This window comes from Pantherophis guttatus, chromosome 3 (genome assembly GCF_059756535.1).
Source record: "Pantherophis guttatus breed Tessera chromosome 3, ASM5975653v1, whole genome shotgun sequence".
In the NCBI taxonomy this organism is placed as follows: domain Eukaryota; kingdom Metazoa; phylum Chordata; class Lepidosauria; order Squamata; family Colubridae; genus Pantherophis; species Pantherophis guttatus.
The window spans coordinates 196,686,483-196,830,661 of NC_142065.1; the positions used below are offsets into that span (position 1 = coordinate 196,686,483).

General features: G+C 39.8%; 1 long non-coding RNA gene across 1 annotated transcript; it reads left to right on the forward strand.

Annotated features, from left to right (window-relative positions):
- The first annotated feature begins 53,299 nt into the window (after positions 1–53,299).
- On the forward strand, positions 53,300–111,798 carry LOC148114952 (uncharacterized). The gene is made up of 3 exons (XR_015733436.1): positions 53,300–53,849; positions 68,954–69,030; positions 111,036–111,798. It is a non-coding gene; the product is annotated as an uncharacterized LOC148114952 (long non-coding RNA).
- Positions 111,799–144,179: the final 32,381 nt, after the last annotated feature.

Below are 144,179 nucleotides of genomic sequence, written 5' to 3' on the forward strand. Positions count from 1 at the left end.
TGTGTTCAGATTGCAATTCCCAATTTTTGGTATGAGAGAGAAAGGAATAGTTTTTGAACACTCCAAGGGAGGAAGAATTTAAATTTAAAAGATATAGGCACTTTCAGCAACACTTCAAAAACATTAAGATGAGTTCCCTACAATTCTAATCTGAGACTTCTGTTGCTGACACTTTGCAAAATTCATCTCTTTCCCTCTTTTTGCTTCTGATCTGGTCTTTTCTTTTATTTCCCCTCTTATTCAGGTAACAGAAGTAACAAAAACAATCCCAAATGGCTTGATTACACATTCTGCCTTTATTTATTTATTTATTTATTTGGTTCGATATGCCGCCCTTCTCAGGGCGGCTTACAATGTGTTAAGCAATAGCCTTCATACTTTTGTATATATCTGCTTAGTAGGGCTTTTGCCCCCCCCCCCAAGCGGTGTTCTTTTTTATACAAAGTCATCTTATTGCCCCCACAATCTGGGTCCTCATTTTACCTACCTCGGAAGGATGGAAGGCTGAGTCAACCTTGAGCCTGGTGAGATTTGAACTTGCAATAATTGCAGGCAGCTGGCAGCTAAGTGCTACTTTGACAGCACTTTAGTCCACTGCTCCACCGAGGCTCCTCCTAAGGCCTTTGAAGTGGTGGTGGGTATAAACCCACTTTTTTTGTAGAGTATCGATCTCATCTGTATCCTACCCTCTCAACCATAGCAATCACTGACTTGCAAAGGAACTTGGAATACTACAGTACATTAGAAGGAGGAATGAGACCAAGAAAATGTCACAATAATATTCTATTGTATTTTTGAGGGAGGGAAAGAAAAAAGGAAGGAAGGAAGGAAGGAAGGAAGGAAGGAAGGAAGGAGGGAAGGAGCTGGAGATGATGGCTGAACAGCAGCAGGGTTTTCTACGTGGAAACAATTGCCTTCAATTTTCCCAATTTCTGAGAAAATTACAGATGGTTGGAATAGTTCAGAGCAAAATTGCTTGGAAATTTTAAATGGAAAATGGAAAGCTTTGCAGATGGAAAGTACAACGGAACATCCTATATTCCAAAACAGTTTTAAACATCACAATTATATCTTATTTTGTTACTGGCACAAAAAATGCTTGGTACCATCTGATGGCTGATAAATAATATTTGACAGGCAGCTTATGACAATTTGTTTTCTGAAGTTTGCCAAAATCAAAAATTCAAGTTCTCAGAGAGGTGATAACAAGTTGAAAGCATTTGACTTCTTGAGTTAAAATTTCACATTCAGAACATGAAGCTGACATTTCACATTGATATTTGTAATGCTGGAATTTTGGGGAACAGTGTACAATTAATTTCAGCTGCAGCTCTTGAAAAACATAAACAAAGCTGTGCAATCAAAACTGTTGTGAAAATCATGACCTCTCACAATCTCCGCTATCCTATTAGCTATATACAGGTGGTCCTCGATTTACGACCACAATTGAGCCCAAAATTTCTAATGGTAAGTGAGACATTTGTAAAGTAAATTTTACCTCATTTTACGACTTTTCTTGCCATAGTTGTTAAGTGAATCTTTGCAGTTGCTAAGTTGGTTGTTAAGTGAATCTAGCTTTCCCGTTGACTTGGTTTGTCAGAAAGTGATAAAAGGTGATCATATTAACCCAGTGGTGAAATGTAAAATTTGTTACTACCGGTTCTGTTGGCGTGGCTGGGGGTAATATGACTGAGGGGCGTGTCCAACTTTTTTTTTTTTACTTTTAAAACCATTTTTTCTACAACCTCTTCAGCTGAAGAGGTTGTAGAAAAAATGCTCTTAAAAGCCTCTGATGATCCCAGCTGAGCCGCGCGATCATCAGAAGCTTTTTTTTTTTAACTTTTAAAAGCATTTTTTCGGCCAAAGAGGTTGTAGAAAAAAATGCTTTTAAAAATTAAAAAAACAGCCTCTGATGATTGCGTGGCTCAGCTGGGCAATGGTGGGGGACAGAGATTTTTGCTACCGGTTCTCCGAACCACTTGCCTCCATCGCTACCGGATCGGGTGATCTGGTCTGAACCCGGAGCATTTCACCCCTGCATTAACCCAGGATACTGCAACGGTCATAAACATGAGACAAGATGCCAAGCATCTGAACTTTGATCACGTGACCATTGGGATGCCGTAACGGTCATAAGTATGAAAAATGGTCATAAGTCACATGTTTCAGTGCTCTTGTAACTTCGAATGGTCACTAGATGAACTGTTGCAAATTGAGGATTATCTATAAATTTAAAGAGGTATTATCTGAAAATATACTGAACTTGGCAGAAATAGTGATTAATTGATTGAGTTTCTATGACTGCCCATCTCAAATGCATGACTCTGAAGAACAATAATAAAAAACAAAATAAAACAATACAACAAAATCATAAATAACATAAATAGCAGACAGGAAAACAGCTAACAACACAGTGAGAAACCACTCACAAACACCTTGTGAGCGATTTCTCATTGTGTTGTTGGTTGTTTTCCTGTGTTGTTGGTTGTTTACAATCAACCAGTGGATTTCCCCATACCAGCCTGGTCAATGACAAAACCAGATCAAAACAGATCTCTCTTGTTGAATTTCACACCATTGTCTCCAGTGGTAGGTTTCAAAAAATTTTACTACCGGTTCTGTGGGTGTGGCTTGGTGGGTGTGGCATGACTTGGTGGGTGTAGCAGGGGAAGGATACTGTAAAATCTTCATTTCGTCCCCACTCCAGGGGAAGGTTTTTGCAAAATCCCCATTTCCTCCCGATCAGCTGGGACTTGGGAGGCAGAGAATAGATGGGGACAGGGCCAGTCAGAATTTTTACTATCAGTTCTCTGAACGACTCAAAATTTCCGCTACTGGTTTTCCAGAACTGGTCAGAACCTGCTGAAACCCATCTCTGATTGTCTCCATCCAAAGGAAAAACTAAATCTCCATATTCCTTTCCATGTTCCTAAGCTGAATATTGTGTCTCCTATGAACAAAAACCCAGGTCTTTCTCAGAGGTCTGATATGAGTTACTTTATCTGTTTTGTGTGAAAAAGAATTGGATAAAGTACAGGTGTTTAATAAAGGAAATAAGAAAGTCTGTCACCAGAGGCCAGTGACCTTATTACTGTTATGACCACAATAGTGTTTTCCTGCTGAATTATGCATGGCAGTATTTATGCTTCAATTTCAATATTATTTAATATTTAACCTGTTATGAAACATTCATATCAATACAGTCCCTTGATTTTTTTACCAGCAGTAAACCTTCTAAGGCACAGCTTAGATTTCTACATCCCGTATACATTTCACTGTAAATCTAGGGAGCACTTCAAATTGCTGCTACTGCAAGACTGGAACGGATCTGAAACTGGTAGTAGAATTACATTTTATTCTGAAGTTGATCCATGAGTTGAGTTTAGAAGGGGGAAAAATGATTTGGTGGTGCGTACTGAATAAATAATTCTATACTAGAATCCCTTAGATTCATTCAGTCATTCAACTGAGCTACAGGCAGTGGTGGGATTCAAATAATTTAACAACTGGTTCTCTGCCCTAATGACTGGCTGGGTGGGCATGGCCATGGTGGGTGTGGCCAGGGGGTGTGACAGGCAGCACTCGGCCTCCTGCACTCCCCTGAGAGCAAAAACGGGCTGCAGGGAGAATGCGCCGCGCCTCCTGCATCCCGTTTTGTAGACCTCTCTGCAGTCTCCTAAGAATGAAAACAGGTCATGGGGAGGCCACATTGCACCCACCAATGCCCCATTTTGGGCCTAGTAGGCCTCTCTGCAACCTCCTGGGAGTGAAAACGGGGCATGGGTGGCACGCCGCACCTCACCCCCCCACACGTGCACTGTTTTGGGCCTAGTAGGCCTCCCTGCACTTATGTAGGAGCCAAAATGGGGCATGCAGGGCAGGGATTGGTGGGACCAGCCAGCAATTTAACTACTAGTTTGCTCAAAGTGACCCAAACTAGCTGAATCCCACCACTGGTTACAGATCTGGCCACTTCACTTCTAAAAATTAAATAAATAGGAAAGATAGACAACATGAAATAGACAACCAAAATGACCAGGGGACTACAGCAACTACCCAATGTGAAGAGACTACGCATTTGCTGAGATTTTTGCTTAAAGGAATCTGGGAACAGGGTAGACATATTTGAAATCATACATGGTACACAAACATATATTTCTTCTCTAGTAATATTAAACTTGGAGTCATCTGCCAAAAAAAGAAATACAAGGAGATTAAGACTTGTTTCAAAAGTCATGTTTATTTATAAAAGAAAGAAGTTAACGGTCTTTATAGAACTGATCAAGATTCAGATCCACCAAAGGTATCTTGGATCCTATGAAAGACAAGCATTTTTTAAGAGAAATAATATAAAGTTATAATGCACTGGAGCTCCTGAGTGAACTAATTGAATCTGAAGCCCTGCACATATTTATTCTTTTATTTATTTTTAAACGAAAGTTTGATAAATTCATGGAAAATATGGGCAGTCAACCAATTTTCCCTCAAAAGGAAGATTTATGGCTGATCACAATAATACGATAGATTAGAATGTTCCAATGAAGATGCATAAAGAAGTGGCCTCGATGTCACATCTGTCAGGGTGGTTATTGTAGGATAACATGGTTTTTGGATGAAACAATGGCCTCTCCTGTAGACAACCACGTTGTCAGGTTTCGGTGCTATCTTGAATAAACTTCATTCTCAAGCGCAAACTCTCTAATGAATCATTTTTATTTTAAGAATAGCAGAATCCGACATTTCTGATTCAAATTGCAGCCAAACTGGCCCCTCCTTCCAACCCCCTCCTCTTCCGCTCTCCAACCCCAATGTCCCATTGGCCATCATGCAGATCCATCTCTACATCCCGGCACGTTCTTTTCACAGGAATGTAGCCCCCATCCTCATCTCCCAGGAAACACTATCTGTAACATACAAAAACTAGGTAAAAGTTCATCTCAGCAATAAATCAAGCTTCTGCTTCATCTTGTTATGTCAGCGCTGGAAGAGAGCCTAATTTGGAACGCTGACACATGTACCACCAAAGGTCTAGAGATGAAAGCTTGCACAGTGTCAGCATCTTCAAGGGGAAACTATGCCATCATCATGTCCGATTTTAGACCCTCTGTGCGTGCACAAAGCCTTCTAACAATGTCCAGATGGGTGGGTGGAGCCTCGTGCTGCCGCCGCTACCAGTTTGCCAAACCACACACCGCCGCTGCTACAGATTTGCCCAAACTGGAGTGAACCAGTAGCATTTCACTCCTGGTCCAAACCATGCATACAAAATACTTTGGCCACCTAATGAGAAGGAAGGACTCACTGGAGAAGAGCCTAATGCTGGATAGATTGAGGGCAAAAGAAGAAGAGGACAACAGAGAATGAGGTGGCTGGATGGAGTCATTGAAGAGTGAGCTTAAATGGACAGGTAGAGGACAAGAAGGCCTGGAAGAACGTTGTCCATGGGGTCATGATGGGTTGGACACAACTTCACAACTAACAACAAAAAACCATGGATTTCTTCTAGGCCCATTGTTGCTTTCTTTTTATGCGCACATTCTTTATGTTACACATTCCTAGCTATGTAAAAATCCACACTTAGGGGATGACTTCTTATTTAGTTTGTGCAGATGTAAACATTGTTATATGTGAACACAGAACTTCAGGGGATTTAATGTATATTATAATTTGGAAATCCTTAGAACACCTTTCCCCAGCCTTGGTATTCTCTTGGGGTGTGGACTTCAACACCTCAAATTCTTAGCAATCCTCATCTTGGGTGGGGAAGCTTGGAAGATGAAGCAGAGTCTTCTGAAGAGAATCCTGGTTGTGTCCTCCTGCCTTCCTTTTAATTCATTTTCTATTATTAATTGGGATGCTCAAATATTCATCTCGCTATCTTCAAAGGGTTTACACCTTTGTGAATTTCTGTTTGAATGCCAAAATGCCTTTCTGAAGCAAAATTAGCATAACACTTAAAAGCAGGCAGCATTGTGAAAAACTGTCCTTAAAAAACACCTACCCAAAACAATATCTTTAGAAGATGGAGCATAGAAAATCCTGTCTTGGGCATTACATGTCTTGTAACATTGCACAAAATGCACAAAATATACATTTGTCTTGCGAGAACAATACTGATTAAGTCTCATCAACTGTGCAATGAATTTAGAACATAAAATAACAGAGTTGGAAGGGAACTTGGAGGTCTTCTAGTCAAAACCCTATATCATTTCAGACAAATGGTTGTCCAGTCCCGTTTTAAAAGCCTCCGGTGATAGAGCACCCACAACATCAGAAGGCAAGCTATTTCATTGGTTGATTGCTCTAACCATTAAGAATTTTCTCCTTAGTTCCAGGTCGTTTCTCTCTTTGGTTAGATTCCAAACCTTGTTTCTTGTCTTGCCTTTCAACAACGGCATTTCACTATTATCATGAATTCTACAGGGATAATAATATAGCCTGAATGTAAACTTTCACATTTAAAAATCTCAGCTCCTTGAATTTTGCAGCACTAATAATGTTTTAAAAAATGATCTGCAATACACACACAAACCTATTTTTTTATGTTTGGAGGTACCACCCCCACAAAGTTTAAGAGAACTGACCTTTGCCAATCCAGTAAAACAAGAAATGGAAAGAAATTGAAATGGAGAAGTTGGTTTATTACGAATGCATAGTCTAGAACAGTAGGCTTGGGTTTCTTTTAAATTAATATGCTGGCTGGGGAATTCTGGAAGCTGAAGTCTGCACATTTCAAAGTTGCTCTTGTAAGTTTGAAAAACACTGTTCTGGAGTGTTTGAGGAGTCTATGACAATAGGAGTTACACTAATATCAAAGAAATGGTGGAATAGAATCATTAAAAAAAGGATGCAAAAGAAAATGTGAACGGCAAAAATTAAAATCATTTTTATTTATTTTAAATAATTAAATAGAATTGTTAAATGGTCCCTTGTTGTCTTGCAGTGAGTTGGCCGTGGTGAGTTTGCCCGCTTCAATTTGGCTGTGGCGAGTTGGCCGTGACGAATTGGCCGTGGCAAGTTGGCCACAGTGAGTTGGCTGCAACAAGTTGGCTATGACAAGATGTTCCATTCCTGTTCTGGAGCACATGGCTTCTGCTGAATGCAGAAAAAATGGCTACCAGAATTGAGAGGACTCTAGGCAGATGCTGCTGTGGTCTGCCAGCAGCCTGAGGAGTTGGCAGCAGAGTTGGACAGTGAGGAGGCTGGGGAGGAACATGGATCAGTCCTGGAGTCTGGGGAAGGCTCGGACGAGGGCTCTGTGGCAGAGAAAGGGCCATCTGGGAGGTACATGCTGCCTCCGGAGCCTCCAGAGTTGGACCTCAGCGAGGCAGAGGAACAGGGGGAGCCTGTTCCCAGTGCGCACATGCACAGAGCTGCCAGAAAGCAAGAACAATTAAAACAAAAGGGACGACTCGGGAGTAGGGCTTGGAGATGATTGACCCCTCCCATAAGACTTAAAAGACGAGCAAAGGCACGTGGGCCTTTGCAGGAAGCAACATTGTTAATTCTGTGCAGTTTAAAGTTTGAAGCTCTGTTTGATTCTGGACTCCATGTGGCTTTGCCAATTAGGTCTTTGGCATCTGTCAAGGGAGATAAAGGTGGGTGATTATCAGCCTTATCCCGAAGGACTCTTGACAACTGTTTGGGACTCATTTGTGAATGAACAGAATTCACAGCTATTAAAATAAAACACGTTTTGGGACTACTCGTGTGTTTCACTGACTCAGGAAGCCTAGGTCAGAACAGATGCTGTCTAAGGAGCCCACATATATAATGAGCTCTCTATTACCTTACAATGACTATCTTCTTAAATGCTGTTTATCTTTTTCTTCTCCTGCATCCAGCCTTCTCGGCCTTTATTTCTTTTCTTCACATGTCTTACGTACCAAGCAATGGCCAAATCAATCACCATTGCTCTCTCTCTCTCTCTCTCTCTCTCTCTCTTTCTTCTTTTAAGGGATAGGGCAGTGATGGCTAATCTTTTTGCCGTCGTGTGCCAAAAGCGGGGGAAGCCCAGGGGGATCATGCGCATGTGTGCCCACACCCATAATTCAATGCACCTTGCCCCCACACATGCACACGTGACCCCCCTGTGCGCCCCCCCACTTTTGGCACGTGATGGCACGGTAGGCCCATTTTTCGCCCTCCCCAGGTTCTAGAGGCTTTCTTGGAGCCTAGGGAGGGTGAAAACAGCCTTCCCCATGGCCCGTTTCCTGACTTCCAGTGGGCCCAGAAGGCCCAAAAATCAGGTGGCTGGTGTGCGCATGCGTGCTGCAGCTGAGCTAGGGCAACGCTCGCGTGCCCACAGATATGGCTTTGTGTGCCACTTGTGGCACGCATGCCATAGGTTCGCCATCATGTATCATGTGATGATACATGTCCTGGTTTTTGTTTTCCCTGAGGGAAAAAAAGGCATGAATGGACTTGTACAATCATTCGTTCAAAGTTACACCCCCACTGAAAAAAGTTATTTATGACCATTTTTCACACTTATGATCATTGCAGCATCTGCATGGTCACAAGATCAAAATTTGGATACTTGGCAATTGTCATGTATTTATGACAGTTGCGGTGTCCTGGGTTATGGGATCACCTGTTGCAACCTTCTGACAAGCGAAGCCAATGGGGAAGCCACATTCACTTAGCCACCATGTTACTAACTTAACAATTGCAGTGATACGCTTAGCAATTGTGGCAAGAAAGCTTGTAAAATGGGGCAAAACCTATCTCACAACTGTCTTGCTTAGCATCAGAAATTTGGAGCTCAGTTGTAGTTGTAAGTCAAGGACTACCTCTGCAGACTACCTCTGCTCAACTTGGAGCCTCTTTCTTGAAGAACTGTGAGAACTGTTTTGAACAATCAGTTCTAATAGTATCACTGAGAAGAAATAACAGTGTTAAATAAAAAAAATAATAATTGGAAGGAAAAAGAGTTGAAGCAGCTCTCTCATTCCTGGGCTAGAAAACTCCGCAGGGTACTTTTGAGGGTGGAGAAAAATTAGTAGAAAAATAGAAAGATTACATTTCATGTCAAGTTTGGGCTCGATTAGGTATTCTACACAGGCTTTGCATCAGGAGTTATCTGGTTGTGTGCCTGCAATATTTTGGGCCATCCTGACCTTCTGCCTTCTAACCGGAAATCTCTGGACCTTGACATGGAATTCTTTCAGCCTGGAGACCGAATTGCTATGCTACTAATCATTACTCCAAACAATTAGGAACCCATTTGACTCAACCTTCAATTCTTTAACCAAATTATGTTCTCATCATTGTAAAATCCAGCAATTCTGCTGATGTTCTAATTGCAATCACCCCAACCTAGACTATTTTCCCTTTTATTTTCAAAACCAATTAGCCCAACAAGACCTTGCAAACATACTACGTAAAGCACGCAGAGTGCTTGTCTGCATTTTGTCAGAACTAGAAAAACAATTATATTTGGTAGCTTTTAATTAAATATTAAAGAAAAGCCTACCCTTTATCTTTTTTATATATATATTTTAATTAGCTATTATGCAAATGCCAGAAGGTACATTCTGTCATTTTGGAAAACAATCTGCAGATAGTGGTTCTGGTTGTTCTAATGAGTTTGCAGGCCAACATTTAAGGGTGATGGAACGATCTCAGCTTGTGCCTTTAACCCTGATGAGCTGTTTGGATTAGTTTCATTCTTAGGCTTACTCTTATTTTTGCTAACACAAGAAGACTTTTGTTGGTGCCAAGTTACCAAAGGTCTTTTAAACCCACCAAAGTCTTTCCCAAAATGACCAATCATATGCTAGCCAACAATTCAAGACTGGATCTTGACAATGGCTTACAGTCATTGCTAAAAACAACAGATGGCATTTTGTGGCATCTTGCCTCTGAATATGAATCTGGAATACATGGAACAGGATTATGCAAAATCCCTTTGATGGAGAACTTTATAGATGGACATGATGCAATTTTCTTCAAGTTGATATGGTGACACAATTTGCCTTGATGTTCTTCACATCACTTCCGCTGACTTGTCACTTTAAAAAAAAAGAAACTGAAGAAACTTCTGCTCATGAGTTTGTGTGTACATAAGTCCCTTCTGACTTTTGCAAATGCCGATAAAGGCAGGCAAACTGATGAAGCAGTACAGCTGTTTCCTTTCAGTTTTAGAAGCGAGGAAGATACTCGAAGTAACTTCAAGAGGGTGCTTTAGGTTAGGCATTTACTGAAGCAAAAGACCCTTTCAAAGATTGCAAACAAATCTTTGATTGATTGAACAAAGACAGTGTCCCAACTTTCCCAAACTGAGCTCTCCAGATGTGCTAGATTGCAATTCCTATAATTCTTCCAGCCAACAAGGAAATTAGCTCATAAAACAGAATCATAGAGCTGGAAGAGGCCTTAGAGGTCTTCTAGTCTAAACCCCTGCTCAAGGCAGGAGACCTTATATCATTCAAGTCAAATGGTTGTCTGCTTTTCTGAAAACCTCCAAGAGATGTGGAAGGTATCAATGTTGGAAAAGCTACCCCACAAATTTGTCTGATTCTGTCTAAATTTGCTCGAATAGAATGTTACAGAATTCTGAACCTTCCCATTCTTCAACATAATTTGATTTATTTATCACATTTATACAGCTGCCCATTTCACAGAACTTGACTCTGGGGTGATATACAGTAAAACCATGAATTAACAACATTAAAACAGAACATCATTAAAACATTGATGTTATTATTTTTAAAAAGGCTAAAGGAGATTTTATGAACAGTGGTACCACAAGAGATCACAATTCCCTTGAGACACCCCCAGTCCTGTTAACACATTGAAAAGGCTAATGTTTTCTATTCGATATTAGTCACTAAATATCCAATGAAAACTTCTTTAGCAAGGAGAAAGAATTCATACAATATTGGACATTGGCATTTCACATTATCTGAAAAGCTCCATGGTCATTTCTTCCTTCCTTCCTGATTTGTTTGAAAACAATCTGCAACACAATTGGCTTCCATTGGGCCCCATGCTTTCTGACTTTAGCAAGTTGTGGTGATTGATATCTGAAATGGTTGCCTACCCAATAAGAAAAAGAGACAACATGCTGTGCAAATGTGCATTCTGCTCTTTGAATAGAGGAGCCACAACAGACAAGTTTTTGAGATGACAGTCAATAAGAAACACTTGTATTTGCCATTCCCCAGCTTTTGAGGTTTTGACAATACTTCAGGAAGAAATAAAATGCTTCCATTGAAAAAACTTGCTCTACAATTACCAAAAGGGTTGGATTATTCCAAGTGGAATGAAAGAGTGAGCCCGCAATGCAGCTTTGCTCAAACAGATGATTGATCAATGAGATGGTTGTAACTGATTTTTCAAGAACTTTATTGAATTGGGAAGGAGGTTATTTGGTTTACCAAATATAAAACAGAGAGCTTTCTCAGCACTTATTTTGTGGCCTCCAAAGGGCCCTCAGACTCAGAATCCAAAATCTGGTAGTAAAATCACAGTACTGTCTTGTGTCTAAAGATATTTACCCACGGAGTAAGGCTGTATTACTATTATCCTTCTCATCTCTTTTACCACCTTCACCTATTGGTATCTTATGATTATATTCCTTTGTTCTTTGTATGTACACTGAGAGATTATATGCCAGAGACAAGTTCCTTCTCCATCCAATCACACTTGGCCAATAAAGTATTCTATTCTAAAGTAACTGACTTTACCATTTCCCCCCTTAAATAATACAAAACATAGATTTCTTAAATATCTATAAGGATCCCTTAGCATCCCTTAGACCTGTCTTTCAATCTCCCCACCAAAAAGGAAAGAAACAGAATCAGGATACATTTCTGTAATTTATTCCTAACCTTTTTGGAGCCCATGCAATTAAGACTATATTTTGCTCCAAGAATAGATACACCTAGATCAGTGATGGCTAACCTTTTCCGGACCAAGTGCCCCCACACACAAACCCCCAAAATGCAATGTGTGCACCAGTGGTGGGTTTCAAAAATTTTTACTGCCGGTTCTGTGGGTATGGTTTAGTGGGCGTGGCATGGCTTGGTGGGCATGGCTTGGTGGGTGTGGCAGGGGAAGGATACTGTAAAATCTCTATTTTGTCCCCACTCCAGGGGAAGGTTACTGCAAAATCCCCATTCCCTCCTGATCAGCTGGGACTTGGGAGGCAGAGAATAAATGGGGGCAGGACCAGTCAGAATTTTTACTACCGGTTCTCTGAACTACTCAAAATTTCCGCTACCGGTTCTCCATAACTGGTCAGAAGCTGCTGAAACCCACCTCTGGTATACACGGGCCCAGCGCATGCGCCCTGCCCCCCATGAATGTGCATGTGCCCCCGCATCTGTCCCGCTCCTTGCACAGGCACGTGTAGCCCCCCACATGTGCCCCACCCCCTGTGCATGCACAGCAGAGACCTGAAGACCAGTTGGCTGGCGGGAGGCATGTGCGCATGCACGGCGGTCCTGAGCTGGGGCGATGACCTGTGTGTCTACAGAGAGGGCACTGCGTGCCACCTCTGGCACACATTCCATAGCTTCAGCATCACGGACCTAGATAAATAAATTAAACTATAGGAACACCATATATGAATTTTCTTATTGGCCAATGTGGGCTTGTTGTATGTTGCCCAACAAAGTTGAAATGAAATAACGGGGAAAGGTGGGGGGAATAATTATGCTTATTCTGCCACTTCATCAGTCATTCCTTCTCTAGCCTTTGAGGCCAAAACAAAAATTGTCTCTGGTTCCTCTCAATTAAAAAACTTCATCTTGCAGGATCTGGAAAACTTGCCTACGGTGTTGTAATTCCTGCCTTCTGGAATAATCTTCCCTCTGAGATTCAGGTGGCTTCTTACCCTTACATCATTCAAGAAATTATTGAAGATCTGGGTGTTCTCACAGGACTTGGGCTCAGCTCCTTCTTGTTTTCCCTTGACTTTGTTTTATTTTAAATCAATTTCATTTGGTTTTTTTTAATTCTTTTGTTTTAAATTTTGCATTTTGCTCTTCTGGTAGGCTGTATTTCTTTTAATAGATTGGAGTGTTTTTTAGTTGCAAGCCACCCAGATTCATTTATGAGTTGACAACCTATCAAATAAATAAAGAACCCCAGCTGCAAAACATTTGTTTATCCCTAATGTAAAGAACTGAAGGTTTTCTTCCAAACCAAACTGTTTGGATTTTCAGGTTTTTGTGAGTTAGACTGAGGCAAAAGTTGCATTTGCCACAATCGTGACATCTTTGTTATGAATTTGGTTCTTAGTGATTCACCAAATAACAGCAATAGCCTCTATGACAAACTCCTTGACCACTGGAGTCTCCTTATAAATGCATCTTAATAATTCAGCAGGCCTAACTCCCTTTCAGGGATGCAGTGGCTCAATGGCTAAGAAGCTGAGCTGTTGATCAAAAGGTCGGCAGTTCAGCGGTTCGAATCCCTAGTGCCGCATAACAGGGTGAGCTCCCATTACTTGTCCCAGCTTCTGACAACCTAGCAGTTCGAAAGCACATAAAAAATGCAAGTAGAAAAATAGGGACCACTTTGGTGGGAAGGTGGCAGCGTTCCGTGCGCCTTTGGCATTTAGTCATGCCGGCCACATGACCATGGAGACGTCTTCAGACAGCACTGGCTCTATTCATTTTTTTTAGCCTGCTCTTTTCCAGGCAGTTAAGGCTAAAACACAGGGCATCAAAATCATGATGGTAATATTTCTAAGTCAATGTCTTGGTTCATAAATTAAAAAATCCTTTACACTGCAGAATGTCATTATAACAACTGGCAACTGGTTGGTTCTTGGATGCTTCCATGCTCAGCCCTTTGCCTACTTAAATCCACTTTCTAATTGAGGGTCCTAACTATAGATCAGAGTGCTCTGAATTTGGATCAGTCTGAATTGTTATCTACTGGATTGGATTAAAATTAATTAATTCCAATGAACCTTTAAACAGTTATGGCTATTTTGACAATCAAAAACAGGGAGTTTGTAGACTTTTCTGCACATTCTGAAGCACCCCTTTTGAAGGGTTTTCAAAGTCCTACTAGATACTGCAGTGCTGGGATATCAATTTTAAGTTAATTTAATGTATATTGATCGTTTCAGCATTTGCATTTTTATATACAAATTGACACAGCTGTGTCTATGCAAATCTATATTTTGGGGTGGGTTCTAAAATTTTTTAATACTGTTCTGTAGGCGTGGCTTATTTTGTGGGTGTGGTTTGATGGTCATGTGACAATTCTTTAGGATTTAGCAGAGGTACTGGTCTACCAGGCTTTTAACTGCTTGCAGAGTTGTACCAGTCTACCCATTTGTTCTTGGAGCGTTCCGGTCTACCCATTTGTTTTTGGAGGCACCGGTCTACCCATTTGTTTTCCGAGCGCACTGGTCTACCACCACACTGCCTTTTAACACTGATCAGCTGTAGGGCAGCCCTTTGAAGCGCCGCGGCTAGAGTTTAAACAGTTTTTTTCCTTCTAGCCGATCAGCTGGGACTCGGGAGGCAGCGAATAGATTGGGGGCGGGGCCAAATAAAAAGTTAAGAATAACGCGGGAGGGCAAGAGGACCCAGCTCCTGAACAAAGAGAACCGGTTCGGTGACGTCATATCATCACCGCTACCGGCTCGGCCGAACTGGGCCCAACCGGGAGGAACACACCACTGCTATATTTGTATAATGGGCATAAGTGGCCATTCTAATTCAGAAGGACCTACTACACTACATGGTTCGAGTTTTGTACACCATTTTTGGATCACATGGTTCTGAAGACCTTTGCCAACCTTAGGCACTTTCTGTTTTATAAATGTACCCAGTTTTTATTTCCCATCTTTAATTATTTTCATTCTATATTACATTTCTCATCCATATGACTCACTTGTCCAAGCCATGGTAAACACTTTTTTGCATCATGCCCTACTTCCAAGATCTATGTGTTCTGCCAAACACATCAAGAATCTTATCTACATCATCTTGAGACTTTATTGTTTAAACCTCATTTGTGTAGCTCAATTGCCTACAGTTTTTTCCCCAATCCAGTCATGTCCGATTCTCAGAAACTGCCTGAACAAGTCCATGCAGTTTTCTTTGCAAGGTTTTTCAGAAGGTTTGCCATTGCCTCCTTCCTAAGACTCAGGGAAAAGTGACTGGCCCAAGGTCAGTCCCACTGGCCCAATGGCTTTATGCCTAAAATGGGACTAGAACTTTTGGTCTTCCAGTTTATAGCCTGATGCCTTAACCACTACACCAAACTGGCTCTCAGCTAGAGTTTAACCTCTTCAAATAAATACTTCAAATCAGGGGTACTATTCAGCAGGTTCTGACAGGTTCTGGAGAACCAGTAGTGGAAATTTTGAGTAGTTCGGAGAACCAGCAAATACCACCTCTGGGTGGCCCCAAAGTGGGGAGGGACTGGAGATTTTGCAATATCCTTCCCCCAGGAGTGGGGAGTTAATGGGGATTTTGCAGTATCCTACCCCTGGAGTGGGGTGGGAATGAAGATTTTGCAGTATCCTTCCCCTGGAGTGGGGTGGGAATGGAGATTTTGCAGTATCCTTCTCCTGCCATGCCCACCAAGCCACGCCCACCAAGCCACACCACACCCACCAAGCCACGCCCACAGAACCAGTAGTAAAAAAAATTGAATTCTACCACTGCTTCAAATGCTTCTGCCAAAATCATCCATCTTAAAAAAATAGTTTTTGCTCGCATATCCTTTAAGTCAGCTACATCCTCACAACCAACCATTTCTATTTGACACAACAGAATTACTATTTTTATATCAATTATTTACCAATTCATTATTGAGTAATTATCAAAACACAATACACACACACAGACACACAACATAGGGGACAGTGAGAGAGAGAAAGAGAGATGACAATTTGTAACATCAACTCTAATTTGAGTAGCTTCTTTTCCTCTGCTTTATTTCTCAACAGTTGTTAGGTGGAGTCCCATCTTATAACTAAATTCAAACTGAACTTGACCAGTTTGATTGTTCAATTCCACACTGAAGTCTTTGGAATTTCAATTTTAACTTTTCATTCCAGGTCAGAACCGAGTCCAACAGAACTGGTTTTTATAAAGGCAAAATTTCTTGTGCCATTGCCTCTTCATAAAAGCAATAGACACAATTTACATAGACTTCTGTAAAGCCTTTGATTCAGTGGTACATGACAAACTACTTCTAAAACTAAATTCTTATGGCATCTCTGGACCCCTACATAATTGGATAGCTGTGTTCTTGTCAAACAGACAATAAGTGGTCAAAATAGGGAGTGCCCTATCAAATAGCACCTGTCAATAGCGGTGTCTGCCAAGGCAGCGTTCTAGGACCAACACTCTTCATACTATACATAAATTACCTTTGCGATCATATTATAAGCAAATGCGTTCCCTTCGCCGATGATATAAAAGTATTTAACACCACTGACAATGCTACTACCCTTCAAAAAGACCTTGACTTTGTGTCAAAATGGTCAAACAATTGGCAACTCCAAATCTCAATCAACAAATGTTCTGTCTTACACATTGGCAAAAAGAATCAGAACACAAAATACAAGCTGCGTGGACACAACCTTGTAGATGACCCTCACTCTGTCAAGGAACTTGGAGTATTCATATCTAATGATGTAAGTGCTGAAGCCCACTGTAACAACATCGCCAAAAAGGCATTAAGAGTTGTAAACCTAATCTTGCATAGCTTCTTTTCCGGTAATATCACATACTAACCAGAGCATACAAAACATTTGGTAGACCAATTCTCAAATACAGCTCATCTGTCTGGAACCCAGACTGCATATTGGACATTAATACAATTGAAGGTGATCCAGAAATATTTTACAAGAAGAGTCCTCCACTCCTCTGCTCGCAACAAACTATCTTATGCCACCAGACTTGAAATTCTGGGCTTAGAAAACTTGGAACTACGCCATCTTCAGTATGACCTAAGTGTAGCTCATAAAATTATCTGTTACAATGTCCTACCTCTCAATGACTACTTCAGCTTTAACCACAACAATACATGAGCACACAATAGATACAAACTTAAAGTGAATCGCTCCAAACTCAATTGCAGAAAATATGACTTCAGCAACAGAGTGGTCAGTGCCTGGAATGCACTACCTGACTCTGTGGTTCCATCCCAAAACCCCCAAAATTTTAACCTAAGACTGTCTAGTGTTGACCTCACCCCATTCTAAGAGGTCTGTAAGGGGCGTGCATAAGAGCACCAGCGTGCCTACCATCCCTGTCCTAATGTTTTCTCTATTTGTATCTATTTTATATATTCAATTCATGCTTGTACTTATATATATTACCTAATATGTTCTTGAGAAATAAATAAAATAAATAAATAAATGAACATAGTTGCCCTGATGCAAGTTTAGTCAGAATCATATGCCACTGAATTCAATCGTGCAACAGATTTACGTTTCTAAATAAAGAACTGCCAGCCTGCAAGCGGGAAAGGGGAGAGTGTATATGTACATAAGGCCACCCTCAACATCTTGCATGCTTGACACAATTCAGACACTGAACCTAAAATGAGCTGGGCAGCAGTTTGTAAGTATAGTCAGCTTGATGTAATTTCAAACCTTCAAGGAATTTGGGTTCTCGATCTTAACCGACTTGAGTATTCAATTATTCCTGCTTGTAACTTCAATATGCATCTTAGAAAGGACAAGCATAAAGAGCCTTCTTCAGTCTATGTAGAATAAAATCTGCAGAAACTTTTAAAAGATAAGACTCCTTGAGTCAAACTGGTGACACCATGGGCACTTCCATGCAATTTTCTTGGCAATCATACAACGGTGTTTTGCCTTTGCCTTTTTCTGAGATGTTTTTCAGTTTCCCAGTCTAGCCTAAAGGACAGGTATTCTCTACAGGCCTCCCATTAAAATAGTCACCTTGCTTACCTTCCAAATCGAAACAAATCCAAGCAGCTGCTGCCACCTGCTTGCCACTCAAGTATTAGTTTTTTTGTTGTTTTATTAATTACCCCACATTTTTTCTGTCCATTTTTTAAAAAAATTGTTCCACTAAACTTCAAATAAATTGTGGTAAAGAAGGAGAGATGATTATTTAGCTGAAGAGATGGTGGGAAAAAATCTCAACAATTAAGATCTTTCTTGAAAAATTCCCTTATGCTTAAACTGAGAAAGCAGTAATCATTCATTTATTACTTACACAGCCTCTTGTCAAACAACCTCTGTTACGTACTCTCTCACGAGGCACAGATGGATCCAGGGAAGTTAAATTAGAACAATAGAGGAAAATATTTGTAGCTCAGGGCAATGGTGAAATCCAAATATTTTTACTACCGGTTCTGTGAACGTGGCTGGGTGGCTTGGTGGGCGTGGCAGGGGAAGGATACTACAAAATCTCCATTCCCTCCCCACTCCTGGAGGAAGGATATTACAAAATCTCCATTCCCAGCCCACTCTGAGGCCAGCCAGAGGTGGTATTTGCCAATTCTCCGAACTACTCAGAATTTCCGCTACCAGTTCTCCAGAACCTGTCAGAACCTGCTGGATTTCACCCCTGGCTAAGGGTTGAAATGAGGTGCCCTTGGTGTTCTCTGAGCCTGGTTGTTTTCTTGCAGACATTTTGTTATTTAAAGTACGTAACATCATCAGGGCACTGGTGCTGTTACCTAGTTTGGGTAATGAAATGTCTGCCAGAAAATAACCAGGCTCAGAGAACACCAAGGACACCTCGGTTAACACAATGTTTAGACAGTGTTGCTGATAAGGTTACCTGTGCTTCATTACTATGGGTTGGGGTAGGCATCCATGGAACATCCACATTAAAATTAGTTTTAAATAATGAAGCATTGATAAAATTTCAGAATAGTGAAGACTATTGCAAAAGGTCTTTAATGGTACATTGCAAATTTATGGCAGAAGTGTTGCCATTGTGGTGTAGGGGTTAAGATGCTGTACTAGGACTGCTGAGATTTGGGTTTAAGTCCGTCCTCAGCTATGGGAGCTCACTGATGGAGTTGGTCCAACCAGTTTCTTTTTCTAACCTCACAGGTTTCTTGTGGTGAAAAATTGGAAATGAGAATGCCTCGAGGGCAGATTGAATATGCATCTACTAAATAAGTAATATCTAGTACATATTAATGGAGAAATGGTATAGAGGTGGAAATGATACTGGACTAAAATAACTTTGTTCATTCTATATATTCATCAGCATCTGAAAGTCTCTTAGTGATTTGGGGTCAGTTGCTCTCTTGGTCCAATCTGTTTTAGGGGTAAAATCAAGGGAAGATGAGTTGTAAGACTAGTTCCTCCTCTTCCTCAAGCTCCTTCCAGCATTCTTATGCTGGACCAGATAACTTTTGCCATTTTCATATAAGATGAGATGATGAGATGAAATGAGATGAGATGAGAAGATGAAATGATGAGATGAGATGAAATAAGATAAGGAGATGAGATGAGATGAAACAAAACGAGACAAGACGAGATGATGAGATGAGATGAGATGAGATGAGATGAGATGAGATGAGATGAGATGAGATGAGATAAAGTAAGCTAAGCTAAGAAGATGAGATAAGATAACTTTTTTCTGTGAACACACTGGAACACATTAAAAATGAAATTCTGATGTTCTCTCTCTCTCTCTCTCTCTCTCTCTCTCTCTCTCTCTCTCTCTCTCTGTGTGTGTGTGTGTGTGTGTGTGTGTGTGTGTGTGTACAGGAAGACTCATTATGGCTTATTTTCCAGTTAGGTCTTATTTTGGAGGAAATACTAATACTAAATGCCTCCGTTTGGTTGATGATCTTAACTGAGGCTTATTTTTGGGGTATTGTTTATATTACGAGCATCCTGAAAAATCATTCTAGGGCTTATTTTCCGGTTGGGTCTTATTTTCAGGGAAACAGGATACACATATACAAATACACACCACACATACATATTGCATATATATTAATCACAGTCCATTTTGAATACATGGTGGAAAAAAGAGTCTTGAAAGTTAATAAGGTTCATACTGTATGGTATATAAAGCTATTACAGAGTCTAGCTGTTCTGCTTCGGATACGGCAAAGCCTCCTCCCAGAAGGTAACAAGGAAAACAGGTTGTGAAGAGGATGTGTAGCGTCCCAGACAATCCTGAGGACCCTGCTCAAGCATCGCTTATATGCTATGTCTTGGATAGAAGGAAGGGAACTACCAATAATTGTTTCTGCCATCCTCACCACTCAGATATAACTTCGTATATGAGATATGGCACTGTTAAAAACAGAGCTATTGGCTCACCTTTATGGCAGATAAACATCCAGTCTAACCTAAGACTAAATGGTCATCTGTCTAGGATGCTCTACAGATAATCCTCAACTTACAAGCATTCATTTAGACATCATTCAATGTTACCACAGCATTGAAAAAAAATAACTTACAACAGGTCTTGCACTTACTGTATGACTGTCGAAGGATCAAAATTTGAGCGTTTGGCAACCAGAATGTATTTGCAAAAGTTGCAATGTCCCAGGATCATATGATTGTCATTTGCAACCTTCCTAGCTTCCCCTTGACAACAAGTAAAGTCAACGGGGGAAATCACATTTGCTTATTGATCGTGTGATTCACCTAACAACAGCAACGATTTGCTCAACAATCATGGCAAAAAGGTCATTACAATCAGGTGCAATGCACATTTCTTAGCAATGAAAATTCTGGTCTCAGATGTGATCGTAAGTCGAGGACTACTTGTAACAGTGAATTCCTGGACTGGACAGAAGGTAGACTTGGTAGATGACCTCCAACTTACCTTCTTACCCTTCCAATTTATTACTCTATGAAAAATCTCAGGACATTTGGCAAATCTGGCAAGATGTTGACATTTTTATTTTATTTATTGGTACTGAGCATCTGAAAAAGTTGCTGATTACTTCAGCTTCTGGCTTGGTTAACTGCTTGGCAGATTATGTACTTGAGAGATACCTATTTGGCATCCGTTGAATGCCAAAGAAAACGGTGAATTGATTGCATGCATCTTGCAGATGGAAAGCTTTTCCCTGATCAACAGACTGAATTTAGCAGATTTATTGCTTTCCTTGTTTCTTGATGGCCAGTGCTCACTGACACAAATGAGATCATCCATGTAACATCTGTAACTATACCATTATTGAGAAAACCTGGATCATTCAATAATCAGACAAATAATATTTGTATATCATGCTTATATAAAAACTTCTCAAAGTCAGTATAATAATATTTGATGTAAATATTTCAGAATCTACAAAACCTATTAGTATTACCTTATTACATAAAGTAAAACACAGGAAAATCATAAATGTGATTAATATAGAATTAATATACTAATATACAAAACAATAATTAAGCATTAAGGATAACATCAAGTCAGTATTTATGGCTCAGTCAAATTGATTTAGAATAAGTAATGGAAAACAAATCAGTTAATTGAGAGAATATGAACAACCTTTTCAACTTGGTGAGGGTCTGGGGTATAAGAAATAAACAGACTAAGCTGGAAGGTGGGGATAAATGTGTCATAAGTTTGGAATCGTTGCACAGCCATAAGAGACCCAAGTTCAGCTTTCCATTATAGTATTCAATTAACCCTTATCTAGAGCAAATTTAGTTTTGACCATTAGTTGACCAGATTCTTGTGTATAGGTAACAATAATAAACTTTTTAGTGCTTTGGGCTCAGCCAGTGTTCCTGGTTTGTTGTGCCTGATTAGGGCAGGAAAATCCTGGGCTTGTTGAAGGGTTGAAATTTTATATTTGAGGTTCTAACACCAATAAGGACCTATTTCAACCTGTGGTGGCACAGTGCTTAGAGTGCAGTATTGCAGGCTAATTCTGTTGACTGCCGACTGCCAGCAGTGCGGCAGTTCGAGTCTCACCGGCTCAAGCTTGACTCAGCTTCCCATCCTTCTGAGATCATTAAATAAGGACCCAGATTGTTGATATCCTGACTCTGTAAAACTGCTTAGAGAGGACTGTAATGAACTATGAAACAGTATATAAGTCTAATGCTATTGCTATTTCATCTCAGACCATGGCCTATTCATTCCCACTGTACAGACCACAGACTTAAAATATTTATTAGCTAATACTGGGGGCATATACTCTTTCTTAGAGTAGATTCAGAAGTATTCACATGTTCAATTTGGCCTATTGGCTCACAAACACTTTAAAAAAGTATAAAGCAGTGGTTCCAAAGTGGGCAGTACCACCCCCTGGGATGATTTAGGGGGCGCTAAGAGGCAAGGGGGCGGCAGGAGGGTGCTAAGAGGCAACGGGGGTGGCAGAGGAGTGCTGGAGGTGGGCCCCTTGCAGGGCACCATTCTGCTGGGGCTCTGTCAGCCGCCAGTCAGCTGAGCACTTCCGGTTCCGGCCTGACTCGCACATACTGTACGCTGGCAGCCACGCTAAGCCTCCTGTGTGCTGCTCTGTTTTGCCTGGCTCGGCAAACTCTCCCTATTTTTTTAAATTAAAAAGCAGGTTTCTACTACCCACTCACCCTGCAACTGTAACACTTTTCAAATCAGATGTGAACACACACATATTGTAAGTATTCTGATTTTCAGAGCAGAAATGGCAGAAGCAGAAAAATCAAAGAAGAAATGTAGACAATATAGTGTGGAATAGCTGAAGTATGGATTTATACTAGCACCATCATTACTGCAGTGAACAAAATTAAAGTACATGCTCTCAATGACCGACTATTCCAAGAGCTCTGTGTTGAGAATGATGGAAGATTTTGATCGTTTGCTGCTTCATACAGAAGTTTGTTGGCTATCAAAAGGCAACTGTGTGAGATGCTTTTACAATCTTTTTGACACTATTGTGGAGTGGGGGTGGGGGGCACTGAGGATGAGTGGGTGGTGGACTGAAAAAGTTTGGGAACCACTGGTATAAAGTCTACTTTATAGACTGTTATTTGCTGTTTCTAACGGTTACTAGCTTCAGTGTCACCCTGTAAAGTAGTTTCATATAGGACAAGTTTCAGTAATCTACAGTAGTCCTTTTTTTTTTAACGCCTATGGAAAGCAAAGCTCTCTATTTTGGTCCAATGATAGATATACCTGGAGAAGTAAATTTTGCAATAAGGAATACCATATATTTAATATGAGTAATCTCTTTGGCCACTATAGGCCTATTGTATGATGATGAAGAAAGCAGAGATGAAATGTATAAGTAATTAACAACCCAAGTGTTTTTTTCTTCTTATAAACATCTAGTTTTATAAACTTCAGATGATTTCAGAAAGACATATGTATAGGCAATTGAGACATTGTAGACCCCATCCATGCTGTTTACTAGGTGGCGTTAGGAAAATAGCTTACAAATATATTTTTCTGATTTTTAAAAAAATTCCCAGCATAGCCTGCAGAACTGCATTTCCATATGGTTTTTCACCCAAGTACTAATCAGGTTTGCCCCTGTTTTGCTTCTCAGATGTGCCAATGTCTCTTAGTGGTTGTTACCTGTTGAGGTATCTAATTTTTACATAACAAATGCAAAACTTGCTTTTTCAATTCAATTACTGTTGATCTTCAAGCAAGTTGATCCTCAAGCTATACTGTACTACTATTTGAAATGTTTTTAGTAGGCATTATTATTAATTTGAAAAAATTTGCATATACATAAAAGATTAAATACTTGAGAGAGCATAACATTTATACACACTTTACTCTTTGGGGTTTTCTTTCTTTCTTTCTTTCTTTCTTTCTTTCTTTCTTTCTTTCTTTCTTTCTTTCTTTCTTTCTTTCTTGACTGTGTGTATGTGTGTGTGTGTGTGTGTATTCATTTTTATGAAGCAATTGGCAAAGTAAAAGCTGATGTTTTCTTTTCTTTTTTTTTTCCCTAAAGAAAAAGTTTTCATGACTCTGAAACAGAAGTTTCAGAGTTATGGAAAAAGCCATGCTGGCAGATTTGGGGGGCTTAATTTCCTCATAACAATAGATTTAACAGAAAACACATTTTTTACTGTAACAGGAAACATAAAAGAAGCAAGATGCATTTGGAAACCATGCCCCAAAAGGCAATGTTTGTTTACATGAACATCCAATACCTTTTGCTTGTATTATAGACCAAACTATCCATTAAAGAAATTTAACTTGCTAAAGAACTGTATAATCTCCCCTTTCGGTATATGACCCAAAACAATGCACATTTTTGAAACGTGGGAGTTGCTTTGTGAAATTTATGCCATATAATTCTATAGAGCAAATTTGGCACCAAAGGTGCCTGAGGCTGTTATGTGATGTTTAAATAAAGAGAAGAAAAAATTAGGTAATACTGAAATGAATAGAAGCTGGTTCTTAAGAAAATAACTGAAATAAGTGCAGGGTGTTAGCACAAATGCCTGTTTGAATGAACTTGGTTATATGCTTGGTTTATATTCTGTGAGAGCCACTTGCTATCAAACTAAGTATTTTCAGATTTTTGACATCCTAGTATAGATGGTCTACAACAGGGGTATCAAATTCAAGGCCCACGGACCGAATCCAACCCACGGGGTGCTTAGATCTGGCCTGCGGGGCCACCCTGGATATAGCAAAGGATTGACCCATGGTGCCTCTGCCAGTGAAAACACAGTTCGTGAGGACCATACACAGTCCTCCCAGACTCCATTTTTGCTGGCAGAGGACTGCAGGCGGATCCCCCCAGCCCTTCCCAGGCCACCACAGTGCCCTCAACATGAGTGACGTTGAGCTGGCCATTCCCACCCTGGCCATGCCCACCCTGGATATGCCTAGCCAGCCATCCGAGATCAAACACAACTTTGATGCGGCCCTCAATGAAATCAAGTTTGACACCCCTGGTCTACAATGATGTATCTGTATCCATAACTATTATGCAACCTATCCCAAGGGCAATCTATGTCCAATTAATCTCAGCCCTTATACTTGACCAAAGAACCATATTTCCATAATCTTAGAACCTATTGTTGAGGGAGATGGACAATTTCCCTTTGCTCCAAACATCAAGAAATTCAATATTTGAAATGATCAGTTGGGATCAGTATGCTGAATTTTAATTACTGTGAAATTTGTTCAACTTGTAAATTGACTCTGCTCTAGCTGTGATAAAGATTTTATAGCAAAATTGTCCATGTAAGCAAATGTACGTACTTATGTGTTTACTTTATTCACTTGGACATATAATAGCAGCTGACAATTTCTCAAGATAGTAGTATGATTAAAAATGAAATGCAGTTGTAAATTTAAAAATTAGGATTAAAATGAGCACTGTTTGTTGATTATAATTTCTTTTTTAAATTTGATTTTAATTTGATTTTAATTTCTTTTAAAAAAATAAGCATTGTTTCTTTTTGCTATATATATATAGCTTTTTGTGTGTGTATATATATATATATATATAATATTTTTATTTTTATCAACATATTTAAATGTACAGTCTTTTGTCCATCATTGATCATTGTTCATTCATCTTATTCTTTAACTTCTTTTTGCTAATTAATTGTTCGGGTTTGCTCTTCTACCATCTCTTTTTATTTTAATACAACCTTTCCTTTTCTTCTCCCCTTCTCTCTCTTCTTCTATCCCTTTCTACTTTCCTCATTCCTCCTCTCCTTCCTTTTCTACTTCCTCTCCTCTTTCCCCTCTCCTCTCTTCTTCCTCCCTTTCTTACCCTCCCTCCTATTCTTCTTTTCCCATTCTTTCTTCCCCTCCTTTTCCCATTCTTCTTTTCTCCTCTTCTCACCTCCCAACTCCTCTCCTCCCCCCTCTGTATTCCTCTCCCCTTCTCCACTCCCTTGTTTTATGTGAACACAGCCATACAGTCCGTAACTTCCATACTAGTAGTTTGTAATGACCAACACAATGTCATTATGAACCTTCTGTCCAGAGATACCTTGTCATAGTAATGAATGCTGTTGGCTTAGTGATCATTAGTATGAATTGCCTTTGGGATTTTGATCTCATATACAGCCAAGACTTGGAGGAAATTGGAAAATACCTGCAGCATGATGTGACAACAATGCAACAGCATTCTAAATTAGGAAACAGTCTGAAACTGGTTTTGTTCACAGATTTGATTTTAAAACCAGAGGAGCTCTGGTGGCTCAGCAGACTAAAGCACTGTTATTAACATCCACTTACATCTGCTGCCTGCAATTACTGCAACTTCAAACCTCACCAGGCTCAAGGTTGACTCAGCCTTCCATCCTTTCTAAGGTAGGTAAAATGAGGACCCAGATTATGGAGGCAATGACTTTGTATAATATACAAAAGTATGAAGGCTATTGCTTAACACATTGTAAGCCGCCCTGAGTCTCCGGAGAAGGGTGGCATATAAATCAAATTAAAAAAAACAAACCTGTACTAGTTTAATCCAGTGACTTTCATTTCAGACCCATTTGGGAAGGGATCTTAGCTCTGAGATTGAACAGATATGGAAAATGTCTTATTTTCCCCCTGGGGTCTCCAATTTAAAGGATGGAGAGGTCAAATGTTACAAAAAAAATGCCTACCTGAAAAGCTTCTTCTTGTCACAGTAGAAATCTCATGTCAGATAGATTAAAACCCAGACCTATATAAGTAGTTTTGTACGGCACCAAAATCTCATCTGGAAATCTCATAAAAATTCTCTAAAAATAGGACACTTGTCATTCATGACTCATTAACTAATCAAACATGAAGAAATTCCATTGTTATTTAGGATTGTTTGCCATAAACAGCACTGTTAATCAGGTTAATCCTACTTTAAGAATATAATAATACTTTTGTTGGGTCAGTCCTTGGCCCATTTTAGTGCAGTATTTGGTTTCTTACAATGACAAACCAGATACCTCTGGGGATTTTAGAAGCAAAATATGTTTATTCCTGCCACTGTTTCTCTGAAATCGATATTGTCATACCAATCAACAAAGAAGCAGGATTTGGAATATATTGCTGGCTATTTTGACACGAAGGTGGATGAATTAAAGTTGAATATCAGTAGAACAATCTTTAAGAAAGCATGGCCTATAATCACCAGGACCATACATTGACAGTCACTTAAATATGAGCCAGCAATGTGCTGCAGCTGCCAAAAAAGCCAATGCAGTCATAGGCTGCATTACCATAAAGATGATCTCAAAACCATGTAAAGTGATAGCACCATTTTATCCTGCACTACTAGGACCACATTTGGAAAACTATGTCCTGTTGCGATGACCATGATACAAAAAGTGTTGAGACAAAGAGTGCAGAGAAGAACAACAAATGTGATTAGGACACTGAAGCTAAAGCATACAATGAACAGTTGGATGCAGGGTGCATAGAGTTATGGGTGTGGGCACACACACGTATGACATCCCCACCCACCCACCCCCCGCTCCTGGCATGTGATGGCAAAAAGGTTAGCCATTGCTGGTGTAGTCTAACAAAGAGAAGAACTAGGGGTGACATGATAACAATCTTCCAATATTTGAGGGACTGTCACAGAAAGAAGGAGGTTGACATATTCTCCAAAGCAACTGAAGACCAGACAAGGAATAATAGGAGTTGCAAACTTATCAAAGAGAGATCCAACATAGAGCTAAGGAGAAATTTCCTGGCAATGAGAACAATTAATCAGTGGAATGTCTTACCTCCAGAAGTTGTAGGTGATCCATCACTGGAGGTTTTTAAGAAAAATTGGACACTCATTTGTCCATAATGGTATAGAGCAGTGATGGCTAACCTTTTTGCCGTTGCGTGCCAAAAGCGGGAGGAGCGGGGGGGGTCGTGGATGCGTGTGCCCACGTCCATAATTCAATGCGCCCCACCCTCCCATGCATGCACACGTGACCCCCCACACATTCCTCCTGCTTTTGGCACGTGATGGCACGGTGGGCTCGGTAGGCCGGTTTTTCCCCCTCCCCAGGCTCCAGAGGCTTTCTAGGAACCTGGGGAGCGCAAAAACAGCCTTCCCCTTCCGGAGGCCTTCCGGAGGCTGGAAACAGCCAGTTTCCCGACTTCCGGTGGGACCGGAAGGCCTGAAAATCAGTTGGCTGGTGCGCGCATGCGCGCTGGAGCTGAGCTAGGGCAACACTCGCGTGCCCACCAATATGGCTCCGCGTGCCACCTGTGTCACCCGTGCCATAGGTTCGCCATCACGGTTATAGAGTCTCCTGCTTGAGCAGAGGGTTGGGCTAGATCTCCAAGGTTCCTACAACTCCATTATTCTGTTATTCTGTGTGTATGTTTTTTTTCTTTTAGATCTTAGAACTGAACTACAGTGCAGCCCATGTTTTTAGGCTCTCGAATTTCCATAAAACTGGGGAGTTTGATGATTTAATAAAGAAAACACTTCACTCTATCTCTGTAGCTGTGGTTCTCCCCTTTCCACCATTGAAGCAGAAACCCTCAAGGATTTTAATACAAATTGCACTGGGGAAAGAAAAGAAAGCAGAACATACATATTGCTATGGTTTCCTGTGAAAATATTGTTGAAAAATGTGGCAATTGTACCTGATTTGATGAAAGACTATTAATCATACCTTCTCTCCAGAAAAAAAATAATTGCAAAGGCTGTTTCTTTGTTTCCAAATGGCTCAGAAAATGCAAAAAAAACCTAACATCTCCACTCCCAGCTATGATGAAAATGAAGGTGATGATGATAAGGGTTTCAATTGGCACCCCACCTTTCTGTCCATTTGGTACTCAACAACAAAGAATTAAAATATAATTTAAAAAATTGTAAAATGTTACCATAACAATGTATTTTATATTTATTGTATATTTATTAAGATTTTTTTTTTCAGAGAACAGAAGACCAATCGAAAGAAAAGAAAGTGCAAGAAACAAAAAGAGAGAGAAAAGCCCTAAAGTTTAAAAAAAAATGAATGACTTCCAACCTTCTTTTCAACAGATAATTACAATCTTATTCCGCCTCCTCCCTCTTAGATGTTCTACAGGTCTAACAGCCCCCCCCCATCTTCTTAATCTTCAAATCCATAAATCATCATTGCATTTTTTCCTTCTTTTTAAAGCAAATGTCCATATAAGGTTTCCAAAATTTTATAAAAGTTGTTGTTTTCTCTGACCAAACAGGTCAGTTTTGCCATTTCTGCTAATTCTGACATTTTCACAATCTATTCTTCTATTACTTAATTAATCATCATTCACCTCTCATTGTGCATACAAAAATCTTGCTCAAAATAATGCCAACTATCAATTAGTTCCAAAGAAGAAGAGGAAGAGAAAGGGGAGGAGGAGGAGGAGGAGGAGGAGGAGGAGGAGGAGGAGGAGGAGGAGGAGGAGGAGGAGGAGTTAAGCTAGAATTAAGGAGAAATTTCCTGTCACTGAGAACAATTAATCAATAAAAGGTTTGCCATCAAAGAAGGGGGGGGGTCAATCTATTCTACAAAGCACCAGAAGGAAAGACAAGAAACTAATAAAGGAGAGAAGCAACCTCTAGAACTAAGGAGCAATTTCCTAATAGTGAGAACAATCAACCAGTGGAACAGTTTGCCTTCAGATGTTATGGGTGCTCCATCACTGGAGACTTTTAAGAAGAGACTGGATAACCACCTGTCTGAAATGGTATGGAGTCTCCTTTGGAGCAGAGGGTTGGACTAGAAGACTTCCATGGTCCCTTCCAACTCTGTTATTCTGTATTCTGCATTTATTCCCATCCTTCTTCTCACTTCATTTCATCTTTGGGTTTCTTGGATATCTATACTGCCTGAAAATAAAAGTCATGTTGTGCTTTGCTTCCATTTACCCTCTCTTCCTTGTAAGTCAGTAGGGCAGATTTATTTTTCCAGTGAGAAATCCAGAGTATAAAAGTAAACACAACAAAGAGAAAGGATGGGTTTCAATTTTTGTATGCATTCCCTGGTCTTCTGGTTTGCTAATCAAACATCTCAGCAGCACCAGAAGTGGTATTCAGCAGGTTCTGACCAGTTCTGAAGAATGAGTAGTGGAAATTTTGAGTAGTTCGGAGAACCGGTAGTAAAAATTCTGACTGGCTCCACCCCATCTATTCTCTGCCTCCCGAGTCCCAGCTGATTGGGAGGAAATGAGGATTTTGCAGTAACCTTCCCCTGGAGTGGGGAGGGAATGGAGATTTTACAGTATCCTTCCCCTGCCACATCCACCAAGCCATGCCCATCAAGCCATGCCCACAGAACCAGTAGTAAAACATTTTGAATCCCATCACTGAGCAGCACCTGTGAGAATACTGTTGGGACAGAGTGAGTGTTAGGTTTCTAAAAATACTAATCGTATTAAAATGTCTGATGCAGAAAGTGTGAGCAAAGACAACATGAATGGCTGACATGCGTTAAAACAATGTTGCACATATCTAACCCTGCCAAATTGAATACAAACCACCAACTGTGTATGGATTCTATTTTTGGCTGCTGCCCAACATATGTGGAAAAAAAGTAAATCTAGATGGACAGTAAAACATTAGAAAAAGAAATAACTGATCAATGCAATTTGTGTTAGTCTCCCCTAGTAGAGCAGTATCTGCTGCTATAGAATCCTTCTATTAAGGCACAGGAGAAGAGATAACAACACGAAGAAATTCCCATGTTAAAATGCTGGTGTTTCCAAATAGATCTGGGAAAAAATCCTGCCTAAAACCCTGGAGAACTGTTGATGGTTGGCACAGTATATAACAGTCTGAACATTTTTCTAGACAGCAAAACTTGTAGTAAATTGGTAGATGCCATCAAGTTGGATCACTCCCTGTTTGGACAAATACTTGCATCTCATTTTTCTCCTTTGATGATCCACAGATATTCCAATTATATTCCAGTAATTTGTTCTTCCACTTCACACAAGTCTTCAACTTCCCTTAATCTTACAAGAAATGTTCTCTAGTTGTTTGTTGTTCACATTACATGGACAAAGTTTGTGAGTTTTTCTTTACCAGTCATCACCAAAAGGAAATATCAGCCTTTATATGGTGTAGTCAGGAACCAGGATAGAGTTCAAAAATACTACACATTTATTTCATGCTATTGTACATATACCCAAGAATCTGAACTACTAATGGTCAAGGCAAATTGGTGCTAAATAAATTAATTGACTTAAAAGGAGGCTGTACTTAGGTTTCTTATAGTGGTGTAGAGACTCCAAACTGATGATGCATTTGACGCCACTCTCAGCTCAGCTACAAGGACTGGGGGGACAGATTATTCTTGTTGTCCATGGTACCTCCTATGAGCAAATCTAAATCCATAGTTCAAAGATGTCTATCATCTTCCACTTGGTCTTTCTCAGTATAAGCATTATTTTCTCATTTTAAACATTTGCCGTTGTTAATAACTCCTGAGCAAGCTAGGAGACAGGTTTCTTGTCATTAAATACTAGTTAGAAGGGAAGAGGTTGAAAGAGGCAACTATGCTATGGATCATCACTGGGTGTAGATAAGTGAGACACATGGTAAAGGCAATGTCTAACCCCAAATCTGTCATAAGCAAGAGATGCACAGCCGTCTGGATAGGATGCCCCACCTGGATGTAAAGAACTGGTTTGAATTTTCCTGGGTGTGAACTTAAACTTCAAAATAGAAGAGTTCTTTATTCAGAACTTGAAAAACAGGTTGTCTATAATCTTATTTGATGTCAAATATTGGGAAAGGCTGGTGGTACATGGATAGCATGAAAGAGATTTATGAAAAGAAGAAGATGCATGGGTAGATTACAAATTGCTATAACTGTCCCAAAATAACAGAAGGTGAATCCAGAAGAGGAATTATGTCTGTCTGATCTCCCAGACGAGGTCCTCCAGAGAAAAAGAAAAGTCAAGAGAAATCGTGACTTGTTCAGCTTGACCAGCAAGTCCAACTTGATTCTTCTTATTACTTAATCTGCAATGTAGCACTTGTTTTCTGGCAAGATTTAATTAATAAAGTTGGGGCCAAGGACTGGTGATGGTGCACTTCAGGATAGGAAGTTAAAATCTTGGGGAGCTGACATGATTAAGTATTCAGAAACTACAGCTGAAATACAGCAGCATGGACAATCCTGGGGACCTTTAGTGTGGTCCATGTAACACCGCTATTGCATGAACTGCACTGGTTGCCAGTTTGCCTCTGGGTCTAATACAAAATGTTGGTTATCACCTTTAAAACCCTTTAAAACCCTTTATGGCACGAGCTCCAGCTATCTGAGGAACCATCTCACCCCAATGGGATCAACCTTTGTCACTTGTTCTGACAGAAGGGGTTATACTACAGAGTCCATCAGCCATATAAAGGAGAAGAGCCTTTTCTGTTCTCCTTCTCCTTCTTCTTCTCTTTGCTAGGTCTCAGCCAGCAAAACATCTTCTAGAAGTTCCAGCATATCAGCTATACACATTTCATTCTTCCTTCGCTTTCCTTCATCTTGTAGTAAAATTTGTTACGATGCAAACTCATTATACTATAATATAGCACTTATGAAGGAATTTCACAATTTTCAATAATAGTAATGAAACAATAAAGGCAGCAGGCCCAATGGCACCAAGACCATGCTGCCCCAAGACAGCAAAGCCATCGATCTATCTATTGATTCATTTGCCTTCATAATGGAATGCTTGGTTCCTAATTCAAAGGGCAATCATTGGAATACATTTCCCAGTCTGAAAATTCTATTGTGTTTCTACTTTTCCGCACCCGCTCCCAAGAGTTGCAAGTACACAATGGGTGATGTGCCTGTGAAACAATAAGGACAATAAAAGTTGTCCTGACAAACTCATAAAAGGACAATAGCAACAAGGCAGCACAGACTCTCTGAAAACAGCACGGGGATTATGTGTGGACAACTGTACTCACCAATAGGTTTCTGGCCTGTTGCTGCTTAAATCAGATGCACCAGATTTGGCACAACAATGGGTGACGTGGAGGAATGCCAGTTGCCTGGCGATATAGTCTCATTCTAAAAGAACCCTTACAGTTTCTCAGAATGGATAAGCGACCTGCAGATATTCTAGCTTTGGAACGGTCCTAGATACATTTGTGAAAGTATGACTGACTCCTGCTGGTGCAAGCTATTCTGCATTTACTGATGCCGAGGGGTAACTCTTGTCATTCATTTATTCTTTTTATAGACTGCCTCTCACTCTGAGAATTCAGACTTACTGCTTTAGTTTTACAACTCTCTAAATCAGATAGAATGGAGAATTGCAGTCATAATAACAAAGCGCTTTGGGTAGCCTAAAAGATTAATGCATTTGTTCAGCAGACTAAATGGCTATCCTTCTAAACTTTGCACATCCAAGGGCAATACAGAATATGAGTTCCCATGAAAATACGTGAGAATGAAAATCCTACTTTTTACCGTCCACTTTGAAAGTTGGACATTGTTTCTCATGTTTGTGCGTGTGTGTCTGTGTTTGTAGTCCTCGACTTACAATCACATTTAAGAACAAAACGTCTGTTGCTAAACAATGCAAAGAGTTACACCAAATGTATGACCTGTTTTGCTGCAGTCATTAAGCAAATCATGTGGTCGTTCAGGGAATCCAGCTTACCCCATTGACTTGGCTTGTTGGAAGTTCCTTCAGGTCACAAACAGGGATCATGTGATCCCAGTTTGCTGCAACCATCGTAAATACGTGCTGGTTTCCAAGTGCCCAAATTGATCGTGTGACAGCAAGAATGTTGCAATCACCATAAATGCAAGGAATGGTCATAAGCAGGGGTGGGATTCAGCCTATTCGGACCAGTTTGTGTGAACCGGTAGCTCCAACGATCAGCTGACAGTGAACTGGTTTGCTCCAATGATCAGGTGGGCACGCACGCCCCTGTGCTATACTGACCTATATTTCCTTTGTTTGAAGTGCAGCTGATCATCAGATTGCCATGCCTCAGCTGTTTTACTCACCGGGGCTGCAGTAGAAGGTAAGTTTGTTTGTTTATTTATTTATTTATTTATTTATTTATTTATTTATTTATTGGTTTGATTTATATGCTTCTCTGGAGACTCAGGGTGGCTTACAATGCGTTAAGCAATAGCCTTCATACTTTTGTATATTATTTATTTATTTATTAATTCAATTTGTATGCCACCCTTCTAAGCCCTGCTTAGTAGGGCTTTCGGCCCCCCCCCAAGCGGTGTTCTTTTTTATACAAAGTCAGCTTTATTGCCCCCACAATCTGGGTCCTCATTTTACCTACCTCAAAAGGATGGAAGGCTGAGTCAACCTTGAGCCTGGTGAGATTTGAACTTGCAATAATTGCAGGCAGCTGGTGTTACTTAACAGCACTTTAGTCTGCTGCGCCACCAAGACTCTTTACTCTCTTTAGAGCTGGTTTCAAATACACTGTGCTTACGCGGAGCACACACTCAGTGAACTGGTTGTTACACCGGTTGAATCCCACCACTGGTCGTAAATCACTTTTTCCAGTGCACATGTATACGTGTGTATGTGTATATCAGGGTGTGTATGTATATATCAGGGGTGAAATTCACTTAGCTTTCCCTACCGGCTCACAAATGCATGCACAGAAGGTCACAAACGGGACATGATGACGTCTGGGCAAGTGGGCAGAGCCTCCCGCTGCTGGCGCTACCAGATCGTGCGATCCAGATAGATCCGGCTGCTTTTCACCACTGCTGTATATGCTGTATGTATGTATACACACACACACGCACACACACACACACACACACACACATAAATACACATATCCTTGTTTATTTTCACAGCAGATAATAATGTAGGCTTCTTATGCATTGTCCCTCTTTTTTGATCAGGAAAAGATGGTAAAAGTTTCGAATGTTACCATTCACTCCATTGCAGATCTCATGGGAAGATACTGAAGTCTGTTCTTATTAAACATACTAAAGTCTGCTCATACATACTAATACTAAAGTCATTTCTAAAAGAATTAATGATGGACTTCTCTATGCATTTCTAGTCATATTTTGCAGGTATGTATTGCAGGGAAGTAAAAGATACTGGTGAGAAGCAGCTACATATAGTAGTCCAGCTCAACTATCTGGATCTTTTATTTAAGTATCCATTGAGCTATGGAGTAGCAAACCAAGAAAACCCACATGACCACTGGGTAAATGTGACCTGAGCTTGAGCATTACGGATGTGATGCATCCATTCATAAGTTCGAGATCATAATTTCCTATCTCATTCAGAAGCCTACAGTAAGACCTCCTCTGCAGGTGTTGCCAATGGCTTTACACCAGCCGAATTTAGGATTTAATATTATGGATTGTGTCTACAGGCAAGGAATGTTTGTAACTATTGCAGCATGCTGTGAAGAAGCTACAGCTCCCAACTTTGTCACAACTTAGACTATTTTATTATTTTTATTTTATTTTATTTAGTTTGTCAAACGTGTATGAGATAACAGGTATAAGGATAAACATGGGCATGAGCACATGAAATGAGTAAAAATAAATGGGGACATTAGGACACAAATAAATGGGGACAGTAGGATAGGGACAGTAGGCACGCTGGTGTGCTTATGCATGCCCCCTTACAGACCTCTTAGGAATGGGGTGAGGTCCACAGTAGACGGTTTAACGTTGAAGCTATGGGGGTTTGAGGAAGTAACAACTGAGTCCGGTAGAGCATTCCAGGCATTGATCATTCTGTTGCTGAAGTTGTATTTTCTGCAATCAAGTTTGTAGCAGTTTACCTTGAGTTTGTATCGATTGTTTCCCCATGTATTATTGAGGTTGAAGCTGAAGAAGTCATTGACAGGTAAGGCGTTGTAGCAGACAATTTTTTGTACTGTGCTTAGATCGGACTGCAGGTGGTGCAGTTCCAGATTGTCCAAGCCCAAAATTTCAAGCCTGGTGGCATAAGGGATTCTATTGTGAGTAGTGGCCCTGAAAATTATAGTGTCTCACAGCCAGTAAATATTAGTTCTGTGAGAGTCTTGGCTCTGCGAGTGTACTGAAATGGGTATTGTTAACGCCACAGGGTTTATGAGTGATTAATTTATATTATGTCCAACAACGTATCTAGGGACACTGATGGTCATGAGTGAAGAACTGAAAGGACAGGTAATTGAAGAAGGACTGGAATGGAAGATGAGCTATTTGAGCTTAGGAAAAAGTGGCAAAACAAGCCATTTACAAAATGGCTTATTTTGTAAAATAAGAAGGCATTATACATTAGCACATGATGCTCCTGTTTACAAATATAGTCCTGCAGAAAGATAGGGATTATACTACTTCCTTTGCCCAGGCATCAATTTTTATCATATTGGGTCCTTATGGAAATGATAAGAGCTATTCATATCTTCAATGCCTTTGTCCCTCTGTTCAAAGAATGCTGGATGGGAGGCTGAGATTGGGAAATCACACAAACTTCAGCTCCTTCACACAAGCTCTCCTTCAAATGATTCTCATTCTATTTCAGGGTCAGGCTATAATGCACTTCCATAAATCCATATTATTAGCAATCCATACTATATTGCATGGATGGAGCATATGATAGTTCACAATAGAAATGGGAAGGAATTTGATTCCAAAAGTTATAGAAGCAATATGGAAATTCCCTAGGATAAAACTTTCTAAGGAATGAGAAACATTAAGAAAAGATTCTGTAAATAGCAAACATATGATTTGCTTGGCTCAGTTCTATTTTAAAGTACTGAAATATATATTGTTCATTTCATGCAAGGGAGAAAATTCTTTAAAAGCTAATCTTTGCATTGAAGTTCATGCATAACCACAAAGTATCCACAGAAAGTTATAATAAATGCTCTTTTAAACATTAGCATTACAACTCAGATTTTCTTTGAGGGAAATTATTGAAAGGGACCATCCGTCCTTCTAAGTGACATTTAATAAATCTAGTATTTCTAGATTTCTAGTATCCTAAAATCCAGACTTCATCTTAAATCCAGGATAGAATGAGAGGGATAGCAGATCCATAATAATATTAATGATGACCAGCATATACAGTACAATACATATAGTAACACAGCAATAGAGCAAGCCCTAAACAATTAAAGAACAGTATTGTTCTTAGCATTAAATTAAAGAACAGTATTGTTCTTATGAATTAAATGTTCAACATTGGTGACAAGCAAGGTTTGCTAAATGTATTATATAGTGAACAAAGAGTAAAAACAAGAAAAGCAATAGCCATTTAATATTTAATTTCTTTCTGGGTTTTTTTTTTTTAGATTTGTTTGTTTTTTTGTTTGTTTGTTTGTTTGTTTGATTGATTGATTTATATGCCACCCTTCTCCCGAAGGACTCAGGGCGGCTCACAAGAATAAGAAACAGAAAATACAAAAGTTAAAAAACTAATTAAAACAGCATATCCAATAAATAAGGTTAAACGTGGGAATACAAATTCAAATTTAAGATTTAAGAATTTAAAAAAACTACAAAATCAATTTAGAGTCAACCCAGGCCCGCCAAGTCTTCAAGGCCCGGCGGAAGGTTCGGAGGTCAGGGATTATATGGAGTTCCAGGGGTAGCGTATTCCAGAGGGTAGGGGCTCCCACAGGGAAGGGTCTCCCCCTAGGGGTCACCAGACGACATTGAGTATGATTAAGAATTTCCATCAAATGGCTTTAAAGATTTTTTTTTCTCTCAAAAAAATTAATATGACATCGTTTTGTTATATATTGTAGGCTCTGCCTTTTGTTGCCTTGTGGCCAGGGTTAATATCTTTGGATCATGGAGGCTGGGACAATCATGATAAATTCTAAGAGATATCTCAATTACTTAGACATGAAAGCAGAAGTGTTGGTGTGTGTGTGTATGGGAGAGGTGTTTCCTGATTTTCAGAGGGTTTCTAGATCTACTGTAGAATCTACTGCAACATTCTTATGTGTTTACTGAGATGGAAGGGCACCAATTTTGAGTAATTGTGATCAGATAAAGATCTGTAGTCCCAGCAAAGAGGTTCAGCAAGCCACAAGTCTGGGATTAACGTTATCTTCATTAAAAAATCAGTTGAACATGGTTTTATATGGAGGTAACATTACCAGATACTTCAAAGTTACAGATAATAAATATGTGAACTTTGCAAAAGTTACCAGAAAGGAGTGTTCCATACATGCTTTTTTATACAATGTTATTTATTCTCCTATCTGCCCTAGTTAAACCCCATCTCACTAATAGGAACAGCCAAAAACTTCCTTTCTTATTGGACACTGTTGAGCTTCGGGTTAAGACAGGATGACTACAGTTGTCTAAATCACAATTTATCTTTATATGTACATACATACATACATACATACATACATACATACATACATACCAGTGGTAGGTTGCTCCTGGTTCGGTCCGGTTCTTGTGAACCGGTAGTAACGGTGTGGGAGGCTCCGCCCACCCGCCCGGACGTCATCATGAACGACCTGCGCATGCCCAGAAACTTCTGTGCGCATGCTCCTGTTGCGAATCAGTAGCGGAGGTAAGTAGAACCCACCCCTGATACATACAGTAGTGGCCAAAATTGTGGAAACCTTTTGGGAAAAGTGTATTTTCTAAAACTACTTTTAATACTACTTTTTTTTGGAGTAGTACCATAAAATTATATATCAATGGAAAGATAATTTAATCAAGAATGTAATACGATAACTTTTATGAAAGATTTGCTATTAGAATAGCAGTTACAGTATAAAGAAGAAAAGTGAAACATGTAGAAAAAAATGAGATATACAAAAATTATCACCATGTCAGTTAATACTTAGTTGGGTAACCTTTAGCATGAATTATGGCCTTACAACGTCTTCCCATGGAGTGAACCCAGTCTTTTAGTTCTGCAGCTGTCCTAATGTGAAACCAAGATTGAAGGATTGCTTCTATTAACCGGGTTTTATTGCTGGGTCGCTTCTGACTAACAAGTTTCTTTAGTCGGCTCCATAGATTTTCAATTGGGTTAAGGTCTGGGCTATTCCCAGGCCGTTCCAACAGTGGAATATGATTATCTTGAAACTCAAAAAAAAAAAAAAAAAAAAAGTGGTGTTATTAGCCATCAAACTTCAGAAATACACTTTTACCAAATAGCTTCCACAATCTTGGCCACTACTGTACATACATACATACTGAAATTTACAAGAGTTGAGGGGATGAAAAAAGAAAGGTGAATGACTTGACATACAAAGAATCCAAATTACATAATTCCATCATTCCTCATGATTCATCACATTAATAGCATTGTGTGAGCCAAGACATAATGTTCCATGCAACAACATTTGGAAGTTTTTGTTGCTTGTTTTGGATCCCTCTGGCATATATAAGAATTTTCACAATTTTATCCAATTAAGGTGGTCTTTAGGTGGTTCTAGAAACTGGGAACACATTTCCAGAAGGTGCAGATGGGGTCAAAACAACAACAAAACCTCCTCTGATTTCATTTAGTTACATTCCATTAAAAAATTAGAGTCAATGTTTAAGACACTTCGGTCCAGTGGTGAAATCCAATTTTTTTTTACTACTGGTTCTGTGGGTGTGGCTTGGTGGGCGTGGCAGTGGAAGGATATTGCAAAATCTCCATTCCCACCCCATCCAGGGGAAAGGATATTGCAAAATCTCCATTCCCTCCCCACTTTGGGACCAGCCAGAGGTGGTATTTGCCGGTTCTCCGAACTACTCAAAATTTCCACTACCGGTTCTCCAGAACCTGTCTGAACCTGCTGGATTTCACCCCTGCCTCAGTCCCATATTTCATATATTTTTTTCACAACTTGGGCACAGCTTTGGAGACATTTATTTATTGTTTGTTCCAAGGGAACACTCAAACCAAGAAATAGTGAAGTTTGGGAAATATCTGAATTTTAACTGGTGCAAATATAAGGAAGGCAACCAGGAGTGCAGGTTGTTTTGATAAAAGTGTAAATCAGGAGAAGCCTCATTCAGAACTGAAGAGTTGCCTTTTGAAAAAACACCTTTGGGACAACCATGACCTGGATGACTGAGAATCTCCATAGACAAAGTTAGGAGAAGCCTAGCTTTAAAGATAAAAGCCTGAGAAACTCATCAAATTTTTTGAAAGAGGGTCTATGCTGCCTCTTTTTTTATATAATGTAATTATGAACAGACCTTTCTTACCACATTTGGATTAAAGCTTTGAAGAACACTGAAGCCAAAGCCAGAAACAATATCTTGGTCATCCATATCCAGTGGTGGGTTGCTACGGGTTCGCCCCAGATTGGGCACACCGGTAGCTTCGCCCACCTGCCCAGATGCTTCTGCGCATGCACAGAAGCATTGCGAGTGTGTGCGAGCGCACTAGCAAACCGGTAGCAAACTAAATTGAAACCCACTACTCAGTGGTGAAATGTAAAATTTGTTACTGCTGGTTCTGTGGGCGTGGCTTGGTGGGGGGGTGTAATGTGACTGGGTGGGCGTGGCCAACTTTTTTTAAAAAAAACTTTTAAAAGTATTTTTTCTACAACCTCTTCGGCCAAAGAGGTTGCAGAAAAAAATGCTTTTAAAAGCCTCTGACAATCCCAGCTGAGCTGTGCGATCATCAGAGGCTTTTTTTTTTTTTACTTTAAAAGCATTTTGGCCGAAGAGGTTGTAGAAAAAATGCTTTTAAAAGTAAAAAAACCCCAGCCTCTGATGATCGCGTGGCTCAGATGGGCATGGGGAGGGGGTGCAGGGATTTTTGCTAACAGTTCTCCGAACCACCTGCCGCTATTGCTACCGGATTGGGCGATCCGGTCCGAACCGGGAACATTTCACCCCTGCCACTACTGTCCATATCCTAAATAATTATTCAACCTGGGATAACACAGAGATGACAATTTGCTTCAGGAGATTCTGCAGTGCATCCCATAGAATAATATGGACTATTCCCGTCAAATTATTTTTTAATTAAAAGAAACTCCTTTTAATACTCTGATCCCCAAAGCACTCTGTGAGTTTCAAAGATTGAAGATAACCTAAATTCTTCCATTGTTGGCAAAGCAGCACATAATTAGTTAGCAGTAAATAATTTAATCCAGTTATCAGCCAGTTGTGGTGCTGCAAAATGGATAAACATAAACAGGGAGAAATTATACAATATTAGAGTTAGACGTCTAACACACAACATAATGAGTTTCAGCCACATGAAAACTGCCATGGTCTGTTTGTTTACCTCTTTCCCCCACCTCACTAGATAATACTTGTTATCTGCATTATAAAGATCCAGCCCCAATTTTCTTGCATTAATTAAAGGATGGTCATATGTTAATTGCGACTGCATAAATATGCAGAAATAGACTGTTATATAATAATGTGTCCTCCATGGGATAATGCCTTGAAATTTAATTAGCCTCGTGTCTCCAAAGCTCAAAGGGGTATCATTACTGTAATTGCAGACTTAAATATGTTTGAAAAAGACAGTTTTATAGATTTTATATATGTACAGCAGTGCCTCCCACAGGACAGAGTAGAGGCTGATGAGCTTTATATGTAAACCTGTGCATTTCAATATAGCACCACATGAACTTGATTGACTTCAATTCTAGGAACCCTAATATTATCCAGAAGCAAGAAATCACCCATGCTACAGGACAGCTTTTCCCAGCTTGTGCCTTCAGATGTGTCAGAATTATACATTTCCAGAATTTTCTGCTTTTTTGGAATGAAATAAATTGGAGAAGGTTGGTGTTAGATGATTAAAAATATCTGCATAAATTCTTGGAAAATCATTAAGGTCAATTGAATTCACATGACAGGGCACAGATGTCAACTATGTCAATAACCAGCAATTACCAGGGTAGGGCAAAATGTTAAACAATGAAGGAAAAAGCACTGAGAATATTTTATTTTATCTATTTATTTAATTAAGCATGTATTTTATGACAGATACAAGTGTAAACATAATTATAAACACATGAAAAGGATACGAATAAAAGAAAACATTAGGACAGGGATGGTAGGCACGCGGCTGCACTTATGCACGCCCCTTACAGACCTCTTTGGAATGGGGTGGGGTCAACAGTAGACAGTCTAAGGTTAAAGTTTTGGGGATTTGGGGAAGAAACCACAGAGTCAGGTAGTGCATTCCAGGCATTGACAACTCTTACTGAAGTCGTATTTTCTGCAGTCTAGTTTGGATTGGTTTACCACGAGTTTGTATCTATTGTGTGCTCTTGTATTGTTTTGGTTGAAGCTGAAGTATTCATTGGCTGGTAGGACTATTTCAAGATTTCACTCTAAACTGAATTGAATTAAAAATCCTTGAAAATTAGAATTCACCAACTTTAGCAGCAGCCCTTCCTGTGTTTTCTCTTCTTGTTCCCAAGCAAACATACCCTTGGTGGGGAAAGAGTGGGAAAATGAAAGGGAGTGGAGAGGTGAAAAGAGGCATTGTTGATACTCCAGACTATTATTTCCTGCTGAGGTGGATGGAGAGTTTTGTTTTTTTTTGTGGCTTGGTGAATGAAATTGGGATGCAGAGGAAACTACTAATTTCATGTTTGGCAACAGGAAATGATAATCCTGAAAAACATCCAACCCAATCCAACAACCAACCTCCAAAAATTAATGAGGATGATTAGTGGTTGACAGCTGTAAAGCCTCCTGTCTTCCACTAATCAATCTCATTAATTCTTCTTCATTCTCCAGTTCAGATGGGCAAGTGTGATCTGGAAAGAGAAGGTTGGCAGGAAAAAAAAAATAAAGGAAGATTTCTGAGACATATTCTCCAGAAATGTATTCAGGAAAAAGGGGAAAGATGCATATATTTTTAAAAAAAACAACCTAAGAAACTTTAATAAAACAACATTCAGAGAATGCATCATTGAATTTCCTGTTCTACAAGGTTCCTGCACGTTTAATACTGTATGACAATATCTGTTGTCATTGAAATAACATGCTACTGTACATCAACAGCCTAATCTATAGAATGCTTGGGGCTGATCTACCTGACCAGATTGTCTGCTGGGCAATTAAGGATCACTAGCCATCTTTTTCCAGGACAAGAGTGCATGGTCTTGTTTGCTGCCACCAGGCCACTGGAGGCAACCTCTACCTGTCTTCTTCTGTTGGGTATCAAAAATAATGTTTTCTGACTTGAGCTGGCACAAATTGTACTGTGCAGTTTGCCTGTTGTGCTTCATTCCATTCTGGGCTACATTGGAGAATGTCTAAATTTTATAAGTTCATCAGTAGTTAAATATTAGGTTTTCCCCTTTCTTCTTTTTTTCCTTCCTTTTTTCCTTTTTTCCTCCCCTTTTTCCTCCCTCCCTCTCTCCCTCCTCCCTCCTTCCCTTCCTTCCTTCCTTCCCTCCCTCCCCCATATTGGAAAGAATTCTGCAAGTTTTCTTTTCTTCTCCAAGTTACAGTAGAAATATTATAATGGTAGGACCGCTTAAAGCTGAACTGCCTTGGACATACTGGTTGGAGAAAATAGGAACTTCTCTTCCATTAAATTCATCCTTTGGAAAATCAGGGTCACCTTGATATCTGCATCATATGAAATATCAGGATACCACAAGCCTGGTTGAGTTAAATGGCTTAGCTAGGACCAAGAGATCTAAAAACATCATTTCTTAGACCACTTTACTCCCAGGACTGTTGTGGAAGAAAAAAAAAAACCAAATGAAGAAGGCTGTGAACTCCCAGAGAAAACTAAATCTCATGAAGACATAACATGGAGCCTAGATAGCTCTGCAGACAAGGCACTGTAATTTAACACCAGCTGTCTGCAATTAAAGTAAGTTCGAATCTTGCCAGGCTCAAGGTTGACTCAGCCTTCCATCCTTTCTAAGGTAGGTAAATTAAGGACCCAGTTTGTGGGGGCGATAAGCTGACTTTGTATAAAATATACAAAAGTATGAAGGCTATTGCTTAACGCACTGTAAACCGCCCTGAGTCTCCGGAGAAGGGCAGAGAAGGGCAGCATATAAATCAAATTTAAAAAAATCAAATTAAAAAAAAAACATAAATAATTATTCCACAATTTAGCACCAAATCACCATGCATTTTGTCTCCTAGCCTGACTTAGCAGAGGGAAAGGTGTCTTTGTAGCAGAATTCTCTGAGTTGATATTTTCTAAAATGCTAGCCTGAAAAGAATCAAGGAAGCTTGTTGTTGTTAGTTGCGAAGTCATGTCTGACCCATCGCAACCCCATGGACAATGTTCCTCCAGGCCTTCCTGTCCTCTACCATCCTCTGGAGGAAGCTTAGTTAATCCCTAAATCAGCAGCCATACCTTTTTATAAAGCTTTATAATTCCCTGTCATTCAACACTAGCATCATCAACACCCTGTCTGTCTCTATCTTGCATCTATACAGATGTGTCTGTATAGTATCTGTACATTATGCATCTATAAGATATATCTGTATAGTATCTGTATATTATGCATCTATAAGATATATCTGTATATTATCTGTATATTATGCATCTATAAGATGTATCTGTATAGTATCTGTAAATTATGTATCTATACAGATGTATCTGTATGTATCTGTATATTATGGTGACATAAGCTCACCAGCGTGCCTACCATCTCTGACTTACTGTCCCCATTTATCTATACTTACTTACCGTATTTTTCGGAGAATGATATGCACCTGTTTCCGCTCTAAAAGGGAGTGAAAATGTAGGTGCGTCTTATACTTCTTGGGCTTATTATTTTACTAGTGCATCATCATAATAACAATGTTAGGGTCAAATGCCACCTTATTTTTAAATCCAAGGGTTTAAACTTATGTAGAACACCTCCATAATGCTTTTAATTGTTTAAAATCATCATCACTTCACATATATAAACCTGTGAATGTTTCTGAAGAATAGTCATGGATGGCCTGAAGCATAATGGTATAGAATCTCCCCTCAGTGTTTACCCTAAATAGCTTGATGGTGTGCAACATCCATGCATCAGTCTGTGTGTCGACGCTACCACAGATTGTCATGGCGTTATCTTTATAACCAGGAGAAACTTAGCAAATCCTAAACAAGTTTCTATGTTTTATGAAGCAGCATCATAATTATAATTCATAATGTTGTGACTATATATATACAGTATATATATATATCAGCGGTTGCTACTTACAGTGAAGAATTGTGTAATAACGCACAGCTCTTTAATTGAAAGCCCTGATCAGATTCAAATGATTAGTGTAGCATCAACAATGTTCTAAGCAATTTAGTAAGCATAATGGTCGAGTGAAACTTCCCCAATCATAGAATTAATTTTAAAGTAAGCATATATATCTAGAAGTTTTTTTTTAATGGCTGCTGGTAGCATACAAATCTGTGTTAAAATATGCATAAGCAGATAAATAATAAGTATCACCATATCACAATAACTTCTGTTTTACTATTATGAGTTTTAAGTATCTATTTTGTTAATATCTATTGTTGTTCTTCATGCTTCTGTTATTATTATGCAAATAAGATTATATTTTTTAAAAAAAATTCAAGCCCTGGTTATCTCGTGGTAAATTCATCTTGTCCATAAGGAAAAGAAATGCAAATAATTCATACTTCTTTCAATCTTTTTACATTTCTTTCATATAAACCAGGGGTGAAATCCATCAGATTCTAACAGGTTCTGGAAAACCGGTAGCAGAAATTTTGAGCAGTTCAGAGAACTGGCAAATACCACCTCTGGCTGGCTCCAGAGTGGGGTGGGAATGGAGATTTTGCAATATCCTTCCCCTGCCACACCCACCAAGCCACACCCACAGAACCGGTAGAGAAAAATTTTGGATTTCACCTCTGAAATCAACTATAAGGTTGACCTGCAAAACACAAATTTGGAGAATCTCTTTGATTAGATCTTAGCTTCCAGATCAAGTAAAATTAACCTTCATTCATGATTGGTTAAAGATTTACTGATGGTACCTTCCATTTCCTAGCAATAGTTCTTCGAGATACCTCCAGAGAGGAGGGAGCATAGCAAATGGTTATTGTTTCTTTTTCAGAATGATCCTTCTTCCTCTCTTCTAGTATCCCAGCCCTGATGAATCAGCTGAGTTTATTTTCTGAATTTAAATTAATAGCCACATGATTTAAGATAAAACCTTTTAAATTATACAGGTCCCCAATAAGATGATTGAACGTACTGTCAAGACCTTCAAATAAATTAGATGGTTATCTTCCTTTTTCTCATAACTAATTTGAAACAGAGCTCAAATTCCAAACTGAACTATGACTGAGGGGAAAAACAGCAAAGATTTATTCTGTCTTTTATATTCTGCTGTGTAGGTGGAGATGAAACCATGTCCCTTGTTTTATTATGCCATTTAGCCAGTGGGGCTATTTAATTCTCCCTAATTAATGGCTTCGTCAGAATTAATTTCTGTAGTGGTTAAGTTGTGACCTGCTGCAGAACTAGTACAGGTAACAAATGAACTTTTGGAAGTCTCCATTCCGATTTCTGGATAAAGAATTCTTTCTCTGAATTTCTCCAGAGGAAGGATAACATCTAGAATAGAATAGAATAGAATAGAATAGAATAGAATAGAATAGAATAGAATAGAATAGAATAGAATAGAATAGAATAGAATAGAATAGAATAACAGAGTTGGAAGGGACCTTGGAGGTCTTCTAGTCCAGCCCCCTGCTTAGGCAGGAAACCCTACACCACTTCAGACAAATGGTTATCTAACGTCTTCTTAAAAACTTCCAGTGTTGGAGCATTCACAACTTCTGGAGGCAAGTTGTTCCACTGATTTAATAGTAATGCAAAATCAGGATTTCTTCATAGCAATTATGGCCGAACTATTACTGAAAAGCTCAATCCCTTGATATTTTTACAGGGAGTTTAAAAGAAACTTCAGACACCAAGATGTCACATGCAGACCATTACAAACTTGCTTGTACAATGCAAGATGGGGCAACCACATTCTGGTTTTAAAAAGTGCAACAATGTCACATTCAAACCATGAGAATTGCATAGAAATTCTCTTTTTTAAAATCAAAGTCTTATTAATTAAATTGAATAAGGATTGGTAATGGGGAAGGAAATATTATTTATATGCCCAAAAGAGAAAACAGGAAGGATGGGTGAATGGATGGATGAGTGGGTGGGTGAATGGGTAGATATAATGTACAGTTGCTACAATTCTGGGCAGCTTACAAAATGCAGCTAGAGTAGAATAGAATAGAATTCTTTATTGGCCAAGTGTGATTGGACACACAAGGAATTTGTCTTGGTGCATATACTCTATATGCAGCTATAAAATATAGAAATCATCAAAAATTTGGGAAAAACTATAATTTAAAAATGAGACCAATATACAAGGGGACCACAAACCATACTAATCCAGGCCCTAATTCAATCTGTAATAAATTTTGGTTACCATTCACACTTGACAGAGTGATACAGTACAATAGGTTGTGGAATGTATTATCCTAAGAAGTACAGTAGCCATAGATGATTTCAGAAAGAATTAGGCATCTGTATAGAAAACGAATTTATCATTAACTTTAAATCATGAAAAGTATATGAAAACTTGATAAACATAGAGAATATTGAAAGCCAATTCTGGGAGGGACTTTTAACTTGGAACTTCCTAAAGAAATCTGGATATTTGTTAAGTAAAGCAGTAGGTGATTGTTCCCCAACTTAGTGCTCTTCAGGTGTATTGGGAGTTATCCTCCAGAATACTGGTTGTGAATTCCAGGAGTTATAGTCAAAGTACATCTGGAGAACATAAGGTTGTAGCAAGTTGGAACAAATTAAGCAGACAATGATCCAGAGGCAAATTTTAGATCTTTGGTCTAATACAACGACATTCTTCCTATGTATACGAAGGCATATTTGGTTTTATTTAGCCATACTTGAGAAAATAATGAATAATAAAATGAATAATATTGAAGTGCATTCCTGAGATCAAATCAATTTATACATAAATAGACAGTTAATGAAGTTTTGAAATGATGCATACTTGTCAAATTTCCCCTGATTTTCAAAAGCAACTAGAAGAAAAGAAATCATGATGTAATTGAAGTCTTGATTCAGAAAGCTTTTGGATAAAGGAGGTCTGTATGCACCCACCCACCCCATAATCTTTATTTGATCATCTAACTTGGATGGAATGCTAAAATCAACCATATAACATCCATGAATTTTCATGAGAATTAAGCTTGTAGTGGAATTGGGGACTCATGTGTCCTAATTAACTTTCACAAAGCTCATTCTATTTCTCAACCAGCCTAAAGAGAAACCTTTGATCTTTTCAGATATTGGATGAGGAAGGGAAATGTGAAGACAGATGTTGCCATACTAGGTTGGTAACTATGGCCATATCATGATAGTTCTGCATATATTCATTAAAATAACTAAATGTTGATTTACTATGAAAAGAATACTTTTTTTTTCGCCCTTCTCTGGAGACTCAGGGTGGCTTACAATGCGTTAAGCAATAGCCTTCATACTTTTATATATTTATACAAAGTCAGCTTATTGCCCCCACAAACTGGGTCCTCAATTTACCTACCTTAGAAAGGATGGAAGGCTGAGTCAACCTTGAGCCTGGCGGGATTCGATCTTACTTTAATTGCAGACAGCTGGTGTTAAATTACAGAGCTCTGTCTGTTGAGCTATCCAGGCTCCCTTGATAGAAGCACCTGCTGATTTCAAACTTAAATCTACAAAAATCACACTTTTCAGAAATCTTATGAAAGGAAAGTCAGGGCTCAGCAACCCGTAGCTCTGGAGCTGCATGTGACTCTTTCACCCCTCTGCTGTGGCTCCCTGTTGCTGGTCAGCTCCACAATTGATAGGGCTTTCGGTTAGAATAGGTAGAGGAAAAAGGATGCTGCACTAGGAGGAGACTCTAGGGGGGGTGGGAATGGCAGAGGAAAAAGGACACCGTGCTAGGAGAAGGCTATGTGGGGGAACAGGACTTCTGTCAGCAAAGGAAAAAGTATGCTGTGCTAGGAAGAAACTATGATGGGGGAACCAGACTTCCAGTTGGATCCAGAATTGAACGGGGGCTTCCAGTTAGGACCTTTGTGGCTCTTTGAGTGTTTAAGGTTGCCGACCCCTGGTTTAGGTGCATGGGTTTTCTGGAAAGAATGAAATTAGTTTAATACTTTAATACTAATGTAATGCTCCTGTTTATACTTATTCAGAAACTGGATCAAATTCTAACCCAGTATATAAAAGAAAACTTTCCATAATGTCTGACTCACTCTTCTAATCTATGTAATGTAATGAAAAATCCATAACTAGATAGTTCCATCGGTTATCCCAGTAATATGAATTTAAATACAATTCCTTGAGGGTTTCATTTAGTTCCTTTCCCCTACAAAACATATTGTATAATATGTTTTAGTATAAGACACACTGAAGACCCAGCTTGAGTGAATAATCACGTGTCTTATGAGAAAGAAAGAATAGTTGGACTTACGCATCTCATAAATGTTTTGTTTTAGCTTGTTAAAACCAAGCCATAACTCCTTGTTCACACATCACACATCACACTGAGTCATAGATCATAGTTTACCAACTATCAGCATGATTAGCTTCACACATCAGGCTAAAGTGAATCTTTTGCTATTAAAAATACATGATGTTTTTCCATGATGTGCAAACCAGTCACTAAATGTGAGAAAGAGGCAGAAGAGAGAAAGTAGATAGTCATCACCCAATGGATTAGAGGCCAGGAAATTAAGGAGCAACTAGATCTGAGTTGTGCAGTAATGAGATCTGAAATTTTTATTTACAATCTGAAAGAGATTAGTTGGAGTCTTTCTGGCTTTTAACAACTTGCTATAAATCATTCAGATATGTACAGTAATGCCATAGGTACTTTCCCATTCCTTCTCACTGCAGGTTATAGAAAGTTAGACACATATCTAATCAGAAGGACATTCCATTAAATGCAATGGGATGGTCACAAGTGAACCTGAAGGTGAATCCACTAAATAATTTGGATGTCCAAAATTGGCTGAACAACTAATTTCTCCTTGCCAGGATAGAAACGACGTTCCTTAAATGCCAAATGCTACTCCCCCCCCCTTGAAAACACTACATAGGTAGAATAGAATAACAGAGTTGGAAGAGACCTTGGAGCTCTTCTAGTCCAATCCCCTGCTCAGGCAGTAAACCCTATACCATTTCAGATAAATGGTTGTCCAATCTCTTCCAATGTTGGAGCATTCACAACTTCTGAAGGCAAGTTGTTCCACTGATTAATTGTTCTAACTGTGAGGAATTTTCTCCTTAGATCTAGGTTGCTTCTCTTCTTGATTAGATTCCATCCATTGCTTCTTGACCTGCCTTCATATGCTTTGGAGAAAAGCAACCCCTGAGATATTGGAACACTGTCATCCCTTAGTCCTTCTTTTCAGTAAACTAGACATACCCAATTCCAGCAACCGTTCTTTATGTTTTAGCCTCCAGTCTCCTAATCGTCTTTGTTGCTCTTCTCTGCTCTCTTTCTAGAGTCTCAACATCTTTTTTACTTTATGGCGACCAAAACTGGATGCGGTACTCCAAGTGTGGTTTTACCAAGACATTATAAAGTGATATTAACAGTTTACATGATCTTGAACTTGTGATCTTTGAACTCAAAATTTTTAAAAAAATAAATTTTGAGTTGAAAATTCAAAAACAAAGGAATCAAATTAAATTTTATGTTTGGAATGGAATCCCTAAAATGCCACCAAAAGTTAAAAGGGAAGCTCTTATTCCAGAAAGATTAAAGAATGGAGAGCTATACAAGCCTGGACTAAATATAGAAAAGAAATCAGAGGGATGGAGCTGAAACTAAGAAATTTTGAATTAATTAAAGCGAGGCAGAGTGAATTACTGTGATGTTACAGTGTCAAGTAATGAAATGTCTGTAAGAAAACCACCTAGCTCAGAGAACATCAAGAACCTCACAGTTCAACCCTGAACTACAAATATTCTCTTCTCTTGGAATTACAGTGAGCTCAACATTTAAGCAAAGTGGGGTAATAATAGCAATTAAGGAAGGCTATCATAAGTGTAATGATGCCAGTCAAGTAAGGACTACAACAAACATGATTATGAACCTTTTATCTGGGCAAATTGTAAGATGTTATTCCTGCAAAGATAAAATTGCATTGTGCGTGATCAGTAGTAATTGCAACTACATAGCTGGGATATTTTTCCCCCTAGTGTTGGAAGAAATATCCATCTGGTTCAGTCCCAAGCCAGGAGGAAGACACTGGAAACATGGAGGCTCACTGAAAAGGTGGTTTAATGGTGAAGCAGAACCACATGACCACATGAAGTTGGGAGTGAGGGGTATTTATGCCTTCTCTTGGGCTTTGAACTTGAACTTCCTGTTCCTGTGCAAGAACATGTATTCTTTTGGCTGTTATCGGACTCCCATGGTGCCATGTACAAATCCTAGGAGTTTGTCTGAGCCAAGTTTGGTTGAAGTTTGGCTGATGCAGTGTCCTTAGGAGATTGTGCAATGTATTGAGCTCTGCTGCTAGTGGGTTAATCCTATTATGTTCTGGAGGGTCATGTCTTAATCCCATCATCCTGGATTTTGTCGTGTAGATAGGCTGGCCCAATCTTTCTCAATGGGCATAAAATATCTGCTGGGGGCTATTAAGAAAGATTTGGGAGCTGCTTTCTGTATCCAAGAGCATGTTTCTCTATTTCTTCTTTAGGGAAATATAATATTCTGCCTTTTTAATATTTCCTAAAATATTTCATTCTTCTGGGAGAGGGGGTGGCTTCCCATACTAGTCTGGCATTCTCCAAAAAGAAGTGGAAACCCTATTTCCGAAGTTCCTTTTCCTTCTTTAGAAAACAATAATCCAACTCTAAACTGAAGTATTGACAGAGACCATCCACAGCCTATTCAGAAGAGCTTAGTTACATCCAGTTTCCCCAGGCATATTTATTACACAGAATAAGCAAGTGTTATTATTATTATTATACACAAAATAAGAAGTGTGATCAGTTGTTTTTAAAATAAAATGAAATATAGGACTAGTTGTTATCATTTATGAGAACTTTCAATTCTTCTTTGTAGGAAGGCCAGATCCAAACTCTTGCCAAGTTTTTAAAGACCAGGGCAATGTTCACAAATCAAAAGTATTTCTAAGGAACAGATAACAGATTAATAGAGTTGGAAGGGACCTTATAGGTCATCTAGTCCAACCTCCAGCCTAAGCAGGAGACCCTACACCATTTCTGCCAAATGGCAGTCCAATCTTTTCTTGAAAGTCTCAAGTGATGAAGCTCCCACAACTTCCGAAGGCAAGCTGTTCCATTGGTTGATTATTCTCACTGTCAGAAAGTTCCTCCTTATTTCCAGGTTGAATCTCTCCTTAATCAGTTTCTATCCATTATTCCTTGTCTGGCCCTCAGGTGCTTTGGAAAATAGCTTGATCCCCTCCTCTCTGTGGCAGCCCCTTAAATATTGGAACTGCTATCATGTCTCCCCTGGTCCTTCTCTTCACTAGACTAGCCATGCCCAGTTCCTGTAACCGTTCTTCATATGTTTTAGTCTCCAGTCTCTAACCATCCTGGTTGCTATTCTCTGCACTTTTTCTAGAGTCTCAACATCTTTTTATAGCGTGGTGACCAAAACTGGATGCAGTACTCTAGGTGTGGTCTTACTAAGGCTTTATAGAGTGGTATTAGTACCTCACTTGATCTTGATTGTATCCCTCTGTTAATGCAATTTAGGATTGCATTGGGTTTTTTAGCTGCTGCTGCACGCTACTGGCTCATATTTAGCTGGTTGTCCACTAAGACTCCTAGATCCCTCTCACAGTCACTGCTATTAAGCCTGGTTTCACCCAGTTTATATGTGTACTTTTGGTTTTTCTTACCTATGTGTAGGACTTTACTTTTCTCTACATTGAATTTCATTTTGTTAGATAGGGCCCAGTGTTCAAGTCTGTCAAGATCCATCTGGATCTTGAGCCTATCTTCTAGGGCAGGGGTGGGCAAATGTGGCTCTTTTACAACCTGTGGACTTCAACTCCCAGAATGCCTGAGCCAATTTGGCTGTCTCAGAAATTCTGGGAGTTGAAGTCCACAGGTTGTAAAAGAGCCACATTTGCCCACCCCTGTTCTAGGATGTTAGCTATTCCTGCCAGCTTAGTATCATCTGCAAATTTGGTAAATTCTCCTTCTATTCCCTCCTCTAAGTTGTTTATGAAGATATTGAAGAGTACTTTTTGGAAGATGCTAATTTCCAAAAAGGAAAAGAAAAACTGCTTTGTTCATTAATGATTGAAGTGGAAGATATTGTAATCATCCACTAAAATTTCAGGCTGTTAATTATTGATTCTTAAAGACTATCAAGCTAGAAACGTAACAAGAATGTCATAACTTGGCATTGTACCAAAACAAATTCTTTCTTTTTGGACATGATTTACCTGTAAAAAAAAGGGAAACACCTGGAGCATGTTTTTTAAAGATCTAAGGAACCATTCTGAAAGGACTGATCTTCCTTCAAAATGAAGGCTTTTGTTGATTGACTGGCCAAAAAACAAACAAACCAGAAATTAATTACAATTTAAAAAATAATGTCTTCTTTCTTGAAAAAGACTCTGCTTCAAGAATATTGAGCTATTTTGTTTGGCCTGTTCTTACAATCCTATCAAAATAATTTGAATGTAAAAATGCTTTGCAGGGAGGGGCTTATCACCAAAATGCTGCTAGAACAGACTTAAAACAACTGAGCAAAACTGAGGGAGCTGTGCAAAGAATTTCAAAGGACAGTTCACACATTGGCACGAGTGAGGCTCAGAATGCTGCTGAGTGAAGCCAGGTTATCTCCACATATGCATGTGTGCGTTGCCATTTCACTTCCCTGGCAGACCCAGTGGAATATTATCCGTGGATGGACAAATGCAGATGAAGCAAGAAAGTCCTTGGAACAGCCAAAATGAGCCTTCCAGAAGATACAGCTGTTTCAATCTTTTGTGATAAGATCCTTTGCTTGTCCGCAAATGCTTGGCAAAGTGAAGTCTACCTTCAAAATCAACACAGACCAAATATCCAACTCAACTTTTTTTCAAGATGGTTGGCCCTGTTACTCCATGTGCGGATTAATCTAAAGGCCATTCAGAGTTCTGGAAGAACAGGTACGTGAGTCAAAACGTCCCAATCTAACAGCTATTTTTATAATGGGACACACTATGCAACTAGTGCTTGGATGGGCAATTTTGATGGTAATATCTGAAAGAGCTTGAGAAACTGTTGAGTTTACAAACCACTGAAAGCTGGACCAGTGTGGACATATTTCATAGACTAGCATGTGTAGAAATTTTAGATTAAATTATTTGTTTGCAATGTTTATTACTGAAAGTTTATTTTGCCAAGCTTGTTTAAAGCAAATAAGGTAGATATGAGAAATTGAAATGAAATTATATAATCCCTTATATTCTTCGCATAATTTTTTTTTTGCCCAGAAAATCTTAATGCCATGCCAGAGTCCATTCAGAGTTCTAATTTAGTTTGATAATCTTAATGCCATGCCAGAGTCCATTCAGAATTCTAATTTAGTTTGATAACTTTTTATTTTTATTTTTTAAAGAAAAATATGGAATGGAAAATAGAGATAATATTGTGGAAGCAACATTCCACTTTCAGAATTCCTTTCTTTCATATTAAATTTATTTGAAAATATAATACAGTTAATTGGCCTCACCAATTGTTATAATAAGTAAAATAAAGCCAAAATGTTTTCCCCTTTAGGTTATATCTAAACTGCTTATCAATCAGAAGAAAACAGGATGATTTATTGAATATTTCTACCGTTATCTGAAGAAAAAGATTTGGAATGATTGCATCCTTTTAACCACAGGATCATTATAAAAGTTCTATTCGGATGTTGCATTTTCACATGTAATACAAATCACACTAGACACATCACTCAGGAGTTGGTCTCCATAGTTACAGCACAATTGTCAATAATGGGGAGACTTTCTTTGTATACCAACTGTTCCTCATTTAAACTGAAACCTTCTGTATTAAGTCTTGCTCAAAAAGAAACCTTCATGTATATGTAAAACTTATTCAAGAATAGATAGTTGCTTTCTACCTACGAATAACCAACAGGTCACTAGCATCATGGGATTGTTTAGAGGAAAGAAAAGCTCCTCACAGTTTTATTACATAAAAATGATATATATATGTATATATCTAAGCAGGGCATGCACCACAGAATCACAAAGCTGGAAATAGGTCTTCAAGTCCAATCTTCTACACAGAATCCAATTTTTTTTTTAAAAAAATCCCTGTTTGATGGCTATCTAGCCTCTGCTTTAACACATCCCACAAAAGGAGTTAATACCTCTCACAGTAATTAGTTGCTGTGCCTAACTTTCTTACTTTTAGGAATATTTTTGTAAGATTGTACCACAATTTGCCTTTCCTTGCTTAAGATCCTTATTTTGCAACCCGTCTCCTGGAATGATAAAATATAGATTTTGACGTTCTCTGAATAGCAATAGCATTTAGGCTTATATACGGCTTCACAGTGTTTTACAGCCCTCTCTAAGTGGTTTACAGAGTCAGCATATTGCCCCCAACAATCTGGGTCCTCATTTTATCGACCTTGGAAAGATGGAAGGCTGAGTCAACCTTGATCCAATGAGACTCGAACTGCCAAACTGCTGGCAGTCAGCAGAAGTAGCCTGCAGTAGTTCATTCTAACCACTGTGCCACCACAGCTCTTCAATATTCTATGAACATTTCTTCAGATACTTGAAAACTAATTTATTCTGCTCCCTCAGTAATCTTTTCTTAAGGTTAAGCATATCCAACTCCATCAGTTTCTCCTCATAAGGCTCAATATATTGGTCCCTGTTGATCATCCTCTTTGCCCTTCCCTGCAATTGTTCCAGTTTCTCTGAATCTTACAATGTGGTACCCCAAATCAAGCATAGTACCTGAGGCGTAGCACTATGTCCAAACTTTAGAAAGCATATTTCTGAAACTGCAATTGTTTTTGTGGCTAGCACATCACTCCACTGTCTCAGATTTGCTTGTGACCAATGACAACCCCATTCTACATCTATTTCAATAATTTTTGCTAAATATTACATTTAAATTTTCTACTGTTATGTCCTGCCTACTTTCCTAATCTATCCATACAGTTTTTAATCAAATGCCTTTCAGGATACAAGCTATCTTGGAAATTTTGATCATCTGCAAATTGATTGAACTTTCCTTCTATTTCTTCATCTGACCCATAAATAAGAATGCTGGAAGATCTGGTCCCAAGACCAAATGATAAAAGACAAATTCTCAAATTGCCTCTACTCAACCAGATTGGATAGTTCCTGCATGCACCTACATAGAATAGCAGGTACTTGGCTCAATAGTAGTAACTGTGAAAAGGATCTTTGAATCCTAGTGGACAATCACTTAAATATGAGCCAGCAGTGTGCTGCAGCTGCCAAAAAAGCCAATGCAGTCCTAGGTTGCATTAACAGAGGGATAGAAAAAGATCATATGAAATGTTAGTACCACTGTCAGGTGTGCTTCCTTCAAAGTCCAGGAAAGAATAAGCCAAACTCCATTATTTATAGAGTGATGTACTTTTACTAGAAAATGAAGTGAACGCAACCAAGGAAAAGCCGAAACTAAAGTAATAGGCGCGAAGATTGCATCCCCTCCCACTGTCCATCATCAATCACCCAATCCAAAGGTCTTCCAGAGGTCAGGTGGAAGCATGTCTGGCATCGTCATCAATCAGGAACGTGATGACGGTTGACCCGATAGCCACTTCGGAGATTAGGTTTCGTTTCTTCAAAAATCCTCCAGCACGCTTCCCCCCCACGCTCTCTAATTCTCCCCCACCCGTTTCTCATGGCAGCCAAAGCAGTAAAGGCGTAGGCTGACAACCACTTTATAATGTCTTGGTAAAACTACACTGGGAATATTGCATCCAGTTTTGGTCACCATGATATAAAAAAAGATGTTGAGAGTCTAGAAAGAGCACAAAGAAACAAGAAAGATGATTAGGGGATTACTGGCTAAAACATGTGAAGAATGATTGCAGGAAATGGGTATGGCTAGTTTAATGAAAAGAAGGGTTAGAGCAGGGGTCGGTTCTACTTACCTTTACTACCAGTTCACAGCAGGGCCATGCGCACACACTCGCTTTGCTCGTGTGCGCACGTGCTCTTCTGTGCATGCGCAGAAGCGTTTTGATGACATTGGGATCGATGGGCGGAGCCTCCCGCCAGTTTTACTACTGGTTCTATAGAACCAGTGCAAACTGGGGGCAACCCACCACTGGGCTAGAGATGACATGATAGCAGAGTTCCAATATCTCAGGGGCTACCACAAAGAAGAGGAGGTCAACCTATTCTCCAAGGCACTTGAAGGCAGGACAAGAAGCAATGGGTGGAAACTAATCAAGGAGAGATCCAACCTAGAACTAAAAAGGAATTTCCTGACCATTAGAACAATTAATCAGTGGAACAACTTGCCTGCAGAAGTTATGGGTGCTCCAGCACTAGAGATTTTTAAGAAGATATTGCACAGCCATTTGTCTGAAATGGTATAGTTGGACTCTCCAGAGACCTCCAGAATCCCTTCCAACGTTGTTATTCTAAGTAGTCTCAAGCATGATTGCTTGGTCTTAGCTGCTTCAAAGGATTGTTGTCATGATAAAATTGGAGTAAAGGAAAATATATATATTTTTAAAAGTCATGAAACACCGTTACCCAAGCTTTGTTATAGGAATTTCTGTGTGCCTTTCAAAAATCATAAAACATATGTTGAATATTTCCTGTACAGCTGGAGTTGGGTAATAACCCAAATTCCTATCTCTGTCTTATAGAACCAAAACTCTCCTCCATGGGGTTGTGAAAACTTGAAATTGAACCCTAAAATAATTCTTTCCGCTTTTAAAAAAGCATTATTTTCTTTCCATCTATATTCATGACAAAAGATCAAGTAATAAAGTGTAACTGGTGGAGAAGACTGCAATTGGTGGTGGAAACCTGTTGTCATTTTCTTGAAAAATTGAATTTATTTTTAAACTAAATCCAAGTATGTAGAGAGAGAATATGTGTGTACTTGGCTTCAACTGCACTACTAGTACAGGAAAACTATATTGTCTGTATTTTTTCTTTCCCCCTAATGATATATATCAAACCAGTTTCTAAGCTAATGAGATGTTATTTTATATCCATGTACAAGTAAATCTTCCCTTTTCACAGTAAACTTTTCATCAACCATCATGATATCTGTCTGAAGAACTATATTTGGAGAAATTTACCTTCTTTTTCAAGCTAAGAGGGTGGAAATCCAGTATTGCATTTACACTAATATTCTGCCAAAGTATTTCCTCAAATTCCTGGAAGTATTATTTCTATTTCCTTCCAAGATAATGTCAATTTTTTCCTAGGGTTTATTTTGATGGTAATTCCTAGCTAACTTACTTTATTGCTATAAGACAGTAACTGTTATAGAGCTGTGGTGGCACAGTGGTTAGAGTGCAGTATTGCAGGCTAATTCTGCCTACTGCCAGAAGTTCGATCTTGATCGGCTCAAGATTTGACATTTTGCAGCCTTCCATCCTTCCATAAAATGAGGACACAAATTATTGAAGGCAATATGCTGACTCTATAAACCGCTTAGAACGGTCTGTAAAGCACTATGAAGTGGTATATAAGTCTAAGGGCTATTGCTATTGCTAAGAGCTATATATCTCACAGTCTCTATTCTCCAGATTTACCAATCTATCTAAAAATGAAGAAATTATATTACAATTTTTGCTTTACATGTATTTGAAGTGTGGGAAATTAGAGAGACTACAGGCCATTGGGAAGAAGATTGTACCATGAAACTTGGACATTTCTTAATTACACACATTTAAACAATCCATACGCATAAGAATTGCACCAACACTTCATTCCCTTCTGGAAATAAATTAATAACTAAAACAATTCCCAGAAAACTGAATAATAATAAATAAATTTTTACTACCAGTTCTCCGAACTACTCAAAATTTTCGCTATACCGGTTCTCCAGAACTGCTCTGAACCTGATGAATACTACCTCTGCAAGGGGGGTACCCTTCACAGTTTGGGGAACATTGTTTTTTTCCTGCTTTTTCCTTGTCTACTGCAAACCCAGAAAGTGGCCCAATTCTGTCCAGCATGTTGGGGAACCCAGTTAATAGGTTGCATTCCCTTCCATTAAAATCAGGATCCTGAATTCTTTTACATGCATAGGTTCAAAATCAGATCTCAAGATCATAACAATTGGTACTACAATGATTTGCACTGCTGGTGAGAAGGATTGGCCTTGTCTACTTTTACAGGAGACATAAAAGAGAGAATTCTGACCAATTTTAGCTTTTCCCATGACATTTCTACAGTGGTTGGAAAAGCTTGCTTCGACCTTGCACTTTTTCCAACTGCAGAAAGAAGCCAAGCCTGCCACCGTTCCCTTTGATTCTGTTTACCCTATTAATTTGAGTCTAACCAGTTTCTTTCCCCCAGATATATCTGAAAACAGTTGTGCTGAATGAAGAGAAGGCTACTCTAAGCAGTAATGTAACCGGGAACACTCTGTGTAGTTACCGTTGCCGGGAAACCAGGACAAATCCTTTTCAGAGATTCCTTAGTGCCTCAGTGACAAATTTTGTTCCTGGAATTAGGGAGGAAAATACAGATTGGAAAAAAACCCAATGAAATATGTTTAAGCCTCATGGAGTTTCTTATGCTCTGCTGGGGTGTGGCTAGCTTTGGTAAAGAATAGGCATTTGAAGGACAGATTCTCTGCCTATTGATCCTACTGTAGAAATATCAATTGCTTCAAAATGAAATCACCAACTTGAATATGTTTAATTTTAATTATTAGGCCCAAATGTTGGAAAGCTATTTATTAGGCTTTATAAAGCTCTTTCAAAAGCACAGGCTACTTAAAAAAGATTGCCAAATGTCAGCTTTGGTTACTTTGTCTTGAAATACAGCTTTGCTTCCAAGAGGACAATTGCAATAATAGTCGTTTCATTGGACTTTCTTTGTCTAATGGATGCTTTAAAAAAAAAAACAACCCACACATCTGGGCCAACCTTCCAATGATCAGTTCCACTAGTTACATTTATAAACCTGAGTGCTGGGATTTTATTTAGGGCTACAATGGATAATTTGGCATAGAACAGCTGTGGCAGTAGCTGACTCTTTGCCTTGTGTGCCCGAATAACATTTTCTTGGGATGAAATTGCTTGGCATGGTGTGAATGTGTTTGAGAAAACAATGACTACTTATCAATGCATGCATTGTATATAAGATGGCCACACTTTAAAAAAAAAACTTTTGGATGTGTTTCCATAATCTTGTTAATGGCTAAAGCAATGTGGGTCCAGCACATGTGGACCTTTGCTTATAATATCTGATTTCTTTTCCTATCTCTTATCTCTGTTACAACTTCATATACTGTTGTGGCCCACCAGCGGCCTGCGCAGATCGTGGCTGATCCCGACGACAAGGAGGCTGGTGTGGTGTCGCGCCAGCAGCCTGCGCAGCCAGTGCTCACGACAGACAGCGAGGAGGCTGAAGAGGATGTGGTGCCAGAGGCAGAGACTCAGCCAGGGCCTTCAGAACCTCCAGAGGCTCCTTCAAGTGGAGAGAGCGAAGTGGAGGAGCCTCTTCTTAATGCTTTAGCACGCAGGACTGCCAAAAGGCAGGAGTGGCTACTCAGGAGGAGGAGGTCTCCTCGAGAGTAAGGCTTGAGGATAATTGGCCACTCCCTTAGCCTATTTAAGTCACATGCTGTTAGTAAGTTCCTTGCTGGAAACAACTTGTAATTATCATCAGAGCATTTTTGGAAAAGTCTTATTGTATCTTGTTTTCTGGGCTGGTTGTCAACCTTTGCCAGACTTTGGTTTATTCTTGCTACTTAATAAATTTGATAAGGACCGTTGGTGTGTGTCAATATCCTCGGGAATCCGGAGCTGGGGCAGAATATATACTTACTCAGTAGCTACAAGTAGTAGAGCTAGGGATAGTTTTCAGAACATAAGTCTAGATCTTCATTGTGAAGGTGGGAGTAAGATTTCCAAATGACCACTCAAAGTATTACAGATGATTGCAATATCAGCAAATGTGTTCAATATTAACTGCCTTCATGGTGATGGTATAATTGCCTAGTACAGTGATGGCTAACCTTTTCCGGATTGAGTGCCCAAAGCACACACAGGCACCTGAATGTACACATGGATGCCCAAACCCCCAAAGTGCAATGTGCATGCAGCCCCCTCACATGTATCCTGACCCAGTGTATGCGCGCGCACCCCCAGCACATATGCGCCTCCCCACACATGCCCCACCCTCCGCACATGCGTGGTAGAGGCCCGATGACCAGCTGGCTGGTGGTAGGAGCGTGGCAGAGCTGAACTGGTGCGATTGCTCGCATGCCCACAGAAAGGGTGCTGCGTGCCACCTGTGGCACGCGACCCATAGGTTCGCCATCACAGGTCTAGTATATCTTTAGCTTTCTCTTTCTCCACTTTTTCAAATAACATTTTCTAGACAGGGGACAGCTCCTTCTCTATCTTCTCTACTTCCTAAATTGCACCAGCAAGAAAAGAAAGCGCAGTCAGGTAGTAAGACTTAGAGAGTTTGGAAAATTAAAGGTTATTAGAGAATATTTTGACTATGTAATGCAAAACAAAGATAAAAGGGTCTCTGTGTGAAAATGGATAGTAGGTCATGAAAAAGTACTAATGGAAGTGAAGGAAACAGAATAAGATTGCATTGACCTGGCTAATGGTAGAACTGTAAGAGAAAGCAGAAGACCAGACCGGCTGCAATCAAACTCTAATCTACAGTGTCATCCAGAGAAAAAGAAAGGATTTGTGGAATAGCATTGTGATATAATGGAGTGGATGAAACAGGAAGAGAGACAAACTTAAGTGTGGGACTAAATCAAAGATTTGGGGAGATGTTTATTACAATTGCAGGATGAGAGGAAAAGACTAGAAAAGAAGGCTGTATTGAAAGATGGAGAAACAGGGGTGAAATCCAGCAGGTTCTGACAGGTTCTGGAGAACTGGTAGCGGAAATTTTGAGCAGTTCGGAGAACCAGCAAATGCCACCTCTGGCTGGCCCCAGGGTGGGAATGGAGATTTTGCAATATCCTTCCCCTGCCACGGCCACCAAGCCACGGCCACCAAGCCACGCCCACACCACACCCACCAAGCCATGCCCACAGAACCGGTAGTAAAAAAAAATTGGATTTCACCACTGTGGAGAAGGGTATTATATATCCTGGACAGAATCAAGAGACAGGTGGAGAGTAAATAAACAACTGCAACTGAAAATGAAGGAACAGAAAAACCAGAATAGAGAACTGCTTAGAAATGTTGGAAGCATGAAGAAGTGTGTTAAGGAGTGTGAGAGAAAAGAGAGGAGATCAGGTGAAGGTTTATCTATTAGCACTTGCTATATATATGTGCTGCTCAGTAAATTGAACATTTCTCAATAAGGTGGAAATGAAAGTTTACGCAAGCTGCAAATCTGCTTTCCTAAACAGAGGATGCAGGCTTTTCCAGAACTTTCTGAGTCTAACTTTCTTTTCCCCGCTGAACTGCTGATATTTTTCTTATTGGTCATCCAGTTGTATCTGGCCAACATTTGCTACTCCATGGAGGTTCAAAGAAATGAATCAGATGAGGAAGGCAACTGACCATGATGGAAGAAATGACTAACACAGGGTTTGTTTAACCACCACAGGCCACACTTTGGGCTGTCACTCTGGTGGGCCCAACTGTTGGTGTGCAATGAACAATATCTACATTTGTATAAATGCCAGCTTTTTTTCATTAACAAAGGGGTAGTTTATATGGTGAAAAGTCACAAACATCACCAACATCCTCTCTAGAATGCAAGGCAACTTCTCTAACCTCGTTAGGATATGACGTGCTCTATAACAGCTCTGTTTCAGATGTTACATGTGTCACCAAGTAGAAGTAAATGTACTTTCTAAATATACCTATCTATATAATTGCAGGAGGGATGCTTTAGCATACAAGTATTTCCTTATATGAAGGCACTGGAGACTGGCGAGTAATATTGGGTCACTATGATTATGGGAGAGAGGCAACCCTTCCTGTACTTTGGCCAGTTGACCACTCCTCTGCCTTGTCTCAGATGAATCAACCCTCCTTAGGTCCTGAGTAACTTTTTTTCCCCCTGTAACTATAGCTGATGATTATCCTCTTTCTCCTAATAATTAGAATGTTTAAGAACCTCTCATATATTATTATCTTTTGGCTGCTATGAATACTTGCAAAGCTCAAATGTACAGTATTTATAGCTGAAGCTGTGATGTAATTTTCTAATATGAAGGGTACAGATTCATAATTCCCCCAGAATATCTCTCTCTCTCTCTCTCTCTCTCTCTCTCTCTCTCTCTCTCTCTCTCTCTCTCTCTCTCTCTCTCTCTGTGTGTGTGTGTGTGTGTGTGTGTGTGTGTGTGTGCACATGTATGTTTTCATGAGTCCCAGATTCAAATTTCCAAACTGACCACTTTGGGTTAGTCTTTATTCCTCAATCAATCATGTAATATGGTTTTTGCACATAAATTAAATTTTAAAGAGGACTAGTATAGCTATTTCAAGCTGTTTAGCTACCTTCAGCTAGCCATATCTTTCTGGGATTCGAACCCAGGCCGCTTGCATATTAGGCAGATGTATTAACCTCTAGGCCCGTGATGGCAAACATATCGGTGGGCATGCGAGCATTGCCCTAGCTCAGCTCCGGCACGCATGCGTGCGCCAGCCAGCTGATTTTTGGGCTTTCTGGGCCCACTGGAAGTTGGGAAACGGGCTGTTTCCGGACTCCGGAGGGCCTCCAGGGGGGTGGGGAAGGCCTTTTTCACCTTCCCCAGGCTCCTAGAAAGGCTCTGGAGCCTGGGGAGGGTGAAAACCGGGCCTACTGGGCCCACCGTGCCATCGCGTGCCAAAAGCGGGGGAAGTGTGTGGGGAGGTGTCACACGCGCATGTGCAGGGGGGCAGGGCACATTTAATTATGGGTGTGGGCACACACACATGTGCCTCCCCCCACTTTTTCTCCGTGTGACCCACGCTTTTGACACGCAACGGCAAAAAGGTTAGCCATCACTGCTCTAGGCCATGGGCTCTCCTCGCTTTGTCAGCTGTACCAGGGGGAAGATTAAGTGTTGCCCATCAGCAACATGATAAACTTCATTGCAAAGGCAACTGAATCATATGCCAACTTAAATCTATACTAAGAATAAAATGTGACATGAAACTTACCGGGAGTTGCATGTTGAAAGTGCAAATCTAGTGTTGTTGACTCTTTGGCACTCCATGACCTACTGATTGCAAGAAAGCAGTGGGCTGTAGACAGAAAGATAAGTATTAATTCCTTTATTCTCTTTGACTCTCATTTTGCCCACTCTTGATCTAAGAGATTACTGGTTTGAGGTTGATTCCATCTGCCTTTCTTCTCATGTTAACACATCTTTGATCCTTCTCCTGAGAGGATCTATTAGCTAGCATTATTCTTTGTTTATTCCTATAATACATTTCCTGCAAATAAATCTCCTTTCTTTTATAGTTATGAAAACTGCTTCACTAATCCTTCCTCGAGTTAGATTCCCACTCTCAGAAACACACATAAACAATGTGCCAATCTAATACTGGTGACTCGATAGAGATCCTAACTTTTAAAAAGTACCATAATTGCATAATTTTCACTATGCTAACTATAGTACAAAGGTCATTTGCCTCCTGGTCAACATGGGAACTATAATACTTTTTTCATGGCATCAGAATAATGAGATATCAAGAAAGATGAGATTGGCGATAGGCACCAGGGGTGGGTTCTAAATTTTTTTACTACCGGTTCTGTGGGTGTGGCTTATTCTATGGGCGTGGCTTGATGGTCATGTGACAATTCGTTAGGATTTAGCAGAGGTACTGGTTTACCAGGCTTTTAACTGCTTGCAGAGCTGTACCGGTCTACTCATTTGTTTTTGGAGGCACTGGTCTACCCATTTATTTTTGCAGGCACCAATCTACTCGTTTGTTTTCTTTTAACACTGATCAGCTGTAGGGCGGCCCTTTGAAGCCCAGCGGCAAGAGTTTAAACAGTTTTTTTCCCTCTAGCCATCAGCTGAGACTCAGGAAACAGCAATAGATTGGGGCTGGGGCCAAATAAAAGGTAAGAATAATGCAGGGGGGTGGGGGGCGGGGGGCAGAACCGGTTCAGTGATGTCATATCGTCACTGCTACTGACTGCTACTGCTACTGTCCACTGCTACTCGGTGGAACCGGGCGGAACCGGGAGAAACCCACCACTGATAGGCACCTTAGGATTTGCAGAAGTTGTTGAATTGTATATCACAGCATATGTTATCTTTACCTATATTAGTTCAGTTGACTGGTGTTATTAGTCAGCAATATGTGGAACATCACATTTCTTCCATACTTATGTGATCCAGTACTCCATAGCATCATTCTTCTCATTCATTGGGAACTTCCTAAATAAATTTCCTCCATATAGAAGGATGAGCTAGATGGGATATTAATGTGGTCCAGCAGGATGTTCATTATGTTTTATAAGATCTTAACAAATTTCTACATATCTTCAACAACAGCTCAGAAAGGAGTTGAGATTTTAAGTGTCAATTAGGGACTGATTTGCCTATTCAGAGACAGTCGTTTGCATGCTAAAAACCTGAATGCCTGGATATCATATGATGTATTCCACCATATTTGTGACACTTAATTTATCTCATGCCTCCTCAATGCTTTTTGCAATTTTTAAGATAATAGGGATGGGCAAAAATTTCATATTATTCAATATTTGATACCACATTTTTGGGGGGGGGGGTGTCATAAAATGGATGAAAAGAACCTGAGATAAATAAAAAAAATTGGAAGACAGTGAAACAATAAAATTGACCCATTCTTAATTTTTCCTTTCCATGTCCAGTACTTGGACAATTGAGTCAATGGTGGGTTGAGTTGATCTATTTATTTTTCCAATGGTCTATGACATATAATCACCTGAGTAAAATAAATATTGGTTCTATGAGAGAAGAATGCCATCTGCTGGATAATTTCCTTCTTCTTGGTAACAGTCTATGGTTCCATTTTCCTTATACCACTTTACTATCTCTTGTACTAGGAAACCCCATTTGTTGCTTTGACCTGCCATTCCTTAGCAGTCAAAACTTCTGCAGAAAAGCAAATATATCAAAGGAGATCAACAAGAACTTTGTCAGTTTTGGAATAAGCTATTACACTGATTATAAAAAAAATTATTAATTTCATTAAGGTTTTTCTTCAGATTCCTTAAAACTGGGGAAACTAATACAGACAAAGATAACATATGCTGTAATTTACAGTTCAACAACATCTGCAAAGAATGAAAATATGGATGAGAATTTATTTATTTTTTCACTTTCCTTGCTTGATGGATTTCAATCCAGTTTTAGCAATCTCTATGAGAGGTGATCAGGACCCATAGAAAATAATTAGCAGCTTTTTGCGAAATAATTTACTGTATGTGCAGAATAAAAGCAAAAAACTTCAGATTTCCTGAAGATATCATGCCATTGTCTGAAAAGACAAATATCCATTGTTGCATGGACTGACTGAAAGTCAACATATTTGAGGCTGTTTCTAGACAACAATCTGGATCATCTGGACAGAAACCTTCATTTCGAAGGGCCCTAATTTTGAACTGTTGTAGACAACTTTTCTGAAGTAATCTTCATGACATGAGTGCTGCTCCACATGCCTCTCATTTGATAAAAGTATTGTCACAAGAATTATATGGTGGAATTAAGCATATCAAAAATACAAAACAGTATATTTCTAGACTATGTAGTAGATACAGTAGAAGAAAATATTTGTACCTCAAGTGTGGGTGTCAACTTCGAATCGAACCTGGCCGAAGCCATTTTTTCTATTCTTCATTTGCTACATGGAGTGGGGAGGGAGAAGGAGGATGAAATGCATTGCTAGACAAATCACAGAACTTTCTCGTGGGAACCAAGGTCATCTCTAAAGGGAGTAGATAGAGACGGGAGGAGTGCCTGAAGAGCCCGCCAATTAACCTAATTGGCCAACATGACCTAGGATTTTTGGGGAGGGAATTATTTCCATTTTAATTATACTGAAACTGCAGGAAATATTTAGTTAGTTTTACATTTAATCGTGCTGATATGATGTGCCCAATAAAGAAGTTCTTTGAGAGAGATCTGAGTCTCAGAGTTCTGATTTGCTTGGGCTCGTTAGTCAGAACCATGACAGTGGGTGCATGGTGCTCTCTCTTTTTTTATTTTTTTTATTTTTTTCATATAAACATTCCATCTTTTATTCAACAGTGTGTCGTCTGGGTACAAATATCTCTGTGCAATAACCATCAAAACTTACAACAGTATTCATTACATTGATAATAATTCTCTGATCTTACAGCAGTAATATTAAGCATAATAAATTTGTTCATTTTCCCATTTTTACATATCTTCTGATAAGAATATGATAATAATATTAAACATAATAATCCTAATAGTCATAATAATAACAATCATCATATTGTTAACATCTCTATCTTAACATATTTTCTACATTTCACTAATCTCTTTCTTTTGTTTTTAACTTCCATTTTTATTCTCTAACCATTGATAAAATAATTCCCATGTCATATAATATTCAGTTTGTTCTTTATTTTTAATTGCAAGTGTTAATCTATTCATTTCTGCACATTCTAATATTTTCCTAATCACATTCTCATCATTTGGGATCTCTTCACTTTTCCAGTTTTGTGCAAATACAATTCTAGCTGCAGTTAATACATGAATAATTAAATCTGCATTCCATTTACTATAGGTTTCAGGTAAAATCCCCAACAAAAATATTTCTGGTTTTTAATCAATGTGCTGCTTTGTCATCTTTTCCAGCCATGTATGTATTTTTGTCCATTTTTTCTTCTTCTACACATGTCCACCACATATGATAATAAGACCCAGGTATCTGGTGACATTTCCAACATTTATCTGACTTATCTTTAAACATGCTTGGTGCTCTCTGAGCTTGGTTATTTTTGGTTATAATTGCAAAAATGTCATTACCAAACTAGGTAACATTATCTGTGCTATTAAGGGAGTAGTGTTTGCGCTAGTGGTTTGACCTGCAGTGTTGGTGGTAATCAACTTGGTGATTTCTTGATTGGGCTGTTTATTGCTTGCTTGTTTGTTTGAGTTGGTAGTTCCTTGATTGGGGTATTGTTTGCTTCTTGTTTGTTAGTTTAGTGTTAATCTTGGTGTTAATCTCTACTCATCTGAATGTTGATTGCTGGATGAATGTTGTTTCCTTTTTAACTTTTTGATTGTCTCTTTTGAATTATATGCAGATGTTGTTTATCTCTATGTGCCTATAATGACCAATTTATCTGAGTGCCAGGCTTCCAGGAATTCTCTAGTGTTTTTGGACTTGGATTTATGTAGTAGATATTGGTAGAATATTACTGTATATATCTCAGAACAACATCTTAAGCAACACTTGAAGTATGTTTTTAGTGTATGTTTTATTCATGAACTGGCAAAGACATGGTAACAAGGTCAGCCAATGAATAGGCATAGCAACTAAGTCAGCCAATGGGAGCTGAAACAGACTGGAGCCAGGGTGTGTCTTAGTCTGCAGCTTCTGAGTCTGTGCAGAGAAACTGAAACTAGCTTACTCTGCTGAAATGAAACTAACTGTTCTCTCCTGCCTTGTGTTTTGCTTGTAACTGCTACATTGGAAGAATCTTCTATATTGGTATTGTACATTTACCTTCATGTATTATTATGTATGTAAAGAGAAGTTAATGAATCCTGCTGAATCAGTTATCTGTGTATGCTTCTGGATTTGATTTTTGCAAGAAACTCTGACATTTAGTATTTGGGAGAATTAAAAACTCTCAACTAATGGATAGAAGGAAAAAAGACAAGACAGTCAGTTGGACATGACCGTTGAAAAAAATATGGAGAATATCTGCCTGTCTTGAAATTCTACTAATGGGAATTAAATGGTTAAGGAGAGACAGTCCAATTCAAGAAGACTTTTTTGTCAAGTATATCTGAACATGCTATTTCCTTTTTTTTCTTCCTTTTTGGAACTGGAGTGCTTATTAAATGTGTTAATTTAGCTTTGTTAATTTGCATTCCTATGGTTATTATCTTTTTCTCTCTCTCTCCAATGAAGCTCCAGTTTGCCAATTTTTAAAGTCATTCAGAAGACTGAAGAGAGATGCAGCTGTTCTGCTGTGCTTGGAACTTCTGGTATGTTTGCAAATGTTATTTTGTTTATGTTAACTAAGATCTGTTAATTACCTTAATTAACCTGCTGAGCACTTTAATTTATGTATGATCTAATGACGCCCAAGCTTTTCCTCTCCCCATCCTGGGTAGGAATACATTTCAACAAAATTACTATTTTTTCCATATGAATGGAACTATATTGGGACAGAATTAGAGCTTACAGTCCTTTTTATTATGCTCCCATTACAGGTGCCAACTTCCTCAGCACTCTTTTTTTTTTTTAATGCTTATGAGACTTTTTCCACAACTTTCTTTACAATAGTGAAGAGAAGTAATACACGATCTTGATTATATGGTCCAGCTTAGACCATGTGAATGAGGGATCAGTTTTTCTGGAATTCTGCAACAGTTGCACTTATGGGCATCTAGAAGCTGCACCACAAATCTTCACAATCCCTGCTGGGTCATGTTTAGTTAACACCAGCCGGTTTGGGCCAGTTCAAGAGAACTGGTTGTTAAATTACTGGCTGGCCACTCCCCCCCCCCTCCCCGCAGTCTCCACATGCCCTATTTTGGCTCCCAGGTAAGCGCATGGAGGCCTACTAGGCCTAAAATAGGGCACGGGGGATGCGGCATGGCTCCTTGGTGGCCCATTTTTGCTCTCAGGAGGCTGCAGGGAGGCCTATAAACCCAAAATGGGTGCAGGGGGGCATCGTCCCCCACAGCCCATTTTTGCTCCCAGGGGGTTGCAGGTGGCCGAGTGCTGCCTGTCACACTCCCTGGCCATGCCCACCATGGCCACTCCCACTCAGCCGGTCATTAGAGCATAGAACCAGTTGTTAAATTATTTGAATCCCACCACTGCTTAACACCTAGGCAAGCCCATACTAGGTGGGTTTGCTTAAGCAAAGAAAGACTTGAAATATGCTCAAACTCTCTTATTTCATTCCTTTGCAAGATTTGGTACAGCAGTATGAAGGAGCTCTTCCCATTCTAGCTTAGTTATTGCAAGGTTTATTTTCTATACAGGCTTTAATTGAGACATGCTTATATTCTACAGAATTATTTTTTTTTATTAAGTATGAGAACAAAGTGACACTTTCTGGAGAATTCCTAGATTCTCCAAAAATCCAAACTTTTTGGATTTTGAAAGGCCATATTTCTAATGTTATTCTTTCAGTCGGCCATGTTGCCAGCCAACTACCTTGTAACATAAATTTTATACTCAGTGTGTTTTGCAATCAAGCACAAAGGTTGTATTTTACAATGTTTTGCATTTGAAACTTTATATATTTATATGTGAATGTTTTGACATAGCGATGTGGAAGTGACTATGAGATTATAGATGAGTTATTTCCAAACAACAAAGGCTGGTTTGGCATAATATATTTATTTGGCAAACATAGATATTTTCCTCTAATGGCATTCCAGTGGTCATAGCTTGGAGCAAGTAGAAGTGAACAGAACAGAACAGAACAGAACAGAACAGAACAGAACAGAACAGAATAGAATAGAATAGAATAGAATAGAATAGAATTTTTATTGGCCAAGTGTGATTGGACACAGAAGGAATTTGTCTTGGTGCATATGCTTTCAGTGTACATAAAAGAAAAGATACATTCATCAAAAATCATAAGGTACAACACTTAATGATAGTCATAGGGTAGAAATAAGCAATCAGGAAACAATATCAATATAAATCATAAGGATACAAGCAACAAAGTTACAGTCATACAGTCATAAGTGGAAAGAGATGGGTGATGGGAATGATGAGAAGATTAATAGTAGTGAAGACTTAGTAAATAGTTTGACAGTGTTGAGGGAATTATTTGTTTAGCAGAGTGATGGCGTTCGGGAAAAAACTGTTCTTTTGTCTAGTTGTTCTGGTGTGCAGTGCTCTATAGCTTCGTTTTGAGGGTAGTAGTTGAAACAGTTTATGTCTAAGTGTAAGTGGATGCTCTCATTCCTGCCTTTCTAGAGCTACTATCAATACTTTCAGGTGGGCCCAAAAATGCAATAGCAGCTTTTCTAATTGATATAATATTTCCACTACATATATCAATCATTTATTCTGCATTGAGATTGAAGTTTTCCAACCACCATTCAAGTCAGACCACCCATATAGCTCTATAGATTTCCATGTTCAAAGGGTTTTTTTGGATTTAGCTCACGAGGGAAGAATGCAACTTAGTCTGGATCATCCAATGTTTCCATCCGTGATTCATTGGGCTTATGCTTCACATTGTTGATCCTTTCATTTCAAAACTGTTCTTAGGCTGAGTTTGACAGCTTTTCTGGGATAAGCCACTGGAAATGAGAGCTGAAATGGTGTTCTTTCTCATGACTTACCCTAGTGAAGCCTTAAGAGGTATGAAAGAGAAGCCAAGCATCTTCTTAGCTCTGTACAGTAAGGTCTCAAAGGTGCTTTTTCAAAAGGCAACTGGACATTCTTTTCCTTGAAGACATTTTGCTTCTCATCCAAGAAGCTTCTTCAGTCAGAACTGAAGCTTCTTGGATGAAAAGCAAAACATCTTCAGGAAAGAACAAAGTCCAGTTGCCTTTTGAAAAAGCAACCTTTGGGACAACCATGATCTGGATGACTGAGAATTTCCATAGACATCTGTACATAATCTTGCTACGGTCACCATAACATTGGACTTTCTCAAGCCAATATGGCCAAACGATCAAGAAGAATTCCCAAATGGGTTCTAGTGGACAAACACTTAAATATGAGCTAGCAGTGTGCGGGGGCAGCCAAAAAAGCTAATACAATATGAACAGAGGCATAGAATCAAAAATCACATGATTTTATTAAGCCTTAGTAAGGCCACATCTGGAATACTGCATTCAGTTTTGGTCACCACATTACAAAAAAGATGTTGAGACTTTGGAAAAAAATGCAAAGAAGAGCAACTAAGACGATTAAAGGTCTGGAGATTAAAACATATGAAGAATGGTTGCAGGATTTGGGTTTGGCTAGTCTAGAGAAAAGAAGGACTAAGGGGACATGATAGCAGTATTCCAGTATTCTAGGGGCTGGCACAAAGAGGAGGGAGTCAACTTATTTTCCAAAGCAGGTCAAGAAATAATGGATGGAAACTAGTCAAGGAGGGAAGCAACCTAGAATTAAGGAGAAACTTCCCAACAGTGAGGACAATTAACCAGTGGAACAGTTTGCCATTGTAGGCGCTTCATCACTGGAAGTTTTTAAGAAGAGATTGGACAGTCACTTCACTGAAATGGTGTAGGGTCTCCTGCTTGAACAGGGATTGGACTGGAAGATCTCCAAATTCCCTTCCATCTTTATTCTGATTGACTGATTGTTTCCATGGTCAATAGAAGTGAACATGGAAAAACACACTCATAAAAATTATATATATATACATTTTTAAATTTTATTTGTACCTTCAAGTCAGTGTTGATTCCTGATGACCGTCTGCAACATCCTTACAGTTTTCTTGGCAAGGTTTCAGAAGTGGTTTGCCATTATAAGAATTTTTTGTCATTGTATTTTTTAGAGAAAATGATAAGTTATTAAAGGAAAGTGTTAAATTTGCAAAAGAGTTTATGAGAGGAGATAAAGAGAAAATGATAAGGAATTAATTTGTGGGATGTTATTTAAAGGGATTAAAGGTCAAGATCCTCAATATGTTGTTTATGGTAGATCTTAGTGGAATTTTTCTTGATTCGCTTTGAATGACAAGGCTTTAAAGTTCTGTTTACAGATATGAAATATGAAATAGGGGAAGAAGGGTTTTTTTAGTTGCATTTTTAGAGAAAATTATGTTGCTATGTACAGGAAATGAATATGAAATTGATTTATTTGTTTAAGGTTAACATATATTTCTATTAACTGTTAATGGACATTTGCTGATAAAGATAATAATGAGGCTTTATTATTTGTTAATACAAGATGAGATATAGGAGGAAAATATTTTTTGTTTAAATGTTAGAAAAGGTGATCAGTTACTGAAATTATTCTTGTCTTAATAAAGGGGAAAATCATTTCTTCATATTTATTTATTTTTTGCTTTCCCCCTTCTTTTTTTCTCTGCACTATATGTATATGTTTATGATTTGTATTTGTTTTTTCTTCTGAGTTTTAAAATGTAATAAACATTTTTATTGTTTTAAAGGGAAATAGTTTGCCATTGCCTACTTCCTAGGGTTGAGAGAGAGTAATTGGTCCAAAGTCACCCAGTTGGCTTTGTGTCTAAGGTAGGACTTGAACTTACAGTCTCCTGGTTTTAGCCTAATGCATTAACTACACCAAACTGGCTCCTGCATGGATTTTAGATTTAAATTTAAGGGGATGCAGTGGATCAGTGGCTAAGACGCTGAGCTTGTCGATCGAAAGGTCGGCAGTTCAGCAGTTCGAATCCCTAGTGCCGTGTAATGGGGTGAGCTCCCATTACTTGTCCCAGCTTCTGCCAACCTAGCAGTTCGAAAGCACGTAAAAAATGCAAGTAGAAAAATAGGGACCACCTTTGGTGGGAAGGCAACAGTGTTACGTGTGCCTTTGGCATTAAGTCATGCCGGCCACATGACCCCAGAGACATCTTCAGACAGCGCTGGCTCTTCGGCTTTGAAACGGAGATGAGCACCGCTCGCTATATTCGGGAACGACTAGCACGTATGTGCGAAGGGAACCTTTACCTTTGCCTAATGTATAGGAGAACATGCATACCACTTTTCAGAATTCTGGGCTCAAAAGACACAAATAAACTAATCAAATTTATTTAATCATGCAGATTTGAAACACATGCACATTTTTTCCCATTTTACTGAGGAACAAATTGCTTGCAAAAAATACACACACGGAAAGCAAAACAAATTGACACAATGAGATAGTGACCTCCAAAAGAAAGATCTAATTTCTCATCCTTAATCAGTTGAATCTCAAAACCATTTCAGAGATCTGTGAGCACCAGTAGTGCTACCAACCTGTCCCTCAACCCATTCATTTGCAATTATGTCATCCATCAAAGTAGTCAAAATTGCTTCTATCCCAGACAGTCAATATTGTCCCAAACTACAAGGGATTGAAATGTTACCAAATCCATTTCACAGAGGAAATGTAGAGGTAAAAGAAAGAAAGAATCTATTCAACATTCTCTGTATTAGTTAACATTTTATTACATCATGTATACATGTTGGGCTTTTCATAACATTTACTCTACTGCAGATTTAACTTTTATTTTCAGAATCAACATATAACTTTTTAATTTGCCTTTCTGGATCAGAATTCAAATAATAACAAACCAGTAGGTAAATCGGTGAGGTATACTAAACTTACATTCAGTGAAATAAGAGGTATACTGTTACCTATTGTTCTAGTTTCCATTTTTATTACATAGGTTTTTGTAAAAAAAAAAATCTGTTTGAATTGATTTACACGCTGTAGAGAGATATTGAGCAACCTAAAAGTATAGTTAATCAATCAATAATATTGTATGGTGATTCCATTCCATTTTGTTAGTGAATAGTCTTTGGTAGATTCTACACAACTTATTTTCAGGAAGCCACTTTTAGTAATAGTGAGACAAATTATGAATTTTGCCACAAGATATAATGATAGCCACCATTATAGATGGCTTTAAAAGTGGATAATACACTTTTGACAATCTGAGACTACTATATATGTTTACTATAGTTTACTATACTACACATATAAGAGAGAGACAGAGATATGCATATTACATGAGAAACAACATGTTTCTTAACATCAGTTCCTGAGGAACAATAGCAAGAGAAGTCTTCTTATTTCTACTTGCAAGCTGCTTATGGGCATCTGGCTGGCACTGGGAAAATAGAATGCTGGGTTACAACTTTGGTTCTCATTCTGGAGCCATAGTGTACAGTGGTTAGAATGCAGAGTGCAGGCTAACTCTGCCCATAGGCAGGAGTTCGGTCCTGACCAGCTCTAAGTTGATTCAGCCTTCCATTCTTCCAGGATCAGTAAGGGTCAGTAAAATGAGGACCCAGGTTGTTGGGGGCAATACATTGATATTTGCAAACCACTGAGCGAATGCTACAAGTACTATTGATATTAGTTGTAACAGAAGTCTTTGTCTTGCATTAGCTTGCAATAGTTCCTATCTTCACAGTAAGACCTAGCATGTTTCAGTCCATGGGGTCACAAAGAGTTGGGCATAACTTAGCAACTGGACAACAATAAAGATAAACCAATCCTCCATTCTCTCCACCACCCCCTCTGTCTTTATATATAGGTTGGTTTTTCAATCTCCTCTCCCTTTTTTTTTTCTTTGTTCTTTCACACACACACACTTCCTGTTCTATCTGGCTTTTAAATCTTTCCTTCCACTGAACTGCTTTCTCCAAAAGCTAAGATATATATCCCCAATTCCTGCTTATCCAAAGTTCACGGTCTTTCACTCAAGCAAAAAGAGAGAGAGAAGGTGAGAGAGGAGAGAGAGAGAGAGAGATTTTGTGCAAAGCATAAAAACTGCAGTGTGCATTCTATGACAACACTACCGCCCCCCCGCCCCCGCCCCCGGATTATTCAATGCTGCTTCCCTCTGTATTGCTCAAATGCTATTTCCACAATTGCCATGGGCACCATCGTTTCTATTTCCCATTAACATGTTTTCATAAGACTCTGCCTCACAGCTGAGGTGAAGTCCTTGACCGAGCAGAAAACTAAACTGGTATGAAATTTGTTCCCTTTGTTAGTAATGCCTGTCCTGTAGGCAAGATGATAACAAATGATTCTGCCCTTGTTTCAATTCCACAGGCTCTATTAAATACAGGGATTGGCCCTCAAGATTTATTTCTGTGTGCTCCCACCAAATGTCACCTGCTATGAGGAAAACAACAAACAATTAGTTTCCTGGACATGAGATGATAATGGGGCTGGAGAGGGAGGCAAATTTTGACTCATGGTTATAGTTAATCTTTCAATTCAATCATCTGTCAAAACACTCTGATTTGGTACAGCTGTTTCGGATAAGTATCTTCAAGGAAGCCTGATCATCTATTGATATCACAAGTTAATTGCTCTCTCTTGGACAGGTATTCCTGGAATAGCATTAACACAGGTCTAAAAGTTGTCCAATGTTGTCAGCAAATCTAGGTTCTGTTTATACCAAACATAGCAGATGAAAGAAAGCTGATTTAATTTAATTTAATTTAATTTCCAATTTATATACCGCCCTTCTCCCTGAGGACTCAGGGCGGTGTACAGCCAAGATAAAAAACATAGAATACAAATATTAAAACATTTAAAAATATATATAAATTTTGGCCCGAAAGTTAAGAATCACAGATTAATTAAAAGAATTTAAAAAATTTTAAAATTTCTTCTTAAGCCAACCCGGCTTGTTGAAAAAGATAGGTTTTCAGGGAACGACGGAAGGCATTGAGGTCCTGGATTCTTCTTATCTCCGGGGGCAACTGATTCCAACTGATTACTGGGCTCGGTTTGAAAATAAGCAAGGCATGTAATAGATGACTGCTAGAACCAAGGTCAAAAGTAGCCAAACCATGCACTTAAGAATCTAAGCAGTATCTGCTGTAATGGACCCGTGGCCCATCTAAATCCAGCAATGGCTCATCAACTGTACATGGAAGCCAGTAATCTCCCAGTAGATGGCCTTCAAAAGTAGTCACAGATACAGGGAGAGTTATGCCATGAAACAACAGGAAAGTGAAAACTGATTTTATCTGAAGCTGTGGCCGGTATAGAGGAAGGGAGCCTTCGGGTCAGTCTTGGTTTCTGAAACCACCTGGATAAATCCATGCAATTTTCTTGGCAGCATTTTCACAAGTGATTTGTTCTTACCTTTTCCTAGGGCTGATAGAGAATTACTGTTCCATAGTCACTCAGCTGGCTTGATGTCTAAAGTTTCCTAGTTTCTAAAGTGCAGGCCTTAACCAATACATCAATCTGGCTCTCTAAAGAGGAAGGAACCAGTGCAAAATAAGTGCACTGTAATTTAACACCAGCTGTCTGCAATTAAAGTAAGTTCAAATCTTGCCAGGCTCAAGGTTGACTCAGCCTTCCATCCTTTCTAAGGTAGGTGAAATGAGGACCCAGTTTTTGGGGGCAATAAGCTGACTTTGTATAAATATACAAAAAGTATGAAGGCTATTGCTTAACGCACTGTAAGCTGCCCTGAGTCTCCGGAGAAGGGCGGCATATAAATCAAATTTTTTAAAAAATAAAAATAAGTGGGCTTCCCTGATGCTCCAAACAATATTTATTTGTTAAATTTATTTGCCATCTCTCTCTCTCCATGAGCCTAATGAAAGATGTTGCTCGAGGATCAAAGGCAAGGCATATCTATACCAGTTTAAAGTTGCCAGCAGATTCTGGGCTGATTCCATCTTGAAAGGGTTCACCAGACTAACTGAACAAATGATCAGTGATGGCCATCCCATTGCACCTACAGCAAAACTGCAGTGGTTAATTGCAAGCTTGGAGGAAAAACACCACTTAAGGATTAGAAGAGTTGAGGTTGATTTTAAGCTGCCCCCATATATGAGGGTGAAATGAAGGCAACCTGATAAGTACACAGCCAAAAAAAGAAAAAAAAAAGGTAGCCAGGAGCATTCAGACCACGATTTAAGTGCAATTCGGGAAAACTGATCACGTTGTTCCACCGTAAAATCCAACCTCTTTCCCTGAAGGTTAACACTTTTGAAGTCCATATTTGTTCTGGGATCCATAGGTTTTAAATCCCCTTTAGTTCATTTGCATGCTGGGACCTGCTGCGTAATCCCTTTCTAACCAGCTAGAAGAGTCACTGGGAGTCAGACAGTATATACATTTAGCAAATTATTATTATTCTTAAGAGAATGTTCAAGCACTTTCTAAACTTGCATAAGATCTGCTTGGTGAAGCAGAACCTTGGAGTTCTTGCTAGAGTTTTAAAAGCATGTTTAAAAGCTCTTTCCTTTCCACAGTACAGATTATGATCTGTGTATGGGGTGGGGGAAGGGAACTGCTTAACTTCCCACCTCCCCTTGACAGGAATGAAGTAACATTGCTTTTGGCTAAAAGCATTTAACCACATTCAAGCCTGCGTGTGGTCTTGTCTTGTGATTTTCATATCAGAAAGCCCATCCAAGAGATCTGATGTGTATGTGTGTATGTGTGTATGTATATATATATATCCTCTCCGCAACAGGATCCACATAAATCTTACAAGTCAACAAAATGCATTATGATGGAGCCTGCCTGATTTATCAAAAGGTGGTGAAATACAGTTATCTGCAGCCTGTCAAACACTTTGTTCCATATATCTCATTTTTCAGACACATTGGGAAAGATGAGCGAAATACAAAACAGGCTCTGAAATAATGGGGAGACCAGGCAGCCCTCAGCTTCTGCATCCTCCACCCTCCCCTCCACACCTCTACCATCTGTGTTAAACAGAAATCTGCCTTTGACTGCAGCTGTCTCCTTTGCAGCTTTGATGACAGTTGAAAATATAAATGATTGATTTTTACCTACGCCGGGTGTGGTGGAACAAATGGGAGAGATGGCTGGCAGTTAAGTTTGGAGATGCAAAAGAACATCATTTTGTGATTTGGCAAATGTTGCCTTCTGTTTTGCCACTGATTTGGATCATCATAATTAGAATACAGGTAGTCCTCAAATTACAACCATTTGCTTAGTGACCGTTCGAAGTTACAATGACACTGAAAAAAGTGACTTATGAGTGGTTTTCACATTTATGACGATTGCTGCATCCCATGGTCACGTGAACCAAAATTTAGACTCTTGACAACTGATTCATATTTATTCATAAGGTCGCTCTCAAGACCTTTTTATTCCACCAGGCGGGCCTGGCCTAATCTTTTTCCCCTTTTTCTCTTTTAATACATAAATTTTAATCTGTTTTTAAATGATTGGGGTGTTTTAAATCTGTCTGGGCCAAATTTGTTTAATTCGGTTTTATTCTGTTTTTTAAATTTTGTATTTATGTATTTTATTGGCTGTTCACTGCCCTGAGTCCTTCGGGAGTAGGGCGGTATATAAATCAAATAAAGACTAAAGACTAAGATATCAGTTGCAGTGTCCTGGGATCAGGTGTTCAACTTTTGTGACCTTCTGATGAGCAAAGTCAATAGGGAAGCCAGATTCACTTAACAACCGTGCCACTAACTTAACAACTGCAGTGATTTACTTAACAACTGTGTCAAGAAAGATCGTAAAATGGGGCAAAATTCACTTAATAACGATCTGACTTAGAAATTTTGGGCTCAATTGTGGTTGAAGGTCCTATTACCTTCGAGAGTATATTTTGTCTAAAATGACATTGCTGCCATCCCAGTAAAGCTGATTCACAATTATTTACTGGTTTGCTGAGCAAAGCATTGTCATATGGGCCTAAAAGCTCTCGTGATTATAGAAAAAAAATGAACAATGTACCTCAAGAGATGGAGTACTGGGGAGAGGGAGGCAGAGACAAATTATTTTTGTCAGTTTCTCAGTTTCTCCTCTTTTTTTTTCAAATCTAGAAAAAGTAGATGATTTGTAATCTTTTTTTCAAATTATCTATGTCTCAGCTAGTGTAGGCCTGACCTGGTAGGAACAAAAGGAGCCAGGACACAAACATGGCAAAACTCTGTTTACTTCCCACAAACAGATCGGAGCCTCAGAACATGACAAGTTGGTATGAATAGGGTCCTTGTAAAGTCAGTGCTGGGAGTGTCCGCCTCCCAGTGCCTTTTCATGTCTCTGGGCCCTGCCTTTGTTTGGCCGGCTGCCACGCTGTCCGGTAGCCACCATCCAGCTCCAGTTGGTGTTGGGGCAATGTATGTCCAGCTACCGTAGTGTCCACCAGGGCTGCAGCCCATCCAGCAGCAAATGTCCCTCTTGGCACCTGGAAGGTGGTGTGTGGTCGCTGTGGAAGGCTGCCTGGCCTCATCAGCTGGGAGGCGCAGGTCCGGCAGCCAATGCCATGGCTGTTCAGCAGCATCATCCCAGGAAGAGCAGCTGGGCGGTGTAGAACCAGCCGGGATTGATCAGTTGGCCGGTGCAGTATCCGCTGGGGAACATCGCGGCCATTGGGCATCATTAGAGATGGCCCCGCCACTGCTGAGCTGCCGTTGCCGAGCCACTCTCGCTGCAATTCCGCCCCCCCTCCCCGGGTATGGCGAGCCCCGGGCCGGGGCTCGACACTATGACTTAGGGTTTAAACTGTAGGCTCCAAGTTGCATTTTAGTGCATACATGCTTTTCTTCACAATCTTGCCTGATATATACAAGTAGTCTTATGGACGGTCTCTTACTAACCAATCAAAATTATGACAGACCTCCCCAGGGCTGGATTTGAAGTTCTGACAGATGTCTCACCCAATCACATGATTGAATTTTGGGTGCTCAGCAACCTTCCCAGAATGATGGCCATTCTTCAGTTACATGACCATGGTTTACTTTTTTTTTTCCTGGAAACTAACATTTACTTCCAGTTTCTGGCAAAAAAACACCCATTACAGATAATGGATTCACTAAACAACCATGGTGATTGCTTAATGACCATATGTTCATTTAATGACTGTGGTGATTTTCTACTGCAAAAATTGTTGTGAAATCGGTCATGTGATGACCTGCTTAACCGGTATGGCTTATATTCATAATTCTGGTCTCAATTACAGCAGTAAGTGGAGGATTACCTGTGCTGGTTTGTTGACCATTGTATTCTGTTTTCAGAACTAAACCTTTTCGTACATTTTTCCATCATATACTTCCTGCCTTGACTACTGCAATGCTCTCTACATGGGGCTCCCCTTGGGGTGCACCCGGAATGGTCCAGAATGCGGCCGCGCAGGGGATTATGGGAGCGACGGGGCGCTCACATATAACACCTCTCCTGCGCGAGCTGCACTGGCTTCCTGTGGTCTTCTGGGTGTGCTTCAAGGTGTTGGTGACCACCTTTAAAGCGCTCCATGGCTTATGGCCAGGGTATTTGCGAGACTGCCTTCTGCCGCCAATAGCCTCCCACCGACCGGTTCGCTCGCACAGAGAGGGCCTCTTCAGGGTGCCGTCGGCCAGACAGTGCCGGCTGGCAACCCCCAGGGGGAGAGCCTTCTCTGTGGCAGCACCTGCCCTCTGGAATGACCTGCCCCCTGAAATACGCACAATATCAGACCTCCGGACTTTTCGTCGGGCCCTGAAAACACACTTATTCCATCTAGCCGGGCTGGCTTGATCCCATCCTCTCAGTTTTTAATTGAATTCGGTTTTAATTGGGTTGTTTTTAAACTGGGCCAAAATTATTTAATTGTTTTTTAAATTGTTTTTTAAATTTTATATGCTATGTTTTATCTTGGCTGTACACCGCCCTGAGTCCCGCAGGAGAAGGGCAGTATAGAAATAAAATAAAATAAATAAATAAATGAATGAATGAATAAATGAATGAAACTCTTGAAGCGCTGCATGGCAAAATTCAATTCAACATAGTTCTTAAATCAGCATTAACAGTTGCCTTCTAAATCTCCCACAATGATCCAAGGATAATTCAAATGGCTGAGAAACCTTGGAACTCCATGCCCCTCGTATCTCTCTTTCATTGCTACAGATGGTCCTCGCTTAGCGACCATAATTGGGACCTGCAACTTTACTACTAAGTGAAGCATGTGATCATGGTGGACATACATCACTTGATAGGATGCTGTATTGAAGCCCCACTGAACTCTACATGAGTGGATATGGAGGTATGGTTGTAACCAGTGGTGGGATTCAGCCAGTTCGCACCACTTCGGGAGAACCGGTTGTTAACTTTCTGAGCAGTTTGACAAACTGGTTGTTGAAAGAAATCATTAGGGCAGGGAACCAGTTGTTAAATTACTTGAATCCCACCACTGGTTGTAACAGAAGCCTGCATTCATTTGGACATAGAAGATTCCTATTGAAAGACAGGTTTTAATCTTAATACCATTCACACTCTAAAGACAATCAATACCATTCAAAGTTACAATGGCACTAGAAAAAATGACTTATGATCTTTTTGAGACTTGTGGCCATTGTAGCATCCCCATGATCACATGATCAAAATTCAGATGCTTGGCAACTGGTTCTGCCAGTTAGCTATGAACCAGTTATGAACCATAGTTAGGGTTGGACTAGAAGACCTCCAAAGTCCCTCTCAACTCTGTTATTGCTATTCTGTTATTCAGTGTCATGGGGTCATGTGATAACCTTATGTGACCTTCTGACAAGCAAAGTCAATGGGGAAATCCAGATTCACTTAACAACCATGCTACTCACTTAAGAACTGCAGTGATTCATTTAACTGTGTCAAGAATGGTTGTAAAATGGAGCAAAATTCACTTAACACATGACTTGGTTAGAAACTTTGGGCTCAATTGTGGTCACAAGTCGAGCACTACCTGTAACCATTTCTCAGCTGTGACTCCAGGTACCATGGGAGTTGAAATTAATCCCCCTTCCTTGTTTTTCTAGCGAAGATGGTCACATGTTCCATCTGTTAACAGCAATGTCCCAAAGGCAGTGGTGGGATTCAGCCAGTCCGGTCCGGTCCGGTCCAGTCCAGGCAAACCAGTATTTAAATTGCTGGCTGGCCCCTCCCCTCCCTCCCCGCCCCTTCCAGAAGTCCCCATGCACTCCATTTTGGCTCCCAGGTAAGTTCAGGGAGGCCTCCTAGGCACAAAATAGGGCATGGGGGGTATGGTGCGGGCCCCCCGTGGCCCATTTTCGCTCCCAGGAGGCTGCAAGGAGGCCTCCTAAACCCAAAATGGAGAATGGGGGATAGCACCCCCCCCTCAGCCCATTTTCGCTCCCAGGAGGCTGCAGGGAGCCCTCCTAGGCCCAAAATGGGGCACAGGGGGTCGGCACGTTCCCCCTGCACCCTGTTTTTGCTCCCAGGCGGGAGCAGGAGGCCGAGTACTGCCTGTCACACCCCCTGGCCACGCCCACCATGGCCTTGCCCACCCAGCCAGTAATTAGGACAGAGAACCAGTTGTTAAATTGTTTGAATCCCACCACTGCCCAAAGGTGCTTTTTCAAGAGGCAACTGGACTTTCTGGAATGTCCTGGATGACTGAGAATCTCCATAGACATGTTAACAGCAACCTATTTGGCATTGCTGATCTGAGCAATCACTTGTGCAATAGAATCTCCAGTGATGGAGTATTCACAGCTCCAGAAGGCAAGTTATTTTATTGATTAATGATTCCCATCATCAAACAATTCTCTTTTCTTCTAAGTAAGATCTCTCTTCAACAAGCTTCCACCCATTACTTCTTCTCCTACCCTCTGGACATAGGGAAGAATGGGTGAATATCCTAAAAACTATAGGAATCCACAGATTGCTTTCTTGCTTGTATTTCCTCAAAGAATTTATCCATTTATCAGAAAGTTCCAGCCCAAATTTTGTGATGCTGCTGTGGTGTTCCATTTCAGGACTGAGCAAACCAGCCAGGACTCTTCCTTCTGCTCACTTCTGCTTTTTTTTTTTTTTTAATCCATTTAAAAAAAATCTTATATAAATCACTCTTTGGCAAAGAAGGAGGATGGTTGACCTGGCGAAGGAGCAGAATTCTTTATTTTGATTTCCTCATTTCTCAGGGGCACCTTTGATGGAGATTTTTGCACACAAGGGGAAATGTGGGATTTAGTAAATAGAAGAGAGGTGAGAATGTAAGTGATTGTTGGCAGGGTCTCCTTTGCAAATGTTAGTTTTCTCCCTGCACGGGGTGTGCAATCCTAAGTGAATCAGCCCTTTTGTATTTTATTTGGTCGCCGACTTAATACTGTGCTGTACACTGTCTAAAGCCTTAAGATTAAAATGATATATATTCAGTAGAGGAACTAAAATAATCCCCACCAGCTGGAATACAGGCAAGAAAAGCTGTTCATCTCTCAAAGAAGTTTGAATTAGCTGTAAAGTCTTCTCCTGAAAATAGAAATAGTTTTGCAGAAGTGAAGACATGCTGCAGCATCGCCAAAGTAAGGGTGTAAAGCCATAGCATTCGAGGAAAACGTATTATTCTCTAGAATCTACAGTAAGCTAAACAACTTTGGGGTTGGATGGGAGGGAAAAAGACAACTGTGAAAAAAAAAATCAAGCCAACTGCTTGTTACAATTTTGGTCGACAGCTGTTTCTGCATCCTCCACCTTTTTTTCCAAAATAAAAAAAATAAATAAATCCTTCTTCCAAAATTGAAAAAAAGTATTCCTTTTGGAACACAGCACTTCCCAAAATATATGAGGGTTATCCGTGTTTGTGTGTGTCACTCTGTGTGTGTGTGTGTGTGTGTGTGTCTGTCTGTCTGTGTGTATGTGCATGGCTTAGTTGTTGTTTCTGTTTTCATTCAATCTTCTTTTTGCCAAAAGTGCACAGAGTTTACTTTATATATTTCCCCCCTCCCCCTGGGATAGATTTGAAAATATACTTGAGTGGACAATTAAACCCCCCCTCTTGTGAAGAAACACAAGCACACACACACACACACACACATGCCCTTCGCTGAAGTCCCGTCCCCCCCTTCAATGATATGTTTTCTGTTTAGGACTAAGCAAGCGGGAGGCAGTTCCATCAATGCTGCTTCAAACGCTCCTCTTTTGCACCTCTTTTGTAAAGCATAAATATGGACGGGGTCCAGTTTTCCCATTCTGTAGAGTTTTTGGCTGCAGGAACCCGGTATGGAAGTCATTTCCCTTGTAGGTGCAGTAGCTGCTTTTCACAGACTCAACAAAGACATGAAATATCATTAACATCTGATTCCGAAAGCCTGACAACCACTTCTTTGTTTTAACACAGCCATCCGAGGAAAGCTGTTACATATTACTATATCGCTAAGCAAAATTGTACTTATTGGCCTGCAAGAGAGGCCGTGGAAGGTTTTGCTCATTTGTGCTGGCACAGGGATCTCTGAATACGACTATTGTTTTTCCCAAGGCTTCAATCCTGCTCCACTGAAATCTTGGGAGTTTTGCTGTTGGCTTCAAGTGGAGCAGAACTGCAGGAACCCCAGGGTGGGATTTCATTTTATTTTTCAAGTTTTAAGGAAAACAAACCACCCCACCACAGCCACTCCACCTGAAGAATCAGCAACTTGGTCCCCTTCAGCATTATTTTCTGCGAATTCTGGAACTTGAGGTCCAACATATCTGGAGTGGAATATGCAAAATATGGCCAAGCAATGCGATTCTCTATCATGGCCTTTAGACATGGACAAACTAAGAGACTCCAGATGGGCTGTGTGCCACAACCAGCTGTTTTCCAACAAAGAAAAATGAATGAACCTCTCAGAAGGTCTGCTGGAATCACTCCTGCTTCTGAACATTTTCTCTGTCACCTGAAGTAGTTGTTTATCTCCTCCTAATGAAAGGGCAAGGGGATGCAGTGGCTCAGTGGCTAATACGCTGAGCTTGTCAATCGAAAGGTCGGCAATTCAGCGGTTGAAATCCCTAGTGCCGTGAAATGGGGTGAGCTCCCGTTACTTGTCCCAGCTTCTGCCAACCTAGCAGTTTGAAAGCACGTAAAAAATGCAAGTAGAAAAATAGGGACCACCTTTGGTGGGAAGGTAACAGCGTTCCGTGCGCCTTTGGCATTCAGTCATGCCACGGAGACGTCTTCAGACAGTGCTGGCTCTTCAGCTTTGAAACGGGGATGATCACCACCCCCTAGAGTCAGGAACGACTAGCACATATGTGTGAGGGAATCCTTTACCTTTAATGAAAGGACCTGCTCTGTTTATCCAGTTAGCTCAGCTATTGGCCATGTGGCAAAATGGTCAATAGAGGTTTGACATCTAGCTATGTCTATTATGGCTGCCATTCTGAGAAAGTGGAAGCCTTACCATGAAAGCCCTTTGAGGAAGGGCTCACAGGATGCATTCAGAATCCAAAATGTGTTTATTGGTCCCAAAATTATTTTCTGTTTCACTGCTAGAAATGTCCTAACTGGGAAAAACAGTTATTGAACATGGGCTCTTCAGCAAGTATATTATCAGATCTGTCATGCTGTCATATCCCTCTCCCTGTTCCAGACATTCTATTGCTTTTCTTTCTTTTTCTTTTCTTTCTTTCTTTCTTTCTTTCTTTCTTTCTTTCTTTCTTTCTTTCTTTCTTTCCTTCCTTCCTTCCTTCCTTCCTTCCTTCCTTCCTTCCTTCCTTCCTTCCTCTCTCCCTCTCTCCCCCCCTCACAGTCTCTCTCTCTCTCCTTAGCATTTGGGAGAAGTAAAAGAAAATGAAATAATGTGAACCAAGTACTCACACCAGTTTTTTCAAGAGAAATTAACCTGGTTCAGTTTGGCACTCATGAGTGTTGTTTAATTTAGATTGTTGTTGATTGGTTAATAGGTTTCAAATGTATAAAACAACTCAAAACTTGTATCTTGTTTTTGTTTATTGTTCTGCTGTTTTGCATTGTCTCCAGGTGCCCTTTGGGGTTTTTTTTTTACAGCATCGTCCTATCCATCAACCTGCTTTCTGTAGAGCCCCATGGAAGAGGCAGGGTGTGGGGGAGAGGAAGGCTAATTAAGGGTGTTGTTAAATTAAGCCAAGAATTCACCTCCACCTTTTCCAAACAAGCCAATGTTTCTGCAGGCTTCAGCAATGCTTTTCTGACGCGTGGTGGGAGAAAAACCAAGATAGAAGTCTTGCCTGGGGCACATATATTTCCAAAGCTTATTGGGAGGGGAAAAGGGAAGCATGTAAAAGACAAAAATTATACTTTTAAAAAATGTGTTCTAATTTTTAAGGCAGTCAGGCTTTCTCTAAATGTTTTCAGAAAGATAAGGAGAAGGAGGAGGAGGAGGAGGAGAAGGAGAAAGAGAAGGAGAAGGAGGAGAAGGAGAAAGAGAAGGAGAAGGAGGAAAAGGAGGAGAAGGAGAAAGAGGAGGAGAAAGAGGAGGAGGAGGAGAAGGAGAAAGAGAAGAGGAGAAGGAGGAGAAGGAGGAAGGAGAAGGAGAAAGAGAAGGAGAATGAGGAGGAGGAGGAGAAGGAGAAAGAGAAGGAGAAAGAGGAGGAGGAGGAGAATGAGGAGGAGGAGGAAGGAGAAGGAGAAGGAGGAGAAGGAGAAAGAGAAGGAGAAGGAGGAGAAGGAGGAGGAGGAGAAGAAAGAGGAGGAGGAGGAGAAAGGAGAAGGAGAAAGAAGGAGAAAGAAGAGAAGGAGAAAGAGAAGGAGAAGGAGGAGGAGAAGGAGAAAGAAGAGGAGAAGGAGAATGAGGAGGAAGGAGAAGGAGAAGGAGAAGGAGGAGAAGGAGAAAGAGAAGGAGAAGGAGGAGAAGGAGAAGGAGGAGGAGAAGAAAGAGGAGGAGGGAGAAGGAGGAGGAGAAGGAGAAAGAGAAGAGGAGGAGGAGGAGGAGAAAGAGAAGAGGAGGAGGAGGAGGAAGGAGGAGGAGAAAGAGAAGGAGAAAGAGGAGAAGGAGAAAGAGAAAGAGAAGGAGGAGGAGGAGGAGAAAGAGAAGGAGAAAGAGGAGGAGGAGGAGGAGGAGGAGAAGGAGAAAGAGAAGAGGACAAGGAGGAGGAGGAGGAAGGAGAAGGAGAAGAGAAAGAGAAGGAGAAGGAGGAGAAGGAGAAAGAGAAGGAGAAGGAGGAGAAGGAGAAAGAGAAGGAGAAAGAGGAGGGGGAGGAGGAGAAGGAGAAAGAGAAGAGGAGAAGGAGGAGGAGGAGGAAGGAGGAGGAGAAGGAGAAGGAGAAAGAGGAGAAGGAGGAGAAGGAGAAAGAAGGAGAAGGAGGAGAAGGAGAAAGAGGAGGAGGAGGGAGAAGGAGGAGGAGAAGGAGAAAGAGAAGAGGAGGAGGAGGAGGAGGAAGGAGAAGGAGAAAGAGAAGGTGAAGGAGGAGGAGGAGAAGGAGAAAGAGAAGGAGAAAGAGGAGGAGGAGGAGGGAGAAGGAGGAGGAGGAGAAAGAGAAGAGGAGAAGGAGAATGAGGAGGAGGAGGAAGGAGAAAGAGAAGGAGAAAGAGGAGGAGGAGGAGGGAGAAGGAGGAGGAGAAGGAGAAAGAGAAGAGGAGAAGGAGAATGAGGAGGAGGAGGAAGGAGAAGGAGAAGGAGGAGAAGGAGAAGGAGGAGGAGGAGGAGAAGGAGAAAGAGAAGAGGAGGAGGAGGAGGAAGGAGAAGGAGAAGGAGAAGGGGAAAGAGAAGGAGAAGAGAAGGAGAAGGAGAAAGAGGAGGAGAAGGAGAAGGAGAAAGAGGAGGAGAAGGAGGAGGAGAAAGAGGAGGAGCAGGAGAAGGAGAAGGAGAAAGAGGAGGAGAAGGAGAAGGAGAAGGAGAAAGAGGAGGAGCAGGAGGAGAAGGAGAAGGAGAAGGAGAAGGAGAAGAGGAGGAGGAGAAGGAGAAGAAGGAGGAGGAGGAGGAGAAAGGAGAAGGAGAAGGAGAAGGAGAAGGAGAAGGAGAAGAACTAAAGAGAAATTTCCTGTCAATGAGGAATGACCATGCGGATGTTGCAACGGTCATTAATGGAAAGACCAGTTGTAAGTCACTTTTTTCAGTGCCACTGTAATTTCAAACAGTCCCTAAATGAATGGTTGTAAGTCGAGGACTACCTAAACCATCTATTGCTCAGCTCAGGGTCAGGGTTTTGGAAATGCAGGTAGAAAGATCTTTAAGGATGATTAAAAATCCCTCCCTCTTTTTTTGTTCCATCTCATTGTCAGTCAGTGATTGCAGTGGCATCCCAATTGTGGGATGATAATGTTTTGTGAGCTACTTTAGCTAGTTGACCTTGCCTGATATATTTGGAAAAGGCCAGTGAATTAACTGATCCTCAGAAAATAAACTCCATGGCTTTCAGGCAAGGAGGTAAACACCTTTTTTTCCCCCCTTTCTCCCCAAAGGACTCTCAATGTATCTGACAGAAATTTGGCATAATTGTTGCCCTCTGAAGAGGTTATTATTTTTGTAAATTTCACCAGTTATATCTCAGATCAACAGTTCTGGGCACTTAAAGGAAAAAGCCGGAATGTAGCTTGAAAATGCTTGAACAAATTTAAGTGAAATTTGACAACTTATCGCCTCATAACAAGACAGCTTGCCAATAAATTACATCCAATTCCATAGAAAAATAAAAGGTTATAGCTATTTTTTGTTCATGGTGTACTTTGGAGAAAATGGGAACTCCAATTTCTGGGCAGAGTTCCAGGTCCATAAGTTGATCGAGATGAGGTATTTTCCAGATCAATCCAAGGCTGATTAATCCATTTCTAGAGCTGTGGATCCCCATATGTCCCCTATACTTCCCAAGCAATGATTTTGCATTAAATAGTTCCTCCCAGGCCCTCTTCAACAGTTTAATTCAATGGTATACCTAGGGATTCTTAGCTGTTTTCATAATCAAAGTTTCTTGGAAAAAGGCAGAGTGCCAACCAAGCCACATGTGTCTCTCCTGAGGATAAAACTACATTATATAGTGGTCACTTTTGTTTTGAAGAAAGTGCTGCTGAAGAACCTCAAACCCAGAACATTCTTCACTTCTGGTTTGGCTAAAGTGGGCTTCTATCTCTGTGTGTAAATTTACAAGCTCCTGCAACCAACTGCTAGGCTGCAATATCTGCATATGGATTTTCTTGAAGATCACACAAAGAACGATGAGGCTTCCCAAGTTCATTTAGTAGACGTACATTGGCAGACAAGCATTGTAATATTGTAACTTATTTTGTAAAAGTGCAGCCCAGTGGTGAAATCCAAATTTTTTTTACTACCGGTTCTGTGGGTGTGGCTTGGTGAGCGTGGTGTGGCTTGGTGGGTGTGGCTTGGTGGGTGTGGCAAGGGAAGGATACTGCAAAATCTCCATTCCCACCCCATTCCAAGGGAAGGATACTGCAAAATCCCCATTCCCTCCCCACTCCTGGGGGGAAGGATATTGCAAAATCTCCATTCCCACTCCACTCTGGAGCCAGCCAGAGGTGGTATTTGCCGGTTCTCCGAACTGCTCAACATTTCCGCTACTGGTTCTTCAGAACCTCTTAGAACCTGCTGGATTTCACCCCTGGTGCAGCCTAGTTGTAAGGCTTTAAATACAAGAATTCTTAGTTAGTTCAATGGGATTGATGTGTAGCTTCACTCCTCTAATTAATTGGTAAAATAAAACTAAGGCTCCCACAATGTTGTGAACTACAGGGGTCTTTTTGTCCTCTGCTGCCTTTCCATGCTGTTTCATATTCGTCTATTTTTACTACATCAGCTCCTTCACAGTGGGATATTTTGCTCTTTTATGGTTTAACAGTTAGCTGTTTTTGACAAGCAAGGTGTAGGTGTGTGACAGAAAAGCAAAATATAAAATTTATGGAAGCAGCTTTAAACTCTTAAGCCATTTGTTTTTTCAGTCAAGGAGAAGAGGGGAAGTCATATTTCTCCCATTTCTTCATCAAGAAAGCTTCCATGCACCTTTTGCAATGTGGGAAAAGCAATATCCAACTCTGGAACGGATGTAAATCTTTCCCTGGTTGTGTTGTTGTTGTTGTTGTTCAGTCACTAAATTGTGTCTGACTCTTAGTGATCCATGGATCATAGCACGCCTGTTAAGACCAAGGCTTCCTGAGACAGTAACAATCACACGCTTAGTCCCAAAAATCCTCTTTTTATTTCAACAGCTGTGAATTATGTTCACTCACAGCCCGTAATGAGTCCCAAGTAGTTTGTGAATAGTCCGACAGAAGTCTGCCACAGTCTTTTGGGATAAGGCTGATAAGCCACCCACCTTTATCTCCCTTGACATGCTGCTAAAGACCTAATTGCCAATTAGCTTTGCAAGGCCAAACAGAGCACAAAGTCAAAATGGAGCTTCAGAGCTTAAATTAACCAGAACGAACAAAGTTGCTTCCTGCAAAGGCTCATGTCCCTTTGCTCCACCTTTATGTCTTATGGGAGGAGCCAATTATCTCCAAGCCTTACTCCTGAGTCACCCCTTTTGTCTTAACTGTTCTTGCCTTCTGGCAGCTCTGCGCATGTGCGCACTGGAAACAGGCTCCCCATGTTCCTCTGCCTCGCTGATGTCAGACTCTGGAGGCTCCAGAGTCAGCACATAACTCCCAGATGGCCCTGGCCCCATCTCTGCCTCTGATGCAGAGTGTCGAGCGTCAAGAAGCACTCGACACCATGCACAAGACCGCTGACCCATGGACGTTCATCCTACCTGCTAGGAGGAGGGATGAGACGGGCTGCACGGGTGTTGGTGACGGGGACAGGCTGGCGACTAGGCGTTATAATGCACGGGTGTTTATCGGGGCTCGCGGAGGTGTAACACATGTTACGGAGACAAGAAGCGTAATTGGATCAAGACGGAATGAATGACGGCATTGCTGTGCACGCGTGAGGAGAGGCGGGAAGTTGAAAACTTCCGAGCAGCTGCTTGTCATTAGAGAAATCCCTATAAAAAGGACTCTGTGTGGGGCGTGGGGTAGCTGCGTCTTTGAATTGCATTGCAGTCCGACTTCCGTACGAGCTGTTTGTCACAATAAACCAAGTTGAATCGAATCTCCGAGAGCATTGCTTGTGATTTCGTGAGCACAGACCGGGGTGAAGCCGAGACAGAGCCCTGGTTCGAGCCTTCCCCAGACTCCAGGACTGGCCCATGTTCCTCCCCAGCCTCCTCACTCTGCTGCCAGCTCCGCAGGCTGCCGGCAGACCACAACAACACTAGCCCCATGTCCTCTACTGTTTCCTGGAGTCCATCCAAACCTATGTCCACTGCTTTTATGACACTATCTAAACATCTAATCCTCTGCCACCCATTCTGCTTTTGTGTTCAATCTTTCACAATATCAAGGTGTTTTCCAATGAGTCTTTTCTTCTCACTTGGTAGCCAAAGTATTTGAGATTCAACTTCTGTATCTGCTCTTCCAAAGAACAGTCAGGGTTACATTCAGTGGTGGGATCCTGCCGATTTAACAACCAGTTCAGTGATCACGTGCTTTTGCACTTGCTGCGCGCATGTGTGCAGTTTTACAAAAACTTACCTTTCACATTATTGCTGGGGAGTAACACAGCTGAGGCGCAGCAATCCACTCTGCCGCACGATTCAGCTGAGAAGATATAGGTCAGTAAACTGCAGGGGCAAGTGGGCGGGCCTACCTGATAATCGGAGCAAACCCGTTCGCTCCCATCTGATCGTCGGAAATACCGGTTCACCCAAACCAGTCCGAACTGGTAGAATCCCTGGTAACCAGGGGTGAAATACAAAATTTTTCCCTACCAGTTCTGTCGGTATGGCTTGGTGGGCGTGGCAGGGGAAGGATATTGCAAAATCTTCATTCCCACCCCACGCCAGGGGAAGAATACTGCAAAATCTCCATTCCCACCCCACTCTGGGACCAGCCAGAGGTGGTATTTGCCGGTTCTCTGAACTACTCAAAATTTCTACTACCAGTTCTCCAGAACCTGTTAGAACCGGCTGGATTTTATCCCTGCTGGTCACATTCCTTTAAGATTGATTGATTTCATCTCCTTGCAGTCCAGGGGACTCTCAAGAGTTTTCTCCAACATGACAATTCGAAAGCATGAACTCTTCAGCCTGTAGCTTTGATGAAACCCTAAGATGACTTTGAACCTGATTCACAGACTTCTGTAGTCAATGCCCACCCAGAGCATGATCATTTTGCCATTCAAAGGTCAGAACTCACTCTATGATCTTGCCTCAGGATTATCCCTGGGATTTCTGATCCTTGTTATTCCCTTCCTTCATTTTCAGGTTTCAGCCTTATTGAATAACTACAGATGTAGTAAATTAGTAGAGTGGTAAATTGACTCTGTTTTTTTATTTTTTTTTAATGGAGTGGCAGAAGGATGACTAGCCTTTTAGTTTAAGTATGTGTGGTATTTGTTTTTGAAAAACAACAAGTATTGTGTGGATTTTTAAAAATGAAATAAGCACACTCTCTTGGCCCCTTTTACCTCACTGGGGAAAATAGAAGGACGAAGGAATATTATGTATGTTCGCCACCTTGAGTTACTTATAAAGTAATAAATGCACGCACACACATGCATACACACACACACACAGAGAGAGATGGTATTTTAGCTAAAGTAAGTCTGACAGGGTTTCATATTGCTACAAGCAGGAGACAGAAGCTGTATATCAGAAAAGAAGTCATAACAGCAAAGCATGTAGCTTCGCTAAAATCTACATAGAAAGTTTATTTTCTCAGATTGAATATCCCCATCCCTGAGGTAAAACTGTAATGAATGACATCTCACCGACTACTCGGGCAGATCTTGTTTTGCGCTCCTAGATAATATACCGTAATTGGATCGCAGAAAACATAAAACTGTATTTTAAACAATGTTCATGGAGGCTGAAGGAAAAGAAAAAAACCACTTTGCCCAAATTAGTTTTCAAGCTTGGAAGATGAATGTTGAGTTTTCCACAATACAACTTTTTACTCTCTTTTTCCCATGCTCGTGTTCCACCTCTCTCCTGCCTTTCTTCTTTCTTCCTTTTTATATTCATAGAATTGGATTGGGCCATGGAACGACTGAATACATATTTACCAGCTTTCTAAGGCTTTGTTCCCTGTGGTCCATTTTTTCTGAACCTGTGTGGAAATTCTAGGCCCCCTTTGTGCTTAATCTTAAAAAGATGGGTAGCATATCCCACTGATTATCTCAAAGAAGAATGAGTAGGCATCCTCCTGCTAAATAACTATTAATTTCACCTTCCACCGAGATTTTGTTTTTCCTATAATCATGCAATCATATTTTAGGCATAACTGGAGCTTGCCTTCTTGACAACAAGATTCTCCTACAAAGCTAGAATTGATGAGCTAAGTGAACCGAGTCCATATTGTCAGCATGATTTATTGATTGTTTAGAGACCATTTATTTATTTATTAGATTTTTATCCCACTTTTATTACCTTATAAGTAACTCAACTTCTCTCCTTTATGGTCAATTATCAACACTAAAAGAACCAGCAGTCAAGAAATGTTTTACACCGGGGTGTCAAACTCAAGGCCCATGGGTCAGATGCGGCCCATAAGGTATTTCTAACTGGCCCATTGGGCTGCCCTGTTTTCACCCTGGAAACAGCAAAGGACTGGCCGGATGTGCCTCTGCCAGTCAAAATGGAGCTAGGGAGGGCCACTTATAGCCCACCTGATCTGCATTTTAGACTGTGATGGCCTCCTGCAGCCCTCTGCCAGCGAAAACAGAGCTTGGGAGGGCTGTGCACCACCTTCCTAAGCTCTGTTTTTGCTGGAAGAGTGCTTGGGCCACCACAGGCGCCCCCAACACAAGTGACATCAAGCTGGCCATGCCCACCCTGGCCATGCCCACAAGCCGCCCCGAGGTCAAACATAACCCTGATGTGGCCCTCAATGAAATTGAGTTTGACACCCCTGTTTCACACTAACATTTGTTAGAGTAGTAATGAATGCCTTGGAAAAGATAGTTAGTTGCTGAGATGTATTATTAGAATGGTAAAGGCAATGGTTTTCTTCATTGCATCCTAGGGAAGTAAACATTGGACATTGACAAAGCAAGACAGAAAGAGTATTGATGCTTTTGATTTTTGGCATTGGAGAAGATTCCATGGCCAGCTTAAAAAACAAAGAGATGGGTTGTTGAATAAACCAACCAGGAGTTCTTACTCAAGTCACAGATGATCAGGCTAAAATTATCCTACTTCGGGTACATAATGTGAAGACTCAGCATTCTGGAAAAGAGTCTAGTACTGAGAAAGGTGAAAGAAGAGAGAAGGGGACAACCAGCAACAAGGTGGATGGACTCCTTTACAGTGATGATGAGTCTGCTGTTGGAAGACTTGAAAGAACAAGTTAGGGATATAGTATTGTGAGAAAATCTGTCTATGAAGTTGTTAAGGATCAACAACTTGATGGTACATAATCAATCTACCACATTAATTATTTCTAAATTGATAAAAAAATGTAACATTTTCTTTAAATTGCAGCAAATATTTTAAATCCCTTTCAGCACATAGGAAAATATTCAAGGGACCTATAATTTTCCTTGAGTTTTAGTTTTACACATGTGGACTATCATAGCACAGAGTAGCATAAATCCACAATAAGGCATTATAATAAGCTTGGTTTCACTCATGCTATTTCTTCTGTGAAGCCCGAAGTATGATTATGAACTATCCAAGTTAATTGCAATAGCCCCTGCCTAATGTCCATGGTCTAATCAGAATAGCAAGTTGTGTTTCAACTTGTTCCAGATGTAATTCCACATATTCAGATCTTCCAAAACTGTAGAAACCTAGGCAGCATTTAGAGTCCTATAAGTGTTTGTGAACCCTGCCCCCACTTTTTTTTTTTATTTTTACTTTTGAGTAAATCTTTTGGGGAAAGATAAAAGGGGAAAAAAAAGGAAAATGGTGCTGGCACTATCTCTAATAGCTGCTACTTCCTAAAGAGAAAAATTATATTCTTCTTCCTCCTTGAAAGAGATTTCTTCACCACAGGTGAGCTCATTCAACTAATTTTGCTCTTGAATTCTGGGACTACCACAACATCCATTTCTGCCAGTGGTGAAATCCTCCGTGGGTTGCCACCCATTCGCTGCCTGCGCATGTGTGGTGCATGCCAGATGCATGCTGTGTGCACATACATGCACAATGAACACCAAACTCACGCTGCACGTGCATGCACAACGCACACCAAACACATGCGTGCGCTCGCATGTGCAGTGTGCACCAAACGCATGCTTCAAATGTAAAAAGGAGCTGTATGAAGGTAAGTAGAAGAGCTAGGGAAGAACAGCTGTGCCGTGCGATTTAAAGTCACTAGAAAGCAGTATTTCCTGATTTCTAGCAAATATAAATTGTGTGGCACAGCTGATTGTCAGAAATACTGGTGTGAACCAGTAGCATTTCACCCCTGATTTCTGCCCATTTTTCTTAGCAAATTGAAACAAAAATAGAATTCTTTATGCCTTCAATCTACCATCACTTTCTGGCTATTTTTTTTTTTTTAAATCCAATTGCAATTATTTAGGAGAAAAGTCAAAATGGAAGAATCTCTTGTCAGACTGGAGGTTTACTGTAAATCATGAATTTTTTCTCCCTTACACACTGTTATTTCTCACACCTGGCATTTTAAATTGCCCAAGAAATATCTTTTTTCATTCCTTAGTTTATAAGGTCCCAAGAGAAATAGAGAATTAAGACTAGCATGGGCCAAAGATAATTGTGAAGTAATGCTTTATTACCAGACAAACAAGAAACATTGAAGGAGCAGATTATAATAATTATAATTACCTTTGATATTTGGATTGGGATGATACAGCTAGCATGAAGAACTATTGATAGCTATTTTCTTCATTAAGTTCTCTAATTTGTTACAGGTGCCCCATTTTGAGGTCTTTACTACATATATTAATATTTAGTAACTACATCTTGCATAAATTTGTTCTTTTTATAAAATCTGACCTGAATCTTCCATGACTAGCTTCCCTTGATAATTCCGGTTTCAAGAAAGAAAGAACATGTCTTTTTTGTGCATCATCCCTACACTGAAATAACGATAAAATGTTTATGAAGAAAAAGAGAGCTGCAAGAAATATAATCAAAAGGTGGAAAGAAAAATGTTATATATATATATATATATATATATATATATATATATATATATATATATGTGTGTGTGTGTGTGTGTGTGTGTGTGTGTGTGTGTGTGTGTGTGTGTGTGTGTGTGTCAGATAAAATGCAAATTTTGATGGTGAGGGAATGGAAATGGCAAAGAAAGCTAAACAAGAAGCCCCCAGGAGAGCAAATGGAATTAAAACTAAAAGGAATAACATGATTTGGAATAAAAGTGAAGTGAGGAAATAGTGGAAGGAATATTTCTGGAAGGGAATGTTAGATATATATCAAATAGTGGAATTGAAATTAATGGTTTAAGTTATAGTATATAAGAAAAAATGGTGCAAAGGAAGTCATAAATGATGAGCCGAGGTGGCACAGTGGTTAGAGTACAGTACTGCAGGCTACTTCAGCTGACTGCTAGCTGCAGTTCGGCAGTTCAAATCTCATCGGCTCAAGGTTGACTCAGCCTTCCATCCTTCCGAGGTGGGTAAAATGAGGACCCAGATTGTTGGGGTCAATATGCTGACTCTGTAAATTGCTTAGAGAGGGCTGTAAAAGCACTGTGAAGTGGTATATAAGTCTAAGTGCTATTGCTATTACTATAAATGCTACAAGAAGATTGAAGAGCCTTGGTAGTACAGTGGTTTAATGCACCCTGTAATTAACACAGCTGCCTGCAATTTCTGCAGGTTCGAATCTTACCAGGCTCAAGGTTGACTCAGCTTTCCATCCTTTCTAAGGTAGGTTAAATGAGGACCCAGTTTGTGGGGGCAATAAGCTGACTTTGTATAAATATACAAAAGTATGAAGGCTATTGCTTAACGCATTGTAAGCCGCCCTGAGTCTCTGGAGAAGGGCGGCATATAAATCAAATTAAAAAAAAAAAAATCAGTAAGATGCAAGTTTTGATTATGAAGCTGAAGAAATGTTAAAACATGCATGAAGTTTACTGAAGTGTCATGTGGTTAACATCTGTTTGAAGATTACATATATGATTGGAAGAATACTGGTATTGTTTCCCTACATCAGAGATGGGGAACGATGGCTCCTTTATTACTTGTGGAATTCTGGGAGTTGAAGTCCATAAAAGGGCCATCCTTCTACCCTACATGAAGAAAGTTAGTAACAGGAAATGTCAGAACTTCAGAATGGTTCATCTTTAAGTGTATCAAGGAAAGTGTTTGTCAGAATTTTGATGAAAGAACAAAGGAAAAAATTGGGGGTTACAGATCACGTATTTTCTCTTTAGAAGAATATGAATTTGAGGGAGAAAATGTATTCTTTGTTGTTTTACAGAAATCTTATGGATAGTTTTGAATGATGAAAAGTTCTTCATGAACTTTTGAAGATTGGTTGATGAACATGATATAAATTATACATGATGGAAGTAAAGCATGTGTGAGCAGGGAGTAAAGCAAGGCTATATGTTGCCCTCTTTGTTGTTTAATACATTTATGAATAAATGTGTAAGAAATGTTTCAATGGTGTTAGAGATATGTCCATTGGAGACTGAATTTGCATATGTTTTGTTTCCTGATGAAGTCAGGTTATTGGCTGAGAATCCAAATATTTGCAGCAAAGGTTAGAAAGACTGAAGGAAAGAGGAGTATGGATCTGAAAATTAATATGTCAAAGAGAAACATTTGATAAGAAAATGCACTGAACAATTGCACAGAATACAGAATAATAGAGTAGGAAGGGACTTTGTAGGTCTTATATGATTTCGGAGAAGTGACTGTCCAATCTCTTCTTAAAAGCCTCCAATGATGGAGCACCCACAACTTCTCAAGGCAAGCCATTTCACCAGCTAATTGTTCTCACTGTCAGGAAATTTCTCCTTAGCTTTAGGTTGTTTCTCTCCCTGATTAGTTTCCATCTGTAGTTTCTTGTCTTGCCTTCTGGTGCTTTGGAAAATAGGTTGCCCCTCAAATATTGGAACACTGCTATCATGTCATCCCTAGTCCTTCTTTTCTCTAGACTAGTCATACCCGATTCCTGCAACCGTACATATTCAACTTCTGAAGTAGATGAATTTGTATATCTAAGTAGAATGTGTACTAAAGATAGTGAAATGACAGAGGAATTTCAAAATGTGCAAAGTTTGGAAGAAAAACATTAGATAATACAGAGTGTGTTAGGAAGAATGAGTGCTTGGCAAAAGAACTGAAAATCATCCTCTTTTAACGACCCCATAATCCTTGTGGGATGGAGTCTGGGCAACTGAATGGAGCTGAGTGTTTACTGGCTGGATGCCCTTCCTGTCACCAATGCGGAGGTTTTTTTAGCAGATATATTCTCAGTGTGCCCAAAGAGAAGAATATCTGCCTCTACTTAGGATCGAACTCAAGGATTCCTGACTGTGAGGCGAGAACTCCACCTCTAGGCCACCACACCACTCTGTCAAAAGAACTGAAACTGATGGTGTATAACAGAAAGTTTCTGGCTAGTTCCTTACACAAGAGAGTTGGGTATATCACAAGGAACAAAAAAAGTAAGTTGAATGCAATGGGCAAAAGGCTACCTAAGAAGCGTGTACATGAAGAGTTTTAGGAATGAACAGTCAAGAATGGTTTTGGATGGATGGATGGATGGATGGATGGATGGATGGATGGATGGATGGATGGATAGATGGATGGATGGATGCTTGCTGAATGGATATTAGATTGTGTTCAAAAGTAAAGAAGCAAAGAACCAAGGTTGCTTGGTGATAGAAAACGAATGAATGAAAAGTCACTTGAAAAATAAATATATAAAGGAAATTGAAAGAAAGGGGAAAACTAAAAAAAATGAGATTCCATGAGGTCCATAAAAGCAGGGAAGAAATTTAATGGTATCAGCGGTGAAATCCACTTACCTTCACTATCGGTTCAGGAACAGGAGCACACGGGAGTGTATGCACACTATGTGCACATGTACCTCTTCTGCACATGTGCAGAGGGTAAAAAATGAGACATAATGACATCCCGGGGGGGGGGAGGCAGAGCCTCCCATCACCGGCGCTACCGGTTCATGCAAGCTGGATAGAATCAGCCAGATTTCACCACTGATTGGTATAATCCAGATTTAGTTACATTTCTTTTTACTTTCTCTTTTTTCATGCGCTTCATTTCTTTATTTACTTTTTATTATTCCATTTTTGTCATTTGCATAATACTGCTTCCTCAAAAGGGAATAGTGGAGGGAATATGCATGTAACTATACATGTATGTAAAAAGATGTTATCATGATTGTGTTAATGTACAGTTAGATGACTGCAACAGATTGTAATTTTGCATATCTAAACATATCTTTCTAACTGCTTAGCTGTTTAGCTATCTACCTGTTAATTAAGTATCTTTTTATTTTCCCTTGAAAAAGCCAGAAGTTACATGCAACATTAATAGTAATAATAATAATTCATATACATCCAATTATATATAAGGATAGTATTTTAAGCAAAGATATATGCGGATCCCGTTGCAATCTAAAGCAACATTATGCATATTTTCAGCAGAGCTACAAATACAATCCAATTTTACTGTGATGTAGCAATTCTAATGCTGAAGAAGTAGGTCACTTCTTAAGTGAATTCAGCCTGTCTTTTCCAAAAATGGTATCTAATTTGCACAATTATGTTTAAAAATATCCCTCATAATATGTATATATTTTGCTTCTTTCTATTTCAGCATATGTTTTTCCAAAGTAATCACTATTACTCATCTTTTCATACTGGGTGATACAAGAATAAAGTTCTTTTATACACAGCTTAAAACCACACTTGTACCAAAAAAAAAAAAAAACTTGGTATATGTCTGGCTGAAAGCTATGTTCTTATGGCCTCTGTAATCTTTTGCATACAGTAGAATAATAAATTACTTTTATTTTGCAACACAGAAGGAAAATGGATTATAAATGTGTGGCTTTATTTCAATTTCTAACAAATTATTTTCCAAAAATGGTTACAACACTATTGCAATTATAGTAACCCTTACTCCATTAATCTATCGCAATTTTGCTCCACCCCTCATATCAAGTAAATAACATAGCCAAATCAGACACCAAAAGTCACAGTTAAAATTGAAGAAACCCCATCACAATTTTTTTTATTTATGTAATTATTTTAGTGTTTATTCATCAAGCAAAAATTATGAATTCAAATAAACAGGAGGAAGAAAAAAGAAATTAAATGTGAGAGGGAGGTTAGGCATGTTAATGCCCTTATGCAAACCCCCTTAGGGATTTCTTAAATATAGGGCAAGGTCCACAGAAGTTAACTTGGAATTAAAACTGAGTAGGTTAATTGCTGAGATAATTGAATCAGGTAAGATATTCCAGGCTTTAACAACTAGCCTCCAGAAGTTGTGAATGCTCCAACACTGGATGTTTTCAAGAAGAGATTGGACAACAATTTGTCTGAAATGGTATACGGTTTCCTGCCTGAGCAGTGGTTGGATTAGAAGACCTCCAAGCTCCCTTCCAACTCTGTCATCCTGTTCTAAACACTGTTACAAAAATCGAATTTTTTACCATTGAATTTAGAATAGTTTACATTAAGTTTAAAGTGCCTGTTTGCACACTTTATATTATGATTAAAGCTAAAAAACGTCATTTACAGGTAAAATATTTCTATGCACGATTTTGTATGCAATAACTAAGTCTGACCACAAGAGTTGCAGTTCTAAGCTATCCAAACCAAGAATTTCAAGCGTAGCAGCATAAGATATTCTATTGCAAGACTACTTCTGAACTCGCTCAATTGTGTTAATCTCTGATATGTGGTAAGGATTCTAGACAGTTGAACAGTATTCCAGGATCGCCCTAACATATGTTTTGTAATTATCTACTATCTGATGCAATAAAAATGTTACATATATAGAATTATGATGTCCATTGGAGTTGGGCAGCTAATAAATTCAATGAATGAATGAATGAATGAATGAATGAATGAATGAATGAATGATGCAATATATTTAGAATTAGACACGTAGGTCGTTACATCCAACTGCCTCAATGCAGTTAAAGCATTCCAGAGACATGACTGTTTTACCTGTACTTGAGCATGTTGAATGAAAGTGACTCCATCACCTCTCTAAATAAGTGGATCTATTGTTAATGGCATCTGCTCTCTGGATTATTTACCCCTAACGTCCAGTGAGTATCTTGCCGTCTTGAAACGTAAACCTTTTATTCCATATCTTGTAATTTTTCTAATCTCTCAAATCACCAGCAACTACTCAAATTGCATCTCAATAAATTTCAAGAGATAGGATGAGTAAGCCTCTGTTTGATATTGATACTGTCAAGAGGCAATATCTGAAGCTTCTGTGTATTTGTAGGACTGTCCATTTTTAATTATTATTATTATTATTTTTTCAAAAAGAACATGACCCAGGTTACCCATCAATAGTTATGTTAATCTGGACAGCAAACTCAGCAAAGGCATTTATATTCAATTCGTTACCATCTTCCCCATTATGGTGAAAAGTATCTTACCTTCAAGTGCATCTATTTGTAAAAATGGGTACAGCAAATTACACCCTTTGGAGAATATTTAGTTCTTCTTTTTTTTAACAATGTGTTAAGTGATCATTCTACATGGGGTGCACAAGCTTTCTTAAACTGGAGCTTAGCAGAAGAGACGTGGCATCCTGTGACTTTTTATTTTCCCCTTGGCTGTTTCCCCCTAATCAGAAGGAAAGTAAAATTTCATTATTCACAACAAACATTTGTTTTAAAAAAAAATTGGCAGAAAGCAACCTAGCCTGGTACTGATGGTTTGGTGACATTCTTTTATAAACCGAAGAGTCAACTATAATTTATTTGGTTTACTACATTGAATCCTTGGCTGTTTTGGTTCTCTTCCATGAACCAGAAAAGGAGAATGTTTATAGCTCAGGGTTGAAATGAGGAGTCCTTGGTGTTCTCTGAGCTTGGTTGTTTTCATGCAAACCTTTCATTACCCAAACTAGATTAGTTAGAACAATTAATCAGTGGAACAACTTGCCTCCAGAAGTTGTGAATGCTCCAACACTGGAAGTTTTTAAGATGATGTTGGATAAACATTTGTCTGAAGTGGTGTAGGGTTTCCTGCCTACGCAGGTGGTTGGACTAGAAGACCTCCAAGGTCCCTTCCAAGTCTGTTATTCTATTCTATTCTAGATAACATCATCAGTGCTACTAAGGTGTCCTCAACGTATGACCACAATTGACACCCAAAATTTGCTAAGTGAGAAATTGGTTAAGTGAGCTTTGTCCCATTTTACAACTTTTCTTCCCACATTTGTTAAGTGAATCACTGCAGTTGTTAAATTAGTAACACCATTGTTAAATGAATCTGGCTTTCCCATTGACGTGTCAGAAGTTCACAAAAAGCGATCACATGATCCCGAGACACTGCAACAACCATCATAAATATGAACCAGAATGTAAATTCATGCTGCAATAATGTAAATAATGGTCATGTGGCTTTTTTCAGTGTCAAGGACGACTTGTACTCCTTACTTGTACTGATGATGTTACCCAGTTTGTATAATGAAATGTCTGCAAGAAAACAACTAAGTTCAGAAAGCACCAATGCCACCTCATCTCCTCCATGTGCCCAATTTGATTTTACAGATTACAGATTAACAGAGTTGGAAGGGACCTTGTAGGTCATCTAGTCCAACCCCCTGCCCAAGCAGGAGACCCTACACCATTTCTGACAAATGGCAGTCCAATCTCTTCTTGAAAGTCTCAAGTGATGAAGCTCCCACAACTTCTGAAGGCAACTTCTGTTCCACTAGTTGGTTGTTCTCACTGTCAGAAACTTCTGCCTTATTTCCAGGTTGAATCTCTCCTTGTTCAGTTTCCATTCATTATTCCTTGTCTGGCCTACAGGTGCTTTAGAAAATAGCTTGACCCACCTCCTCTCTGTGGCAGCCCCTCAAATATTGGAAGACTGCTATCATGTCTCTCCTGGTCCTTCTCTTCACTAGACTGGCCATGCCCAGTTCCTGTAACAGTTCTTCATAAGTTTTAGTCTCCAGTCCCCTAATCATCCTGGTTGCTCTTCTCTGCACTTTTTCTAGAGTCTCAGCATCTTTTTTATAGTGTGGTGATCAAAACTGGATGCAGTACTCTAGGCGTGGTCTTATTAGGGCTTTATAGAGTGGTATTAGTACCTCCCTTGATCTTGATTGTATCCTTCTGTTAATGTAATTTAGGATTGTGTTGGCTCTCTTGGCTGCCTCAAGCTGTTCACAAACCTCTCATACCTCTTCCCTTCTTGCTGGATTTCTTATGCGAGATCTTTCCCCTATAAAATGGCTCTCTGAACAAAAGGACACCATTTGTAGCTATGCTGTTTGCACGTCCTGAATTTTGGCACCAGGAGAAGATGGAATATTGGATATCATTTTTGTCCAGTCTGAGATGAGAGTTCACTACAGACTTGGCCTCCAACTGCTTGTCTTGGCAAAGAACTTGGTTGAGTGTTAAAATCATTATGGGATTGCCTAAACCTAAACAAACACCCACCTTTTCCATTTATTGCCAGGATGAAATGACTTGTTTAGTGTAGTATCTTGAGTTGTCAAGTCCTTCGGTTATGGAGACTACAGATTTCTGCCTCCTGGCAAGATCTGTACTGTAATTAAAAAGAACCCTCCTTCTGGCATAGATATTGTATCATTAATTCTTTCTGCACCATTTGAGGGAATCTTTATTCATTGTTCGTATTCACTGTTTATATTGATATAGTCTCACGTGAAGAACAATAAAGATAAAAAGAAAAATTGGTCCTGTGTCCGAACGTAATTTCTTTATGGCAAGTATCCTTAGATGTGACTCTTGAGCTGCAAGCAGACAGTGAACACGCAAGTAGTCCTCGACATACGACCATGGTCACTAAATGAATAGTGGTAAGACAAGGACTACCTGTATAGTAGAATTTCCTTACCAAATTATGGTAGACAGATAGACTTAACATTGGTTAGAGCAGTAGATTTGATTTGCAGGTTTCCTCAGCTCCTCATAAAAAAGTCTGTTCAAATTCTCCCCTGACTTTGGTAAAACACGATCCTTTGATTTTGTAGCACACCCCACAATGCACAGCTCTGATTGGATTACACACATATAGCCCTCACACCAGTGGTGGGTTGCTCCGGATTCACACTGGTTCTATAGAACCGGTAGTAAAACCAGCGAGAAGCTCCGCCCACTGACCCCAACATCATCAGAACGCTTCTGCGCATGCGCGTGGCCCCATTGCGTGGCCCCGTTGTGAACCGGTAGTAAAGGTAAGTAGAACCCACCTCTGTCTCACACTATCTTCCATTTCGGTCATAAGCAATTCTGCAACACATGTTTACAATTCTATCTTTTTAATCTCTCTACAGTGAAGAAAGAACAAATAAAAAAGAATTGCATATATACCGTGTGTGAAATGTTAAAACATGTTAACGGTGGATTCATCTGGGAAATAATGCAGAATTAATACTTGATTGGATTTGGAGATTATCTGGAATGAAAGAAAAAAGTATTTGCATGAAATTTGCAAATGCTCATTAAGAGATATAGGAGAAAATTCAGAAATTATTAAAATCAACTGGAGTCTATCTGGACATATCTTTCAAGTGCTATTGGAAATCATAAGAAGCGGTTTACCATTGCTTTATTTTTCCCAGTCTATCTTACAGCCTTGGAATTTCCTGGTGAACTCCCATCAGTGGTGGGATTCAGCCGGTTCTGTCCGGTTCAGGTGAATCAGTAGTGATGACTGCGGGAAGCTCTGCCCACCTGCCCAGATGTAATGCGTGAGCAAAGACCATGCACGGAAGGCCGTGCGCATGCGCACGCTCACATTTGCGAACCGGTAGGGCAAGTAAGTAAATCCCACCTCTGACTCCCATCCAAACTCTGTGGGATCTTACCGGTCGCTGGGAGCTATGTGGTAGAAGGAGTCTCGAAGATAGCCTGGTCCTGAGCCATGTAGAGCTTTAAAGGTAATAACCAACACCTTGAATTGTTCCCGGAGACCGATAGGGAGCCAGTGCAGCTTGTGGAGAATTGGTGTAACATGGGTGTATCTAGGTGTACCCACTATAACTCGCACGGCTGCATTCTGGACCAACTGTAGTCTCCGAACACTTTTCAAGGTAGCCCCATGTAGAGTGTGTTGCAAAGGTATTTTTGAGGGTACTTTTGGGAAGAGACTAAGACAAAATGAAAATAAATCAAGTTCTGGTATATAATTTGAAGAGTTTAAAGATCAAGATTGTTAAAAGCAAAGGGATGGAATATATTTGGTTTATTTGATCGAAGTTAACATGTTAATAGAAGCATCATCACAATGCAAGGTCTGCCTCTTGTGTACATGTCTGCAACATCAATGTGCACACAAAAGGGTCCATCTGCCATCTTGCTTATTTTGATGCTCCCTGTGTATCCCAATAGTTTTGTCCCTAACCGTTAGCCATCAAATGTGTTGGAAATGCAACCCTTACAATGAAAGTTCATTGTGTTGGGAATTCTAGGCACTGCAATCCCAACAGATGCAGAGAGATCCAAATTAGTAAATGCTGCTAGATCCAGAATGATTTATGTGTCTATGGTCTGGAAACAGGTGCTGTTTTGAGTGTTTCTCAAAGAAAGAGATTTGACTTGATTAAAATGTGTTTTCTTTGGTATATGGAAAAAAACCTATAATCCTCTAGACATCATTTTGTATGGAACATGCTTAATGACAATTACAGTTTTCCCTGAAAACTGGAAAATGAATTTTTTTGAAATATTCTCAAACTGGCAGCCAGAACACCCAAGCAGTCCTCAGAAAATAGTTATTTCTAATTTTGTTGTAAACCTGGAGGGAGCATATTTGATACAAACACTCCACCCTGACGTAGATCTAACTTTCTATATATTTCTAAAACAAAACAGGATTATTTAGCCCTAAAGGAACTGATAAAAATCCTTTAGAAGAATTGTGTACTGAGTTTGAGGAGGATTTACTATATCAGTAGGAATCTGAATTCATTTTAGCAGCTGTAATTAATCAGATGGCAATGATCTGAGGTAGTTCAGCAGAATAAATTCAATTTGTGTCCCATCAGAGAGACAAAATGTCTCCTATTTATGTCCTGTGAATTAAAGGGCCAATAATAAAACTTCCAGTTTAAATATCTCTAAGTACCTTTAGAATATAGTAATGTAATACATGGCCATTATTCAAATTTCAGACTCCTACTCTGCGTTGAAACAGTTGTGACACAACAAGGAAAATATGTTGATTCTGAGCGTCTGCTGATAACAGTCTTCCAATATTTGAGAGGCTGTCACAAAGAAGAGGGGGACAACCTATTCTGTGAAGCACCTGAAGGCAAGACAAGTAATAACTTATCAAGGAGAGATCCAAACTAGAACTAAAGAGAAATTTCCCGACAATGAGAACAATTAATCGGTGGAACGACTTGCCTCCAGAAGTTATGGATACTCCAACACTGGAGATTTTTAAGAAGGGATTGGATAACCATTTTGTTATTGTTGTTATTGTTATTTTGTAGGATTTCCTGCTTGAACAAAGGTTGGACTAAAAGAGCTCCAAGGTCCCTTCCAACTTTGTTATTCTGTATTCTGCATTCTTCTCAAAGTAGGAATAGCATGTGGAGAAAGGGTTTTCATGTTACAGAAAAACAGCTTAGTTATAATTGTAGTTGAACACAATTCTAAAGCTATCCATCTGGTCATTTATGCTTACACAAATAGTGAGGCATTTCTAATGCAAATAATGATTCTTGCTCAGTGCACGTTTTTTTTTTATCACAAGCTAAAAACAAAGCTTCTTACCTGTAAGTTTCAAATTACTATTCTAGGCACTCCTAACACAAAAATTAAGCCTTTGGGTAAAACATGAGCCAATTTTTCTTGCTTGCCCGTTTTCCATCCCACATTTTTTAAAGTGTACATCTATATTCATTCACACACAACAGTAGACATTGGGGATGCTCTGAGTGAATTGCAACCATTGTATTTTTGTTATTTCAGTCTTCCTGCATGCTTTGATAGCATCTTAAAATGGTTGCAACAATTGTTGTAAGCATTTGTGGTCTGTTCATCCAAATATAATTCTTTATAGCCCTCTGCCATTTGACAAAGGACAGATTACATCAATTACTCTCAAATGCATGTGATAATCAAAGAAAAGCTTTGATCAATACAGTCTTATAGTCTGCTAAGTTTATTAGTCTTCAAAGAGGCAAATATTCCCGCCGTGTTCAAATATGATAAGATGTGAAATCAAGAATTAGCAGGTTGTCTCAACCAAACCACTTTAAGTAGTCTTGAGAGATTTTGTTGACGTTTGACATTGTACAGTTGGGTAGAAATTTCTTATGCTTAACCATCTTGTATTTCGTAGAGTCCCTTTTACCCACGGTATGAGTTCTTCTACACTTCTACACACTTATGCTTCAAAACTTTGGAACTTTTTGCAGAAAGCTGATGGAGTTGGCTGAAATGACAAAATTGACTATTTTGATTAAAGAACAGACTATAAATACTTTTGTTTCCATATGAAGACCACTTCTGAATTTTGTGCTTGAAGTGGAAAATGGCCGTGGCCAGGGGGGCTTTTTATCAGGTTCGCCTGATACGCCAGTTGCGCCCCTTTTTGGATCGGGATTCCTTATGCACAGTCACTCATGCTCTCGTCACTTCCCGCCTGGACTACTGTAACGCTCTCTACATAGGGCTCCCCTTGAGGAGCACCCGGAGGCTCCAACTGGTCCAGAATGCGGCCGCACGGGTGATTACGGGAGCGACATGGCGCTCCCATATAACACCTCTCCTGCACGAGCTACACTGGCTCCCGGTGGTCTTCCAGGTGCGCTTCAAGGTGTTGGTTCTCACCTTTAAAGCGCTCCACGGCTTAGGGCCAGGGTATTTACGAGACTGCCTTCTGCTACCAATAATCTCCCACCAGCCAATACGCTCTCACAGAGAGGGCCTCCTCAGGGTGCCGTCGGTCAAACAGTGTCGGCTGGTGGCCCCCAGGAGGAGAGCCTTCTCTGTGGGGGCACCCACCCTCTGGAATGAGCTTCCTCCCGGAATACGACTGATCCTGGATCTCCGCACTTTCCATAAGGCCCTGAAGACGTTTTTATTTCAGCAAGCCAGCCTAGCCTAATTAGGTTTTTTATTGGTTAATTTTAATTGTATAGCTTTGGGGTTTTAAACTGGGGGGCGACTGATTTAATTTATTTTAGCTATCTTAACTTTTATATTGTATGTATTTTAATTTCGGCTGTTCACCGCCCTGAGTCCCTAGGGGGAGAAGGCCGGTATATAAATTCAAATATAAATAAATAAATAAATAAATAAAAAGTGGAAAAGAATGAAATTTTGATTTTTACCGATTAGACCAGGGGTGTCAAACTGGCGGCCCATGGGCTGGATGTGTCAAGCACAGGCCATGCCCACCCCAGTTCCGCAAAGGGGAAAAACATCATGATACGTCATGTGACAGCAAGATGAAGCCACAAGTTTGACACCCATGGATTAGACTGATAGACCCTTATAGAAATGGCTAGTTTATATTATTATGAAAAAACAAAAAGTTATGATTTGATGTTAATGCCTTATTTTATTGCAACAGAGAGTTGGAAGTCAATGCTTCTTTTTCTTTTTTTCTAATCCTTCCTCACTTTTCTTCCCCCTCTTTCTCCCCATTGTTTTCCTATTTTCTTTTGTATTTTGTATCTTATTTTATCTTACAACTCAATAAAAATGTTAATGAGATAAAATTTGGGACTTTGAACCAAAACTTTCATTGTGAGAGATAGCAGGAATTGCCACAAGAGAGGAATTAGAAATAAGACAACACATGAAAAAACAAGAATTTTTGCAGAAACAAAGAGGACTGCTTTGTAACTCTGGAGTGGAGAAATGGGCAATACAGGTAGTCCTCAACTTACAACACTTTGTTTAGTGACCGTTCAAAGTTACAATGGCACTGAAAAACGTGATTTATGACCATTTTTCATAGTTACAACCTTTTCAGCATCCCCATGATCAGCTGATCAAAATTCAGATGCTTGGCAACTGGTTCATATGAGAAGTGGGATTCAGCCGGTTCTCTCCGGATCAGGCGAACTGGTAGCGGCGACTGTGGGAGGCTCCGCCCACCTGCCCGGACATCATGCGCAAGCACTGTGCATGCACAGACAAGGCACTCACGTTTGCGAACCAGTAGGGAAGATAAGTGAATCCCAGCTCTGGCTCTGTGTCCCAAGAATTTGCGATCTTCTGACAAGCAAAGTCAATGAGCAAGCCAGATTCACTTAACAACCGGGTAACTAATTTATCAATGGCAGTGATCCGCTTAACAACGATGGCAAGAAAAGTTGTAAAATGAGGAAAAACTCACTTAACAACAGAAATTTTGGGCTCGATTGTGGTCATAAATCAAGGACTACCTGTATTGTCCTCTATCAATCTCCTATTTGCCTTCAAAGTGATTTCAATGCATATTTTTCTACTCCGCTCCAGAAGTACATTTTTCTCTGCTAAGTTGCCTCCCAAGATTGTATATGTTTGACCTAGAATAGAGTAGAGTAGAGTAGAGTAGAGTAGAGTAGAGTAGAGTAGAATAGAATAGAATAGAATAGAATAGAATAGAATAGAATAGAATAGAATAGAATAGAATAGAATAACAGAGTTGGAAGGGACCTTGGAGGTCTTCTAGTCCAACCCCCTGCTTAGGCAGGAAACCCTACACCACTTCAGACAAATGGTTATCCAACCTCTTCTTAAAAACTTCCAGTATTGGAGCATTCACAACTTCTGGAGGCAAGTGGTTCCACTGATTAATTGTTCTGACTGTCAGGAAATTTCTCCTTAGTTCTAAGTTGCTTCTCTACTGAATGCTTCAGTAGATTTTAGACTGATGTCGGCAATTCACTCTGCAGGGGAATGGCCACCTCCTTCAGCTGAGCCAATGATGCTTACCAGGCAACATAAAAGCTCCTAGATTTTCCCTTACAGAAGAGCTAAAAAAGCACAAGATTTTTAACTTACGATTGTGAAGGTTCCTAGTTTGAAACCCATCAGAAATGTTTATTTAAGTTTTGAATTTTTGTTTTCCGGATATCTAATTTTTCCCTTCTGTTTTTTCAATACATAAATCTAGAAGTCCACCATTTTACTATTTTACCAATCACCTGACATACGAAAAGGTTTCAGAGAGAGAGAGAAAGAGGACTTTTGCCAACAGAACAAAATTTGGAGAGACGTGTAGTAATCTCGTGGAATGCCTTCTGTGAGGTCGCTCCACTGCCCAAGCCTAAAAATAAAACCAAATGTTGGTTGCTGGCAAAGTTCTACTTTCTCTGACAGCCAAACCAGAAGTGGACATGGAAGCATGGAATCCTATAGTTGGCTGAAAAGACCCTGCTTTACAGCAGGTCAACTGAAGCTCTGCAGATTGCCAAACTCCCGAGTGTCTTTCCCACCCACCCCCCCATGCAAATCAGAAAGTTCACATAGAGAAGGGATGACACAGTTTTTTTTTTTATTATTGCTTTGATTCCTCTTAATCCAGGTTCGGCCTCCCTCAGCAGCAGATGGTGGTGATGGAGATGCCAAGGTGAGGTACATATTTTCAAGAGTTGGTAAGAAGCCATCTCAGAGCTGAAGTAAGAAGGTTGAGTGTCTGAGTTCTAACATCCACAACTATGGATTGTCCTTAATTTAATACTGTTGTGGCCCGTCAGCGGCCTGTGCAATTAGTAGCTGATTCCGACAGCGAGGAGGCTGGTGTGGTGCTGCGCCAGCAGCCTGTGTAGTTGGCACTCGAGTTGGACAATGAGGAGGCTGGAGAAGATGTGGTGCCAGAGGTGGGGATTCAGCCAGGGCCTTCAGAACCTCCAGAACCTCCTATAAGTGAAGAGGAAGAAGAGGAAGAGTCTCTTCTCAATGCACGAGCGCACAGAGCTGCGAAAAGGCAGAAGTGGCTCCTCAGGAGGAGGTCTCCTCGAGAGTAAGGCTTGGGGCTAATTGGCCACTCCCCTAGCCTATTTAAGGAAGGATGATGACTGATGCAATTTGCAGGAAATAACTTCGTTCATATCCCTTCGCGTCTTGATTCCAGAAAATGTTTGATTTGGCTCTTGTTTCTCTCTTATCAGTTTTTCCTGCAAATTGCTTCTGGGCATTCTGCCAACCACAGTAAGATTACAGTTATCTGAAATATTGTGCCTCAGAATTGAGTTATTATTCTTTGGATTCTTGTCGGCTGTTAATGAAGTTAAATTAACAGCCTTTGTTCAGAAAAGACTGATTTAAATTAGTAAACTAAGGTCTGTACGGACTTTGTGTGTGCTGCGTTCTTTGGGGTCCGTAGCTGGGGCAGAACACATACGTGGCTTTTGCCTTATCCAGTTTTATCAATGTTTCCATCAGTATCCATGGATGGAAAGGAGGATCAGGCTGATGAAAGTGGTGTTAGGCAAAGGTGGTATTCAGCAGCGACTGTGGGTGGGCCCCACTCACCCCCACCCACCCACCCACACACACACACACACACACACAGATGTAATCCCGTCCTATTTAGCCACATTTTTGAGGCTGGGTGCATGCACAGAAAGCACACATGCAAGCAAAGCGCATGCACGGAAGGCCAGGTGCATGCGTAGAAGGTGTCTGCATGCATAGTGAGCTTGCAGAAAGCTGAGCGCGTGCATGGAAGGGGTGCATGTGCAAGCAAAGCAAACCTGTGCACGCGGGGCAAACTGGTAGTAAGAATATGTGAAACCCACTGGTGGTGTTAGGGCATTGTGTGAAAAACCTCACATTTATTTATTTAAAACACTTACACAACAGCCCATCTTTCAAGCAACTCATCTTCCACATATGTCTCCATGCCATATGTCTGTCCCAAAGGGGAAGAACTTGATGAATAATAACGATAGTTTTGTTACTCTGAATAAAGCAACGGAATCCTGCAGACCCCAGTGTGCTAAACTTAAAGAACTAAAAATTACAATGGGAGGAGAACACTTATATTTGACTTGATAATACAGAAGGAAACCAACTATTTTTAACACTGGACATATTGAAGGGTATTATTGAACAACGGATTCAGAAATTCATTTTAAGTGCGTCTGTCTTTAAACATAGATTGTGTTTATCTCAATCTGACAATATTGAGATGGATCTGAGAGTAGATTTTAAAATGTCAGCCTACAAGGATGATATGGAGAAAGATGCTACACTGGCAGAGGTGGGTTTCAGTAGGTTCTGACCAGTTCTGGAGAACCAGTGGCGGAAATTTTGAGTAGTTCGGAGAACCAGTAAATACCACCTCTGACTGGCTCCGCCCCCCCTCTATCCTCTGCCTCCCAAGTCCCAGCGGATCAGGAGGAAATGGGGATTTTACAGTATCCTTCCCTGGAGTGGACCTCCTGCTTTGGAGGTCTTCTAGTCCAACCCTCTACTCAAGCAGGAAAACCTATACCATTTCAGACAAATGGCTGTCTATTTTCTTAGAAACCTCCTGCCTGGGTGGGTGCTTGCTTAATGATCCACAATTTTTTGTTAATGATGGCAACTGGGACTAATGGCATCGATAGCACTAAGTGATACAGTAATGTGATATCTTGCTTTACAGTTGCATCACTTACCAATAGAAAGTCTGGTAACTATTGTGACTGCAAATTGAGGACTACCTGCGATTTTTTTATTACATCTACTATGTATAAGAAGGACTTCATGTCTCTTGTTTTAGAGCAGGGGTGTCAAACTGGATGTTGTGGCTCCGTTACCTGAGCCTGTGTCATCGGCAGGAGAGGACTCTGAGAGTGAAGGAGAGGAGTTGGCAAGGCTTCCCTCTCCAGGACCCTCCTCTCTGGCAATGCCTTCAGTGTCCGCCGAAGAGCAAGAGATAGGGCCAGGCCAAGCACGTCCACGCAGCCACAGATGGACAGTGATGAGGGTAATGAGTCTTGGCTGGATCCACGCCAGCGTCGCAGAGATAAGCACGTGCAACAGAAGAAAAGGCGTGCCCGAGATTAGGCTGAGTCACTGGACCACACTCCACAGGATATAAAAGGGAGCGTGGTGGCCAGTCAAACCTTGTGACGAACAAAGCTGAAAGCTTCCACGCCATTCTGCATTGCCGGACTTTTGCTATAAGACTTAGCTGGATTTTCTCTGGACTTGATTACCTCCGTAATTATTGAGCTGTTTCTTTTGATGTATCAGAAGTGGGGAGAAGTTATCTCTCCTCTTCGTAAATAATAAACTCTTGGCAGGCAGCCACTTGGCTGTTGCCAAGTTCCATTATCTTAAGGAAAAGGATTTTGCCAGCTGGTTTGAACATCTGTTGGTGTGTGTGCGTGTGGTTGGGGACAGAACACTGGATTTCTTTGAGGGCAGGATCAGCATTGTAGTTCTCCTCCATGGGCCGGCGGGGGGGACGGGGAACAGGAGGGAGATGGGGGAGATGGGACAGATGCCTCCTTTACTGGCCAAAATGGGGCATGGGGGAGCCCCCCTACACTTTGTTTTCAGCCTCTCTGGCCTCCAGCAGCACTCTGCCGGCCAAAAAGGCACTGCTGGGAGGCCTCCCGAGGCCTCCGCATGGCCCATTTTTGGCCAGAAGAGTGCTGCAGGAGGCCAGGGAGGCCAAAAATGAGCTGCAGGGCCCCTGCACGCGGCCCATTTTGGCCAGCAAAGGCAAAGGTCCTTTGATAATTCCAGGCCGGCCCCACAGGCTAGATTTAAGCACCCTGCGGGCCAGATTCGGCCCGTTGGCCTTGAGTTTGACACCCCTGTTTTAGAGCTTAAATAGTCATTTTTGACTAGTTGCCAAATTATTTCAGGACAAGCCTCCACTTTAAATGCTATACAGACTGCAGTTAAGGGCCAGAGATGGCTAAATTCTCATATGCATTCCAAGTAATTTTTCTTCTTTTTTCAGAAGAGGTTAATGATGCTAAAGAGAAGAGGCAGATTAAATGTTCAATCAAATCACAACATATGGAAAATTCTGCCTGGTGCTGCATTCCGCAAAAACACTCAGACTTCCATTCTAGTGAGACTAGTATTAATAATAATTTATCCATCTGCTGCAGCTTTTCCTGGCAGATTCTGAAACTTTTATGGATACTAATAATTAACCCTCATGCCGCTTACTGCAGGAATATATCATATTATGCAGATTTTGTAAAAAGGGATGAAACAAAGAGAAAACAGCAACCTTCAAGCCCACACAGTTAATCTTCCAAAGGAGCCTTACAAATTATGAGCATGGAATAATGGGCTTCTAGCCATTCATGTATCTGCTTTTCTACCAAGCTTTAGAACATGTCATAACTTTAATTATTTAAAAAAAAATATTTTATTTAGGCAGAAGTAAATGGTTTTGCCAAGCAAGATGTTGCATTCTGCTATCATTTTTATTTACCGTAATGCCATTATGCCCGGTGTAATTACTCTAGGCATCCTTGGAAAATAAAATTGAAGGGTCACTGCTAGGAAGACTGCAGGATACAGTCAAAAAAGTCAAGATGGAGGCTGTGATGTCCATTAAAAAAAAAACAGGTGGAATTATGATCTCAGGGAAATGGCACTGAGTCTAAGGTGGATGGCAGTTAAGAAACAGGATAAATAAATATAAATAATATAAATATAAATAATCACCCCATTGCAGTCAGCTACTTGATTTTTGGAGACATACCCTGTGGCCATCCCTGGCTGCTGCAGTCTAGAACTTTGTTTGAAATTATGTCTCTTTGTCCTAAAAAAAAAAAAAGACAAAAGTAACCTAGTTTTGTAGAGAACAGCTGGACAGCTAGATGTGTTGAAGAAAAGGAACTCACATTTTGCTTTCTGGGCACTTGAATTTTTGGAGGGACTGGCCCCACCCATCATAGTAGATCTGTTATGAATGTACCTACAAGATGTTCAAAAAACATCCAATTGAGTTATCTGCCCCATTGCTGCTTCAAGCCATGTCTTATTCTGCAATGATGGTAGCTTATTGTTCTGTTGTTTTGAAGGTTTTGTCTTAACCCATATCCGTAGACTTAAGGAAAGGAGAAGAGCCACATAGGGTGCTGCAGATAAGCATAAGAGTTGGAAGAAGAAACAGAAACAAGAGCAATGATTGCCAAGGATGGTGGGCAGAACAGTAAGTGGACAAATATGAAATTGAAATTAGAGGCAGAGGGGATTTCCAGTGAGGAAAGTAAGGCAGACTGACATCTCTGTGGGAATAGAGAGACACGCTGGCTGAAAGGTGGATGCTGGTTGACAAAATCTCTCTGGACCAAAGAGAGCTCACAGGTAACCCACTTGTATTCCAGATGGTTGCTTTTTTGGGTAAACTGCAGAAATGGAAGTTTTCACAGTCAGCTGAGAACTGGGAGTCTCGGGATACTGTACAATATATGCTCACAACTGTGGTATATAGTAGACCAGGGCTGTCAAATTCGAGGCCCATGGGCCACATGCGTCATGCGCTGGCCATGCCCATGCCCAGTTTAGCGAAGGGGGAGGAAGTCTTGATATGTCACGTGACGATGCAAGTTTGACACCCCTGGTCTATACATATAATAAGTCCTGCCAGTTTTATTTCCTAATCATAATGAATCTACACATATAGAGAGTATCACTATGTCAAATATGAATTGTATGTTATTTCAAACTAATTATGTTAAGACATGCAATGAACTTAAAAATATATATTAAGATGCAGTAAAGTACAACTGTCATTGTTCAGAAGAATTTCTGTCATTAAGATGAAGCTTTTTATCTAGAATATTATTTTTGTTCTACACAATACTTGTTTTGACATCTGATGCACCATTTAAACAATGACAGAAGAATATGTCTACATTTGAATAGTGAGACAAGTCACAAGTTCAATGTAAGGTATTAGAAAGTGCAAAAGAAAGAGCAGGATTGGGTCTACTTGATTTAAAATTGTACTTTACTGTTTGTTGTATAGTTTGGATGATAGAGTCTGTGTTGTTGGAATGCTCTACATGACTCCATTGTTACATCCTCAAACCGTCACAGCTTCAACCTTAAACTGTCTACCATGGATCTCACCCCATTCCTAAGAGGTCCATAAAAGGGGCGTGCATAAGTGCACCAGCGTGCCTACCATCCCTGTCCTACTGTCCCCATTTATTTGTATTCATTTCCCTTGTTCATGTCCATGTTCATATTCATACCTGCTATCTTGTACATGTTTGACAAACTAATAAATAAATAAAATAAATTAAATGCGATGTTATTTTTGATGTACCTCAGTGATGGAAAGGACCACTCTCTGCAAAGGCAAAACATTTTTTCATATCTCAGTCCTTCCATACTAATCATGAACTGTCATTTCAGAATACTGGGGAAGGTGGGAGTTCTCAAATTGCTATCTCCCACCCGCCAGCAAATCCGGCAGTAAGTTCAGCAGTAAATAAGGCATGCCTAAGCCTGCATCTACAGCAAATCTTCTTATGTTAAGAGTTCTTTCCAGGCACTAAAATTAGAGATAGAGAAGAACTCTTTGACCAGCCAATCCCTTTGTCTACTTTGCTAGTACATTTAGAAGGATTTTGGAACAACTAGGTTTAGAATGACTTCAGGGTGCTCTTAAATGACTTCAGAAAAGAGCATCAGTTCCTGAGGAAAGCTGCTCCTAATTGCTTAATGGGCATGCATGCCTAATGAGTCATTATGAGTCAAGCTTAGACAATAGGTTTCTTCCCATGTGAAAATGGAAAGTCCTGAGGTGTTTTGTTGTTGTTGTTTTTGTGTTTTAGATTCAAAGGTTCTGGTAGCTAATAATGCTGCTTGAATTAAGAGAGGTGAATTAAGAGAGGTGGCATTTGAAAATCATTATCTATGCAAAAGGGGCTGAAACATGTTTATGTCCAGAACAATGAGATAACCTTCAGAAGTGAATCAAGCAGAGCTTCCCTACCCATCCCCCCAATTTACTGGAGCATAAGAAAGAGAAGTAAGTTCAGCACAATACGACAAGATCTAGAAGACTGTGTGACTATAGCCAATTTCACTAAAAGTAATTGAAGCCTTCCAATGGGGTTGATTTCTTGGTCTGCTTATCTGTTATCAATGCTCTTATCCCAACCCACAATCTTTAACGTATCCCTTTTGCTGAGTTTCTAAACTGTTGAAAACTGAAGTTCTTTCCTACTTAAAAAAAAAAAATACTAGTTACAAAGGAGCATAAATGAAGAAGGGCTGTTGTCATTATATGTCTAGCTGATATATCTCCAGATATATTTTGGCTTTCTGTGCTGTTGTAACTTCAAATGGTCATTAAATAATACAGGTAGTCCTTGACTTACGACAACAATTGAGCCCAAAATTTCTGTTGCTAAGTGACACATTTGTTTTGCCCTATTTTTCGACCTTTCTGGCCACAATTGTTAAGTGAATCACTGCAGTTGTCAGGTTAGTAACCTAGTTATTAAGTGAATCTGGCTTCCCCGTTGACTTTGCTTGTCAGAAGATTGCAAAAGGGGATCATATGACCCCTGAGACATTGCAACTGTCACTAATACGTCAGTTGCCAAGTATCCACATTTTTATCCCATGACCAGGGGGATGCTGCAACAGTTGTAAGTGTGAAGAACAGTCATAAGTTACGTTTTTCAGTGTTGTTGTAACATTAAAAAGTCATTAAATTGTTGTAAAATGAGGACTACCTGTAGTGAGTCAAGGCTACCTGTACAAACAAGCTGTGGTACAGTGGCAACTAGCAATCACTGCCACTTGCCCAGCGGTGAAATCCTCTGAAGTCTGCTACTGATTCTGTGAGTCTGCTACCGAGTGTGCGCTTCGCGTGTGCATGCGCATCTGAAGCACACCCGCACAGCGCTAAAAAAGGAACAATTTGAAGCCTTCTGAGTCTGCAAAGGTAAGTAGAACAGTGAGGGGGGGAATCCGCTGTGCCACACAATTTAGATTAGCTAGAAAGCAGGAAATCCAATGATTCTAGCTAATATAAAGTGCGCGTCACAGCTGATCGTCGCCCAGCTGATTGTCAGAAATACCGGTTCGGCTTAACTGGTAGCAATTTTTTACTACCGGTTCGGCTGGCCGAACTGGTAGCATTTCACCCCTGCCCATAACCAAAGGTAATACCATCAGGAATCATTTTAATTGTTGTTAATTGCCACCTGTTCTCCCATGAACAAAAGAAGATTCAGACTGCGTACATTGTCAACTTCCGGTTTCTAGTTGGAAAAAAGAAAAGAATTTCCATTGGCTGCTCATCTTATCTCATTGACTTCGATGGTCAGTTAAAAATTCTACTACATGCGTTAGGCTGAATAAAACAGAATAAATATGTTCTTCACTCTATTCTAAATATTAATTTTTACCCTTTTAGAATCACTTGAAGACCTCCCAGCTAAAAGACCTTTTGCGGGCAATGTTATGTATAATTTTTATAGAAAAACATAAATACAGGATATCCTTTTTTTTTTTAAAAAAAAGAATGCTTTGTTTTGTAACTATGCATTACAAGAACTCAATATTTTTTAAAGTATCCCATCATACACATTGTCATTTGGAATAACACAATCCTTGTTGGTAGGAGCTAATATGCATCTTCTTTTCCACATCCAAGTTTTGCAATGCAAAACATCTAATTAATTTCTTCTATTAATCCATAATTTGTATGTTATTATGTTGTGTTTATGTACACCAGGCCATCAGCTTTCCCAAGGAAGGGATGTATTCTAAATGATCTCACATATGGTGATATTTTTGCAAAATGTATCCAATTCTCTGAATAATATTAATGTTTCATTACAAGGTACATTAGCTAGATTCAAACTTCCAAGTAAAAATGGATGCAGTTCAACTTAATGTGTGGAGTAAGCATGTTTCTATAAATAATCCTGAATGCTTAAGGCATATTAAGAAGTATTAATTAAGGAATGTGTTCCCCCTCCAATAAAAGTATTTGATTAGATCCCAAACCCTTCTATTGCAACTGTTAATTTATCCAGATTATCATTAGAGAGATTACCATCAGAGAGTCAGTTTGGTCTAGTGGTTAAAGCACCAGGCTAGAAAACAGGAGACCATGAGTTCAAGTTCCACCTTAGCCATGAAAGCCAGGTGGGTGACCTTCTGCCAATAGATGCTGTAGGTGATGATAGATAGATAGATAGATAGATAGATAGATAGATAGATAGATAGATAGATAGATAGATAGATAGATAGACAGACAGACAGACAGACAGACAGACAGACAGACAGACAGATAGATAGACGGACAGACAGAGATACTGTAGGTGATGATAAATAGATGATAGATAGATAGATAGATAGATAGATAGATAGATAGATAGATAGATAGATAGATAGATAGACAGACAGACAGACAGATACTGTAGGTGATGATAAATAGATAGATAGATAGATAGATAGATAGACAGACAGACAGACAGACAGACAGACAGACAGACAGAGAGACACTGTAGGTGATGATAGATAGATAGATAGATAGATAGATAGATAGATAGATAGATAGATAGATAGACAGACAGACAGACAGACAGACAGACACTGTAGGTGATGATAAATAGATGATAGATAGATAGATAGACAGACAGACAGACAGATACTGTAGGTGATGATAAATAAATAGATAGATAGATAGATAGATAGATAGATAGATAGATAGATAGATAGAAAGATAGATAGATAGATAGATAGATAGATAGATAGACAGACAGACAGACAGACAGACAGACAGACAGACAGACAGACAGACAGACAGACAGACAGACAGAGATACTGTAGGTGATGATAGATAGATGGATGGATGGATGGATGGATGGATGGATGGATGGATGGATGGATGGTAGGTAAGTAATTGTTAAAGGATAAGGGAAAATGTGCAGACATTTCTCACTGCAAGCAACATTTCCACAGAAAGGAATTATTTTTTTTAAAAAAATAATTTATATGCCGCCCTTCTCCGGAGACTCAGGGCGGCTTACAATACGTTAAGCAATAGACTTCATGCTTTTGTATATTTTTATACAAAGTCAGTTTATTGCCCCCACAATCTGGGTTCTCATTTTACCTACCTTAGAAAGGATGGAAGGCTGAGTCAACCTTGAGCCTGGTGAGATTTGAGCTTGCAGTAATTGCAGGCAGCTGATATTAATAACTGTTAACAGTGCTTTAGTCTGCCGTGCCACCAGGCTCTTAATTGCTTAAATGCTTAATAAGCATTTCTGGATGCAATTGTTAAAACAACAAACTGAAATTGCCATTCCAGCACTAAAAGACCTGATGCCATTTTTATTTTATTTATTTATTTTATTTTATTTTATTTTATTTTATTTTATTTTATTTTATTATTTTATTTCATTTCATTTATTTCATTTCATTTCATTTTATTATTTTATTTATTTTGTCAAGTATATATACTGTAAGATAATAGGTAAAAGTATAAACAATTTGAATACATGAAAAGAGTAAGTAAAAAGGAATATTAGGTCAGGGACGGTAGGCACGCTGGTGCACTTATGCATGCCCCTTACAGACCTCTTAGGAATTGGGTGAGGTCAACAGTAGACAGTTTAAGGTTAAAGTTTTGGGGGTTTGGAGAAGAACTACAGAGTCAGGTAGTGTAATCCAGACATTGACCACTCTGTTACTGAAATCATATTTTCTGCAATCGAGTTTGGAGCGGTTTACTTTGAGTTTGTATCTATTATTTGCTTGTGTATTGTTGTGGTTGAAGCTGAAGTAGTCATTGACAGGTAGGACATTGTGGCAGATAATTTTATGTACTATGCTTAGGTCAGACTGAAGTCGGCAAAGTTCTAAGTTGTCTAAGCCCAAAATTTGGAGACTGGTGGCATAAGGTATTTTATTGCAGGTAGAGGAATGGAGGCATGTATCATAGAGCCATGTATCATTGAGGGTGGGGGGAAACCCTCTCTACATGCAGCAACAAAATACAAGTGTAGAATTAAGCTAACTACAGAAATTATTATTTGCTCACAAGTACAGTACAGTATTATCAGTTGCTCCAAATCTGAACATTTATCCAAGCAAAAGCAGCCACATCCCAGTTGCAGAATTTTGATGTGTTTGGTTAAAATATTTAACCTCCCAAATAATTAGGAAATTCCGTTTTTCCTTTTTGCACCAGAAAAACATGAATGTTACATTCGCAATAAACAAGTTACTACTTACACACCCCTAAATGGAAGAACTTTCTGAAAAAGTAATTTTGGACATATGTTTTGGCGCAATTCACATACATTTAATAATATATAATTTTACAAAAATAAATTACAACAAGTGAAATTTTTGATTTTACTGCCAATTTTCCTGCCTTCTGCAGAATCCTGCAGCTTTGCCCCTTAAACCAGATGTTTACCTTTAACAGGTTCTATGACCTGAAAATGTTTGAAAACTCCTGTAATAAGAGTATAATCTCAGTCCCTGGTGCTAATATTCAGAGGGTGGGCTCTTGTGGGTTCGGCAGGGTTCGGTCTATCATCTAGCTAAGTATCACCGGGGTTCAGCGAACCCCCAAATGCCACCCCTGGCTGGCCACACCCACCCTGCCCCACCCCTTCCAAGAGTCTCCATGTGGCCTGTTCATCATTCCAGGTAAGTGCAGGGGCCGCGCAGAGGGTCTCGGAGGGCAAAAAATGGGCCTACCGGAGGTTCTGGAAGTCTGGGAATGGGCCTGTTTCCAGCCTCTAGAGGGCCTCCGGACCCTGGGGGAAGCTGTTTTTGCCCTCCCGGAGGCACAAGGAAAGCCTCCAGAGCCTGGGGAGGGCGAAAAATTTCCCCACCACCACCATGGTTCAGGTGGCTGACTAGGCCACGCCCACCATGACCACACCTACCCAGCAATGGGGCAGCGAACCTGTTGCTAAAGGATCTGAAGCCTACCCCTGGTTATGAGGATCATGCAGAGGTGAAATGCTCCTGGTTCGGACCAGATCACTCGATCCAATAGCGATGACGGTAGGTGGTTCGGAGAACCGGTAGCAATAATCCCTGCACTCCCCCACCATGCCCAGCTGAACCACACGATCATCAGAGGCTTTTTTTTTTTTACTTTTAAAAGCATTTTTTCTACAACCTCTTCTGCTGAAAAAATGCTTTAAAAAGTAAAAAAAAAAAGGCCTCTGATGATTGCGTGGCTCAGCTGGGCATGGTGGGGGAGTGCAGGGATTTTTGCTACCGGTTCTCCGAACCACCTGCCGCCATCGCTATTGGATCGGGTGATCTGGTCCGAACCAGGAGCATTTCACCCCTGCATGATCCTCATAACCAGGGGTAGGCTCTTCGGCCGAAGAGGTTGTAGAAAAAATGTTTTGAAAAGATAAAAAAAAAAAAGTTGGCCACGCCCACCCAGTCACATTACTCCCCCCACCAAGCCACGCCCACAGAACCGGTAGTAACAAATTTTACAGTTCACCCCTGGGATCATGTAATGGTTTGCTATAACTTGTCTAGCCCTAAATTTAGAGGTCCAAGCCAGTATTTCTTTGCAACAATAATTATTAATCCCATTCTGGAAATAAGCAAAAGAAATGAAGCAAGGAGCCATAGCTTAAAGAATTATTCTTGTGGGGAAAAAAGAAGTAGTAGAATCCTATGCTTTTTGATGTCGAACAGTGACTCAAAAACAAGCCTTCTTAATAATGTAAGGGCTCCCAATGTAATTTCCAGCACTAAAACAATGTATTGATACATTTAGGAAAGTAAGTGGAGCAGAAAAACAACAAAGAACAGTGCTTGTTGTGAGGTATTTTCTTTTCCTCCTTCACATCCCATAATAACAACAACAGCAAGAAGATCAATAGTCAGTTGAAACAAGTGGAATGAGAGTGACACTCCATGGCAGTTTCAAATATAAAACCTCTTTCTTCAAAAAAAAAAAAGTTGGTTCCCCAGAGAACTGTGGTCTGTTCGTTGAACAGACTGAACGATATCATTGTAATTTTGGAAATGGAAATGTAAGGCTTTCTTTAATTATTATTTCTTTAAAAAGCTGCAGCAACATATGCACGATGCTAGTAGCGTTGCTATATTTGTGTGTCTCACTCACTCCACCATTCTGCTGATTTGGATGTTTTATTTTGTTCTCTTTTTCTAAGAATTTTATTGTAGACTAAGTGGTGCTTTAGCCAACCACGTCAGTCATTTTTTAAAAAAGAAAATCCAGATTGATTCAGTTAAAAAAGGTAAAAGGTAAAGGTTCCCCTCGCACATATGTGCTAGTCGTTCCTGACTCTAGGGGGCGGTGCTCATCTCCATTTCAAAGCCGAAGAGCCAGCGCTGTTTGAAGACGTCTCCGTGGTCATGTGGCCGGCATGACTACACGCCAAAGGTGCACAGAACGGTATTTCCTTCCCACCCAAAGGTGGTCCCTATTTTTCTACTTGCATCTTTTACGTGCTTTCAAACTGCTAGGCTGGCAGAAGCTGGGACAGGTAATGTGGCCCTAGGGATTCGAACCGCTGAACTGCCGACCTTTCGATAAACAAGCTCAGCGTCTTAGCCACTGAGCCACTGCATCCCTTTGATTCAGTTATCATGCCAATAAAAATGATCAATAAGCAATATTGCCTACATGCTCAATAGCAGCGTTTGCAGATAATACTATTCTGGAGGGTATGTTTTGGATTAAGGTGATGGCTAACATAACTTCATACTTCTGTATTTAAAAAGGTAAAGGTTTCTACTGCCCAGTTGTGTCCGACAGTGCTCATCTCCGTTTCTTAGCTGAGGAAGGCAGGGTTGTCCGAGTACACTTCCATCGAGCATGACTATATGCCAAGGTGCATGGAACACTTCGCTTTCCCACCAAAGTGGTATCTATTTATCTATTCGTATTTGCATGCTTTCAAACTGCTAGCTGGGTAGGAGTTGTACAAAATAATGGGAGCTGACAAATTCAGCATCTTTTAACTGCTGAGCCATTGCTGCTCCTGTACTTACTCATACATAAATATTTCTTTGTTCAGCACTTCATGAAGATAAGAGAAGAGGATACAGGATGATGGGGAGGATGTATTTGATATGGGCAAGCAAAAAGTGATCCAACCGAGATTGTATCAAAAGAACCTTAATAATTTCCTTTCTAATAGATGGCATTTAGATCCAAAAAAACTAGCCTGTATGTATCCAAACTTACAACCTAAGTGGTGATGTGGATGTGAAGATGCTACGTATTTTCATATATGGTGGACATGTAAAAAAATTAAGGCTTTTTGGATAAAAATATGGTGGATTATGCAAAATATTGTAAAGAAAAAGATTAAATTTACACCACAGGTTTTTTTGTTGGGAATAGTTACGGATTGTACTGTAATAGAAACTAAGTTGGTTTTGAATTTAATAACAGCTGCCAGGTTACTGGTGGCACAGTATTGGAAAAAGGAAGATCCACCTACTATTGAGGAATGGACACTAAAAGTTCTGCATTTGGCAGAGATGGCAAAAATTTCAGCATATCTTAAAGACCATTCAAACGAAAGATACATAACGGAATGGAGAAGATGGATTGACTATATTCAAAACAAGTATCAGACTAAGAGGATTCATATAGCTTATGAGTGAAACATTTTTAACTTTTAGCTTATGTTTATAGTGTTTTGAGTTATAAGGAGTTAAAGACCTAGAAAGAATTTGAAGTCAACAATTTGTTAGCATATTTTAGTTTTATGTTTGTGGATGCTATACCCTGTACTTGTTCTGGGAAGTCAAGGGAGGGGGTGGGGGGAAGGCTGAGGGGGGATGGGTGGGAGGGCAAGGGGGGAGGGAAGGGCGGGGGGGAGAAAATGTTTGTATTTCTTATAAAACTTTTCAATAAAAAAAAATAATAATTTCCTTTCTCTTCTTTTGAAGAAACATCCTTGAAAAGCAGCTAACTCATTGAGCATTTTTCAGTGCTGTCAAATCTGCTGATAGCCATTACAGTCTTTCCAAAAGAAGAAGGAATGGAAAGGTTGTAGAATAAGAGACAAACAACTTCTTTGGGAATCTGCTGAAAGCTCAGCGGTTATGCTGCTTACAGGGACATATTGGGAAGGGGGGGAAATCAAGATGGCAGCCACAGCTGTGTGATCACTCTTTTGAACTTGTGTCTTGCTTTGATCATATGTGGGTAGTCCTCAATGTATCCCACAACTGGGACCAGAATTTCCGTTGCTAAGCAAGGCATTGTTGAGTCACTAATGAATGGTGGTAAATTGAGGGCTATCTGTATCACAACCTCCATTTTGACTTTTTGGGTGCCTTTAATGAAGATGCTGCTGCTACTAAAGGAACAAGTTTGCTTCCATTATATTCTACATTTGTACATTCATTGTACATTGTAAAGAGAACTGATCCTAGAAAAAATTCTTCAGTTGTGCTCTCCTCTCAGTCAAATAAAAGAAATGCTGCTCCCTCAACTTCTCTCTCAGGCAAGTTGGGAAGCTTTAATAACATATTCTTTAAAAATCTGTCTGGTGTTCAAGATGAAAAACAAAAATCATGACCAATATCGTTTCAGGCCATATCTTCTGCTGCCTCTGTTTTCAGAGTAATAAAGCTTCATCTATCTGTAGTTCATAATTCAAAAACAAAAATGACAGCCAGCAAGAGGCATTATTGAGACCTCATGTTGCAGAGGGTTTTATTTCTTTTCCATTTAAAATATATGGCTCTGCTAAGATTTGCGCCAATAGCATTCTCATTACCATCGTAAATAATTCAGTGATATTAACTATCCAAATTTGTACTGCTTCATGAAACATTTTTGCTATCTTCTTTGTAAAGAGGAGAGGTGACATTGAAATCCAAGACGTGAGCCTTGATTATGGAGGAATCCTCAAATAAATAATTTTCTCAGTCTATTTAATATTGCTGAAGTCAAACACGCTCTATCACTTCCTGGAAACAGCAATCTACCAAATATAAAATAGCAGTACACGCAGCCTCAAAAGTTTAGATACCACCACCCTAAGCCTCCAAAAAATATTACCCGAGGCAGTTGTGTTGTTATTGCTGTTGTTATTCTAGTATTAATAATAATAATACTAGAATAACTTAACAACTAATATATTGTTAAATAAAGCTTCAGAAAAATCATTAAACAAATGACAGAAGGGTAAATATATTAATTATATTTAATTTAAATTGCCTTCAAAAATCAATGAAATAAAATCAAATTTAGCTTTCATTGAAGGTCAGTCGGCTGTATTTGTTGAAGCATCCCTTAACATGACCTTAGCAAGCAAAAAACTATCCTAAATTTAATAAAAACTTCTAATTTAGACAGACGATTCAGAGGGCAGGTTCAGACGGCAGCTGAAGATAGAAACAAGTCTACACAAAGCTTCAAAGAACTGGGCATGTTTGATGTGGACAATAAAGAACTCAAAGAACAAGAAAATATTCTTCTAGTAACTCGGAGATTGTCATCTTAGGCAAAAGAAATAATTTCTGCTGCCCAGTGTCAAGGATTATATCTTATTGGTTTATGTTGATCTTGCCTCCCATTTTGCTTCAGAATCAATACTGTACAGTAAAATTTCTATCCAGTTGGGTGAAAGACAATTTCAATGTTTCTTTTCATTTTCAGTGGTGAAATTCTTACAGGCAGAGTGTGGTGTTCCTACACTTCTTTAGTTACATGATAGACAAAGTTTGTGTGTAAGTGTCCTGTTTTCATCCCTCCATGAGCTTCCAGCTCCTAGGTATTCCAACATCTAGTATCTCAATTTATCAGGAGGCCATTTCTCTTGTGGATTTTCTTCTCCATATTCAGAAATCTGGATATCCAAGAAGTTTTCCAAGTGTTTGGAAGGTGCGACACAATATTAACAGTAGTCCCCTTCATTCCTACCAACAATGAAATATATTAAAAAATGCCATGAGGAGGATTTAAAAAGAAATCCTCAAGTAGCTTAAAACTAGAGTAGAAAACAAATATTTTTTCACAAAAACATGATTTATTAATTATGGAATCAACTTTCTTGTGGACCCTACACAACAAGATAAATGTCAAGAGAATGGACAAATTCATGAAAGAAAATCTTAGGGGCAATCATCATGACTTCTGATGAAAGTATAAATTTTTAAAATGTTGTGAGTGGGAGAGAATGATGATCTTCATGTTGCATGTACTGGTAAGTTCCCAGGGACATCTGGTTGGCTATTGAAGGAAACAGGATGTGGGAATTTTAATCCTGTCTTAGACACCAACTTTCCCATAGGCAGTCCTTTGCTTTTGCCCTTAATTGCCTTTACCCTTTGTCAAACTACGGGGTGGTCTGGTTAGATAGACAGATAATGTCTTTTCTTCTAATCAAGCAGGTCAATTTGGTCATCTTGGCAAGTTCCATCATCTTCGCCAACCATTCCTCGATCGTAGGCATTGCCAAATATTTCTCTCTTTCTGCATAAAATAATCTCACAGTGGTTGTCATATATAAAAACAAAGTTCCATGACATTTTTCCAATTGTTTATCCATCAGTCTCAAGAAGAAAAGCTCTGGTTTCAGTTGCATGTTAATCTTTAAAAGTTTCTGAATCAACGTATTCATTAGAACTCAACATCTTCTAGCTTTTTTGCATCATCAATCATGATATAATGACCCTTCTTATTGTTCACATTTTCAACATAATTTTGAAATACTTTGATACATTCCTGATAATTTTCCTGGTGTCATATAACAACAGTACATCACTTTATAAAAGTTCTCTTTAAGATTATAACATAGTGTACATGTTAGTCCTGTCAACCACATATTTTCCCATTGTTTCATCTGTGTATTATAACCAACATTTTAACTCACTTTATCATACATTTTTCATTTGTTCTTCTGTTTCAAATTTCAATAAAAGTTTATACATTTTAGCAATCACATGTTTATCATTTGTGTACAATTCCATTTCAAAGTCAGTCTTAGAATATTCAGTACCATAAATTCCTTTGTCTCCTTTGTATCTTTTGATTACTGTAAATAGAAAAACCATTGGCAATTATGTCCTGCTGCAGTCAATTGGTGTCTTGATTTTATTTTGTATTCCCCTTGAAAGAATTCTATTATCTCACTGTATGTTAACCATTTGAATTTGCTTTCTTTATTTCTAATCTGTAAAATGCTTCTTGTACTGAGAGGCCCCTGTATTTTCAAGGGGTGTTTGCAGGCACTATCTGTATTTTATCTATTCCATATTTTCAATATGGCACATCTAATAAACTGTAATTTTTTTAATGTATATTGACCTTAACTGTAGTGTACCACAAATATCTATGCCATCCAAATCTTAGGTCGTGTTCTTCAAACTCTAAAAGTCTTCTATTTCTCAGCAACACCATCTCTTTCATTCAAATCAATAACAAGCTACAAAATACAATTTCAAATCAGCTAAATCCTCTTTCTTTTGCATCTTGCAACACCTTATATTTAACTTGAGGGTTTTTCCCTTGTCATACAAACTTACATTTTGCCACTATTTTATTAATATTTATTTTATTTTGCCTTTTGCCACTATTTAAATAATGCATCAGTAGTCAAAACTAGTATTGTCTCAAACAAAGACATCATTCTAGGCAAAAGTAGTTATTTTTATCACAGATACTCTCCCCCACAATGCCAATTGTAATTTCTTTCATCTTAACATATCTTTTTAAACTTCATGTATAGTTTAACATAATTATTTTGAAAAAGATACAATTCACATTTGTCATCAGGATATCCAAATATTTTACTTTTTTCTCATTTTTAAAACCTGTTTTTTCATCAATTTTGTTTGTTTCTCTATTTTCATACCTTTTTATTAACATCTTCATCTTCTGTTTATTAATCTTAAAACCTGTGAGTGTACCAAATTCTTTTAATTTTCTCATTCATAATTCTATTCCCTTTATTGGATCATACAAAATTAATATCAAGTCAGTTGCCAATGGCCTTAAATTATAAGTTTCACTTTTAATCTTTACTTCAATAATGATTTTACCTTGTTTTATATCTATTTCAAGAATTATTTCAAGAACTAAAATAAAATAAAATAAAATAAAATAAAATAAAATAAACAAATAATTCAAGCCCCGCCCCTTTGAATTGTGACATCACATAAAGAATGCAGCTTTGCCTCTTGATTTTTTTGGCCGTATTTAAAGATGCTGTTGTTCCTTTAAGAGGCATAAAAATAAGATTTTTCTCTCTTTTTAATCAAGGTAGTACATAGGGTTTCCCTCAGTTTCTCTTCATATAAATTGGAAACAGCCAAGAACTGGAATAAAGCTTTTTTCCCAGCTCCAACATGCCTTTTTAGCTCTCTAGAAACTAGTTTAGCTGTAATTCAAACATTTATCCTCAGATTGCTTTTTTTAAATAAAAAAAAAATTCAATCAAATTTCATTTCCTTTATTCCATTACAGAGGCCAAAATAACTGCAATAAAAGTGAATGTGAACATTTTTCTAAGTCTTTTATCCTCAGAAGCCTCCAAACTAAAAATGAGTATTCCACAAATAAAGAAAAAAAATCCCTGTATTTTAGTTTTAAAATGATTTAAAGAATTAAAAGATTTTTAAAAAATAATCTGTACACTACTATGGCCAACTTGTTCTCGCTCATTCTTCTCCAGATGCTGTACTACAACTGCCATAATCGTTATTCACTGGGAATTATGGGATTTGTAAAAACACATATGAAGAATTAGTTATGTTTTATCACATAACTACAAATAAAACAAAATAAAGATTGCTGCATGGTCTACAAAAATCTTTAGCAACAAGGAGAAAGAAATGTTTAATTGGAAAATATCTACAGACCCCTCATATCCTGGACATAAATTGTTTCAACTCCTACCCTCAAAATGACGCTATAGGGCACTGCACACCAGAACAACTAGACACAAGGACAGTTTTTTCCTGAATGCCATCACTCTACTAAACAACTACTGTATTTTTTAGACTATAAGGTGCACCGGAGTATAAGACACACATAGATTTTGAAGAGGAAAACAAGAAAAAAAAATAGTTTTTGACCTCTCCAGCCCCCAGGAGCACTTTGCAGGCCTCCCAAATCCTCTGCACATCCCATTTTTGTAAAAAACGGACCCATTTATGATGTGCGGTGGGATTTTGGGAGGCCAAAAACAGGGCTGTATTTGGTCTATAAGACACACCAACATTTCCACCCACTTTTTTTGGGAGGGGGAAGTGTGTTTTATAGTCCAAAAAATACGGTAATTCCCACAATATTGTCAAACTACTTACAAAGACTGTATTACTATTATTCTTCTCATCCTTCCTATTACCTAACTCCTCCCACTCATGATTATAACCATGTTGCTTGTATTTTTATGATTTATATTGCTCTGTTTGTTTTGTAGTATGATTTGATTGCTTATTAGTAACCTATGACTATCATAAAGTGTTGTATCTTATGATTCTTGATCACGGGTCCTCAAACTTTTTAAACAGGGAGCTGATTCACAGTCCCTCAGACCGTTATGGTGGGGGGGCGGACTGGGTGGGGGGGGCGTGGCTAGGTAGTCATGTGACTGGGTGGACGTGTCCAATTTAACAGTCCATTTTTTTTTTGCCTTTCTCCTTCCTAAGCTCCTGTTTAAATTGTTTTCAAAGACTTTTAATTTAAAACAGTACTTTACAAGCCCAGAGTTGCTTTTCAAGGCTGCACCACCCCCGCCCTATTCAAACACCGGCCCTGGTTCTTATGGCTGTGAAAAAGATCCCGTTTAAATTGTTTTCAAAGACTTTTAATTTAAAGCAGTACTTTACAAGCAAAGAGCTGCTTTTCAAGGCTGCAGCGGTGAGATCACCCCTCAGCTGGCCTTCCAGCTGGCTCTCTGGAAGATAAGGGCCACGGCAAGGGGCGGGGCTTAATCACACCACTCCGCGGGCCAGATACTTTGCATTGGCAGGCTGTATACGGCCCATGGGCCGTAGTCTGAGGATGCCTGTCCTTGATGTACGTTTTTTTCTTTTTCTTTTTCTTTTTTTCCTTTTATGTATTCTCAGAGCATATGCACCAAAGACAAATTCCTTGTGTGTCTAATCACATTTGGCTAATAAAGAATTCTATTCTGTTCTGTTCTGTTCTGTTCTGTTCTGCTCTCTGCTCTCTGCTCTCTGCTCTCTGCTCTACTGTGCTCTGCTGTGCTCTGTTCTGTTCTGTTCTGTTCTAAATATGATAACTAGTTCATGAAAGAGTATGATGACTTTTCTGTAATGTCCTCAAATTATATGTGGATAAAAAACAGGAGGGAAAGTTCACCATTTATATCCATAGAACCAAAATCCCACAAAACACTCTATTTAATTCCAAATGTATACAATAAGGTTTGTCCTGACACATTTCAAATGCTCAATCAACCTTACCATTTTTTGCTTCAGCGTTAACCATGAGGCAGCCAGAGTGCAATATTGCTTTTTTAAAAAACAAAACAAAACTCACAGTAAAAAAGATAAGAATCTCTATTTCGCCTTCTCCATTTCTGTAACATTAGCTAGTAAGCATTTTAATTTTCCTTGATTATGTCCAGACTACAAGGGTTGCAAGTAGACGCTTCCCTTAAGCAGAATATGTTCCTTAGACGTTCCAGATAATAGGAAGAAGTACTGACACGCCAGGGAAAGGTGGAGGAGTCAGCCAGACATTTAAAATATCATAAACGGTTCTGGTTCAAGAAAATTCCAGCTGGCTAATAGTTAATTCAAACCTGTTTCCCATCCTTCGTTGGAGGTGCAACGGGAGAAAACAGCAGTCTAGAAATGTGATTGCAAAATATCTATTGGAGCCAGGACAGAGAACTATCTCAGCCTTCCCCTGCCAGATTATTAGAAAGAGAGATCTGGGACACGCATTGTGGGAGTCTGGATGTAAAGACTCCGAAAACGAGATCATCCCTATGTACAGGAAGCAAATGGAGGTTGTCATTGTTCATTAGGAACAAGAGGCTATTGTTAGAAGCAGTGGCAGTAGAGGTATGGTACTGGCTAAACTTCACTGCTTAGCTAATACCCAATTCTACTGTATCATCATCATTCAGATAGAAAGTCACACAAGGATATCCAAGTAACAGAACAGAACAGAACAGAACAGAACAGAATAGAATAACAGAGTTGGAGGGACCTTGGAGGTCTTCTAGTCCAACCCCCTTCTTAGGCAGGAAACCCTACACCACTTCAGACAAATGGTTATCCAACATCTTCTTAAAAACTTCCAGAGTTGGAGCATTCACCACTTCTGGAGGCAAGTCATTCCACTGATTAATTGTTCTAACAGTCAGGAAATTTCTCCTTAGTTCTAAATTGCTTCTCTTTTTGATTAGTTTCCACCCATTGCTTCTTGTCCTACCCTCAGGTGCTTTGGAGAATAACTTGACTCCTTCTTCTTTGATACAGCCCCTGAGATATTGAAACATGCTATCATGTCTCCCCTAGTCCTTCTTTTCATTAAACTACACATACCCAGCTCCTGCAACCCTTCTTCATATGTTTTAGCCTCCAGTCCCCTAATCATCTTTGTTGCTCTTCTCTGCACTCTTTCTAGAGTCTCAACATCTTTTTTACATCGTGGAGACCAAAACTGAATGCAGTATTCCAAGTGTGGCCTTACCAAGGCATTATAAAGTGGTATTAATATCTCAAAGTAAAGTTGCTCTCTTGCCCAAAGTCCTCCAAAATCTAGGAGCTCAGTATTTTTGTGGGTGTTCTTCTGGGAAACTGCAACATGAGAGCTTTGTTTGAATCAACCAACCAATCAATCAATCAGAACATCGCTGGAAGGGACTTTGGAGGTCTTCTGGTCCAAGCCCTGCTCAAACAGGAGAGCCTATACCATTTTAGACAAGTGGCTGTCCCGTCTCTTCTTAAAAACCTCCAGTGGTGAAGCACCTACAACTTCTGAAGGCAACCTGTCCCACTGGTTCATTGTTCTTACTGTTAGAACGTTTCTCTTTCATTCCAGGTTGCATCTCTCCTTGATCAGTTTCTATCCATCGTTTCTTGTCCTGCCTGATGGTGCTTTGGAAAATAAATTGACCCCCTCCTCTTTGTGGCAGCCTCTCAAATACTGAAATACTGCTATCATGTCCACCCTAGTCCTCCTTTTTCTAGACTAGCCAAACCCAAATCCTGCAACCGTTCTTCATATGTTTTTTTAAATATTTTTTATTAAACATTTTTTAAAAAACAAAAAGAAAGCTTTAACACTTTTTCTGTTTCAACAGTTTCGCATCAGTCCAAAATTTCATACTTATACATTTTTTCCTCCCTTATTTCTACTATATCTTTTATACATATACTTCTAACATTTATTTATTTATTTACATATATACATAACAATACCTGTGTACCCACTTCTATTTCTACAGTTTTTGTTTCCTCATATTAGCAATTATACTTCAACTCCTATTTCGACCATTATTTAATGTTTCCCTTCCTTTTATTTCTCTCATCCAACCATTCATACCATTTCTCCCACACTAAGTAATATTCCATTTCCTCTTTTTCTTGAATCTCCTTTGTTAATTTGTCCATGTGTTTTAATCTTCAGGCCTTTAATCCTCTTAGTTGCTCTTCTCTGCCCTTCTTCCAAAGTCTCAACATCTTTTTTGTAATGTGATGACCAAAGCTGGATGCGGTATTCCAGGTGTGTTCTTACTAAGGTTTTATAAAGTGGTACTAATACTTCATATGATTTTGATTCTATGCCTCTGTTTATACAACCAAGGATTGTATTAGCTTTTTTGGATGCTGCTGCACACGGTTGGCTCGTATTTAAGTGATTGTCCACTAGGACTACAAGAGCCAGGCTATTCAAAAAGCCTTTGAACACGTGTGCTTGGCAAAGCCTGTTGGCATCAGGAAAGCACTCCTGAGAGCATTAATGTTGCTGCGTCCACCAGAAAGGCTGATGCAACCTCTTCAAAGGCCGTACACACATCTGTGTTTACACACAGCTGCTTTACTGGCCAATACACACACACAGAGCCAGCTAAGGGAAAGACTTCAAAGGAGTTATACTAACCCTTCCAGAGGACACACAATTACTTTAAGGATGCTTCATAAGTGCCAATGATCTTTTTTCGTGTTTTGTTCAGCAATACAATAACAATGGGCCTTTCTTATCCTAAGTATGACCTTCCTTGGACTTCACCCTGCACCTTCTACCTTGCCAATTGCTATTATTCTGTTGCTTGGAAATAAGTTATCTCCATCCTGAAGAACTTAAAGCGCCTTTAGCCTGGCTGTTTGTAAAGTTGAAAGCAAGATTTGCATATTCTTCTTTGGACAAAAAGATCTGGTTTTAATTGTTGGGATTAATTGAGACCATATGTGTTCAACCTTAAGAGGGCTAAAGTTTTCTAATTCAGGAAAATGTAAAAATGAAAATCTTTGCAAGTTTCATACCAATTTAGTCCCATAAGTACATTGATTGAAATAGAAGTTACCATATATTGATCTTCATTAAAGTTTATTTATCGGATGGGAGAGACGTAGATTCAAGGCCATGCTCAGCCATTGGAACTGATTAGATGACTTTGAGCCAGTCATTCATTCTTCATCCGGCCTACCTCAGAAGGTCGTTGTTACTGGAAAAATTGGAGGAGGGAGCACTACACAGTAGCTTAAGCTCTTAGAGGAATGGTAGAATATATATATATCTATGAAAGAAATTTATAAAAAATTATAAAAAGGGATAGGTAAGCTTTTGAGTTGGATGGGCAAATTTGAAATATTCAAAAATGTTGTGGACACTCTGACCATTGTTACCATATTGGCTATGACCAATAACACAACTATTCCCTATTTGTTTATCATTTTTATTTTTATGCAATCTGGATCTCCCCAACTCATAAAAAGTCAACTGGTGAAGTCACTTGCTAACACCCCCTTGGCCTCTCCTTAGAATCCTTACTGTCACTGCCTCTTAGCTTTATCTTTGTCATCTGAACATGGCCCACTTCCAAACCAAGCAATGGGGTATTGCCTGCTAGTTATATTTTTCTAAGAATGACAATAAAACCTATAAGGCTCTCCCCTTCCCCCAAATCCTTCCCCCTCCCCAAAATAAGTAATATGGGGGTTTGGTAATAATGGAAAGCATGGAAATCCTTTTTCACAACTACTACAGCATGTTCTTAGAGCCAAGGTTACTATCTAGTGGAGGGACTCTCTAGGGCAGGGGTCTCCAACCTTGGCAACTTTAAGACTTGTGGACTTCAACTCCCAGAGTTCCTCAGCTGGCCTTTGCTGGTTGAGGAATTCTGGGAGTTGAAATCCACAAGTCTTAAAGTTGCCAAGGTTGGAGACTCCTGCTTAGTGGTGAAATCCAAATTTTTTTACAACCGGTTTTGTGGGCGTGGCTTAGTGAATGTGACAGGGGAAGGATACTGCAAAATCTCCATTCCCACCCCACTTCAGGGAAAGGATATTGCAAAATCTCCATTCCCACCCCACTTCAGGGAAAGGATATTGCAAAATCTCCATTCCCACCCCACTCTGGGGCCAGCCAGAGGTGGTATTTGCCGGTTCTCTGAACAACTCAAAATTTCCGCTACCGGTTCTCCAGAACCTGTCAGAACCTGCTGGATTTCACCCCTGCCCCTGCTCTAGGGGCACATTAAAACTAGTGCTGCACCAATTCTGTACAAGCTTTGGTAGTACAGTGGTCTAAGGCACCCTGTTATTAAGCTGGTTATTAAGACCAGCTGCCTGCAATTACTGCAGGTTCGAATCTCACCAAGGCTCAAGGTTGACTCAGCCTTCCATCCTTTCTAAGGTAGGTAAATTGAGGACCCAGTTGTGGGGGCAATAAGCTGACTTTGTATAAATATACAAAAGGATGAAGGCTATTGCTGAGCACATTGTAAGCTGCCCTGAGTCTCCGGAGAAGGGCGGCATATAAATCAAAATTAAAAACAAAAACAAAAAAAACCTCCACCTCTTTTGTGAAGTGTGTTGTGATGTCTCGCAAATGTTCAAAAGGGAGAAAGGGAAGGAGCATGTTTTCATTATTTTGATTAAAGTGTCAGAGCCTGTGGATGACTCTGTTCAGCTATTACCATTGTAATAGGATTCTTTTGATGGGGCACAGCATGTCCACTGCACCAGGAACTGTGTTTTCCTTACGTGAACTTAAAAGTAGCCTATTGTTTGAAGCCAATCAACGAGCTTTTCATTGCCACTACTTTCTAATTGCTTTTGAGAGAGGTTGAGTTTGCACGTATTCCTTGAAATGAGCACTTTGCTTCATCCCCAAAGGCATTATTTCCATCCTCAGAATAGAGAAAGAGATAGAATAACAGAATAGCAAAGTTGGAAAAGATCTTGGAGTCTTCTAGAGTTAGACCAACCCCCTGCTTAGGCAAGAAACCCCATAACATTTCAGGCAAACGGTGGTCCAATCTTTTCTTAAAAACCTCCAGGGTTGGAGCACCCATAACTTCTAGAGGCAAGTGGTTCCACAGATTAATTGTTCTAATTGTCAGGAAATTTCTCCTTAATTTTAGGTTGCTTCTCCCCTTGATTAGTTTCCATCTATTGCTTCTTATCCTGCCTTCAGGAGCTTTGGTTGATCCCCTCTTAGGTTGATCCCCTCTTCTTTATGGCAACCCCTTAGATATTGGAACACTGCTATCATGTCACCCCAGTCCTTCTGTTCTTAATTCTTTTATTACATTTACTTTCCAAGTATACGAAGGGTATCCTCCTACAACTTTACCCACTACAACCCTGTGAGATCTTCCATATTTTAGGCTGGACTCCAACCCAGGTCTCTTCAGTCTTCCTCCATCCCCTTAATCACAATGGTACCCAGCATCCCTATTTTTTATTAAACTATCTCAGTTAGCTTATTTAAAGTTGTGGACAGCCAGAACTTGGGAGGCAATACCGATTTAGAGGAATCAGTGCAAAAAAAAAAAAAATCTTTCTGTGTTAGCAGTCTTCCAAGAGCTGTCAGAAAGATGAGGGATTCAATCTATTCTCTAAAACATTGAAGGCAAGACAAGAAGCAACAGATGGAAACTTTTTTTTTTTTTAAAGATCCATCCTAAGGAGAAATTTCCTGACAATGAGAAGAATTAACCAGTGGAATGGCTTGTCTCCAGTAGCTGTGGAGACTCCATCATTAGAGGTTTCTAAGAAGAGATTAGGCAGCCATTTGTCTTAAATGGTAAGGGTCTCCTGCTTGAGCAGGAAGTTGGACTAGAAGACTTCCAACGTCCCTTCCAACTCTGTTATTCTATTCTGTCAATGCATGCTTTCAAAAGTTCTTTTGGAAGTATTGTGAAATGAGTAAGACTTAGTCCCTGTTAGAAATAGACACAATTTCATCCCCTCTGATGTTGGTGCTGCACCATAAGTAATAGCACCTTGGCCAATTTGTGTGTAAAAGATCAGGGCCTATTGTCAGAGTTTGTTGCAGAAATCACATCCAGAAAGCACACACGGATAACTGATTTAGCAGGATTCAATAACTTCTCTTTATGCATAATATAACACATACAATACCGACAGCAGGTTCTTCCAACATGGTAGAGAATTACAGGCATAAAACACAGGCAGAGGAGAGAAGCAGTTTCAGTTCAGCAGTCTAGTTTCAGTTTCAATTCTCAGCAGAGCACTCAGAGCTAAGCCACACCCAGCCTCCAAAACTCTTTCAGTTTCCAAAACAGTCCCCATTGGCTGACCCAGTTGCTATGCCTATTCATTGGCTGACCTTGTTAACATGTCTCCATTCCAGTTCATGAATATTCTGAGCCCTAAGTACTGATAAAGTGTTTCACATTATACATACCTCCCGCTATCCCATGCACTATGTCCGTGATGGCGAACCTATGGCATACCGTCGCCCCAGTTCAATTTTGCCGTGCATGTGTGCATGCCTCCCGCCGGCCAGCTGATCTTCGGGTCTCTGCCGTGCATGCACGGGGGGACAGGTGGGGCCACAAGCATGTATGCATGGGGGGTGGACTGCGTGCGTAGTGTGTGGGGGGCAGGGCGCATGTGCAGGGGCCACACGGCATTGGATTTTGCGGGTTCAGGCGTGCACACACGCACGCTTTGGGCACTTGGTCCAGAAAAGGTTAGCCATCACTGCACTATGTTATAATGTACATTCAATACACATGCATGCGTGGGGGCATGTGCATGGGGGGGCCGTGCACGTGTGCATGGGGGGCAGGGCGCATATGCAGGGGCCACACGGCATTGCATTTTGCGGGTTCAGTCGTGCACGTGCACACGCTTTGGGCACTTGGTCCAGAAAAGGTTAGCCATCACTGCACTATGTTATAATATACATTCAATACACAATGTTAATAAATTCTAGTTATCCATAAATTGCACTGATAGACATGCTTTTCCTCTCTTTTCTCAATGGCTAATAGAAGCCATTAACAAAGACTTTGCCTACAAGGACCACCACTTCGGGTTATTTGCATTCCTCTCATTCAAAATCCACATGTGAGTTGCTATACCCCACCATGAACAATTTAAATCACAAATAATGTCATCACTCAGCACTAATGGATTTGTGGCTCATGGATCTGGAAAGAGTTAGTGGGCGAGGGGGTGGGAGGGGGAAGGAGATGTTTCATTGTAATATATTTCCTTTGATTTTCATATTATATTTTTGACCTGCAACAGACCAGATATGGTTCAGATATAAATTCCTTTTCTCAAATCATGGGAAAAAAACCTCCAGGAGATTTATGAAGGTCTTATGCATTAATTTTCTTTTAAAAAAAGATTTGTATTATATAAATTATAAATTATCTGAGGTAAATTCCTGCCATTTCCAATATAATTGCATTATACACATTCCTGCCATTTCCAATAATTACTGATGACTATAAATTAAATTAAATATAAATTACAGGATTGGAGTGGTTCCGCTTCAAGATTTTGATTGAGAACTGAGTTCGTACCATAGAAGGAAACATGTAGATATGATGCATTGTGGGTAAAATTACAAAGCTAATAGTAAGAAGCTACACAGTATCCCAGATATTCATTCAGGCCGAACAGGGACAGCCAAAGGGCCAGATGTGGTCCAACGGCTGTAAAATGCCCACGTCTGATCTAAGATGTAGAGAGAGAAAGACTGACTCCACCAACCATTCCAAACTTATAAACCAGATATTAATATTAGCCAAACACTGTATTTGGGGGCACCACATCTGAAAAAGGATTTGGATAAACTGGAACAATGGCAATTGGGAAAATTCAAGGTCCTTCAAACATTAGCCTTGAGAAAAAAACATTGTTTAAAATGTACTTATTTGTGTATTTATTTATTGAGCTTATAAAGGCAAAAAGGTAAAGATTTCTCCTGTCCAGTCATGTCCAATCTTAGAGGGTGGGTGCTTCTCTCCATTTCCTAGCTGAGGGAGCCAGCACTTCTGAAAGACGCTTCCATCATCATGTGGCCAGCATGACTGTACACCGAGGCCCATGGAATGCTGTTGACTTCCCATTGAAGTGGAAGCTGTTTATCTGCTCACATTTGCATGCTTTGGAACTGCTAGATTGACAGGAGCTGGGTCAGGAACGGGAGCTCACCTCCTTTATGCAATGTTTGGGTCTCGAACTGCCAAACTTCTGATCAACAAGCCCAATATTTTAACCACTAGGCCACCATGCCCTCTTAATTGGTAGGCCACCTTTCTAAATTTATAGTTCTCCCCAATTCAACAGCTCTCACTGACTTACATGGGTAACATAACAAAAGGAAACCATCCACAGTCCAATTAAAATATAATGAACCCCACCCCACCCTGAAAGAAATCATACCCAAATCCTGAAAACCAGTGAAAAGTGACTGAGAATGACATGATAGCTCTCTTCAAATGTCTAAAGAAATATCACACTAGGCGAACCAGTGAATTGACAGATAACTAGAAATAGATTAGGGTATCAAACTCATCTGGCCCATGAGGTTCTTAGATCTGGCTGCAGGGCTGTCCTGGAAACTGTGAAGGACTGGGCCGCGGTGCCTCTGCCGATGAAAACGGACTCTATTTTCACTGGCAGAGGATTGCAGGAGGCCGTTTCCTCTGGCAGACCACTCAGACCACTACAGCAGAGGTGGTATTCAGCTATTCTAACCAGTTCTGGAGAACCAGTAGCGGACATTTTGAGTAGTTCAGAGAACCAGTAAATATCACCTCTCACTGGCCCCACTCCCATCTATTCTCTGCCTCCTGAGTCCCAGCTGATTGGGAGGAAATGGGGATTTTAAAGTAACCTTCCCCTGGAGTGGGGAGGGAATGGAGATTTTACAGTATCCTTCCCCTGGAGTGGGATGGGAATGGAGATTTTACAGTATCCTTCAACTGGAATGGGGAGGGAATGGAGATTTTACAGTATCGTTCCCCTGCCATGCCCACCAAGCCATGCCCCCCAAGCCATGCCCACCAAGCCATGCCACATCCACCAAGCCACACCCACAGGACCGGTAGCAAAAAAATTTGAATCCCACCACTGCACCACAGGTGCACCTGACATGAGTGATGTCAAGCTCACCATGGCCACTCTGGCTCCCCGAAGGTCAAACACAACTCTGATGAAACTGAGTTTGACACTCCTGAAATAGACAAACATCCTTATCTTAAGAAATGGGTAGGAGCTGTAAGTATAACACTTTGAGTTCCTGAAGGAAAGGTAGGATATTGATTAGATAAATGAATAAGCATCGGTATGTACCCGAATTTGCTTTTACATTAAAGGGGTTAGCATTGGAACAATAGCTCCAGCCAAACATGGTTACATGAAGGATCCCCAATTTGTAAATCCTTTGCATATGCAAAACAACAATATGCGCTTATCTCTATTAAACATGATTGGCATTTCATTTTCAGGCTGAAACTGGAATGACTGTATAATTCAGGCTCTCTCTTACTCTCTCCAAATTTTTATTTTAATATTATTGATTCATAAAGATGTATTGATTACTGAATGAAACATTTAGAAAGTTATATTTAAAATTACTGTTTTAATTACTGGTATTATGTGAAGGAAAGTAACCCATCATTAAATCCCATTTTTATTCACTCTGTCCTTTTATTTTCCTAGAAATCCTTTCGATATCATGCGGTTTGATCTGCTAGCCATATTTTATTCTCTCGCTCCCCTTCTTTTCCTTTTTCCCTGCCCTACTACCCCTGTGTAAAATTCAATTTGCAACCTGTTCCGGTCCTCTTCTGCCTTTTCTATGAGTTACATCTTGAAATCACATTAATCAAACTCCCATTACTTTGTTCTAATTTCACCTACCATCATCTAGGGTAACTAAATTCATTTGTTTGGAAATGGTCTCCTGGGGATTGCTTAATGAAGCATAGTGGAGTCTTGCCAACAAAATAGGGCGGGAAGGCGGGGGAGGAGGACAAACCAAGTGTTAGTTCTCATGGAGGGAGGAATCTTGTGGAAAGATGGGCATCTTCTCGGACTGCTCACACCACTGCCCTACACCAGTGGTGGGTTGCCCCCGGTTCGCACCAGTTCTATAGAACCAGTAGTAAAACCGGTGGGAGGCTCCGCCCACCGACCCTGACATCATCAAAATGATTCTGCGCATGCGCAGAAGAGTGCATGTGTGCGCGAGTGGAGCGAGCGAGCGCGCGCAGCCCCGTTGCAAACCAGTAGTAAAGGTAAGTAGAACCCACCCCTGCACTACACACAACGTGGTGGTGAGGAATAGACCTTTACAGGCATGTAGAGGAGACAACTATGTTTTTCACTATGGGGAATTTCTATTCATTCCATGTTTTCCTCCTCAATTGCTTAATGGTCAAGGAAAGAAACTTAGGAAGGACCTGCCCTAAGGAATTAAACTGTTAAAAGTTTGCACGATCAGACTTGCACGATCGATGTTAGTCCTCCCAGATAAACAAGACTGGAAACATGACAAAGTGAGCTAACTCCACTTTATTGTAAGGCCACATTAAGAGAATCTAGACTTTAAGTCTAGACTGCAAGACCATCCATTGGGAAGAGAAAATGATATTGCACAATAATAATCAAGGAGGCTTTGGCATGTGAATCTGTCTTGGTAGTTGAGCTGCAAGACTTCTTTTTCTGGGATCTGTTCCCCTTTTTTCTGTTCCTTTTGGGAACAAATGAGGATCTTGTTTATTTATCTATTTGTTGGATGCACCGTATGCATATTCAGAAGCTCAAGGTGCTGCCTACAACATTCTCTTCTCCCATTTTCCCTACAATCCCACCAGGGGTGAAATGTAAAATTTGTTACTACCAGTTCTGTGGGCGTGGCTTGGGGGGGTAATGTGACTGGGTGGGCATGGCCAACTTTTCTTTTTTTTTAAACTTTTCAAAGCATTTTTTCTAATGCTTTGAAAAGCCTCTACTGATCAGGCAACTCAGCTGGTATCATCAGAGACTTTTCAAAGCATTTTTTTTACCATCTCTTCGGCTAAGAGGTTGCAGAAAAAAATGCTTTGAAGAGCCTCTGATGATCCCAGCTGAGCCGCGCAATCATCAAAGGCTTTTTTTTTTACTTTTAAAAGCATTTTTTCGTCGGAAGAGGTTGTAGAAAAAATGCTATTAAAAGTAAAAAAAAAAAAAAGCCTCTGATGATCGTGCGGCTCAGCTGGGCATGGGGGGGGGGGAGGCAGAGATTTTTGCTACCGGTTCTCCAAACCACCTGCTGCCATCACTACCAGATCAGGCGATCCGGTCCGAACCGGGAGCATTTCACCCCTGAATCCCACTCTGAAGAAGGTTGAACTGATGGAGAAAGGCTGGACTCCAAAGTCATTTCCATGGCTGAAAGCAGACTGGAATCTGGCTTTCCAAGTGCCCATAAGAGCCCTGGTGGCAAAGAGGTTAAAATGCAGTATTATTGCAGGCTAACTCACTGCTCACTGCCAACGGTTCGATTCTGACTGGCTCAAGGTTGACTCAGCCTTCCATCCTTCCACGGTCAGTAAAATGAGGATCCAGATTGTTGGGGACAATATGCTGACTCTGCAAACCACTTAGACAGGGCTGTAAAGCACTGTGAAGTGTTAAATAAGTCTAAGTACTATTGCTATTGCTATTGCTATTGCTATTGCTATTGCTATTGCTATTGCTATTGCTATTGCTATTGCTATCTAATAACCCAACCACTGCCCCCAGGCTCCCTGCTTATGTGCTGGAGTGAAGTGGGAAGAGTCCTAGAGTTGGCAAAGGAGAAAACAAAGCGGTGGAAGAACCAGCCTAGATCCTATTGTCTTCCAAAAACCTTTTATGCATTATTTTTCTGGGTAGAATTTCCACTAATATCAATATGGGAATTTGTGGAGAGCTCCCGGGAGGGTGGATAAATATGAAAGAGCTGCAGTCTAAATTGACATCTGCACTGAGAATAGAAAGAAGGAAAATTTAAGCCGAAATTAAAATGTGCAGCATTCCAGGCATTATTGCGATCCTTCACATGGCCCAAACATACAAAGGAAAGAAAGCGCCTTTGATGTCTGATAATGAGAAATGTGGCTTAGCAGTAAATTGTTTTAATTTGGTATAAAAAAAATTAATAACTCAAAAGAATTTGGAATGAAATTAGGGGAGGAGGGACTTGCCTAGGATGGCTTGAAGTAAATAGGGGTTTGCATCTATAACGTGTCAGCCCGCGACGCAAGAAACATCATCATTAGTTTTTTATTAAGTACATTTAAAAATCAAG